The following is a 144179-nucleotide window of genomic DNA, read 5'->3' on the forward strand; positions in this document are numbered from 1 at the left end:
ATTAGTGGTCTAAACCTAGGTGTCTCAGCTGTAATGGCACTGGGAAGGATAGCTGTCCTGGACAGGAAGGCAGGCTCTATGGTAGCCAAGGCCCAATCCATGAAGGGCTTGATGCAGGAATTAGTTATGCAGGGGGTCAAACTAGGTGATCAACAGTCCCTTCTCGCCTTAAAATCTGTAAATCATCCTCCCTTATGTCAGTTTTACACCAGTCTCACTCCATTAACCTCATTGGTGTTACTCCTGGTTTACACTAGGGTAGGTGAGACGAGACTTAGGCCTTAAGAATATGCGCCTTAAAATCCTGTTCTAAAATATATCTGTTCTTACAAGTGATGTCCTGTTATGATGAGGGGTTAGTTACTCTTTGGAGCTCAAGATGCTGTAAATGCAGGTGCTTTCATTCTGAAACAACAAATTCCTAGCAGGTGCTGATAATGAAGAGCCCCCATGACCCTAAATAAAGAATGAAGTCTGCAGAGACCATCTTACACTCTGTTGAGTCTGGATTCACTGCCACAGACGTGTGCCACAGGCTTCTGGTGTTCAGTTAGCCTCATGCAAAGACACATTGTCCTGTGGAATATTTTTTGTTATTGTGCTGTTCAAATCCTCCCACCCCCGCATCCTGGCTCTTTGCACTCCACGTGCATAATTCACAGCTGAATTGTAGGTTATATAATAATCCAAGTCCTAAAGAGCTGACTCACAAACTTCTCTGCTTTTCTCAAAACACCTTTTTTCCCCACCTGCTCTCCCCTCAACAAATTCTCTTCTATTTGTCAAGTATGGAAGGCTGTTGTCATAGAGAACATTACGAGGAAGGAAGGAAGGAAGGAAGGAAGGAAGGAAAGGAAGGTAGTAACATCACTGCCACCTGCTTGCACATTTCAAGTCAAAGGGCAACCAACCTAAAAAAATCCCAACATGAATGGGCATCAGCCCAAGCCGAACATACCGCTGGTACCAGCAAGCAGGATCTGTCATGTCTGCAATCCTGCGTGATGAACCTTTGACTGGTCTATGTACAGCATGAGAACCTGAAAGAACATGTAATTAAGAGCTGCTGGCAAGTGGTATAGAACACTGTGCTATACAGTGGCTTGTGGGCTATGCAATTTGCTTGCTATTCTTTTTAAATGTGCCATTCTTCCTACATGCATTTCAGTATCCACCCAGTTATGAAAGCGTTCTTGGCTTGTTGCCATTCTGCTCCAGTGCTCGAACATCTGAATCTTTATCCTGAATTACAGTACAGTTCAAACCCTGTTTAAATAGTTTTTGGGGTTTTTTTAAGTGCTCAGAAGAACAAGACTGTAATGGCATAATAACATGGATTAAATACTAAACAAGCCGTGAACAGCTTTGAAAGTGGGCAGTCTGTGGTAGCATTACTAGGTGAAATTCGCCCCAGCACAGGCGGAGCGCAAGGCCTATGCACCACTTACACGGTGCATAGATCTCATGCTGGTCCTCTGTCCAGGGGTGAATTTCACTCACTGCTCTTAGTGCTGTCTGTGCTGGTGATTTTGTGATGGTCAACATTACTGGCTTTGCATATGCACTTACTATGGGCCCAGTTCTGCAGCCTCACTCATACTGAGTAGTTTTACTCACATAGACAGTCCCAGTAACTACTCTTGTGAGTAAATGCTCCTCAACGTGTGTGAAGGTTGAAGAATCAGGAGCTACCTGAGTGAAATAGAAATGAACTTTTTATCAATACATTAAAAAAAATAACCTCTTTATTAAATTGAACTGAAATCTGGACTCTCAGAGAGGAGCAGAGAGCTAGCACTGGAGCTGGTGCGTATCAGACTGTTTGAGCGTGAAGATCCCTTTGGCCCCAACAAAATGTAGAGCAGCAGAAGTTTTGGGGATCGCACCGTTCGTATTAACTGGTTATGTTATTGGGGTGTTTTAATTAATGCTGGGCATGAGATACAAAGTTTGAATTTGGATCTAAAGCCAATTTGTTATTGTATGCTTTATAACTGTTTAAAAAGAGGTTGGGTAAAAATGATGTCATAAGGAACACAACACCCGTTCACGTGGTTTTTGGCCTATGAACATGTCATTTTAAGTGGCTGCACCATGGCGCCTGGAATCATTATGATCTGTATTGTGGTAATGCCCAAAGGCCTCAGCTGAGATCAGAGCTCCATTCTATCAGGCACTGTAGAAACACATAAGCAGCAGTCCCTGTCCTGACGAGCTTAGAATCTAAACAAGTAGCAGGTGAGCAAGGATGATCCAGTTGGTAGGATGCTAGCTTGGGACACCTGGCTTCTGTTCCCTGCTCTGCCACAGACTTCAGTGACCTTGGTCACGTTCCTTAGGGCTAGATTTTTGAAAGTATTTATGCACTTAATGATGCAAATAGTGGGATTTTTCAAAAGCACCTACTCACCCAACTTCCATTAAGAGCTGTCCTTTAGTCTCTTTATGGGGTGTCTCTGTTCTCCAACTATAAAACAGGATGCTGTCTTAGCTCACAGGAGTGTTGCGAGGATAAGTACATCCAAAAATTGTGAGATGCTCACATACTACCATAATGTGACTACGTTACTAAGATGTGTTCCACACCATGATAAGGCTGGAGAATCTCTAAACTAAAACATCCTAGTTTTGGCCCAGGAGGTCAGACTAGATCATCTAATGATCCCTTCTAAAAAAAAAAAAAATCTGAGTTGTTATCCCCATTTAACAGATGGGGAACTGAGGCACAGATAGACTAATTGGCTTGCCCAAGTCAGGACCTGAACATGTGTCTCTTGAGTCCCCAGCCGGGGCCAACCAAAACCATCTTCCTTCTCTACCATAGAGCCCACAAAAAAGTAGCATTCAAGGCAAGCAACCATTTTCTGTTTGGGGGGAATAAACCAGAGCAATATTTGGAAGACTTTCCCTCTTTCACATGGTCACAGCGGGTCTAGTCTTTGCAACTTTCCACAGCAATGTAGAGTTCAAGCATTACTTTAAATAAGGCCAAGCTCCATGACCCCAGCAACTGAAGCATCTTATTTACCCCAGTCAAAAGTGTTGAAGGCACTTTTAAATCTTTTCACTAGTGTACAGTATGTGCTCTAACAATGATTCCATTGGGCTGTTTCAAATCATGTCCTTTGTGCATGTAAATCATATGCTTTGTAAGAGTAACCCCATTGGCCAACGCTAGACTACTCCATCACTGCCATCAAGCCAACCCTAGACTGCACCAACCCCTGGCAGAAAATAATTCAAATAAATCCCCACATCCTCAGAACATCTTTTCAAAAATTTCTGTTATTTCATTCCTCACCAAATGCACTTAATAAGGGTTTCTAGATTTTGCCTTTTAGAGAATGTAAACAGGGAGGGGCTGACCACTGACTTAAAGATGCAGGCGGTAGAAGGAGTTGGTGCAGATGGACACTGCTGCACTGTGAGATCTTGAAATCATTGTCACACCCTTAGGGTCAATTGAATCTTAGGAGGACTTTGGCTGCCATGGTAGGGTGTGTGCCCCTCTGGAAAGCCGGCGTGGGTAGTGCAAGACAGAATTCTGTGGCCAGGTAGGTGGTTAGGGGAAGGCTACTTGTGCCCTCTTTCATAGAGTCATAGATTTCAAGTTCAGAAGGGACCATTGTGATCATCTACTCTGACCTCCTATATAACACAGGCCATAGAACGTCTCAAAAATAATTTCTATAACAGTGGTTCTCAAACTTTTGTTTCACAAAGCAAGCCTCTCAGTGCAACCCTCCCTTATAAATTAAAACCACTTTTAAATATATTTAACACCATTATAAATGCTGGAGGCAAAGCGGGGTCTGCGGTGGAGGCTGACAGCTTGCGACCCCCATGTAATAACCTCATGACCCCCTGAAGGGTCCCGACCCCCAGTTTGAGAACCCGTGTCCTAGAACGTAGCTTTTAGAAAAACATCCAATCGTGACTAAGAAATTATCAGTGATGGAGAATCTGCCATGACCCGTGGTAAATTGTTCCAATAGCTAATTCTTTTCATAGCTAAACATTTACACCTTCTGTCCAGTCTGAATTTGTCTTCTTTCAGCTTTCAGCCATTGGATCATGTTATACCTTTCTCTGCTAGACTGAAGAATACATTATTAAATATTTGTTTCCCAGGTAGATACTTATAGACTGCAGTCAAATCACCACTTAACTTTCTCTTTCTGAAGCTAAATAAATTAAACTCTTATAGTGAAAGACTCAAAGGCATGTTTCTAATTCTTTAATCATTCTTGTGGCTCTTCTCTGAGCCGTCTCCAATTTATCAACATGCCTCTTGAATCTGGGCACCAGAATTAGACATAGTATTCCAGCAGTGGTTGCACCATTGGCAAATAGAGGTAAAGTAACTTCTCAACTCCTACTCCAGATTCCCCTTTTTATGCATCTCAGATCGCATCAGCTCTTTTGGTCACAGCTTCACACTGGGGGCTCATGTTCAGCTGCTTATCCACCCCCACGTTCTTGGGGTTTTTAAAGAACAAATTAGACAAACACCAGTCATGGATGGTCTAGGTCAGGAGTCGGCAACCTTTCAGAAGTGGTGTGCCGAGTCTTCATTTATTCACTCTAATTTAAGGTTTCGCGTGCCAGTAATACATTTTAATATTTTTAGAAGGTCTCTTTCTATAAGTCTATAATATATAACTAAACTATTGTTGTATGTAAAGTAAATAAAGTTTTTAAAATGTTTAAGAAGCTTCATTTAAAATTAAATTAAAATGCAGAGCCCCCCAGACCAGCCAGGACCTGGGCAGTGTGAGTGCCACTGAAAATCAGTTTGCGTGCTGCCTTCGGCACGTGTGCCATAGGTTGCCTACCCCGGTCTAGGTTTACTTGGCCCTTCCTGAATGCAGGAGGCTGGATTCGATGACTTCTCCAGGTCCCTTCCAACCCTACATTTCTATGAGTCTAGAAGAGGTTGCCCCCTAGCGAGGGCCGAGGCAATGGGTGGAAACTTGCACTGCCACTGCCCAGACCGTAGTTGTTCTGTAGCTAAAGATTGGAAATCAGGCCCCAGGGCTGACAAGCCAGCACATAGCTGTTAAACAAATTCAGGTGCAGGCTGGTTGCTGTTTGTAACCTTCGATATGATGTAACCCTCCTCCCTTGGCTAGTAATCATGAAAGGATCCATATCCAAGCTAGAGTTTCCTCCATCTGGAAAAAAAGGCTCCATTGCAGAATCCGCTGCTGGCAACTTTGGAGTTGCCTCTCAGTCTGTCACGTGCTTAGATTGCTCATGAGCAATCTGGGCTGCTTGTCAGTTTGATTTCCATCCTTGTCTGAGCCCCCTTTCATTCAGAGGGAATGTATGCACTTTTACCCCTCTGAGAATGAAGGCCTGTGGGAATCATTTTTGAGCTCTATCCATTGACCTCCCTCACTTTCAACACATACACAGTTTTTCTCAAAGAAGGCTATTGTTTCTCCAGGTATGGCTGAAGATTGGGTCTACAATAAATAACGTTAATCAATTAAAACGAACAATAATAAAATGTACTTTGCACTTTTATTCCTTAGAAGACTTAAAAACCTCTAACAAGCATTAACCAATTAATCCTTATACTATAAAGGATGCATGAAGATCACTTCTTCCACGACTGAAGTACAATACCCTCAGGAGTGGAATGCAGTAAGGCTCAATCCAGCCAGCTGAGTGCTTCCTGCAACATACTGACCACCACTGACTTGAACTGAGATCAGTGGGAGTGGAAGGTGCTTACTATTTATGAAGATCGGGTCCAGTTCTCTAACAGTTCACAGCAGCATCATGTAACCGTTTTTAGGTGGGAAGTGAAAAATATTTTACCCAGCTGAATGTGTGTGTGGGATTTAAGCACACAGAGTGTTCCAGATCCTCAAAGATCTATAGGTTCCTATGTTCCATTAAATTAATGGAAGTTAGGAGCCCAAATACCTTTGAGGATCTGGGCCAATGTAACTACCTGGCCACAATGCTGTGTTTAGCACCTGTATTCATGGAAGAGCTGCTGTAGATGCTTTAACTGTCACAAGTGATCTGGAGTTTGTCTTTAGGCCTCATGCAAAATATAGCACGTTGTCTAATACCATGCTGGGGTATTATTCAGTGCTGATTCGAGGGGCATCACTTAGCAGACATCCTGCACCACCTCTTAATGTTCCTTTCTTACCTTGAAGGTCTCCCATCCAAGCGCAGACCCAGGCTAAACATGCTTAGCTTGCAGGATATAAAATGATCGCAGTACAAGGTCGGATCACTACCCCTTCCTGCTTCTCCACGTGGGAACCAATGATACTGCCAAGAATGACCTTGAGCGGATCACTGCAGACTACGTGGCTCTGGGAAGAAGGATAAAGGAGTTTGAGGCACAAGTGGTGTTCTCGTCCATCCTCCCTGTGCAAGGAAAAGGCCTGTGTAGAGACCGTCGAATCGTGGAAGTCAACGAATGGCTACGCAGGTGGTGTCGGAGAGAAGGCTTTGGATTCTTCGACCATGGGATGGTGTTCCAAGAAGGAGGAGTGCTAGGCAAAGACGGGCTCCACCTAACAAAGAGAGGGAAGAGCATCTTCGCAAGCAGGCTGGCTAACCTAGTGAGGAGGGCTTTAAACTAGGTTCACCGGGGGAAGGAGACCAAAGCCCTGAGGTAAGTGGGGAAATGGGATCCTGGGAGGAAGCACGAGCAGGAGAGTGCAAGAGGGGAGGACTCCTGTCTCATACTGAGAAAGAGGGACGATTGATGAGTTATCTTAAGTGCCTATACACAAATGCAAGAAGCCTGGGAAACAAGCAGGGAGAACTGGAAGTCCTGGCACAGTCAGGGAACTATGATGCGATTGGAATAACAGAGACTTGGTGGGATAACTCACATGACTGGAGTACTGTCCTGGATGAATATAAACTGTTCAGGAAGGACAGGCAGGGCAGAAAAGGTGGGGGAGTTGCGTTGTATGTAAGAGAGGAGAATGACTGCTCAGAGCTCCGGTATGAAACTGCAAAAAAACCTGAGAGTCTCTGGATAAAGTTGAGAAGTGTGAGCAACAAGGGTGATGTTGTGGTGGGAGTCTGCTATAGACCACCAGACCAGGGGGGATGAGGTGGACGAGGCTTTCTTCCGGCAACTAGCAGAAGTTGCTAGATCGTAGGCCCTGGTTCTCATGGGAGACTTTAATCACCATGATATCTGCTGGGAGAGCAATACAGCAGTGCACAGACAATCCAGGAAGTTTTTGGAAAGTGTAGGAGACAATTTCCTGGTGCAAGTGCTGGAGGAACCAACTAGGGGCAGAGCTTTTCTTGACTTGCTGCTCACAAACAGGGAAGAATTAGTAGGGGAAGCAAAAGTGGATGGGAACCTGGAAGGCAGTGACCATGAGATGGTCGAGTTCAGGATCCCGACACAAGGAAGAAAGGAGAGCAGCAGAATACGGACGCTGGACTTCAGAAAAGCAGACTTTGACTCCCTCAGGGAACTGATGGGCAGGATCCCCTTGGAGAATAACATGAAGAGCAAAGGAGTCCAGGAGAGCTGGCTGTATTTTAAAGAATCCTTATTGCGGTTGCAGGAACAAACCATCCCGATGTGTAGAAAGAATAGTAAATATGGCAGGTGACCAGCTTGGCTTAACAGTTAAATCCTTGCTGACCTTAAACGCAAACAAGAAGCTTACAAGAAGTGGAAGACTGGACAAAAGACCAGGGTGGAGTATAAAAATATTGCTCAGGCATGCAGGAGTGAAATCAGGAAGGCCAAATCGCACTTGGAGTTGCAGCTAGCAAGAGATGTTAAGAGTAACAAGAAGGGTTTCTTCAGGTATGTTAGCAACAAGAAGAAAGTCAAGGAAAGTGTGGGCCCCTTACTGAATGAGGGAGGCAACCTAGTGACAGAGGATGTGGAAAAAGCTAATGTACTCAATGCTTTTTTTGCCTCTGTCTTCACAAACAAGGTCAACTCCCAGACTGCTGGACTGGGCAGCACAGTATGGGGAGGAGGTAACCAGCCCTCCATGGAGAAAGAAGTGGTTCAGGACTATTTAGAAAAACTGGATGAGCACAAATCCATGGGGCCAGATGTGCTGCATCCGAGGGTGCTAAAGGAGGTGGCGGATGTGATTGCGGAGCCATTGGCCATCATCTTTGAAAGCTCATGGCGATCGGGGGAGGTCCCGGATGACTGGAAAAAGGCTAATGTAGTGCCCATCTTTAAAAAAGGGAAGGAGGAGGATCTGGGGAACTACAGGCCAGTCAGTCTCACCTCAGTCCCTGGAAAAATCATGGAGCAGGTCCTCAAGGAATCAATTATGAAACACTTAGAAGAGAGGAAAGTGATCAGGAACAGTCAACATGGATTCACCAAGGGGAAGTCGTGCCTGACTAACCCAATTGCCTTCTATGACGAGATAACTGGCTCTGTAGATGAGGGGAAAGCAGTGGATGTGTTATTCCTTGAGTTTAGCAAAGCTTTTGATACGGTCTCCCACAGTATTCTTGCCGCCAAGTTAAAGAAGTATGGGCTGGATGAATGGACTGTAAGGTGGATAGAAAGCTGGCTAGATCGTTGGGCTCAACGGGTAGTGATCAATGGCTCCATGTCTAGTTGGCAGCCGGTTTCAAGCGGAGTGCCCCAAGGGTCGGTCCTGGGGCTGGTTTTGTTTAATATCTTTATTAATGATCTGGAGGATGGTGTGGACTGCACTCTCAGCAAGTTTGCAGATGACACTAAACTGGGAGGCGTGGTAGATACACTGGAGGGTAGGGATCGGATACAGAGGGACCTAGACAAATTAGAGGATTGGGCCAAAAAAAACCTGATGAGGTTCAACAAGGACAAGTGCAGAGTCCTGCACTTAGGACGGAAGAATCCTATGCACTGCTACAGACTAGGGACCGAATGGCTAGGTAGCAGTTCTGCAGAAAAGGACGTAGGGGTCACAGTGGACGAGAAGCTGGATATGAGTCAACAGTGTGCTTTTGTTGCCAAGAAGGCTAATGGCATTTTGGGCTGTATAAGTAGGGGCATTGCCAGCAGATCGAGGAATGTGATCGTTCCCCTTTATTCGACATTGGTGAGGCCTCATATGGAGTACTGTGTCCAGTTTTGGGCCCCACACTACAAGAAGGATGTGGAAAAATTGGAAAGAGTCCATCGGAGGGCAAAAAAAAAATGATTAGGGGTCTGGAGCACATGACTTATGAGGAGAGGCTGAGGGAACTGGGATTGTTTAGTCTCCAGAAGAGAAGAATGAGGTGGGATTTGATAGCTGCTTTCAACTACCTGAAGGGGGGTTCCAAAGAGGATGGAGCTCGGCTGTTCTCAGTGGTGGCAGATGACGGAACAAGGAGCAATGGTCTCAAGTTGCAGTGGGGGAGGTCTAGGTTGGATATTAGGAAACACTATTTCACTAGGAGGGTGGTGAAGCTCTGGAATGCGTTACCTAGGGAGGTGGTGGAGTCTCCTTCCTTGGAGGTTTTTAAGGCCCGGCTTGACCTTGGAGGTTTTTAAGCCCCATCCTGGCTGGGATGATTTAGTTGGGAATTGGCCCTGCTTTGAGCAGGGGGTTGGACTAGATGATCTCCTGAGGTCCCTTCCAACCCTGATATTCTATGATTCTAAGGTAGTATGGCTGCAGAGCTGCACTCTCTCCCTCGGTGACCAAGGGATGATTAATCGTGGACAAGTTGTGATTTCATTCTAATTACAAAGTCTAATCACTCAGGTCCTCTCAGTGTTCCAGGGAAGGGATCCTGGGCTCACAGGGTTCTTCTCGGCTCCCTGGTTAAACAAGCTGGTTAAACTCGAAATACCATATTATTGTATTATAGCAGAGTTAAAAGGGAGAACATAAGAACGGCCATACTGGGTCAGACCAAAGGTCCATCCAGCCCAGTATCCTGTCTACCAACAGTGGCCAATGCCAGGTGCCCCAGAGGGAGTGAACCTAACAGGTAATGATCAAGTGATCTCTCTCCTGCCATCCATCTCCACCCTCTGACAAACAGAGTCTAGGGACACCATTCCTTACCCATCGTGGCTAATAGCCATTAATGGACTTAACCTCCATGAATTTATCCAGTTAATCAGTGAGATCAGAGGTAATAGAAAATTCTGATAGAACCAAGCAAACTATCCTTTGAGACTTTCAAGAAGACATTTAGTGAGGTAGGTGAAACAGTGTGAAAGCAGACTAGCCTCTTATCCAAAAGGCAATGTCTTATTTTCCATCTTCTGCTCCCATAGGAATGGTAGCAAACCCACACTATATTCACTAATGTAAGTTAGAGACTTCTTTCCCCACAAGCATAAGAATTTATTAGCAAGAGGCAGAAAAAAGCTCACCCACTTTGATGCCACTGAAATAAATAAATGTGATGTTATATATATTTCTAAAAATATGGACCTAGTTTTAAATATAGAATCATAGAAAAATAGGGTTGGAAGGGACTGCAAGGGGTCATCTAGTATAGACCCCTGCATTGAGGTAAGACCAAGTATATAGAGCTCATCCCTGACAAGTTTGTTTAACCTGTTCTTAAAAACCTCCAATGAAGGGAATTCTACAACTTCCTTTGGATGCTTATTCCAAAACTTAACTACCCTTGTAGTTAGAATATTTCCCCCTAATATCTAACTTAAATCTCCCTGGCAGCAGATTAAACCCATTACTTCTTGTCCTACCTTCAGTGAATGTGGAGAACAATTGATCGCCATCCTCTTTGTAACAGCCCTTAACATATTTGAAGACTATCAGGTTCCTCCCCCCCCACCCCGTCTTCATTTCTAAAGACTAAGTATACACAATTTTTTAAAACTTTTCCTCTTAAGTAATGTGTTCTAAACCTTTTATCATTTTTCTTGCTCTCCTCTGAACTTTCTCCAATTTCTCCACACCTTTCTTAAACTGTGGTGCCCAAATCTGGCCAGTCCAGCTATGGCCTCGCCAGCACCGAGCAGAGCGGGACAATTACTTCCCGTGTTGTACATATGATACTCCAGAATGATATTAACCTTTTTCGCATCTACATTGCATTGTTAGTTCATATTCACTTTGGGATGTACTATGCCCTGCAGTTCCATTTCTGCTGTACTGCTCCCTAGCCAGTTATTCCCCATTTTGTAGTTGTGCATTTGATTTTTCCTTCCTAAGTGTAGTACTTTGCACTTGTCTTTATTGAATTTCATCTTGTTGATTTCAGACCAATTCTCCAATTTGTCCAAATTATTTTGAATTCGAGTCCTGTGCTCCAAAGTGCTTGCAACCCCTCCCAGCTTGGTGTCATCTGCCGGTTTCATAAGCATACTCTCTACTCCATTATGCAAGTTATTAAATTAAAATGTTGACTGGTACCATTCACAGGACCCCCACTAAATACACCTTCCCCGTTTGGCAGCATAACATTTATAACTGTTCTTCATACCAGTTATACATCCACCTTATAGTAATTTAATCTAGATCACATTTCCCAAATTTGCTTATGAGAATGTCATGTGGGACTGTCAGAAGCCTTACTAAAATCAAGATATATCACATCTACTGCTTTCCCTTATCCACTAGGCCAGGAACCCTGTCAAAGAAGGAAAGTAGGTTGGTTTGGCAAGATTTGTTCTTGACATATCTATGTTGGCTATTACTTATCACCCTATTATCCCCTAGATGATTACAAATTGTTTGATAATTTATTCCAGTATCTTTCAGGCATCAAGGTTAGTCTGACTGGTCTATAATTCCCTGGAACCTCTCTGTTCCCCTTTTTAATGATAGGTACTGCATTTGGCCTTCTCCAGTCTGTCTGGGACCTCATCCTTCTTCCATAAGCTCTAGAAGATAATTGCTAATGATTCCAAGATTGCTGCAGCTAGTTCCTTATATATCTTAGGGGGAATTTCATCAAGCCCTGCTGACTTGAATGCATCTAACTAATCTAAATATTCTTTAAGCTGTTCTTTCTCTATTCTGGTTTACCTTTCTTACCCCCTTGTTACTAATATTCATTGTGTTAAGCATCTGGTCACAATTGACCTTTTTAATTAAGACTGAAGCAAAATAGGCAATAAACACTTCAGCTTTCTTGAAGTCAGCAGTTGTTAGATCTCCTTCCTCACTGAGTAGTGGACCTGCACTTTCCTTCATCTTTCTCTTCCTCCTCTAATTGCCCTTCATGTTCCTTGCTAGGTGTAACTCATTTTGTGCCTTAGCCTTTCTGATTTTGTCCCTACATGATTGCACTTTCCTTTACATTCATCCTTAGCAAATTGTCCATGTTTCTACTTTTTGTAGGATTTCTTTTTGATTTTCAGGCCATTAAAAAGCTCCTGATGGAACTATATTGGCCTGTTACTACTGTTTCTATCTTTCCTTCATCTTGGGATCTTGCTGTTATGCCTTTAATATTATCTCTTTGAGAAGCTACCAGCTCTCCTGAACATCTTTTCCCTTTAAGGTCCCATGGGAAGAAAATCTATCTACCAGTTTTCTGAGTTTGCTAAAATCTAATTTTTTGAAGTCCATTTTCCTTATTCGGCTGTTCTCGCTCCTTGTTGCCTTAGAATCATGAAATCTATCATTTCATGAGGATTTTCACTCAGAGTGCCTGCCACATTCAGATTCACAACCAATTCCTTCCTGTTGGTCAAGTCTAAGGCCTGGTCTACACTAGGCGTTTATGTCGAAGTTAGCGCCGTTACATCGAATTAACCCTGCACCCGTCCACACCGCGAAGGTATTTAGTTCGACATAGAGGTCTCTTTAATTCGACTTCTGTACTCCTCCCCGACGAGGGGAGTAGCGCTAAATTCGACATGGCCATGTCGAATTAGGCTAGGTGTGGATGGAAATCGACGCTAATAGCTCCAGGAGCTATCCCACAGTGCACCACTCTGTTGACGCTCTGGACAGCAGTAAGAGCTCGGATGTTCTGAACTGCCACACAGGAAAAGCCCCGGGAAAATTTGAATTTGAATTCCTTTTCCTGTCTGGCCAGTTTGAATCTCATTTCCTGTCTGGACATCGTGGCGAGCTCAGCAGCACTGGCAACGATGCAGAGCTCTCCAGCACTGATGGCAGTGCAATCTCAGAATAGAAAGAGGGCCCCAGCATGGACTGATCGGGAAGTCTTGGATCTCATCGCTGTGTGGGGCGATGAGTCCGTGCTTTCCGAGCTGCGATCCAAAAGACGGAATGCAAAGATCTATGAGAAGATCTCTAAAGACATGGCAGAGAGAGGATACAGCCGGGATGTAACGCAGTGCCGCGTGAAAATCAAGGAGCTGAGGCAAGGCTACCAGAAGACCAAAGAGGCAAACGGACGCTCCGGATCCCATCCCCAGACATCCCGTTTCTACGAGGCACTGCATTCCATCCTCGGTGCGGCCGCCACCACTACCCCACCACTGACTGTGGACTCTGAGGATGGGATAGTGTCCACGGCCGGATCCTCGGACATGTTAGCGGACGGGGAAGATGAGGAAGGAGATGAGGAGGACGAGGCAGTCGACAGCGCTCACAACGCTGATTTCCCCGACAGCCAGGATCTCTTCATCACCCTTACAGAGATCCCCTACCAACCCTCCCCAGCCGTTACCCCGGACACAGAATCTGGTGAAGGATCATCCAGTAAGTGTTGTAAACATCTAAACATTTATTTGTAACAGAACATGATTATTAACAATTTAAAAAATGGGTTTCTCATGATTAGTTTGATTAACTTAACGGTTCAGTCATGGGCAGTGCAACTATTTGAAAAAAATCTAGCAATGTCCGGTTTTGCATGATTGTCCTGCCCAAGCCGCTCTACTGTTTAGTCCCTGCTACTGCAGCTACAGTAAGATGCGGTCTATATGTCCGGGGATGGAGCAGAAATCCTCCTGGGACATCTCAAGGAAGCTCTCCTGCAGGTAATTTGAAATCCGCTGCATTAGGTTCTTGGGGAGAGCGGCCTTATTGGGTCCTCCGTAGTAGGACACGTTGCCGCGCCACGAGACTAGCAAGTACTCCGGAATCATTGCTTGGCACAGCATGGCGGCATACGGCCCTGGTCTTTGAAGGCTTTCCCGGAGCATTCTCTGTCTGTCGCTCTCAGAGATCCTCATGAGGGTGATGTCGCTCATGATGACCTGCTTTGAATGAGGTAGGGGAATGTTAGTGTTGGGACTGCTTTACCGTTCCTTTACAGAACTGTAACCGCTGGTTTGCAGCCACGCGGTGGAGGCGGGAGAGGGTCAGCCGAAAGGGATCGTTCCCGGGGACAGCCGCGAGGGTGTGGGACAGGAGCAGACTTCCTGCTTGCCGGATTGCTGGCAGCAGGGACCGACATTGATTTCAATGTGAAATGAGGCCATTGCTAATATTAAAGTTTTAAGCTGCCACGAATCTACGGCTTACCATGTCTGCGTGCAAGAGCAATTCCGTTGTCCTGACAGGGTTCTCAAAAGTGCTCTGCAAAACCCCAGACACTGAATGCGAAGGCCGAGAATTCGACCTTGTGCTGAGTGCGCATGTGATAGGTGCTGTGCATGGTCCTGTTCACAGAGAAAGACTATGTTTTTTGTTCACAACTACATTTATCTTTCTGAGGAATTCACTCCCTTTTTCCCATTCCCACAGCCCCATCTGCGACTGTCTCACAACCTAGCCTGTCATCACACTCCCAGAGGCTAGGGAGGATTAGGCATAAGAAGAAGAGGACACGGGAGGACATGTTCTCAGAGCTTATAGCCTGCTCCCGAGCCCAGGCAGCACAGCAGACCCAGTGGCGGGAGAACTTGTCCCAAATGCACCAAGCCAACATGGATCGGGAGGAGAGGTGGCGTCAGGAAGACCAGCAGGCGACTCAAACCCTGCTTGGACTACTGAGGGAGCAAACGGACACGCTCCGGCGCCTTGTGGATGTTCTGCAGGAACGGAGGCAGGAGGACAGAGCCCCGCTGCAGTCCATCTCTAACCGCCCTCCCCCGCCACCAAGTCCCATACTCCCTTCACCCAAAGTGCACAGAAGGAGAGGCGGCAGAGTCCCTGCTAACTCTCACTCCACCCCTGCAGAGAGCTCGAGCAGCAGAAGGCTCTCATTCCCCAAAGTTTGACAAGTTCTTTCCTTCCCGCCTGACACAAGCCCCCGTCCAAGTTTCACTTCCCAGTCCCATGTGTAGTTGATAATAAAAAATATGTTTCTGTTAACTACTGTTTCCATCATGTTCTTTTGGAGGGGGGGGGAAAGGGGGTTGGTAATTGGACAGGACAGTCACCTTTGGCAGGGTACATAGTCGGGGGCAGGCACAGCAGCAGGGCACATACATAGTGCAGTGATGCAGTGACTACTTACCCTGGTTAGTCTGGGAGGTTCTTTTCATGTTATGTGGTGGGGGGTGGGTTGCTCTGTGACTTTGTGTCAGGGGAGGGCAGTTAGAGATCTTAAGCGGCGGTCCTTAGGCAGGATCACAGAGCCACACAGCAGGGGATCTGTAACCGTCCCCCCCCTGCCACAAACTCACATAGACCCCCCATACACACAGTCCGTATCAGGAGGGGTGACAGGCTCCGTTGAAAGAACCATCCCACCGCAGCGGAGCCTGTCAGTCCTTGAGTTTAGAAGCTGCATTCGCGCGACTACACTACACCCGCTCCGCACCACAGTCTGCGTCCCAGTTTTAAAAAATTCCCGCGAAAACAGTATTAAAGAAAACGGTGTGCTTTAACAAAGTAGAACTATTTTTATTTTGAAACGTGTGTTGGAAGTGGGGTGAAGGCTTCTCTGTACACAAAATTAGAAAGTCACAGGTTACCCTGCTCACTCAGGAACTTTGCTTTCAAAGCCTCCCGGATGCACAGCGCTTCCCGCTGGTCTCTTCTAATCGCCCGGCTGTCTGGCTGTGAGTAATCAGCAGCCAGGCTAATTTCCTCAACCTCCCACCCCGCCATAAAGGTCTCCCCCTTGCTCTCACAGAGATTGTGGAGCACACAGCAAGCTGCTATAACAATGGGGATATTGGTTTCGCTGAGATCACAGCGAGTCAGCAAGCTTCTCCATCTCCCCTTGAGACGTCCAAAAGCACACTCCACCACCATTCTGCACTTGCTCAGCCGGTAGTTGAAGAGTTCTTTTTCAGTGTCCAGGGCACCTGTATAGGGCTTCATGAGCCAGGGCATTAGCGGGTAGGCTGGGTCCCCGAGGATCACTATAGGCATCTCCACATCCCCAACAGTTATTTTGTGGTCCGGGAAGTAAATACCTTGCTGCAGCCGTCTAAACAGACCAGAGTTCCTGAAAACACGAGCGTCATGAACCTTGCCCGGCCATCCGACATTGATGTTGGTAAAACGTCCCCTGTGGTCCACCAGTGCTTGCAGCACCATGGAAAAGTAGCCCTTTCTGTTAATGTACTGGCTGGCCTGGTGGTCCGGTGCCAGGATAGGGATGTGAGTTCCATCTATGGCCCCACCGCAGTTTGGGAATCCCATCGCTGCGAAGCCATCTATGATCGCCTCCAAGTTTCCCAGGGTCACTACCTTTGGCAGCAGTACATCAACGATTGCCTTGGCTACTTGCATCACAACAACCCCCACGGTAGATTTGCCCACCCCAAACTGGCTCGCGACTGACCGGTAGCTGTCAGGCGTTGCAAGCTTCCAGAGGGCTATGGCCACTCGCTTCTGGACAGTCAGGGCTGCTCGCATCCGGGTGTCATTGCGCTTCAGGGCAGGGGACAGCAACTCACAAAGTTCAAGGAAAGTTCCCTTCCGCATGCGGAAGTTTCGCAGCCACTGTGATTCATCCCAGACCTGCAGCACTATGCGGTCCCACCACTCAGTGCTTGTTTCCCGTGCCCAGAATCGCCGTTTCACAGCATCAACATGACCCATTGCCACCGTGATGTCCTCGGCGCTGGGTCCCCTGCTTTCTGAGAGGTCTGTGCTACTCTCAGACTTCAGGCCATCACCGCGTTGACGTAGCCTCCTCGCCTGACTTTTCTGCATCTGCCTCAGGGCAACCTGTATGATAAGCTGCGAGGCGTTGAGAGCGGCCACAACTGCAGCGATGGTTGCAGCGGGCTCCATGCTCACAGTGCTGTGGCGTCCGCGCTGTCAATGACTGGAAAAGTGCGCGAAATGATTTCCCGCCGGCGCTTTCAGGGAGGGAGGGAGGGCGGGAGTGATGGACGGATGACGACAGTTACCCAAAAGCACCCTGGCCCCTTTTTTTTTTACCCAGAAGGCATTTGCGGCTCCACCCAGAATTCCAATGGGCGGCGGGGACTCCGGGAACTGTGGGATAGCTGCCCTCAGTGCACCGCTTCCAATGTCGACGCTTTCCCCGTTAGTGTGGACTCACAAAGTCGAATTACTGTCCTTAGTGTGGACACACACGTTCGACTTTGCAATATCGATTCCAAATATTCGATTTAAGTAAAATCGAACTACTCTCGTAGTGTAGACAAGGCCTAAAATGTCTTCCCACTGGTTACTTCCTCCACTTTCTGAAGCAAGAAGTTGTCTGCAATATTTCCCAAGCACTTATTGGACATTTTCTATTTTGACATACCACTTTTCCAACAGCTATCTGTGTAGTTAAAGTCTCCCATTACTGCCAGAACTTATGTTTTCAATATTTGTTATTTGTTTTAGAAATGCCTCATCCACCACGTCCTTCTGATTTGGTGGTCTATAGTAGACCCCCTACCATGATGTCACCCCTGTTTTCCCCCCTTTTATCTTCACCCAGAGACTTTCAACTGGCCTCCTCGTACCTCCTTTGGGACCTCAGAAGAAGTGTATATAGTCCAGATGTACAATGCAACACCTCCTCACTTTTTTGTATGCCTGCCCTTCCTGAACAAGTTACACCCCTCTCTTCCAATATTTTCGTCATGAAATTTATTCCACCAAGTTACAGTGATGCCAATTAAGTCTTAATTTAGCGTGTGTACTAAGACTTCTAATTCTTCTTATTTATTCACCATGCTCCTTGCATGTGTATATGTATATGAATATATAATATCATTGGCCTTGTAGTGGAGGGGGGAAAAGTGAACTGGTCACAGCAATTACACCTCTCCCTGCCTTCTGGATGGGTGTGACTTTCCTATGTCCGCAGCAAAGGACCAACTTTTACAAGTTAGGAAGCCCATTGGTGCCTGACTATTTATGCACACAAAGACTCAATATTTATGCACAGATCAGATACTTATGCTTGTATGTGGCTCACTAGATACCTAAGTGATAATGTGCACAGGCAAATACCAGATTCATGTTCAAATTAAGTGCTTGGGTTAAGCACGCACAAATGTATGTGCACAAATGTGCACCAGGACTGTGAAAATCTCAGTGTGTCTAGTGACGGAGACGATGGTATTCCATCCCTGTGCCCCTCATATGAGATGTGACTTTGTCTATTTCTCACTTATCTTCTCTATATCTCAAGTACCCTTAGCTGTACAATGTGTAAAATAATACATATCTAAATCACGGGAGTGTTGTGAAGCTTAATGTTTGTAAAATACACTGAGAGGAAATACATTATACAAGTGTTCTTTGTGTTATGAACTATAACTTGGAAAGTCTGTAGCTGAATGTCCTTATAATCAGCTTTGTTCTTTCACATAGAGAGGGTCAAATCTCAGGCCTCATTTTACTCTGTCACACCAGTATTGTATTTATTTACTCCTGATTTATGCCAGGAGAATCAGGCCTCAGACTTCAGCATCAGCTCTAGTCTTTAGCCTGTTTACCAGAAAAGTCCTTGTTTACAACTTGAGGAGTGCAGTGATGTAGGTAGATAACTATGGATTTTCTGTGCACTTTGCTGGAAAGGAATGGATAGCTTGGGCACCATCCACCAGCTCTGCTGCTAAAATCTATTTGGCTACTGCTCTCCTCTGATACAGTTTTTTGTCTTATGGAAATGGTGTAACTACTGGACCTGAAACACATACTCTGGAAAGTAGAGAAAACTTAAATGGGTCAGGCTTATTTGCAATAATGTTGCTATATTCTGGGTCCCATTTTCTGAGGTGCTGAGCCTCTGAAATGCCTCAGACCCTTATACTTTCTACTGAAGTGAATGTAAAAGCTCCTTCTGACTTCAATGGGAGCAGACATAGGCTCTTATTTAGTAAGGCTTTTTCTTCCACCAAGAATATGGGGCCAGATCCTCAGCTGGCTTAAATCAGCGGGGTTCCATTGAAGTCATGGGTGATTTACACCAGTTGAGGATCTGGCCTTTGATAGTTTTGTGCATCCCTCCCCTGCCCTGCCCTCCCTTCCCCCCACAGATGCACAAAGTCCAGGTCAGAAATGTGCACTCTCTCTCTTTACAGTTTTTGCCAGGCTCTGTTTTTCAATGGAAGTTTAGTGATATATTGCAACAACACATCTTGCATGCCAGAACAAGAAGAATGCCACTGTTGTGGAGGTAGGGAAATAGTTGTGATGCACTAAAGAGATATTGTTTTTCCATCAACATAGCCAGACTTTACATTTAGCTTCTCATGTAGGGAGGGTGTGCCAGTCAGATAGGATGCAGACTGTGAAACTGCATCCCCATGGAGAAAAGACAGATGGAATCCAGCTGGCGGATATCACACACGTTTTCTTTTCTGTTAGATATCACAGATCTGATAACCAGGAGAGAATAACAAGGCTTTATAGAATGCAGATGAACGGAGGCTCTCATCTGCAGGTAGAAGAAACAGTTTGTTGAATACTTGTCCTTGTTAAATGAAAGCTAACTCTCATGGACCCATAAAACTAGATTGTACCTGTTTAAAGTACATATTTGATTACATACCGTGCACATTTATTGGCATGCTGTGCCTTTTATTATCCTCATCTCATTTAATAAAATGCCATATCAGATTCATATTGATAGCAAGGGAAAGCAAAGTGCAGTTCAGGCTGAAAGTTCATCAGCTTGCTTGAATCTCTGGCTATTGAGAGCAACTTTTATAGTCAGGCCTGTCAAAAGCTGCACTCTGCTTAAAATAAAAATCTGCACCAAATGTAGAAACTTGGGAATTATGTGCTAAGAGACGTGCAGTCAAGTGGTTAGACCAAGAGAATGGTAGTAGAGAATTCCTGGCCCTGCCACTGACTTGTGACCTCAGGCGAGTCACTTTGTTTAGCTGTCCCCTCTTTTAACCTCTTGCGCTTTCTCACCGTATATGGTGCTGTGAAGCTTAATTATTGCTTGCCTTTTGTAAATAACCATGTTTTGATCCTTAATAGAAGTGTAAGACATTCATATTAAGAAGGGAGCATGTCCGATTTAGTGATCTAGTACTACCCGCGTTGCTATCTTGTAAGTTCTGACAATGCAGAGAATAAAATAAGATATGGTGTAAATTAGGTGCCTCGTACTAATGGAGGGTCTCATTTTGCCCTGTGTAACACCACTGAGTTCAGTGGAGTTGCAGAGGATGCCAGTCTGGCAGAATTTGGCCTTACATCTGTTTAGATTCCTTTAGACCTACTAACATGCAGGGGAGCCCAAGTTGGTCTTAATTATATGCAGAGGCAATGGATGAAAGTGAAAGATGGTGTAATGTAAAGTGGCTCCTACGCTAACATCCTCTTTTATCATTTGTAGCTATGCATTGTGTATGTTACACCGTTAGTCTGCATTACATATTGGTTGAGTTGATGCAAATTAGGCTGGCTGACTATAAGGGAGTCTGTTGGTGTGAGGGAATTTACACCACCTTATACAGCTCTGAATTTGGTCCATTGTTTGTTTCAAAACCAATTAAATCTACCTATAATTTGTGAGCATCTGGCTAATGAACATTTCAGAGGGAGTAGCAGAACCTATCTTCAAAGGATTTAGAATCTTAAAGGAATCATTGTGATGCATATGGGACCATAGGCTTGGCATAGAAGATGAGACCTGTATCTTGTCTCCAGCAGTGGCTACTATCTGTTGCTTCAGAGCAGATTGAAAACATCCCATAATGCACTGAGAGTCACCACTAATTTTGGCTGACGTCACTTCTGGGGTGCTAAACTTGAGAGAACTAATTGGACTGGAATAGATGGCTTGAATTGGGCACCCCAAACCAGTGGCTGTTTTTGAGCAAATTTGTCCTTAGCAAGTTGTACACAGGAGGAAAAACTCTTTCTAAACAGTTGTTCTAAACTGTTAAAATTAGTTTTCAAAACATTTATCCTAGTTCCAGCAGTATATTATATTATCATTAAGAATTAAAAGGTAAAAATAAAAAAAAATACCCTCTCTAGGTAACTGGCTACTGACATTTATTGTACATGTAGTTGTGTGACTGTAATAGGTTACTGTGTGTCTTGATTTTTCACTTCTGTTGGTTTAAATTCTATTTATTTAGGTTCTTCTACAGCCCCCCCTCACTGGACAGCATGTGAGTGCCTTAGATATACATATAGAGAGAGATTTTGTCCATTGCAAAGATGTCACCGTTGCTGCCTTTAGTGTTTCATGGTTTCACCTCATGTCTGTTCATACTGGAAACACGAAGCACTTTATCAATTGCATCTCTGTTTTCTATCCAAGTCACCATGCATCTGATATCATTTTCCCCTTGATGTTTCAGGCAAAAATCAAGAGAGAACTGCTTTCCCCTCATATAATGAATATATTTTCATGGCAGACAGAGTCTTCATCATTCTGTTAACAAGCTAGCCACAGAAGCTGAAATTAGATTCGAAATGCATCTTTTAGGGCAATTGCTTCCTGTGTCTTTTCAATTTTGTTTTGAGTGCTGCCATTGTGCTTCCTGAACTCAGCCTAGTGACCCTACAATCATTACTTTCCTATTTTCATCCAGTAAAGATTGTAGAGGTTATAGTATTGCCAGCTAATACAATATATTTAGGGCTTTGGGAACATTCTTTATCTGTAGACATTTTCATTGTTTTCCCATTCAGGTTTCAAGGGTCTTTGGCTTATCTGCCCTTTTCCTTCTTACTCTTGTATCCCTGGTTTGATTTAGAATTAAAAGGTTCTGGGAAAGGAAAGGGCAAAAAAAAAAAAAAAAAAAAAAAGCCACCTCTGTAATGCCTCTTAATGCATGGAAGGGTTTCCCAGCAACATGCATGCTAGGGAGGATTTCCTATTTTGTTTCTTTAAATACATTTCTTGCATCATGACATACTAATTTTAAATGCCAACAGTACACAGCCGGTTTTGTTCAGAGAGGATACATGCAAAAACTGAAATGATCTTTAATGGTATATAATTGTCCTGGTAAATTTGGCATAAAAAACCCCAAGGCTGAATTCGGGTATGTTTTGTAACAATCATACATGACTGTGTGAGATCTTCACTGTGCTTGTGAGCATGGGTAGTTTAAAGTCAGTTGGTCTGGAGAGACTGCCGACTTTCACTTCACTAGCTACCCAGACCAAGGACTATTCAAAGCCTGCTGACTAGGGTGAGAAGACAAACAACTGTGACTTGAATCAAACCCACTGGTCTGGCAGGCCTGATCCCGCACCGCTGAGACTTTTGCCCTTGATTTCAATGGGAACAGGATTGAGGTCTAAGGAACTGCTTTTCGGACTACCTTAACCAAAACTCACAGTTTGCACCTGCAGTTTTATGGAGGCAAAAAGGAGGAGACTCTTTAGAAATCTGTCCCCAAGACTTTTGAGTTTTGTCCCAGTGTCATAACTTCAGCAGATACACAGCCTTGCCATAATTTACAAGTAGCGAAGCGTTCAGAAAGATTGCCGGAATGAAAAATGTACATGTTAAAGTGCTGAGTAAACAAACAAACAAACAAACAAACAAACAAACAAAGCTGTTCGTGCTGTTACCATGCATTGCATAAGCCTATAAGTTCATCATTTGTGTCACCTTGAATTGTAATGACTATTAATAGTAAGGATAACAAAGCACTGCTATACACGGTAGAGATGTGAAATCCAGGGAAATCTGATCTGATTTTGACAGAGTGAAAAAACGTACCAGAGCTCGCGGTGAAGAATGTGTCCCTGATTCCTAGTTAGAGTCCTTGTACCACACTAAATTATTCTTTTGTGGAGTTTACACTCTTCCCACATTTGTAGACAATTATGGCTCTCTCTTAAGTGCATGTTTCGCCCAGCTGTGCTGTACCCGTCTGAATCTGATCTCACACTGGTATAAACGAGGAGTTACTCCATTGAAGCCAATGAGCCTCAGCCTGCCTGCTAGAGGAAGTTACGGGCAACAGCACCACAGCAGTTGTTCAGGTGTCCCAGCCTGAGATACTTCCAGCAGTGGCTGCTCACTGCTGACTCATCCATGGGCACCAACCATGTCTAGCTGCATAGCTTACATATCCCTAGTCATCAGCAAAGACTGACCTTAGCTGATGTTTCTGCTCCTTAATCAAGATGGAGAGCACCCATCACTGTGAGAAATGGTTCTTAAAGTTTTAGCTAAACACAACAATCAGTTTTCTCACAGGGAGTGTAAGGCACTTTTAGGTGCACTGGCCAAAGGCACCTCCACCTCCACCATTTCTTAACATCCTTGGCAGCCCTTCTTTCAGCAATTGGCTGAGGTTCAGGTGCTGTCATTCCAGTTTAGTTATTTAAGTGGACATTGACTTGATATAGGCAGTAAGTGAACACCTGTTGGAAATGTTGTGAGGGACTCAAAGAGGAAGTTAGGCACGGCTGGTGAACTGCATCACCTGCCCTGCTCTTGTCCGAGCTGTTCGTCAGAACAAATTTGAAGAGCTGTTACAGAAAAGGCTTTTCTTCATACAATTGATTGAACAGAACCAGTTTTGGGGGCTTGGACTCTGTAGACGCAAAGCACAGACAATCATCTCAGCCTGGATAATGTCAACATTTGAAAATATGCCCATCAGTCATTCTGGGTACCTGAGCACTTCTTAGGCCTTGTCTACACCACAAAGTTTTGTTGACAAAAGGCAGCTTTTGTCGACAAAATGGTGAGCATTTACACACTGGGATGTGACTTTTGGTGGCAAAAATGCCCTGTTTTGGCAACAAAATACATCCACCCCGACGAGAGACATAAGCCTTTTTCCTCAAAATTGTTGTCGACAAAGTGCCAGTGTAGATGCCACACTTGAGTTTATCACTTTAATTGACCTCCAGGAGTTGTCCCACAATGCCCATCCTGACCGCTCTGGTCAGCAGTTTCAACTCCACTGCCCTGCAGCCAGGTAAACAACCATCCGTCCCTCCCCCTTAGAAGCCCCGGGAATTTTTTAAATTCCATTTCCTGCTGGCTCGGCGTGGAGAGGTCTCATCACATCTTCCCAGGTATCATGGCAGGTTCTCACAGCAAACACTCTCCCGCTTGGGCCACTGTGGATCTGCTCAGTATATGGGGAGAGGAGGCTGTGCAGTCACAGCTGTACTTGAGCTGGGCACATTCTCAAGGCTTGTGTGAAAAGGGCTATGATCGGGACACGCTGCAGTGCAGAGCAAAGATAAAGGAGCTGAGGCAGGCATACCATAAAGCGAGGGAGGCAAACCATTGCTCCGGTGCTGCACCTAAGACCTGCCAGTTCTATAAGGAGCTGGACACGATCCTCAGTGGTGACACCATCTCCACTGCCAACAGCCCTATGGATACTTCAGCGTGGCTGGAGGCGGTGGAAAGAGGACATAACCCGGAGGACAAAGTCATTGATGAAGAGGTGGAGTTAGACTATGATGTGCAGCTCCCGGCGCGGTCGCCCGGTGGGGCAGGCAGCCAGGAACTGTTCAGCACTCCAGAGATGTCTAGCCAGTCTCTGCAGTTCTGACTCCTGCTCTTAAGCTTTAGCCATATGGCTACCATTCCCCTAGAAAAAGCCTGCAGAAGGTGCTACACTTACAAACTTCCTTCTTTCTTTTCCCATTTTCTTTTGTTTCCTAACAGCCATGGAAGGGGAAAGGAAACAAAATATTGACAAACCTGGCACCAGGTGAAAGAAAAACATCCCCCAAGACTCCATGGGCACATATACCATGGGAGGAAAGATGGTCTTGCAGTTAAGAAAGAGAATGGGGAGGCAGGAGAGCTGCGTTCAATTCCTAGCTCCACCACAGCTTTCCTCTATGACCTTGGGCAAGTGTGCCTTTGTTCCCCATCTGTAAAATGGGGCTGATAATAATCCTTCTTTAGCTTAGCCTGCAAGCTCTTTGGGGCAGGGTCTGTAACTTATTACGTGTATGTAAGTGCTAGTATAATGGCGTCCAATCTCAGATGGGCTCTGCAGATATTAGGGCAGGAAAAGCCTTGGCTTTTATCGGTGGCCTCCTGGCTGAAGTAAAGAGAGGACACATCAGACTGCAGTGATGGTCCCGGGGCCAGGGAATTCTGATTTAGCATCAGGATACCACTTAATAAAAATAGTGTCTGAGGGCGCCTCCTGAGGAAACATTTTGCTTCCTTGAATGGAATTTTTTCAATACAGGCACCTTCCTCTTGGAATTACAACAATAAAATGATCAGTGCATGACTTTATCCGTATACTGCACAATGAGGCACTGTACTGTATTTACTTATCTGAAGGCGTTTATGTACTGCCAAGAATGGAAAGATCATCTGAAATGGCTGGAATGAGTTCAAACCATGCTCCAGATAGCTGGAAAGTTCACAGCCCTGTTCACTTACCGAGCTGCCTCTAACTATAAGACAATAAGTGGAGTGCCTCAGTTGGTGGCTAGACACACTTCTAGCTGTGCACCCTGCTCATTGCCACAACTGAAATAGGACCTGGGATGCTCATGATCTAGGAAGCAGACCTAGAAAGTGAGCTGATGAGCAGTTATCCTCAGGCTCGGCCAGTAGGAGCCATACTGTCTCAGCTGGAATAGTTTATTCTCTGCACTCCAGCTTGGTGAAATAGTAACATCTCAGAGCCTCCATATGTAACCCACCAGTCAATGCTTGTTATAGCCCCCCCACTAGGTGCCTAAGCCACACAGAACAGGAGTTTGTTACACCTTTAGCTACCCAACCTGGATGTAGTGGGTCATGCTTTTAGCTCTGGACGTCCCTGGTTCACACCCTGGTATTAGCTAAGATGACAGTGTCTTTCTTGCACCTCCCGTGGTTGATTCCTCTGCCTACAAAGCTGGTGTTTGTCACCAGTAATCGCTCTAGTTCCACCTTGGTGCGTAAATACAGTGTTAGCTGTGTCTAAAGAGAGAAAGACATTAACCTTCCGAGTTTGGGATTTCCCTGGTGCTATATACAGGATTTACAGGCACTAATGGAATGAGGCAATCACTGCATTGGGGTGTGTGGGAAGGACCAGGTAAGGGGAGAGGTGGCTGGGCAGAGGGGAGGATTGGATCAGAAATCTGGTAAGACATGGCTCAGGAAAGCTGGTAGACATGTTCACTCTACTCTGCCAATGCCCCCTTGGCACAATGCCTTTGGATAAGAGCCTATTAATCTAGCACTGCTTGCCTGTGATACGCTTCCCTCTGGTTTCTCATGGCCACAGTAAACCTTTCTATTGCACTAATCTCATTTTACAGCTCCACACCTTAACACAGTACTAGTAAAATTGCTCTGTGGTTTCTGTTGGAAATATGATGGCTGTATCACCTCACAGTTTTTGCAAGCCAGACAAATATAGCTGAACTTAATGCATCAGATATGAAGAAATTTGGCATGTTACATGAGCACATCGTCAGGAATATTCTGGTCAGGTACCTCTTGTAAAAGGAAATGAATGAACCCCAGTGAGGATACTACGTTCTTTTGGAGAACAGGGATTTTGCCAAAGGAGGCTGGAATAATTTAAAGGTGATTGCAGGGCCCCACCCCCTGCAGCAGCCCATCAGACTGCTTGGTCTTACCCTCTGCTGTGTCCAACCTGCCCTTTTGCCCCTGCCTTCCCCATCCCGCACCCCTCCAGCTGGCCCTGGGTGCAGGAAATGTTCTCTTTGAACTAGGAGAGGGGGTCAAAGAAGGACAATCTGCAAAATTTGGGCCCGTTGGGAGGTCCGCAAAGTGCGTTACAGACAACATATATGAAAGATCTCCGAAATACAGAGCCATGTGGGTTGGAAGAGAAGAAGCGATACAGCACCTTGCATGCTGAACCACAGACAGGAGAGAGACAATGTTAGTTACGGACCACAGGGAAAGCCCCAGTGCATCTTTAGTGTGCATGTAGATCAAATAAGACATCTCTTTTTACGGCCTTATCTGAAAGACCTATCCTTCCCCAATGGCCAGATTTTGCCTAGCCTTAACAGAAGTTTTCTGTGTCAGGAACTGGTATAAGAACCATGATAGTGGAAGAGAAGAGGAAACGACTCTTCTTCCTGAGACGGTATCCCCACTCCACCCCCCCCCCACCTCAGGAGCCTGGCACAACAGAAGTCCCTGCATTTGGGAGTAGTATGGGGACTTCTCTGGCCTAGCTCCCCTTGGAAGACAGTCACCCAAAGAGAGGGGTGAGGAGTAGATAGTCCCACAGAGCCCCAGTGATGAGCAGAGCCAGGGGAACGTGTATAAAGGGGTGGTACTGGGTACACATTCACTCTGTGCTGCGGGAGGAAGTGTGCCTCGGGAAACACAAACCCTCTAGGAACTGGGGGTAAATGCCAACACCGATGTTTTGTTAACATTACAACGTCACAGCTACAACGGCCGTGTGGGCTATTGCCTGAATGGCAGGCTGAGGCTCTAAGTGGCAAGGTATACACTTTAGCTAGGTCAGAGGGATAAAAGGCTGAGTCACTGCAGCATGGGGGTCTAGGTAATTCCTAACCTGATGTTCAACTATCCCCTCTGGGAGGGATGGAGCTCAAAAGTTGGAGTCAGTCAAACTCTGGGAAAAAGAATATCAGGCCAAAGTGACCCACGTGTTTCCAGTTTAAATCAACACTATCTTACAGCTTTTGACCAAACCCAAAAGAAGAATAAACAAAGAACAGGGTCAAATCTCAGTCCCAGGGGGGAATGAAAAGACCCTTTGCATCAGCTCCTAGATGTGGGAATAAAACAGCCCTTGCTGGCCCTTCAGTAATATCAGTAAAAATAACTAGGGTCTAAAGCCTGGTGCCGGAGGTCATGCCATTGCTGCTCAGAAGGGAGGGCAGGATTCGGCTCATTTCCCCCACTGTTTGTTTGAGAGCCATGCAGTTAATAAAGACCTCCAGTTACTATATGTGCTATTGCCTCATGTGCAACTGGCAAATATAATGAGCTGGATTTTCAGCATGAGGAGGGTTTGGGGAATTAATCGATTCTGTCATTTCTCTTTAGGTGCGCAGACTGAACTATCGCACATCAAAGCCTTGCGAGAGCTGCTTGTGGGACGTGGTACCAAGACTTGGGTGGCGATGAACCGGACAGGAAGATTAGGGTAATATGAAGAGCTCGTAGCCCTAGGATATGATTGTAAACAGTGTTTCCTAACTGCTTCTCAGGTTATTGGTAAAGTGAAAAAGCACCCAATCATTGCTGATATGTCTGAAGAAAAAAACAATATTCCAGATCAGGTGAACTGATCACGTCTCTACATTGCGTTTGTTTCCCTCAAAGAAAGAGCTCCAAGCATCAAAGAGTCAGACCACAAATGAGGCCTTCCACCCCCCAAACTACTCAGAGACTCAAAAGATAAAATAAATAAATATTGTCACTGCTAGCTAAAATTAGCTTAGTACTATCTGTACTGCCTTGGCCAAAGTAGGCGCTTTATTGATTCACCTGCCAGAAACGTCTGCCTATGGTTATGATGGTCTTGCTTAGACTATTGACTGTGATAATGTGCAGAATGCACACGCAGGGATTGTACCTGCCCAGTTGAGGGCAGCCACTTGTTGGCTGAGTCTTCTCACACTAGTTGGGGAACTAACAGTAGACAGAACTGATCAAAGAGGCACAAAGGGCAAAAGATTTGTTTTATTAGTAGGCTGAGTAGTCCATGCTGAGACAGCGCATATAAAGCCAATCCTCGCCAACCAGAAAGGTTATTTTTTAAAAATTTGTCATCTTGAAGATTTACAGCCTTCACTTGGTGAATTTGGAGTCCCTACCAATAACTGATAGACCTACATAGCTTATCTAGGCTTGGGAATGCTGGAGATCCAAGCCCTGCGATCTTTCAACGTTCCGAATGGCATGAAGAGAGATTTCTGGCTCCTGTATGATTTGTGAGACTGTAAAATGGAACCAGTTACATGATTGCGAGCATCAGAAAGATCAGAGCAGCTCATCTCTTTTCATTCTTCTTAGACACGTGGAATAAGTAGTATCCTGAATCCATCACCAGTGCAGGGGTGGAGGGTGGTGTTGAAGAGCAATAGTGTTGGGACAATGACCGGCCCTAATTTCCCGTAGACAGAAATATCTGCGCTACAATAAGTTTGAGTTTTGACCTTGTGAAGATGACTGCTAATGTAAGTCAGAGCAGCCCTGAGAAGTCTGTAACCAATCCCTGGCTGGGCCCCAGAAGCCTGGGAGTCCAAAAGTCAATGTAAACCACATTGGCTTCCCTCACCCCCTTGTGTCCTGTGTGGCTCGCAGCTCAGCTGGACCTGAGAATCTAGCCCCTTGTGAGCCAAGTTCAGACATGGTTTAAGTGGGTGAAAAAACATACACACACACATAGAGAGAGAGTTGAAAACAGATGGGTGAAGAATACAGAGGGAGGCAGGGCTGCCCAGAGGATTCAGGGGGCGTGGGGCAAAGCAATTTCGGGGGCCCCTTCCATAAAAAAAAGTTGCAATACTATAGACTATTATATTCTCGTGGGAGGCCCTGCGGGGCCCAGGGCCTGGGGCAAATTGCCCCACTTGCCCCCCCCCTCTGGGCTGCCCTGGGGGGAGGAGGGCTAGAGAGACAGATGGATGAAGACGTACATTTGCTGTTATTTCATTTTTGTAAAAACTGTAATGTTTGTGTCTCTTTTCATTTTCACCCACATGGTACCATGCCAGTAGCTCCATTATCCAGTAGTTGTTGTCATCCTTAATTATCGGAAAGCCTGCACTGCGTAGGATCCTGTTCACTCTGTTTTTCACCACCTGCAGCAGCCGGATCTGCATCTGTAACCTCCCCATCTGCATGCCATTCCAACCAAAACAATAAAACTAATCCTATGGTAACAAAGTCCTTCGACTGCCTGAGCATGAAAGATTTATGCCCTTTAATACGTGTCTAGCCCCTCATTGTTCATTCGTTGTGTTTGCCTAGAAGTTACGACTGTTCTCCCCATTTAATTTTTAGTACAACTATAGCTTTACCTCACTCCACGCCAGTAATACTGTAAAAGCATTGACTGTTTCCATGAATTCACCAGCTCTTGGCAAGCGTAGCATGTTGTGTGTGTGGCTTGTCTTTATTACATGAATATTTAGCACCACTTGCTCTTGTGTGTGTGCAAGACCAGAAACGCTCCTTTAAAGCAAGGCAAAGTTTTAATGTGCACGAGGCAGATGCTAGAGCTGGGGCGAAGCATGAAAAATCCCAGCTGAAATGCAGCTTATACAGTGCTCCTCACCTTGGCATCTGAGTGCCTAGAGATTATTAACCAAATTTTATGGGGAGGAAATCAAGGCACAAAGTTGCTAAATGACGTGGCCAAGGTCACATCGTGCTGTGTCTTGCCTAGGAAGAGTGATTGAGTTTAGGTTGGCGTTAACTAATGTGAGCTAGTTAAACCCCAGTTAAACTTGATCTTTCCCCTAGTGAAGATGAAGGGTAATACCTGGGTGCAATTTTACTGGTCAAGTTGTAGGCTCCTGCAAGTCTAGAAATGACTAACTAAAATGGATCTAAAAGTGTTACCCTGCATCTACACCAGGAGTAAGGTCAATTTTAGGTCAGGCTTAGCTAGCTTATGTTAGAATCAGCAGCTGCTCGTGGGTACTGCATGCGTGGCTGAGGAGAACATTTTGAGCATGTTATAGCTTGAGTATAGACTGCGTGGGAGGAGGAGATGCATGAGAGGAGAAGGTGGAAGGGGTAGGTCCAGGCAGACAAGAAACAAACAAGTTCTAGCAGCCACACAAAATTATTTTGGGCCCAGCCCATCACCACTAATCAGCCCTGGCAAGAAAAGGACAGTGGCTAGAGGGGCTCCTCCTGGAGTCCTTCCATGCATGCTGCTCCCATTGAAAGCCGTGGGAGTTTTATTTGTACCACAGAAGGGTCAGCAATTTCAGCCTCTATCTATTCAGGGCCCAATTCAGGAAACACTTATGCACATGCTTAAGTGAAGCCAATGGGATTTAAGCATGTGCTTAAGTGCTTTGCTGAATGGGAGCCTTATAGCTATACAGGTACAGTAGCTATCACTGAGGCGCCTTACAATAATTAAAACCATCTAAATATTTACTAAATGACTCTCTAAATGAGTCTGCAAAGTCACCTTTGCTCTGCTGCTGAAATTGGCCGGTGATCAAAGACCTGATAAAAGAACAGAGACAGTAAGTTGTATGCTAGGTCCTGCAGTGCACCAAACTCCGGCAGTGGAGCGACTGCTGGGGGAACTGGCTCCCAGAGACACGGGCACGTCACAGCTACTGCATTCCAGCAAAAAGCAAGAGCATCCCAAGGACTGGAACTGCTGCCTCTAGTTAAAGAGGGAGACAATGGTTTGAGCATTGGCCTGCTAAACCCAGGGTGTGAGATCAATCCTTGAGGGGGCCACTTAGGGATATGGGGCAAAATCAGTACTTGGTCCTGCTAGTGAAGGCAGGGGGCTGGACTTGATGACCTTTCAGGATCTCTTCCAGTTCTATGAGATAGGTATATCTCCATATATTATTATGATACCCTGAAAAATAATAATAAAAAGGGACAATTTAAACAGCGACTTTCACTCAAACATCCCAAAGCACCTGACAGACTTTACAAAATTATCAGAAACTGCATGGTTGGGGTCCCCACCTCTTAATGCAGGGCAGCCCACTCTGGGGTATAATTAACAGCCTTTATTTGTTGTTATTTATTCAAACTTTTACCATATCAGTGAAAGAATGTGCAGCCCAGCTGCTGGGCACCCTTGACAAACTCCTCACAAATACTTCTCTGGAAATAAACAGGCTCCAGTGGCTAGCTAAATATAACAAAAGTTTAATCAGCCCCATCAACACAACCACCACGCACTCCTTCCAACCACTCCCCAGTCTTGCCTATTCCCCAACTCCCTAAGAGTTAGGGAGAAAATCGGCGCTTGCAGTGCGACCTGCAGGTCATAACTATAAAGGGAAGGGTAATAGCTGTCCTGTGTACAGTACTATAAAGCCCCTCCTGGACAGAGACTCCAAAATCCTTTTCCCTGTAAAGGGTTAAGAAGCTCAGGTAACCTGGCTGGCATCTGACCTAAAGGACCAATAAGGGGACAAGAGACTTTCAAATTAGCTACTCCCGAGGATGTAAAAAGAAAAAAAAAAACAATTCAGCTTGTAAAGTCCTTTTACCAGTCAAGTTTGCTAATTGAACCCTTCTCTTAACAAAGGACCTGTTAAAAAAACTTAACACCTCTGCCTTCAGGCAAGGAGAGATAAGATATGCATCTATCTTTTTCCAGCTAGGCTTTCCAAGCAGCTAGAAGGAAAAAAAATATCTCACTGGCTTTTGGGTTTAAAATGATCCCACTTCTGACACCATGTCAGGGCTGGATCCCCACTTTGAACTTTAGGGTACAAATGTAGGGGCCTGCATGAAAACTTCTAAGCTTAACTACCAGCTTAGCTCTGGTTCGGCTGCCACCATTTCAATGGATTCCCTCCCTGGGAAGCCTTGAAAAACCTTCACCCATTCCCTGGTGAAAACAAATCCAAACCCCTTGGATTTAAAACAAGGGGAAATTAACCATTCCCCTCCTTCCTCCCACCAACTCCTGGTGAATCAGTTCCAACCCCCCCTGGGATCTACAACAGGGAGAAATTAACCATCCCCCCTCCTTCCTCCCACCAACTCCTGGTAAATCAAGATCCAAAACCCTTGGATCTTAAAACAAGGAAAAAATCAATCAGGTTCTTAAAAAGAAGGCTTTTAATTAAAGAAAAAAGGTAAAAATCATCTCTGTAAAATCAGTATGGAAATTAACCTTACAGGGTAATCAAACTTAAAGAGCTCAGAGGACTCCCCTCTAGTCTCAGGTTCAAAGTACAGCAAACAAAGATAAACACTCTAGTAAAAGGTACATTTACAAGTTGAGAAAAACAAAGGAAAACTAACACGTCTTGCCTGGCTATTTACTTACAAGTTTGAAATAGGAGAGACTTGTTTAGAAAGATGTGGAGAACCTGTATTGATGTCTGGTCCCTCTCAGTCCCGAGAACGAACACACTCCCAAACAAAGAACACAAACAAAAGCCTTCCCCCCCCCCCAAGATTTGAAAGTCTCTTGTCCCCTTATTGGTCCTTTAGGTCAGATGCCAGCCAGGTTACCTGAGCTTCTTAACCCTTTACAGGGAAAAGGATTTTGGAGTCTCTGGCCAGGAGGGGCTTTATAGTACTGTACACAGGACAGCTATTACCCTTCCCTTTATAGTTATGACACCAGTCTTGCCTATTCCCCAACTCCCTAAGAGTTAGGGAGAAAACCGGCGCTTGCAGTGCGACCTGCAGGTTAGCAGACACAGGCGGTTACGGACTCAAGGGGAAGGGCATTCCAAAAGAATGAGGCCCTAATGGAAAACACCCTGCAGGCAGCCTTCTCTCTTTTCCTGATGGAGCGCCTGGTCAAGTGGCGCTGCTGACCCCAGTGTCTCACAAGGAGAGAGGCGGTCACTTAGGCAGGTGGGTTCCAGGCCATAACTAATGTTTAAACAGTGCACAGCACCTCTGCATAACAGGACAGCAAGGGTGAGGGGAATGCCTTAGCCACCACAAGCCGCAGCGAAAGGCTAGCGTTCCTGTAAACTCCTTGGGGGCGGGGTTAGTGTTTGGTCAAAGCTGAGCGTACTACTGGATCGTCACAGACCCTGGGCTGAATTTACCCAACCTGAGGCCTGCTTGTGCCTTGAGATGAATTGATTTTAAAGCTAGAAGGCTGCCATAATGATTAGGGTTACCATACATCCGGATTTCCCCGGTCACGTCCGGCTTTTGGTCTTTAAATAGCCGTCCGGGGGAAATTTGTAAACATCTAAAAATGTCCGGGATTTCCTCTCGGATGGCTATTTAAAGACCGAAAAGCGGCTGACAGCGGGGCCAGACCGGACTGAGCCGCTCGGATTGGCGCCTCTCCGACAGCCAAAGCCTCTCCCTGGCTCCCCGCCTCCCCTGCAGCCTCAGATCACTGCGCCGGCAGCGCTGGAGGGGGGGGGGCTGTGCGCTCCGTGAGGGGGCGGGGCTTGCAGCGGCAGCCAAAGCCCCTCCCCCGCTTCCCCCTCTCCCCTGCAGCTTCAGATCGCCTTGCCAGCAGCGCCGGGTGGGGCTGGGCGCTCAGCCAGACACGCTGCTCTACGCTGAACGTACATGGGGAAGTCAACTGCAACCTTACAAAGGTGAGGTAAATCACTCCCTTTCCCCCTCCCCTTGGAGCAAAAGGGGAGTGCATGCATGTGGGGGAATTGTGATTCTCTGAATCACACTTCCTCCCTGGGATGGTGCAGCTTTTTAATGCAAAGACCCTTATTCACAGCTATGCCTAAGGGCACAATCTATCTCTAATGAACAAGTGCTGTGATAAATGCAAAACACCAATCTAGACTTTGCTTTACAAATGAATGAATTCTAGCATAAAGGAACGGAAGGAGCACTGTGATTGGCAGCATATAAGAGCACAGATAATTCAGTTTTGCCACTAATCACAATTTTATTGCCAGTCTTGCTATGTTTGGTGTTTTTTTCAAAGTCCCAGCTTCTGAAGTTATGGGATTATGTGACAATCTCAGCTTTTTTTTTTTTTTTTTTTTTAAAGGCAAGTTTTTAGCTTTCATAGTTGTGGGGGCTAGGGTGACCAGATCACTGACAGGAAATATCGGGACGCGGGGGGGGGCAGGCGGGGGCGGAGCAAAAAAAAAAAAGCCATTTTGCAGGTGCCAGTGGCGCTGCGGCCACTGCCCCCCCCCCAAGGCCCCGGGCACATGCGGCATGTCCCGCCGCCCCGCAGGGAAGGAACTGCTTGAGCGAGAGGCGTGGGGCTCCGGACCCTGGCAGCGGCGGGGGAGAGCGGCTCAGGGCCGCGCGAGTGGGCACGTAAAGTTTATCGGCTGGGGAGCGGGACCCCGCCGGCTCCTTACCCTGCCCTGTAGGGGTGTAGTGTCCCCGTCCCGCGCCAGCATGAATTGCCGGCCGCCGCAGGCCAGGTAAGGAGCCGTTTCCCTCCGTCCCACCTCGTCCTGGCTCCTCAGCTGAGCGGCATTCCTCCTCCCTCCCAAGCTTGCAGCTGTAATGCGGCTCTACTTATTTAGGCACCTAAATAAAGGCGGCAACTTCTTCCAAAGTGCTGAGCAAACCCCAGCACACAGTCAAGTCAATTGGAGCTGCTTCTGTTTGGTTGCATAACTGTAGGTTTGACCATTTTGGTGTAGGATTAGTGTGGTTGACCTATAAAGCCAAGAAAGAAAATATTAGGCCAAGAGCGGTGCCCGAGCACAGGCGATTGCCAGGGTTGATTGACGTTTAAAGGCCTCCCTAGGAGTGTTGAGCACACTTCTAAATCAGACCTAAAATTCATTCGCGTTTCTGAGCTATGCTCGATGGTATTTATGATGTTGTCTGGCTTAGACATTATAATGCCTCATTACTGATAAATTATTATGAAACAAATTGAATTTTGAGAGATAATTCAAGCAATCTGGTTGGCTAATGTACAGGGCATTAATCCTCTTGAACTTCCCTGTACATACTAATTGAATCGGCATTGCTCATAAAAAAAGAGAGAGAGAGAGAGACTACCATACACCTATAGATTTATTTCCTTTTTTCAGATTATGATATAGTGATAACCAGTTCCGCACAGGATGTTTCCTTAGTGACCTGCTGGGGCTAATGGCTTTGATTTTGCCTCTGGCCATCTACATTCCTTCTACCCATATATTAATCCCTAAGAAATGTCCTCTGCCTTAATCATCATTAACTCCATACAACCATCGGGAGGGGTGCCTTTCCTGATACCGATGCAATCTTCTGAGTGATGACTCATGTGACACCCAGGCACTTTTATGTTATTTGGTATGTGTGCTGTGTACTTGAGTAGCACCAGTGTAATAATTATTTCATAATGGCTCTTACTGAATGAATGTAGGTGGGAAGCTGATATCCTTTGCACAAACAAGAAAGTATCAAAGGGGTAGCCATGTTAGTTTGGATCTGTAAAAGCAGGTTTTTTTCAAAGGGTCCTGTGGCACCTTATAGACTAACAGACGTAATGGAGCATGAGCTTTCGTGGGTGAATTGACCCACGAAAGCTCATGCTCCAATACGTCTGTTAGTCTATAAGGTGCCACAGGACTCTTTGCTGCTTTTACGAACAAGAAAGCATTTCCCTGAGATCACAATGAAGGAGGGAGACAGTTAATGAGGTAGGTAGCAGTTGTCTTTCATGTTATTTCCTGCCACTGGAGCTTCCCTCCTGTTTGCGCATGTGGCTATGGTATGCACAGGGCCAGCGCAACCCATTAGGTGACCTAGGCAGTCGCACGCGCGCACACACACACACACACACACACATACACACATCACAACAGACCCTCTGCCAAGCTAAAGTTAATTTGTTACCTCAGGTTAGTTTCTATTTTTTTTAACACAGCCTATTTCCCCAAGAGTGCATTTCCTCTTCATCTCTGCCTCTTGCCCAACCCCTGAGGGTTCTTCCTCTGCCCCAACTCCAAACCCAAAGGTCCGTCCTTCCTCCACTCCTCCATTAGGATGTATGGCTGTATGGCCATAGAAGCTGCTGAGAAGCAGCAGCCACAGGAAGCATCCTCTCCATGTCCACGGTGACTGACACATGCACACGAAGACTGGGTTGTCTGCCCGATACATCACCCTCCAGGTCCTCCTATTCTGGCTACATATGGCCAGTGGGAGGCCCATTACATTGGACTGGGCATGGGAGAAGAAGTGAATGCAGATCCCCCGTGGCAGTCCAGGGTGCAGTGCAGATCAATGAGGGGCTGTCTCACCCCTGCCCTGCAACCTTGGGTACTTTACAATGCCTTGCTGCAGCAGGTCCCAGCTGGGCAGCTCACAACAGCCTCCCAGCATGCAAATCACACCTTGAGTGTCTGTGTGCAACTGCAGCCTGCCAGTCACACTCTGGCTTTTACCAGTTTTGATTACTTCTGCAGAGTGACCCCAACACACTCCCACTCCTGGATTTCTCCCCCTTCCAAATGTATATTCTGTACTGTCCAGCCATCTTCTGGAAAGCCCAGAGCTATTTGGTCCATTGTTCCTTCAAGGGAACAATACACATAAGAATGGCCATAATAGGTCAGACCGTTGGTCAATCTAGCCCAGTATCCTGTCTTCTGACAGTGGAGCACTTCAGAGGGAATGAACAGAACAGGGCAATTTCAAGTGATCCATCCCTTGTCATCTACTCCCAGCTTCTGGCAGTCATTGGCTAGGGACACTCACAGCATGGCATTGCATCCCTGACCCTTTTGGCTAATAGCCATTGAGGGACCTATTCATGAATTTCTCTAACTCTTTTTAAACCCACTTATAGTTTTGTCCTTCACAGCATCCCTTGGCAATGAGTTCCACAGGTTGACTGTGTGTTGTGTGAAGAAGTACTTCCTTTTGTTTGTTTTAAACCTGCTGCCTATTAATTTCATTGCATGACCCCTGGTTCTCATGTTATGTGAAGGGGTAAACAACACTTTGTTATTCACTTTCTCCACACCATTCATGATTTTATAGACCTCTCTCCTATCCCACCTTGGTCATCTGTTTTCCAAGCTTAAGAGTCCTGACCTTTTGAATCTCTCCTCATATGGAAACTGTTCCATACTCTTAATCATTTTTGATGCCCTTCTCTGTGCCTTTTCCGATTCTAAAGATCTTTTTTGAGCTGGCATGACCAGAACTGCACACAGTATTCCAGGAATGGACTGCCATGGATTTATACAGTGGCATTATGGTCTCTACTATCTTATTATCTATTCCTTTCCTAATGGTTCCTAACATTGTTAGCTTTTTTGACTGCCACTGCACATTGAGCGGATGTTTTCCGGGAACTATCCACAGTGACTCCAAGATCTTTCTTGAGAGGGAAAGCTAGTTTAGATCCCATCATTTTGTATGTATAGTTAGGACTATGTTTTCCATAACAACTTGCCACCGTAAATGGAGTAACGCAGATAATTTAACTTAAACTTTGACATTGCTGTATGCAATTGATTACTTTGACCAATTTTAGCTCTCATCTATGTTTCTCTTTTTATGAATAAACCTTTAGATTTTAGATCCTAAAGGATTGGCAACAGCGTAATTTGTGGGTAAGATCTGACTTGTATATTGACCTGGGTCTGTGGCTTGGTCCTTTGGGATTGGGAGAACCTTTTTTCTTTTACCCGAGTATTGGTTTTCATAACCATTCATCCCTATAAGGAGTGGTACTGGTGGTGATACTGGGAAACTGGAGTGTCGGAGGGAATTGCTTATATGACTTCTGGTTAGCCAGTGGGATAAAACCAAAGTCCTCTCTGTTTGGCTGGTTTGGTGTGCCTTAGTATTAAAGAAACCCCAGCCTTGGGCTGTTTACTGCCCTGCTCTAAGCAATTTGTCCTGAATTGATACTCTCAGTAGTGTCCCGCCAAAGGCTGCTTCGTTACAGTTGGCATGCAGAGAGCCTTAGGGTGTTCATCCTTGTACGCCCCCCTGCATCCATGATGCTGTAGACCCAAATTCATCAAATCGACATCAGTGGAGCTATGTCAATTTACACCCATTGAGAATCTGGCTCTTCAGGATCTGGCCTATGGGGAATTGCAGGTGCTTACCCAGATCTGGCCTATTAATAGTTAATTATTTTGTTTGTTTTTACTGCATGCATCATCCTAATGGAGGGATAACAGTGTCCCTTTCCTCCCATCACTCCCCCTAAAATTCCCTCGCTCATCTGGGATTTTTTTAAAGCCCCTATTTATATACAAATATTTTAAAATAACACTTACAAATCAAATCCAGAGGCAGGCCTCCTGTTCTTTCTGGTTGTCACTTTGAGAACACAATACAATCACACAACATTCCATTCCAGACTTGTCTCGTTGATGCGCTCTCATTGATCACACATTATCAGAGGGAGCGCTAGCAGTCGCAAGAGGCCATGAGCCAGATCTGCACAATACATTTTATTGACAAATATTTTTCTCTTAAAAAGAAGATAGGTCGATAGAGAAGCCAAGGGATTTCCCCCTCTCCCCACCCCAATAGCTAGAATGATTCATAGGCAAAATAACCCAGACGCAATTTCACAAATCACTGGCAAACACAGAGCTCCACCTCACATTCCGTATACAGGTAACATTTCCATGGGTTTCATTGAGAGAGTTTTATCTGACAAGGGATGGAGTCAGAGCTGCAAGATTTGGTCCCTAAACAAAGAGGAATCACATCTCCATTTGCTTTAGTTAGGCAGGGCCTGATCCTGAAAGATAAGGAGCATGTGCAACTTCCACTGAAGCCAACTGGGAATTCCAAGTAGGATCAGGCTCTCAGCTGGGCAATGACTGTCACCTGATTGGAGTCAACATGCTGCCAATTCTTTACCCAAAGGAGAGCTGAAATGGTCTTATCTAAATTCTATTATGGATCAATGTTCTGCCCTTTGTAAAGAAACTCAAGTCACCATGCTGTTGATGTCCAGTGTGAAATACAAGCTGCCCACAAACCTCCCTGGATAGCTGGTGAAACATTTTTTGTGAAAAATTTGGCAACGCCCTCCCCCTTTGATTAAACTGAAGTTTCAAACAGCTGGTTAAAAAAAACAGGGAAGATGTTTTTGTGAAAATGTTTGTGAAAAATTCTTTGTTTTTTCATAAAAATTTCTCATTTCAGTAAAAACAACTAATTGAAAAACTGAAATTTAGCTTCCTCTGCCTGATTTGATCTCCCGAAGAATGAACCTAACCTGGGCTACATTAGCCCTGGCTCAGTTCCTGCAGCATGTTCTAAATGAGTGACAGACAGATAATTTTTGATCATTGCCTCAGTGCTTTGGCCTACGTAGCAACTTGCTGTCCATGGTATTCACCTCAGAAACAGCTCACAATTGCAGCAAATGCAACAGCAAAATCTTGATGTTACTGCGCTCTCTCTGAAATTGCATTATAACATTTGAAAATCTCTCTTGAACTACATTCAAACCACTTAGAAAGGAATAATCTTTGAGCTCCAGACCTGCAATCTCAAGGACATGGCTGATGCAGTGCATGAGAACCTCATGAAGAGTATTGAATAGCATGAGGAGTACGCTCACTCTTGCTCAGCTATAGGCCTCGGTGTTCTTAACAAACAAGTTATTGGGTCACTTGTAGTGTATGATTGAGAGTTGTAAGGGAACCGTCCAAGGGCAGAGTAGTGAGAGGTCATCAGAGGTTGCAGTTAAAAACACAAACACAATCCTCTCGGAGGGGTGCAGGTTCATTTCAGGAGCTCGTTGATTTAATCAGAAGGATACAACTTTGGCAAGTGTCTCTGGCTGCATTCCTGCCCTACACCAGACTCCATAACCAAAAAATACACAAACTAAACAGGGTAGCTCTTAGGTTTTCTCAAAGCTGCACTGGTTCCAGATCAGCACAATCCCCTGCCTCCCTCTTCTCTGGAAGTAACCAGCCCCTTCTTTAAGGTGCCCTAACGAGGTCTGAGATGGACATACTTCCCTGACCTATGAATCCTGGTTGAGGATTAACCCCTGAAATCCAGTGACCTACCTGGCAAGGCATCCTCTTAATGACCCCTCCAGGGCAAGGTTCAGTGGGGCTGCAGGGGGTCACCAAAAGATCTGTATGCCTCAACACAGCACACTAATCTGGGAAGGTCTAGCTACAGTGAGTGGTGCAGGAGAAGATTTAAATAACAGCAGTTCATTAAAAAAGTGAGAGTTAATCCACTGCTATCTGATTATTTTGCTAACCCACTCAACAGGACTTCACAATGTTCTCATGGCTGTGGGGGCCGAGTGTGTTATTTGGCAGAGATCTAAACTTTAGATCAAAATCCCTCCAAGTTACTTAAGAAAAACACGAATATTTTTTTTAAAAATGTATCCCGTCTCAGGCCCATGAAATATGTGGTCATGGGGCCTCTTTCTTGTCCATGTAGACTTAATTCTCACCATAAATACATTACCCCACATTTTTAATTAAAGAGTGTAATGTTAGGCACCTGTCTATATTTAAGCACCTAAATTAGTCACCTGCTCTTCAGGGGTGCTGAGCACCCACAGGTCCCATTGAAATCATTGCTGTCCTCCTTCCCCAGAGAAAACTCTTCAGCATTAGTTGTCTGGGCTGTACATCGGGACCAGGATTTGGACTAGGCCTACCTGTGTTTTGCAGCATGCTGCATCACGTCCACACCCAAACACTGCCTTCAACCACTGCTGTACTAGTGCATTGTGGGATTCCCACAGGGCCAGCATATCTCCCCAGTGCAGAGGGTTCTGGGGAAAGTTTCAAAGCAATGTGGGACCTGAAAGCTATTCAAGGAGATTGTTGTCAATATCCCATAGCGTCACTGCTCCCATTGTCTGCAGTGACCTTAACATGGAGTGCACCCCAAAGGAGTTGAGGGAAATCTATGTTCTACAAGCCATATTTCTGGCTGGATTTAGATGTTACGGAATCAGCTGGTCACTGATGGCCAGTGACAGGGGAGAGTGGAATTCTGGAGGACAATGAAGGTCAGGGTCAGAACTGAACCTGCTACTAGTATCTTCTTCTCATGCAAGTGGTTTCTTCCAATGACTGGTTCAGTCTGCCAATGGAACCACCCACAGTCCAGGACTATACCTTCATAAAGCAACTTAGCATAATGGCATAGAATGGATGTGTTGCTTTCCCCCTCTGCTGCCTGCCAGGGGCAGCTCTATGTATTTTGCTGCCCCAAGCACGGCAGTCAGGCGGCTTTCGGAGGCGTGCCTGCGGGAGGTCCGCCGGTCCTGCGCCTTCGGCGTACCCACCGCCAAATTGCCGCCGAAACCGCGGGACCGGCGGACCTCCCGCAGGCATGCCGCCGAAGGCTGCCTGACTGCTGCCCTCACAGCGACCAGCAGGCCGCTCCCCCCGGCTTGCTGCCCCAGGCACGCGCTTGGTGCGCTGGTGCCTGGAGCCGCCCCTGCTGCCTGCACTGTCTCTGAATCCAGAACGTGTGCACATCCATTGATGCACTGGTGCTCCTGGTGGTAAGTTTCCCATTGTTTTGTTTTCTTTGACTCTCCATCTGTATTGGCAGTGCCAGTCTATTTATCTCCATGCCAGGCTCAATAAACAGCAGGGCACAGTTGTCTTTCTTTACCTCCTGCTCAGCCTTCCGCACCTCCAGCAGCTCAGTCTTCTTTTCATATTACTCTGTATGTTGGGGAAACTGTTATTCCTCTTCATGCAAAGGCTGGTAAGTTGCATTCTCATGTGTCCCATCACTTATGTGTATTGCCCTGATTGACCTTGGTTGTCTCCATCTTTTTGACAACAGTCTCTGAGGAAGAAAGGGGGGAATGAGAATAAAGCAATTATTGGTGGGGTGACAGTTATTTCAACACAGTTATTTACCTCCTTGTTTGTTTCAAGGAGGCAGTGTGGGGAAAATAAGAAGCTGCCATTCATAAACACAATACAAGGTATCTTTGTCTGAATTCCACCATTATTTCCCATTGAGCATTTTCCATCTCCACTCTATCTGATACCCTGGTGGCTGCTCAGAAGTGAGACACAGAGCACAAAAAATCATGCTCAATGTCCTTTTTAGAAGAAAAATGGGGCTGTCACTGAGGTGATAGAGTGGGATATGACTGTATCAAACTGTGAACTCTGTATTGCAAGTTAAGTGGAAATCCAACTAGGCACTTATCTGCACCTTTAGGCGCCAAAATAGCTTTCAAAATCTGGCCTAAGTCCTATTTTCAAAAGGGACTCAGGCCTTTTGGTGCCTAAGTCCCATTGACTTTAGTTGAGATTTAGGACTAGTTTATACAGTTTTTGGACCGATATAACTATGTCAATTTGGGGTGCAATATTTTACTGATATAGTTATAGCAGTAAAACTCCTAACATGGCCACAGTATACCTTATTCCCACTCCTGAAGCTAAACCGGTATACTATTGTAATTGCATCACCACTCCTGAACTGATATAATTTAAAGCAGAACAACTTTTGTATGTAGACAAGGCCTGAGACTCCTAAGTGTCCAAGTCACTTTTGAAGAAGAGGCTCTAAAAATCACTTAGGCACTTCAAAATATTTTACCCAGTTACATTAATCACTAAAATCCTCCTAAGGCAAGTGCCCCTTTGATAAAGAACTCATTAGAATAATACTTCCCTGTTAAGGGTCCATTGGAGCTGTATCGGTTTTAAAGAAGGTAATCCCATGTTCCCATCAAACTCAAACAAGTGGGAAAACAAAACTGAGCTTTAAGCAGCTACTAAAATACCTAGCAAATCCCAATATGCCCTTTTGCTTTGCAGCAAAATATATGAAAGAGATTTGAATCTCTTTTCCCTCCCTTCTCTACTTAAATCAGCACCACAATTAAAATAACCTCTCTGCTTAAGGGGGACATTGATAAATATATTCTGAGCACTGCAGCCAATGGCTATTAATCAGAAGCCCCGATGGCACTGTTATTAACAGACTGCAAAATCTGGCACAATGTTTTCAACCTTTTAACATGAAAATGTTCCACTACAGCAAATTGGTTGCATTTTACTAAAGTCATAGCAAAAAAGGAGTATATAATTCCACGGCCTTACAACGGAGTGCTTGATCTGAAGTCCACCAAAGTCAATGGAAAAACTCCCTTTAACTTCAATAAGATTTGGATTAGCCCCCCAAATTGCTAATATTGTAGTGAATTAAAATCAATGTAAATACTTCTAATCCTTCAGATTACTGTAGGCAAATTCTGACCTCCTGCTGTTATTAGCAACAAGCCAAATCCTAAATTCTTTGCATAATGGTTTTTAAGGCAAATTCACCTGATCCGTCTGTTGCATACACTAATGTAAATGAGGAGTAACTCTGCTGAAATCAGTCAAATTAACACCGGCGTCATATTGGTGTGAGAGGAGACTCAACCCTCTTAACTTCAACGGGCAGTTCCCCGAATAAGGACTGAGTAAAAAAGAAACCAAGCTGAGTAAGGACCACAGGACCTGGCCAACTATATTTTGCATCAGACTGTCTATCAGGAACTCCTGACTCCTAATGCCAAAGGTCATTACTGAAATAATCCAGGATAATAATTAAAGGTGTGAAGGGACTGATTGGACGGAAGACTATGAGAACTAAAGACAATATTTTGGATGCCAAAATATTTGATTTTGGGTTCCTCAGTTTTAGGAATGCTCCATGTCAGGCCCCCAAAATTAGAGGACACTTTTGAAAATTTGGGCCTCAATATGTAGGACCATATGTTTAGCTGATGAAAATCACTGTGGCTCCATTAACTCCAACCACTGACTTGCTCCTGACAATTTGGCCAATCTAGCCTGGTTATATCAATGACTATGGAGGGAAATAATGATCCTATAAAAATATCAGAAGCATGTAGACACCAAGGACTGAGAAGGATTATTCCTAGTGGTACAAAGGGACAAAAATAGGACTAATTGTCTTAAATTAAGAAATGAAAACTCAGTCTGAATAACAAGGGGAAATGGCCCTGGATCACTTACTCCCATCGTAAAACCCATGGGGAGTGGCTCATGGAGAAAAAAAACTCTCTCAAGTCCCCCTTCCAGAGATTCCGCCACATCATTCTGTCGGGATGCAGGAAGGTGAGACCTCTGTGCAACAGGACCCAGAACCTTCACCCACAGCCTGCAGGCCATAATGTTCTGAAAGTGAGTGCCAAGTATTACCATTCTGAGTATCACTTGTTACTAGTTCTTACTCTTCCTAGACAAATGTTTCTGCTTTCCATAACTGGGAAAGGAGCCTAAGAAGAGAGCAACAGTTAGGGGAAAATGAAAGAGTAATTAATCAGAAAGTCTAAATATCTGTAGCCGTTAGTGATATGGCCCCTTTCCAAGTCTACTGAGGTCAGTGCAGATCTGTTAGACTCTAACTTGTCTCTATTTTAAATTGCATATTCTTTACTTATAGCATCAATATTTATTCTAGCTGATGGCTCTTTGAAATAGTGCACTGATAGACTTGGTTTTTAAAATGTCCTTTCCTGGTAGTGACACACTTCCTTTCCAGCTTTTGAAATGGAGATACAATAAGGGATTAACTAGCTGAATAAATATTACCTTTCATGGAGAAAAATATAATCTAGCCACTTCTTCATATGTAATATGACCATTGAATAGACACTGCCCATATATATCTCTCTCTTTAATATTAATTTATAAGTTTGGCTGTGTGTATTCTATTGATTCATTACATGTTCATTTATATGGTATTGAATCATGTGGAACCATTTTTACTATTCTATTCTGATGTTTGATCTATTGTTGCCTCTCCCTGCCCCTTAAACACTTAACAGGTGTTCACTTAAGGAGGCTCAGAAGGAACCTCCTGTGAATAGCTCACTGAAGAAGAATAAAGCCCCAGAAGAAGAATTTATTAGCAGGAGGAATAAATAGTTTCTCTCTTTCATTGTCATGATATTTTCTTTTCCATTTGGCATGCACTGTACTTAGAAATTCCTTCAAGCTTTTGTTTCTGAACTTCTAGACTTCACAAACCAAAGCCCTGTCCTCCTAACCACTGCCAAGGCTGCTACTTTCATACTCCTTTTCCTGTAGATTAAAAACAGGATATTATTGTAAAAACAAACAGAAATGACTGTTTTTGCTACTGCTAATTGCCAAGAGAACCAGAGGGGAGTGAAAACTCTGAAACTTCTGTTCTGCTACTGTCAGGTGAAGATCAAACACGTTTCGTTGCTAATCACCGAAAGCTTCAGCAGATAACTGCAACTTGCTGCTCCCCTTTGAAATTTTAATCATTTAAAGGTGAATTTAGAGTTCAAAGCTTTCTTAGGTCTTTCATTGGCAAGAGGCTTCATTTAAAAAGAGAAGGGGCAACAGCAGTTCATGACGAGAGCACGGCTTAAGATATTTTACTGTATATAGCTGCAGCCTATTTCAGCATTAGGCAGAGGGATTTTTGTACCCTGTTTTCCTGCCTCTCTCATAGGGGTAATGTAACTGAAGTTAAAAGCCATGTCTCTGTACATGCCAATCCCCCTGGACCAAAAGTATCATATCCATCTGTTGTAAAACAAGAGAAAAAATTGGTTTCATGGGCTGGCCCTCACCTGATGGTCTGCTGTACCTACATGAACAAGATTGCCACTGATGTCATTGGCAGAGTTATAGGGGGAGCAGAGCATCAGAATCTACTGAAGGGTAGGTCTACACGGCCAGTGAAAGGGCAATTGTGATGGGTAGGCATATCCATGCTAGCATTAATCTAGCTAGCATGGGTAACAACCACAGTGAAAACAGGGTGCCATGGGCTTCAGTATGGGCTAGCAAACCAAGTATGTACCTAGGGCTCGCCCGTGGGCTCGTCTTCGGGTTGCTAGCCTGGGCAGCCATGTCTATTGTCACTCCTACTATTACCCGTGCTAGAAAAGCCTACCTGTGTTACAATCACACATTCATTTGCAGTGCTGACACACCCTAAATTAGATTCATACTCTGCTCTCACCTCCCTTACGCTAACCTACACTACACACCACTTTCAGCAGCAGGTAGCATGTGTACCTGCGTAGCCCCCCTAGCACAGGTATAATAGCAGCATAGCTGGCGAGGCGAGTAAGACTGAAGTGTGTGCGTATGACTCCAAGTATACGCTGTAAACAGCTCTTAACTTGCCCAAGTGGTGCCTCCCTGTCTACACAGCTATTTTTAACACTCTCGCGTCCCGTTCCCTCCCTGCTATTGGAGCCTTTCCCCTCCACAGGAGAGGCTCTGCCAGGTCCCCACTGCTGGAGCCGTTCCCTGCCACAGTGAAAGGCTCCAGCAGCAGGGAGCTTTGGAAGCTTTACGCTGCTGTCTCTCGCCTCCGTTGCCCGAGCCTTTCGCCAACACGTGTAGCTACACGCTGCAGTGTGGAGGCAGCCTGCTTTTCACTGCAATGTGTAGCTACACATACACTCCGCGCCCCCAAATGGCTTTTGTCCTATATTGTTGTAGCACCGCCCTCTCTTTATCTAGAAACTTATGTCGTCCTCTTCATTGTGTATCTGATCCCCTCACAGTCATTAATGGATTTTATCTTCACAACACCCTTATGAGATAATATTTCCCTCTCTCTCTCTCTTGTTTCTTAAACAGATGGAAAACCGGGGGTAAGCTGAACAACTTGTGGTAGGTCCCACAGGAAGTCTCCGGCCTAGCAGGCAATAGAACCCAGGCCTTTTCAGTCCCGGTATGGTGCTCTATCCACTACCATCCATCCACCCCAGCCCAGCTGCAGTGCAGGAATAGCTAATTTAGCCTCACCCTCAATTTGTCTCCTGTGCTGGATTACTCCAAACTGGTTGGATCCTATTTTCAAATGTAGCAGGGAACTGTAGCCCTGGTATTTCTCCTTTCCCCCACCAAAATACCTCCTTAATCTTGTAGTAAGAATAGAGCGGAACAAGGATCCAGATTTGAAATAGCCTAGCTCTACTGACCTTCAGTCACATTTTCAAGGCATACGTGCCAAGGCACAATTTCTTAGGAGGGCGGCTGAGGAAGCAACTATGATTTGGATGATGCTTAAAGTTAAAGTAGGGAATCTGGTATATTTCTGTGCTGCTGGATACTCAGTGTTGTTATGGATTCTGGGTTGCTGTTTCTGTGATTTATTGTATCTTTAAGTGTGCGTCAGAGATGCTTAGAATATTCAGACATGCGCCTTTTATTATTTTTATAAAATTAAGGATGAAATAAATAAGGAGCTTTTGAGATTTATTCCCATCTCTTCCACTAGCTGGTCTCTGCACTTCAGAATCCATATTTAACAGAGCTTCATCGGCACAACCCAAAGAGTGGGCAATTAGCACTATTTTCATTTTGCAAAGAGGTTACATTTAACATGGTCAGATTTGGATGCCTAAAACTAGGCACTGAAATCCATGTTTAGGATCATATATTCAAAGGCCAGAAGGGACCATTGTGGCCATCTCGTCTGACCTCCTCTATAGCACATACCATAGAACTTCCCCAACATAATTCCTAGAGCAGATCTTTTAGAAAAACTTCCAATCTTGATTTAAAAATTGTTTGTGATGGAGAATCCACCATGACCCCAGGTAAATTGTTCCGATGGTTAACTACTCTCACCATTAAAAATGTACACCTTGTTTCCAATCTAACTTCAACTTCCAGCCATTGGATCGTGTTATACCTTTCTCTGCCAGCCCGAAGAGCCCATTATCAAATATTTGTTCCTCATGTACCCCTAAACCTTCTTTTTGTTAAGCGTTAACAGACTGAGCTCTTTGATTCTATGGCCTGGTCTACACTGGGGGTGGGTGGGGGGGAGGGATCGATCTAAGTTACACAACTTCAGCTACGAGAATAACATAGCTGAAGTTAACGTACTTAGATCATCTTATCGTGGTGTCTTCACCGTGGTGAGTTGACTGCTGCTGCTCCCCCGTCGACTCCGCCTGTGCCTCTCGCGGCGCTGGAGTACAAGAGTCGACAGGAGAGTGCTCGGGGATCGATTTATCGTGTCTAGACTAGATGCGATAAATCGATCCCCGCTGGATCGATCACTGCCTGCCGATCTGGCCGTAAAGACATACCCTATGACTATAAGGAATATTATCTAATCCTTTTATCATTCTCGTGGCTGTTCTCTGAACCCTCTCCAATGTATCAACATTCTTCCTGAAGCATGGACACTAGAACTGGACATGTTAGCCCCGCAGCAGTGCCATATACAGAGGTAATGGTCTGATTTAAAGGGGTGCTGAGTTCCAACAGACCAGCTGCTGTTGACATGTAAATGGCACATGACAAGTACAAAGAAGACATTACCCCTGCCCTGAGAAGCTTCACCTAAGGCCATGATCCAGGAAAGCATTTTAATATGTGCTCAAGTGCCTTGCTGCATAGGGATGATTTCCTGATAATGCACTAGTGATCCGCACTATTACAGATGTTTAAAGAATAAACACGGCTATGTGGATGTACCATTAGAATGGATTGTTCAGTTGTTTGGTGATAATCCAAAATAGCTTTCACTTCAAATCTATCACTGAGTGATAGTGCTCAAAAGTGTTACCTTTTGATGGCTGGGTAGTGGCTTATGTGTTGCTTTCGGGACTTAGTCCAGTTCCCCGTGACCAGGTGTGCACATCACAGATCACAACCACAACTTGCTTTATTATTTATATTTTATGCTAATTACAGAACAAGAGAGTAGCTCTGGACTGCATTTATGCTTAAAGAAAATAGCCAGTTATACAAAACTCAGGAGACTCTCCCACTGGTTTATGGCTGCTCCAGCAGAGAGGCTAAGGAGTGAATGGGCCTGGAGACCAAACCACACTCCTAAAGCTGGTCTCACTAGGTGAGGGGCCATGCAGACAAGCTAGCACGACAGCTACCCAAACTATACCTATTCTATGGTCAAACAGAGGACTACGGGCCTATCTAGCCAACACCTTACACAAGCACTCCAATTCACACCAAATTTTGTAATAAACCAGACAATATGGGGGAGGGGGAAGGGCTCTGAACCAGACACAAATCAAGTTTATTTGACTGCATAACATATGTCTAAGAGGGAGGCTTCTGGCAGGGGATAACTCCATGAAAATATAGGCCCATATGATACAAAGCATTATATTACATGCTCCAGCTCACTCAAACCACATGTGTGGGCTTCCATTTGCTGAAATAAAAACACAGCTCATGCTGGCAGTACTTAAAATATTTTAAGTCATTGACAAGCAGTTGGAAACTCAATATAATGCTTATATTTTACTATGGATTAATACTACTGGGACATTTCAGCCAAAAAATGCTTGAAACTGCTGTTAGAATTTTTCATTGATTTAACATTCCATAGACATTGTTAAAATGTCATTCTAAGCCCATTTACTTTTTTTTTGAAGGATTAATGTGCCTTTAGAATGTTAAAAATGCTTAAATTACTTGGTATCAGATAAGAAGGTTTTAAGTGAGGCACAAGAAAAGTAGAAGATTTTATTAAGAAAATAGGTATTCTTTGCCTTTTGCTTGGTTGGCACAAATCAGTGCCTTTATGAAAAGGATCATGCCGGTGTGTGGTAAATTAGTGTGCGGAGCATTTGCAGTCCATTTGCCAGGTACCTGATGTTACAAGTGGTTGAAAACATATTCAAGCACCACTGTGGAGAGTCTCAACCCAAATGCAAGTCAAGGGGCTGAACTTTATTAAAAAAAAACACTACCATATCAGTGCATGCAAGTGAGAGTGAAATCATCAAGTTGCCTCTAGCACTTCAGGTTTCTATGTGCTAATTAAGAATTGATACAAACAGACCGTGAGAGCTCGGTTCTCATTTGCATCTGAGCTTAGCTTGGAAGCCGTGAGGGATGTGGTCGGGTACAAGGAGCCGGTAGCAGCTCTCTAACCCCTTGGTGTAAGTTTACAACTCTAGTTTACACCAATGGTGTGAAGTCCCGTAGTGACTTTCCCTTCCTCTGGCTCCCTACACCAGAAGTGGATGTGATGGTTGGTGCAGCAGAAGCCTCTATACTAGCCACCGGCTTTCTTCCAGTGGAGAGTTCTCCGGCACATGAGGTCTTCTCCACTGGCCACTTTATGCCATTTAAAATGGACTTAAACTGGAGAATCTGACCCACAGACTATGCCCTGCTGTGTATCATTTTGCAGCTGGAAAATACCCAGCCCCATGCCCTGAGGTCTGGTAACTGCGGGAGGCAGGAGACTATGTAAGCTGCAGTCAGTCATCCACAAAGTCTCCCAAAGAGACTTACAGCTATATACATAACTATGGGACAACTGAAATGTAACTAACCCTGGTACGGAAGAACAGCAGCTTGATATGAATGGCAATGGCAAGGGGATGGGAAAATTTGACCAGGACACAAGTTCAAAGATTGCTTTGAAAGGTTCAATTGTGTCTTTGGGGCTGATGCTCAACTGACATAGACTGGCAGAGATTTACACCTGCTGAAGATCTCTCCCCTCAATGTCCAGAGACATTGAATATATGGGGTGGGGGGAAATCCTCACAAGTAGGAAAGACTGAGCTCAGATGGTGTGAAAGGGGGATACTTTGGTATTTCCTTTCTCACTATCAGAGCTCTTTGTTATCTTTACCCAGGTATCACACATACTGTATTAAAAGAAAGAATCTCAGTTACTTCTTAGTTCTTGCCATATCTGATTAAGAGCCTGTAGCTAAGAACACTTCACATGTAAGTACTGAGGTGCTCTTCATCCTTAGATGTCAAAGCACTTCACAATAGAGGAGAATCATGATTATCCCCATTAGATGGGGAAACTAAGGCACAAAGAGACTGTGGTCAAAGTATCCAAAACAGGCTTTTGATTTCCAGTGGTTCATTTTTTAAGTCCTCAATTTAGATACCTTGGACCTGATTTTTAGAGGTATTGAGCTCCCACAGGCCCCATTCGCTTCAAGTAGAGCTGTGGATGCCCAGTGTATCTCAAAATCAAACCCAAACTGGTTTCAAGTCAGAGACCCAAAAATTGAGGCTCCCGAAAATCAAAAGCCATTTTTAAAATTTCAGCCTAAGCCCCTTGTCTGCAGGTTTCCTGACTCTTAGTCTGCTCCCCTACCTACTGAATCACAGTCTATCCAAACTACATTCACCCCCAAATATAGTTTGATTACTGAATAACACATCCAGGTTACTGAAACTACTAGAAACAACAATGTGGTAGAGAGAGAACTTTACTGCTGCAGATTCCATGTAAATTCTACCTCGGGTTCCTCATGCCACACTCCACAGTAGAGTTTTCCATGCTGCCTGACAGAGTATAGTTCTCTTTGTTAAAGAGATGTCAAGACTCTGCTTAAATACATATCCAGAATAGATTCATCACACCAGGAAGAATAGATTGAGAGGTAGTAACCTTGCGTTTAGCTGGAAACATCTGCCAGGCAGGAGTGTGTGGCCACAGGATTCTTATCATGGATATATTAGGGCAAATTCAGTCCTCAGATGCTTTACATGTACACACCTCTCAATGTCCAACTGTGTATTGGGGTCAGACGATCCAATGGTTTGGCCACTACCCTGGCATTTGAGATACCTGGATTCAAGTCACTGCTCTGCCACAGACTTTCTGTGTGACCTTGGACAAGTCACTTAACCTCTATATTCTGCACCTGTAAAATGGGGGCAATAACATGTCTTTACTTTAAAAGGGTGTCATGAGAATAAATACATTAAAGAGCTTTTTTAGCTATTTAAAAACCAAAAGGGATACGTACAGGAAATGGAAGGAGGAGCATGTCACCAAGGAACTATACATGGGAATAGCGCAAGCATGTGGAGACAAAATCAGGAAAGCCAAGGCAAAGAATGAGTTATAGATGGCAAGAAATATTAGAGACAACAAGAAGGGGTTCTACAAAAATGTCAGACAAAAAAGAATGATCAGGGATGGTGTGAGTGCACTGCTCAATGGAGAAGGTGAGCTGGTAACGGCAGATGATAGGAAGACAGAGTTGCTCAATGTCTACTTTCTTCAGTCGTATAAAAAATAGAATGTCAGCAGACAACTAGAAAAGTTACCATAGATAATAAAGGGGAAGGGATGCAGATTGGGATAAGTAAAGAACATGTCAGAGATCTTTTGACTAATTTGGATGAATTCAAGTAAGCGCGGCCTGATGCTGTTCACCCCAAGGTGCTGAAGGAATTAGCTGAAGAAATCTCAGAACCACTGGCAATAATATTTGCAAACTAATGGATGACAGGAGATGTTCTGGAAGACTGGAGAAGGATTAATGTAGTGCCCATCCAGCAGTACTGGAACTAGGAGTGCTGGGGGTGGAAAAGACGTGATAGATTCCTGTAGCTGGATACCTTTTTCTGAATGTTACTATTGCATGTTTGGCAGGAGCTGGCAAAGTGAAACAGGCAGATGAATGCAACGCTGAAAAGTCTTGATGATTCCCACACCCCCAAAGAGTCATCAGTGGGCTTAAAAACATTGAGCACGCAGTCAAGGTCAAAGCTTCCCCCCCCTGCAGTTCCAAATGAAAGATTAACTGCAGTTCTGCTTGTGAAAGTTATGCTCAGAACACTCCTACAGGCATGTTTTAGTCTGAAAAGAGTCCATTATCTTCATCTGGCACCACCGTGCATGTCCAAGGGATAACCCTCTGCAGAGCTCACATCAACAGAGCGAGTACAGTGCTTCAGTGCAAAAGGGCAAACATCCTTTGCTGGCTTAAAGAGTAACAAGAAACAAGTGGGAATGAGCTGTTTGAGTCTAAAAAAAATCAATGGCATGTACCAAAAGGCCAACACAGTATAATAAAAGAGACTGTTACAAAAGTGTGTTTGTTTTTTAAAAAGCAACATGTGAATGTTTTTATACAGTGAATGTTAGGAAGGAGGCTTCCACTAGAATTTCTTTTGAGAAAATAAGAACATACCTATAACATTAATCCCAGTCATCCTTTGGCAGCACCCATCTAGATATTCTAGACTAGATTTTTCAAAAGAGCTCAGAACTTGATTTTCAAGAGCTCAAAACCCACAGCTGGGATCTGATTTTTCAAAGGATCTCAGCATCCAAGATGCGTTAGAAACTGGCCACTTATTTGAGTTCCTAGATAGAAGCAGAACTCTTAAAATCTGGACCTTGTGCAGTTTAAATTGTGTTTATTTTGTAATATTACAGGTTGCAGATTACAAATGGTAGGTGTGGCAGAGCCATGGCCCAGAGAGTCCTTCCAATAGTCAATCAGAGGTAACTTTAAAGGGGGGGAAATCAATCCTTTTTCTTAGAAGGCCTGTTGTTTTATTTTCAGCCGTCCCACCTAACACACACTACAAAACACTCTTCTGCTCTTGGCAGTTCAATAGCACAGAGCCTACAACCTCAAAAGAAAGAAAACAGAAGACATATGCACTCCTGAAAGAATTGTCCCAGCAATTAGAGAATGGATCTCAAAGCAGCAGCCCCTTGCACTGTACTGCTTGGCTGTCATAGGAGGCCCGGCTATTTGGAGACAGCAGTCTTCTCCTTGACCTTTCCCTCAAGCTTCTCCCTTCTAGGCAGAAGTCACTTTGCTAAGGTAGGAAAATTGGAGGTGGGCAGGTGGAGGGAACTTAGCATCCCTCCTCCCTTTTGGGTACCAAAGGGTCTGTACAGCTCATCATAATATTTTCCATGCCTTATATTGAATCCAACTGGTCTATGGGCTAGATCCGGTCCCTGCTCTGGTTGCTTTGTACTGCTGCAATGGCAAACGAGGTGATGCAGCTCCCTGGGGATTTCACCGATATGGGGGAATCCTCAGCTGGTTGAAGAGCCACCGTGGCAGCTCCTGTATTACCCACCGTTCTTGGTCTCAAACATGGCATAGCTTTGGAGAAAGGAGTGTATTTATGCCCAGTCGATCTATGTCTGCTGGAAAGCCACATGTAGCCAGCATAATGTAGAATAGCCCAGAGATAGTACCAAGTACTTTGTGCTCAGGACTGGATGGGTTTATGTCAAAGCGCACTATAGAACTTTTACAGGAGTGTCCATGCGGCAAGCTAGCGTATCATAGATTCACACCCTGGCTTGCTACACACTAACTCACCATGTAAACAAGCCCACTGCCTTCATCACAGCCTTTTAAAGAGAGCAAAGCAGATACCCTAACCACAGAAAGAAGTTTTGTGCACTAACAGAGTAGGTCTTTCTAAACAAGGCTTGCCTGAAGTCTCTTTTAGCTAATGCCAAACACAAACATAATCTACATCTTAAAATAAAGGTACATCTACACTACCCACTGGATTGGCAGGTAGTGATCGATCTATCAGGGATCGATTTGTCGTGTCTCGTCTAGACATGATAAATCGATCCCCGAACGCGCTCCCCGTCGACTCCGGAACTCCACCGCTGCGAGAGGTGGAAGCGGAGTCAACGGGGGAGTGGCGGCCGTCGATCCTGCGCCGCAAAGACGCGACGTAAGTCAATCTAAGTCGATCTAAGATACGTCAACTTCAGCTACACTATTCTCGTAGCTGAAGTTGTGTATCCTAGATCGATCCCCTCCCCCCCACACACACACAGTGTAGACCAGGCCAAAGTGACAAAGAGCTACACACAAGTTTTTATTCTAGATGAATTTATTTATATTTGGAAAAAAATCTGTAATGCTTGGAAAGCCATTGCTCTGTTTTTTGTTTAAAAAAGGTCAAAACTGAATGTCAACTCGAGCACAAGTTGTGACAGAATAGCCATTTTGTTAATCTGAAAGCAAAGTGGTAGCGATGTTACCAGATATTTTCAAGCACACAGATCTCATTAAAGAAACATTCAAAGGCAAAATAAAGCATCAGTCATAAAATGTTTGTGGATAAATGTGGTGGCTTATTGCACTGAGCAATGAAATGATTCTGAAAAAAAAAAAGAGTTTGCAAGTGAGTAATGGCTTTTTCAGTGCTAATGTGGTTTAATTCTGAATTAAATCCTTGTCCTGCAGACAGAGGCTGTCACAGTGATCAGCATTACTTCATCTTCTTTTTTCTTGTAATGTCATTACGGAAAGCTCAGTACTCCAGAAGCATGAGCTGTTACCAGTAAGCATGTGCTAACAATGGTGACTTTATGCTCCCTTGAAAGAATGACCAGTACATCTATAAATGCATTACATATAAATTAGGGAGATCTTCTGATATCCCATTGGAACGAACAGTGGGGCACTGCATTTATAACAGCTCAGATCTGAAGGCTTGTATTTAGAACTAGTTGGACATCTTTTATTAAATAAATAAATAAATAAATCTCCCCAGCTGTAAGAGTAAAAACCATCTTAGAATATCAGGGTTGGAAGGGACCTCAGGAGGTCATCCAGTCCAACCCCCTGCTCAAAGCAGGACCAATCCCTAGAAAGATTTTTACCCCAGATCCCTAACTGGCCCCCTCAAGGATTGAACTTACAACCCTGGCTTTAGCAGGCTAATGCTCAAACCACTGAGCTATCCCCCCCCTTCACATTTTCCCTGGAGACTTAAAAAAATGCTCATCTATCAACTGAATTTAGTGCTGGTGAAGAACACCAGATTGTTGGCAATTATGACCAAAATCATCTAAACACAAGGGGAGGTTCAGCACAAGTGGTGAAAATTCAGATTTTCTTCATAAATCCTTTGCAATGTGTCTCCGTCTAATTATTATGTGTATTACAGTAGCACCTAAACATTGCAACAAAAATCAGAAACCCATTGTGCTAGGCACTGCACGAACACACGCGCTAAGAGGCAGCCCTTGCTCTGGAGACCTTACAGACGAAAGTATCCTCATCATCAGTATCAGCTCTATTTTACAGATAAGAAACAGATTTATGGCTTGTCTACATGGTGGGGTAATGTGCTCTATAGGCAGAGCCATCCCTAGGGTACAGCAAATTGGGGTGATTGCCCTGGGCCCCGTGCTTTGCGGGGCCCCACGCTTTGTGAGGTGGCAGGCGGGGAGGTGAGGCAGGGGGCGGGCGGGGAGGGGTAAGGAGGAGCTCCCCTACCAACCTCCCCCTCCCTCCCAGCACCTATCACCGATCAGCTGTTTCACCGCATCTGGAGGCACTGGGGAGAGGAGAGAGGAGCGAGGGTGCAGCGTGCTCAGGGGAAGGGGCAGAACTGCACAGGGAGCAGAAAGAGGCGGGGCGGGGGCAGGGCCTTGGGGGAAGGGGTGGAGTGGGGGCAGGGCCTGGGCGGAGCTGTGGAGGAGCACCTCCCGGCAGATAGAAACTCAGCACCTATGTCCTGGGCCCCGCACCCCGCACCCCCCTATGGACAGCCCTGTCTACAGGGGTCTGACTTCTAAATCGCACCAACAGGTTGCATATTAATTGGTCCACATAGACCCTGCTGGTGTGTACTGAAGGATCCCTATTACATTTTAATGTAGTGCTGTAGGACTATGTTAACGCACACTATGAAAACTTTAGTGCACACCAACAGGGTCTACACAGACGAATTTGTGCAATATTTTAGTATGCTTTAGAAATCACACCCATGTAGAACACACTACGCCACCGTGGTATAGCCTGGAATTGAACGGCTGTTGTCGGCATCCCAGTCCAGTGCTTTAACAACTAGATGAACCTTCCTTTGTTAACATGACCTAGAGGGATCATCTATATAGGGGAGGGTAATTGAGTCCACTTGCCCTTTAATTCCTTGCCCTTTGTTGGGACTGGCAGCAAGAGATATAACTGTCAGAGATGTGGATACCCTTCCACCTCTTTGTTTTACTTTTATCTCTTTACCTGATCTAAAGTTTGCTTTTCCATGATCTTGCTTTATTGAACTAGACCCCATTTTCTGTGCATATGGAGATGGAAGAAAAACAACACGAAAGAGGACTTGAAAGGGTACTGCTCAGCAGCCCATGATCACCAGCTGAGCAGACCCTTGTATTGTATACAGAGAGTACAAAGCATCCAGGATTTGGGGCTGAGAGGGGCTGCTGGATTCACAGAAGTGAACAATCAAGGCACAGACAAACAAAGAGGAAAAGGAACTGAGGATAGTCTTAGAAAGCTATGAACCGGAAGAAAACAGTTTGTATTGTCTGGATGTCATCAGCATCCTGAAAGCTCCAATACCCATGTCTCTTTTCTAACCTTCACACCAGTCCCACAAACACATTGAGCAAGTAAGGTCAATGAGCTGGATCCACATGGGACCCACCATGAGAGCATCTTCAGGGGAGAAGCGTAATTGCCTAAAACCATCCTCTGGAAACATTCCACGATAAATGAATGGAGCTACCTGACTGCAGCCCCATCCACTCCTGCTAGGGCCTGCAGGCAAGTCAACACCACCACATGATCAAAGGCAGCTGACAGAGCTAATAATGTCATCTTGGACCCCTCATTTTCATCCATTGCTAGGAGGAGATTCTTTACCAGGGCAACCAGTGCCGTCTCTGAACTATATCCTAATCAGTGCACATGCTGACACTGGTCAAGGAGATCTGAGGCAACAAGGGACTCAGACCTGTGTTGCCATGATCTTCGCTATCACCTTTAACAAAAATGGAAGATTAGATATAGGTAAAGCTGGTCAAAAATTAAGAAAAACTATGAAAGTTGTACAAAAAAATTGGTGAGAAGTTTTTGAAAAGAACCGAGTTGGAACATTTTTGTGTTTTGTTTTGTTTTTAATTTGAAAGTGTTTAGGTTTGAGTTTTCCAGCTTTTCCTTCCCAGGCCCTTTCTTCCCATTTTTCTACTCCAAAGGGGGTAAAAAGGAAAAAATGTTGCCGAAAGGAGAAAACAGGAAAACTAAAACCGGGATCAAACAGAAGCACAACACAGTTCTTTTGGTTTTCAGTTGTGTGTCAGAAAATAAACAGACAATGTCAAAACCCAAACATTTTTAATTCAATTTTTGTTTTTGTTTTAAAAAGGCCAATTTTATTGATTGTACTTTTTTTTAAACAAATTTTTGTTCTGAATCATTTCAAGCAGCTCTTGATATAGGCCAATATTTGGCCAGGCAATCAGCATCGAGTAAAATGTTCCTGAACAGAAGCCACACACAGTTACTCAGCCTGCCCTCCATCAGGGAGGTGTTCATAGTCCAAGCCACTTGAGAGACTAGCTCTTCCCCACTTTGTGGCATCTGAGTATCTCAGAGAACATCACCGGCCAAAACTCAAGCACAGGACATGTAGCACTGGTTTCCTCTAGATATTGCTCTGCCCCCACAAGCACAGAAAATCTGGTCTGAATCTGCACAGTTTTATCCACAAAGCAATTTCCTGAAATTCCCTGACAATGGAAGGACTGCAACCAGCCAACAAGCAAGACAGTCAGGATTAAATAGACTATCCAAACTCTGAACAGATCCTCTGATCAAGGGTTTACAGATGGTGGACAAAGCAACTGCTCCTCCTCTCCCACACAGCCATAGCATGAAAATCTGTAGGACACCATCAGACCAATTAGGAGTGAGTCTTCCACCAAGTTCTAGCCATCTTCCCTCCATTTACATTGCAGCCGGTCATCCATGAACCAGGGTTACCTGAGGGGTGGAGACGTGCACATAAGGTGCAAAGGGGCCGTTCTATCACTGGCTGAGGCACAGGCGAGGCGTAGCGGGGACATGGAGAGTCAAGTGCCCCCCAGATTGGCCTGCTGGAGTTGGGGGCGCCTCTGTCCGGGCACATTTGGCCGCTTTCCCTGGCAGCCGGGCGGGGAGCAGGTTGGAGCCGCTTCTGCTTGAGAGAGCCTGGCTGGGAGGCAAAGTGCTGAATGTGCAGGGGGAAGGGAGGCACAGGGAAGGAAGGACAGAGCGACCCCCTCAGGTAACATGGATGAGGGAGAGCACTGCGGCCCCAGGCTAGGCCTAGGGTGAGAGGGGTCACTGGGCAGGGGAGACACGTGGGGCGGTCACGTGCCCTCCCCTTTATTGTGTGCCCCCCCCCCCCAGTATGGAGAGGCACCAGTAGTCTATGGGCTGAGGACAAAAGATCCTTATAAAGTCCTCCTAAACATTGGTAAATTGGTGTTTTGGAGGAAGATTATATTCTCTTAGGGGCCTCTGGAACTGCTCAAGTTCCCTGAACCTTCAAGAGTGAACCAGCCAAAACCAGGTCCATGACCTCAACTGGAAAAACTGTATATAATTTCTAGTCTCCTACCCTCCAATTCCAGCCAAAACACTAGAGCGTGCTCAGCTGTATGAATGCCCAATATGAGGCCAGCCTGCAGAGTGCTGGAAGTGCTGCAACTAAAAGGGTCACTACTGGCTCTTAAAGATCCCATGACATTCTTCCAAGCATTAATCCGTGGTGCTAAATTCTAGTGTGGTTCACTGCATACCTAAAATCCTCCCAAATTAGGTAGGCCACAATATTCTTCTGCACTTCTGGTCTTAAACTGTTGTGTTGTGTTGCTGTGTGCCAATCAACATGATGGACCAAATTCACTCCAAAGCGTAACTGCAATATACCCTGAGATGTTTCACCATAGAGATGAGTGTAGTTATCCCCGTGGTCTATCTGGAAAGCAGTTAGTAGAGGTACTATATAAATATAAATTATTATCATCCTGCAGTCAGTTTTCAGGTCAATCATTATATACCAAAGAATGGTCCAGCTTCTGCAGACATATGTCAACACATTATCAGTGTAGTAGCCTACCAAGAGAGAAATCATCACAAACAGGCTATGGTGCCATCAGAAAAAGAGAGCATACAGAAAAGCCTCTAGAACAGTCTCCAGCAGGGCTAGATTTAGGGGCAGACGACCCAGGAGACGGCCTGCGGAGCTGGGCTCTGGTTGCTGTTTTTGTTGTTAGCTACAAAAGGGAAAATAGAATGTTTGAAGTAAAATGTTTCTGGGATTCATTTTCCACTGACCTCCTGGGGACAGGAGGCATAGGAGAACAAATTACATGGAACAGAAGTTAGTCATGTTGCTTAATGCACTACTGGAAGATGCTTAGATACTATGGTGATGACAGTGGAATAAGAACCTAAATAGACTAGAATAGAAAGACGCCTCCTGAGATATCTCTTTGCAGCATTGGGGTCTTTCCTTATTTATGTCTCTGTTAAAGTTGTACACTCTTCATGGCAAAGACCTTGCCTTTTTTAATTTCTCCATAGAGCACTTTTGGGTGGTGTATAAACAGAATCCATTTCTGATTTCAGTTAGACAAAAACTCCATTGATTTCAATGGGTTTGCAGAGGTTTGTAACTACCCTTAGCATTCTGTGAAAGCACATCTGAGTAGCAAATAATTGTAACTGGATTGCTGTGCCTGGCTACTGTATACAGAAAGAACTTCCTGTCATAGGCACCAACTCTAGGGGCTGGAGCACTCATGGGAAAAAAATGGTGGGTGCTGGTACCTGGTAGCCCCCCCATCAGCTGCTTCCCATGACCACAGAACCTCCTGCCCACCATGATCAGCTGTTCCCTTCCGTGGTGTGCAGGAGTCGCTGGGGGGGAGATAGCAGGGCAGGGCGCACTCGGGGGAGAGAGCAGAAAGAGGCGGGGTCAGGGTGGGGCCAGGCAAGGCAGGAGTGGGGCCTTGGGAGAAGGGGTGGAGTGGAGGCAGGGCCTGGCAGAGAGCAGGTGTTGAGCATTCCCCGGCACATTAGAAAGTTGGCACCTCTGCTTTCTGTCCCACTGGGAGCTGCCTAGTTAGAGATTTATTATGTTTACTGTGTAATTCTTGTATCCCTGCCCTTAGATTTGCATGTGATGTGGGGAATAAATAGTCTTGACATGAAACAAATTGGGGTCAGATTTAGAAAAGAGTTGACCTCTCATTTAGGCACTAGATTTTCAGAAATGTTCAGCACCCAGAACTCCCACTCTCCCATATGGCCAGAGTTTCAAAACAGCACCCAACATAGATTCAGGCCAGAAGGTACCACTATGTTCATCTAATCTGACCCTTCTGTACTAGACAGAACATAGAACTTCCCCAAAACAATTCCTGCAGCAGATCTTTTAGAAAAACATCCAGTCTTGATTTAAAAATCATCAGTGATGGAGAACTGATCACATCCATTGGTAAATTGTTCCAATGGTTAATTACTCTCACTGTTAAAAATTTACACCTTTTTTCTAGTCTGAATTTGTCTCGCTTCAGCTTCCAGCCATTGGAGCATGTTATAGCTTTCTCTGCTAGACTGAAGAGTCCAATATTAAATATTTGTTCCCCATCTAGATACATATAGACTGTAATCAAATCACCCCTTACCCTTCTCTTTGTTAAGCTAAATAGCTTGAGCTCCTTGAATTTATCACTATAGGGCATGTTATCTCAACCTTTAATCATTAGGGGCTCTTCTCTGAACATTCTCCAATTTATCAACATCCTTCTTGAATTACGGGCACCAGAACTGGACACAGTATTCCAGCAGCGGTCGCAACAATGCTAAATGCAGAAGTAAAATAACCTCTTTACTCCTACTCAAGATTCCTCACTTTATGCATCTCAGGATCACATCTTTTGGCCACAGCATCACACTGGAAGCTCTTGTTCAGCTGATTATCCACCATGACCCCCAAGTCTTTTTCAAAGTCACTGCTTCCCAGGATAGTGTCCCCCTGTCCTGTAAGTATGGCCCACATTCTTTGTTCCATGTATACATTTAACCATCATGAAATGCATAGTTTGCTTGTGCTCAGTTTACCAAGCAATTCCAATCGCTCTGAATCAGTTCTCTTCATTACTTACAACTCCCCCAGTTTTTGTGTCATCTGCAAACTGTATCAGTGATGATATTATGTTTTCTTCCTGGTCACTGATAAAAATATTAAATAGTATGGGGCCATGAACCAATCCTGAGGGTGCCCACTGAAAACAGGCCAGCTTGATAATTCCCCATTTACAGTTATATTTTCAGATCTATCAGTTAGCCAATTTTTAATCCATTTAATGTGTGACATGTTCATTTTATATTGTTCTAGTTTTTTTTTTTAAATCAAAATGTTGTGCGGTACCAAGTCAAACACTTCACAGAAGTCTAAGTAGATTATGTCAACACTATTACCTTTATCAACCAAGTGAATTTGACAGGATCTATTTTCCATAAACCAATGTTAATTTGCATTAATTACATTATCTTCCTTTAGTTCTTTATTAATTGAGTCCCATATCAGACGCTCCAATATCTTGCCAGGGATCAATATCAGACCGACAGACCTATAATTACCCAATTCATCCCATTTACCCTTTTTATAAACTGACACAACATTAGCTTTCTTCCTGTCTTTTGGAACTTCCCCAGTGCTCTAAGACTTATTGAAAATCAACATTAATGGTCCAGCGAGCTCCTCTGCCACCTCTTTTAAAACTCTTGGATGCCAGTTATCCAGATGTGCAAAATCTCTAACTTTTGCAGCTGCTGTTTAACATCATCCTGGGATACCAGTGGAACGGAAAGAGAGTTGTCATCACCATATTATGAGACTATATCATCTGTTTTTCCCCCAAATACGGAAAATAAATATTTAATGAACACATCTGCCTTTTACTGATAGTTCTAACATTCCCATCTAGTAATGGACCAATATCGCTGTCAGGATTCTTTTTGTTCCTAATATATTAAAAAAACCTCCTTATTGTCCTTAACTCTGCTGGACATAGTTTTCTCCTTGTGTCCCTTGACTTCCCTTATCAATTTTTTACAACTCCTAACTTCTGATTTATATTCATTACTACCAGCTTCCCTTTTCTTCCATTTTTAACATATTTTTAGGGTTGTCGATTAATCGCCGTTAACTCACGCTTAACTCAAAAAAATTAATCGTGATTAATCACAGTTTTAATCACACTTAATAAATTTCAATTGGTATTCTATTGTTTAAATATTTTGGATGTTTTTCTACATTCCATATATATTGTATTCTGTGTTGTAATTGAAATCAAAGTGTATATTATTTTTTATTATAAATATTTGCACTGTAAAAATGATAAACAAAATAAATAGTATTTCAATTCACCTTATACAAGTACTGTAGTGCACTCTCCTTGTCATGAAAGTGCAATTTACAAATCTAGATTTTTTTGTTACATAACTCCACTCAAAAACAAAACAATGTAAGACTTCAGAGCCTACAAGTCCACTCAGTCCTACTTCTTGTTCAGCCAATCGCTAAGACAAACAAGTTTGTTTACATTTTCAGGAGATAATGCTGCCCGCTTCTTATTTACGTCACCAGAAAGTGAGAACAGGCATTTGCATGGCACTTTTGGAGCCGGCATTGCCAGGTATTACGTACCAGATATGCTAAACATTCGTATGCCCCTTCATGCTTCGGCCATCATTCCAGAGGACATGAGTCCATGTTGATGATGCTTGTTAAAAAAAGAATGTGTTAATTAAATTTGTGACTGAACTCATTGCGGGAGAATTGTATGTCTCCTACTCTGTTTTACCCACATTCTGCCATATATTTCATGTTATAGCAGTCTCGGATGATGACCCAGCACATGTTGTTCAACACTTTCACTGCAGATTTGACAAAACGCAAAGAAGGTACCAATGTGAGATTTCTAAAGATAGCTACAACACTCGACCCAAGGTTTAAGAATCTGAAGTGCCTTCCAAAACCTGCGAGGGACGAGGTGTTGAGCATGCTTTCAGAAGTCTTAAAAGAGCAACATTCAGATGTGGAAACTACAGAACCCAAACCACCAAAAAAGAAAATCAACCTTCTGCTGGTGGCACCTGACTCAGATAATGAAAATGAACATGCGTCGGTCCGCTCTGCTTTAATTGTTATCAAGCAGAACCCGTCATCACCACGGACACATGTCCCCGAGAATGGTGATTGAAGCATGAAGGGATATGAATCTTTAGCACATCTGGCATGTAAATATCTTGCGATACCAGCTACAACAGTGCCATGAGAATGCCTGTTCTCACTTTCAGGTGACATTGTAAACAAGAAGTGGGCAGCATTATCTCCTGCAAATGTAAACAACCTTGTTTGTCTGAGCAATTGGCTGAACAAGAAGTAAGGACTGAGTGGACTTGCAGGCTCTAAAATTTTACATTGTTTTATTTTTGAATGCAGTTTTTTTTACATAATTTTACATTTGTAAGTTCAACTTTCATGATAAAGAGATTGCACTACAATACTTATATGAGGTGAATTGAAAAATACTATTTCTTTTGTTTTTTTACACTGCAAATACTTGTAATCAAAAATAAATATAAAGTGAGCACTGTACACTTTGTGTTCTGTGTTGTAATTGAAATCAATATATTTGAAAATGTAGAAAACATCCAAAAATATTTAAAATGGTATTCTATTATTAGCAGTGCAATTATTAATTGTGATTCATTTTTTTAAAAGCTGCCTTCACTTCCCATCTAAAGCAGGTTGATTTTTAACCAGCACAGCCTTCTTCCCTGATTGTGGCTTTTTGCACATCTAGTAAAGTATTCTTAAATGATTCCTAATCATAATTCACATTTTTCTGATTAAATTCTTCCCCCCAGCTGATTTGGTTCATAATTGTTTTCAGCTTTGTGAAATTGGCCCTATTAAAGTACCAAGTATATGTATCCGTGGTCTGGACATTATTCTGCTTGCACATTATAAATGTGATCAGGTCATGATCACTTGCACCTACACTACCCTTAATTTTTATCTCTGTTATCAGTTCCTCTTTATCTGTTAGAATAAGGTCTAATATAGACTTCCTGTGTTGGCTGCAACACCTTTTGAGTTAGGAAATTGTTATCTATGTTTATAAAGTCCAAGGATTTTTTAGTACTGGCAGCATGAGACCTCCAGCATATGCCATTCAAACTGAAGTCCCCATGATCACTCAGCGTTTTTTCCTACACATTCTAGATAGGTGCATAAGGCACCAGTCACCCTGTACCATAGCGCGATATGGTGGTCTATAGTAGACACCAACTAATACCCCATCTTGTGTTTCATGCTTCTCTCAGCAATTCTGAAAGTCTGGCCACTAGAGTGGGACTTCACTGTACAGTTGGCCCGTGCTCTGACCTGAATGTTACTCCTAATCCCCCACCCATCCACACCCAAAAACCTCTCACTTGAGTTTATGGTACTTCCAAGCCAGGCTAGCTGTACAGCGGGATGTATGGATCAGAGCCCAGGTTTTGCTTTTATTCAGGCTGGTAAGCTGCCCACTTTGCAATGAGGATGCAGGTTATCACTTGAATGTTGATAGTCCTCCAAAGCCTCCCAACAATTCCCCTGTGTGCCCAGAAAGACAGACAAATTCTCCCACAATTCACTGGGAAAATCATCAAGTATCTCAGTGTACCACAGCACAAAGAAGCACGAAGTCCTGGTGCCACACTGGTGAGTGCAGCACCAGTGAGGATCCAGTGACTTGGTATGGCTTTACAAAGCTAGGCTAACGCATGTACTCAGACCCTGGTGCCAATCGCCTGGGCTAATTCTGCACGGAAGATATATCTGTACTTAGGGTCCAAATGGGAGCTCAGCTCTTGAAATTCTGGCCATCAAAGTGCTAAATAGGACCAAAACATGTTGAATCCTGAAACAAGCTAACTGGAAGGGAAATACAAATATAATTATTTTAAAAGTACTCCCTGTGCCACAGGTTTTACTATTTGCATTACCATAGCCCCCGCAACTCACAGTCATGGTCCAGGACCCCACTGTGCTAGGTGCTGTACAAACAGGAATAAACACAGGTTTATGTTTCACTCTGGATTTTTGATCCACTTTCCTTTACATATTCTGCCCAGGGACTTTAATGAGCTTGGACAAGTATGACTGTTAATGTTTGGGGATGCTATTTTTACTTTTTTTTTTTTCTCTCCAAAGACTGTGTTGCATAAGAAGTGAAAGAGTAAAAACAGTCACTTAATATAATTGCGGTTTTTACATCCTGCATCACAGTTAATTCATCTTTCCACATGAAGCTTTAATTCAGTTGTCTTCAGTGGATGAGCTACTTTGTGTCCATATGGCTAATAAGTGTTATTCTGCATTCAAGCTAAAGGGAAAAGAAAAAGTATTTTAAAAGTGCAGCTGATCTAACAAAACACACATCTGAGAAGGATTTTAGCATTTCAAAGGAACTACTTGCTCAAGTGAGCTGCCTTTATTATGAACTAAAGAGAAAAAAAGGAACCTTCAGTAACATTTGTATTATGGTAGCTTAGATACTGGAAGTAAAATAGACAGTATTGAATAGAAAAAATGCTCAGTTCTTGCGTTCAGAGATAATTAAAGCTACTTTACCATGTGTCAATGATAACAAATGCAAAACTGACAGAGATGAATGATAATACAATGCTGTAAATACATTTTGGCAAATAAAAATATTGCTTGCTTTAACCATGGCATGTGAGAAAAATGATTTACCACAGAGCTTAATTTGCAGGCTCAACTCTATCAGTATGTTTTTATGGAAGACATATGGCTTGTTCTCACTTCTCGAAAATGTGCAGCTCTTGTATTAGCCAATTGTTTCACTACAGAAAAACAACAGCACAACTTTCTCTTTAATTTAGATGAAAAACATGTCAAGTTCCCAGTGCCAGACAAGCCAGTTATTTTTTAATCCCTATTTCCCTCTATTTTTTAACTTTGCTCTGCTTACAGCTGTTCCCTAGCTCTCTTCATCGGATGAGGAGGGGAAGCAGGCACCTGCTTGCACAATCAAAGCCAATGTTTCTCCTCCCAAGCCAGCTGGCACAGGGTGCCATGCATCCAGCATTTACTCCTTCCTCTCCAGAGATCAAATGCATCAACTGTACAGTCTCTACCACCCCAGGACCCAGGCCTGCAATGCCACAGCTGGGGAATCTGGCTATTGAATATCCTCTCAGCTACTTGCTTCAGAGCGGTGGACAAGAGCAGTCCCCAAGATTGAGGGGTCAGGGCAGCACGCACTACCTAGACTACCCAGACCAAACCTCTATATTTTGGGGTTTAGGAAGTTAGGTGCTTTGATGCAACAGTGATGGAAGTCATATAAGTACATACATAGGGCCCTGACCATTTCAGTTGCTGGAGTTATTGTTTAGGCACATGGCATGTGTATGGTGCTTTATGGATGCATACAATGACAACATCCCTCCCAACTACATTTTCTGTTCTTAGTAACTCCACGCTCAGCTGCTGCCAGTTCAAGTCAACAGGGGCTCCAGGCATGGATCAGGTCATTAGTTTTTGTCAGACTGCCTCGTGGTCTTTTCAGCAGGACTCATGTCCTTTCAACGAAAGGAAAAACAGGAACAATGAAGAAATACATGAAATATTACAACTTTTCTGCCCTCGGTGGAAAAATCTCCCTCTCTCAAAAGCAGAATATCCATCCCTTAGTTTACTAGTTTATCTCACCCCTTCCATCAGCATCGTCTGTTTTCATAATTTGCTGTTATCTGCCTACTTTAGGGGACAAATTCTATTCTCAGCTACACTCTAGTTTGAAATTCAGGGTACTTCCATTGACCTCATTGGATTTACTCTGGATTTCAAGCAGAATTTAGTCCCCTGTATTTATACAGGCCAAGAATTTAAGTAGAGAGGTGCCTAAAGTTAGCCAAGTACATATGTAGACACCTAAATCAGTGATCTGATTTTCCAAAGTGTTGAGCACCCAGCAACTCCCACTGAAATCAATAAGAGCTGCAGGGTGCTCAGGATTTTGGAAAACCAAGTCATTTATTTGTCTATATAAGGATTAGGGCTCTGATTCAGTAACACATCTAAGCACATGTCTAAATTTAAGCATGTGAATAGCCCCACTGAAGTCAATGGGATTGCTTGAGTACCTAAAGCTATGCACCTGTTTTGAAAGCCTTGGCAGTAGGCCATAGAGCACATCTTCCTAAGAATACATTAGAGTAGGAGAAAGGTTTTCTGTAAATAGGATGTAGACGTTGTGTTCTGGCCTGCAATAGCAAACGTTCTATTCTTCTTTCCCACAGTTTTAGGCACAAGGACCCAAGTAATGTGTCTTCTTCCTCATGGATCATTCGGAACAAATTCTCATGATTCCTCTCTGATTAGAACTCAGTTGTGGCTTCCAGGAGCAGCCCAGAAAGCAGATTGCAACTCAGAGTCATAGTCTGCCTCTTGGGTTGTCCAGAACAACTCCCCCACCAACTCCAGAGGGACGTACCCTACTCCTGCCCTATACCTGGTGCAATTTACATCCTCCCAGCACACTGGTGTGACTGCACTGGCTGGCATGTTGGGGCGGGGGGAGATAAGAGTGAAGGCTCTGTCCATGGATTGTTTCTTTCTGCCTACAGGCATGGGGCATGAGAATGGGGGATGTAGCAGTCCATTCTCCCCTGCATGCAGCTGTCCACTTTACACCCATCTTCTCCCCTGTATGTGCTGCATAGGCCATGAACTGGCCCTGAATCTATACCATGCTGAATCCTGGATGACCTTTCAATCTAACGCAAATGGTTTCCTCTGCTACTGTACGTCCCCTCCAACCTTGCTGCAACTATCATATCAATTGTAATTTTGAGTGTTTCTGTGCCAGTAAACACTCAAAATTGCTTGGTAAAATGTATCATGAACTAGTCTCTTCCTTCACCCCTGCAGCTCTCATAGCCTCCACCCTTGCCTGAAGGCTGGAGCTTTGTCAGGCATTAGAAGAACCATTGAGGGCTGTGAAAGCTAGGCTGATAGGAGCCACAGCAGGGCTCGAAGGGCAGGCAGAGTTCTGTAGATATCTTCACAAGCCCAATAGGGACTGTGGGGTTAACTGGGCAGCTTTAGACTAAAGAATGAAGATTAACTTGTAAAATAAACAAATGCAATAAAATGGGCTTCCAAGAAGTTGGCAGTGTGGCCTAGTATGGCTTCAGAGCACAGAGGCAGGCACTGATTTGAGCCAACCAAAGAGTATTTCATTTATTCTGCTCCTACTCACACAAAAATGCAACGGGGGGAACTTGTACTTCTGGTTTCAGACCTGATGGGCTCCATTTCTTACTTGAATTAGAAGTAGGCAAAGAGCGAAAAAAATACATTCATCAATTTATTAGAAAAAACATCAACATTAAATACACTATTTGACAAATATTATTTGACTAGCTCTAACCAGATCCACTGCTATGGTTTTAGCTGGAATTATGCTTTTTTGTTTCTTTCGAGACCTCCATACTCTTAACATAACATGGGTTTGGTCAATTTCAGCATTTTATTTGTTATTATTAATCATGTGAGCTCCCTCCTGTGTGTTACTCAACACCTGGATAATCCAATTCTTCTTCTTCGCTTGCTCTCATGTATTCATATTGGGCCTGCTCCTGAAGTCAACAGCAATTCTCCCATTCACTTTAATGGTGCAGGCTCTATCCATTACTAATGACGTTACTGGAGCTATTCCAGGTTTACACAGCTAAAAATGAGAGCATAATTTCATCTGTGACCTACAAAAAGTCTGAAGGCAAAAAAGAAAAAAAGGGGGTGGGGGACTATAAATGTATTTACAGCCAAATTACACAAGACAAAATTAAGCCCCTGATCTTGCTACTGACTGACTGAGCACATGAGTCCACCCAAATGGAATTAGTCATAGGGTTAAGACCTTAGTGATCACCTGGCATCCCCAAGGCTCTCACTGTGGGTTTATGCATGCTGGGCAGAGAGGAGGATCTAGAATTGGTTATGCTTTTTATGTACCCCTCATCACAGAATATCAGGGTTGGAAGGGACCTCAGGAGGTCATCTAGTCCAACCACCTGCTCAAAGCAGGACCAATCCCCAGACTGATTTTTGCCCCAGATCCCTAAATGGCCCCCTCAAAGATTGAACTTGCAACCCTGGGTTTAGCAGGCTAATGCTCAAACCACTGATCTATCCCTCCCACCCCTTGAAATGACTCATTTTTTCCCCTTTAGATGACTCAGATGTTCAGTGTCTGCTCTCACTGCATCAATAATTATTATTACTACAATAGCACTAAGGGCATGTCTGCACTGCTATTAGACATCCGCAACTGGCCCGTGCCAGATGACTCCGGCTCATGGGGCTCTTTAATTGCAGTGTAATCATTTGGGCTCAAGATTGAACTCCTGTGAGGGGGGAGGGTCCCAGAGCCCAGATTCTAGCCCAAGCCGGAAAGTTTACACTATAGTTAAATAGCCCCTTATAGACCAGTTGCAGGTGTCTAATTGGAGCAAAGACATACCCTCTTAGGCCCCAGCTGAGATCAAGGGCCCATTTTGATATGCACTGAAGGGACATATAGTAAAGGCAATCCCTACCCTAAAGAGCTTACAGTTTAACTGGACAAGACAAACAAGGCACAGGGAGAAAGAAAATAGCATTGTCCTCATCATGCAGAGATGGAATTGAAGCACTAAGAGATTTACCTAAGGTCAGAGAGGTCATTTGAGGCAAAAGCAGAATCGGAACCTAGATTTGCTGAGCCCTAGTCCAGTGCTTAGCCACAAAACCATTTTTTCTTCTGTAGCGCTGACAGACCCCGGTCGTCAGCAGGATCAAACCAGGGACCTCTGGTACTTAGTGCATGAGCCTCTACCGCATGAGCTAAAAGCCATCTAGCTGTGAGCTAAGGGTGTAGAACAAACTCATTAATCTCTAAGTGGCCTCAGTGCCACTAGATAGAACAGAACACGATACCCAGGAGGTGTGTGGGTTATATACTTCCCCTAGCTGAGGAAGTGTGTCCTGAGCTTCAGAGACTTCCCAGTGAAATCCTGGTTGAGCTCCCACTTGTAACGCCGACAGACCCCGGTCGTTAGTGGGCGGGATCGAATCTGGGACCTCAGTGCATGACCCTCTACAGCATGAGCTAAAAGCCAACTGGCTGTGAGCTAAGGCTGTAGAACAAACTCATTAATCTCTCTCTAAGTGGTCTTGGTGCCACTAGATAGGACAGAACACCACACCCAGGAGGTGTGTGGGTTACACTTCCAATAGTGCCGTGAATGTGACTTGTTCAGACTGGAATTGTCAATAACTCTATATAACAACCCTCCTCCTTCCCCACCCCCAAAAGGATGCTCATTTTGCAATTGTCCTATACTTCTGTGGGTCCAGATATATAGCTGCAGACTGCCAACAGTGGTGCAGCCATTCTGAATTATCATTAATACTATTGGCAAAAGTTCCAAAAATGCTTAAAAGTCTATTCGGTCCATATTTGGCACTCAAATAAGTGACCTTGTTTCTTAAAAGTGCTGAGCGCTGTTAGTATTGGAACTGAGGCCAATGGGAACTCCTAGGTCTTCCGCACTTTTGAAAATGCAGCCACTTATTTGGGTGCCAAAATATAGGATTTAGGAGCTAAAGTTTAGGCACCTATTTTTGAAAATCTTGACCATTGTTTGCCAAGCACTGACCCCAGGTTCTGACACAAACAAGATGTAGTACAGATCCAAACAATCCAACGCCAAACAGAGGCACATTACTGAGCACAACATTTTCAAAAATGCCTACTTGATTTGGTAGCATAAGTCCCATTTCCAAAAGACTTAGGGCAAAGTTAAAAAAAATATTTAGGTGCCTAAAGCTGCAAGGTGGAACCTAGTCGCTTTTTCAGAAGTGTCTAGGTGCCTAATGTCCATAGAAATCAAGGGGAATTTGGTGACCAAGTGCTTCTGAAAATCCCACTACATGCTTGCATCTTTAGGCACCTAAATATTTTTTTAAATCTGGCCCTTCGGGTAATTTTTTTTAAGTGCGTAAGTTATTTAGGAGACTAAGTCCCATTTTCAAAAGTTACTTAGGAACCTAAGACCCATTGAAAGTCAATAGGAATTAAGCTTTTTTGAAAACTTTATCCCTAGTCTGTGTGCCTCAGTTCCCCACCTGTAAAATGGGGATAATGGCACATTCTTCAGTCACGAAGGAACAGGGCCGGCTCCAGCATTTCTGCCGCCCCAAGCAAAAAAAAAAAAAAAGCCGTGATTGGCGGCGGCAGTTCAGCGGTAGGTCCTTCACTCCTAGAGGGAGTGAGGGACCTGCCACCCCCGAATTGCCGCAGGTGCCGCCCCTCTCCCTTAGCCGCCCCAAGCACCTGCTTGTTAAGCTGGTGCCTGGAGCCGGCCCTGATGGGGAATAAATACATTGACGACCGTGAGGCATCCAGCTGGAAGCAGTGAGTACCTTAGATAAAGAGCAGGAAAGAAGGCATGAAGATAGGAGTGGAAGGAAGAAAAGAAGTGAGCATCTTGCTCACTTGCATATATGGAGCAAACCAGGGCAAGAGGGTGTTACTATAAAAATGAGATCTAAGATGCAGTCCTTGAAGGGAAAGACAAGAATTTAAATTAAATGCTGGAGGCATAGAGACTCCCACTGAAGTCAATGGCAGTTGGACTGGGTTTCAATTGAGAGCAATATAGAATGTTTTCCTCCTCGGAAAGGTATTTTTCATAACAGTTCTGACTTCCTGTTTTAGGTCTCTATATTGTCTCCAGGGCCAGCTCCAGGGTTTTGGCTGCCCCAAGCAGCGAAACAAACAAACAAACAAACAAAAAAGCCGCGATCGCGATCTGCGGTGGCAATTCGGCGGGAGGTCCTTCGCTCCGAGCAGGAGTGAAGGACTGTCCGCCGAATTGCCGCCGAACAGCTGGACGTGCCGCCCCTCTCTGAAGTGGCCGCCCCAAGCACCTGTTTGGTAAGCTGGTGCCTGGAGCCGGCCCTGATTGTCTCTACCCAGAATGTACTCTTGTGGAGATAATTTTATTCTTGTTCTTCTAAAATGTATGTTACATACGTTGTCTTATTCCAGTGGGTTTAAATTCATAGACAAAAATCCTAGAATAAGTTCCAGGATATACTTCTATTCAACCTCTCTCATAACACAAGAATGAGAAAATGGTAAATGAAACTGAAAACCAAGAAACAATGCACAATTTGCCACAATAGATCCTTGAGGCTAAGAGTCTGGGAGGATTAAAAAAAAAAGGTTTAACCATTTATATCAAAACAATAGTTACTCCTGCATATTCTTAAATAGAAACAGCAGCTCTGGAAAGGATATAACCTGTCCTGGTTGAGGGCATAAGCTAAACTTTTACTATTATGGGTTAGATGAAGACTTCACAACTCATAAATGCCTGCTTCATGGTTTCTTCCTCCGAAACATCTGCTACTAGCAACTGTCTGAGGCAGGATAGCGGACTAGATAGACCATTGGGTCTGAACCACTAGATTGGCAATATCTATCAATATTTTCACAAGTATAGATTCTTCAGTGCTGTTTATGTAGCAACAGTTTCATAGACTGTAACCTTGTTAATATATAAACATCTGGACAATATCTTATATTGAGTCTCCATTAAACTATATGTTGTGGTATTACTTCTAATATACTTTTGCATCTAAATCCTTCTTAAAAAAAAATCAAATGCTTTCCCTTTGCAAATTCTTCCAACGTAAGAATACTTATCTGTGGTGGATTTTGAAATTAAGTTAATCCCAAGGCAGTCATTTCATGTTATCCTTTTCTTTAATTTGCTTATCTTTAGTTTCTGTTAAAATATGCTGGGCCCAACTCTTAAATCTCAGCAGCATAAATACAGACTCTGGGTTTACATTGGGGTAAACTGAGATCAGAATTTGGGCCATTTGTGGCATGTACTTCTTGCTAGTTTACTTTTGTTTATTTGTATTCTATCTGTATATTTATTGTAATATAGTTACAGTATTCTTGCCAGCAAGTTAAAAAAGTATGGCTTGGATGAATGGACTATAAGGTGGATAGAAAGCTGGCTAGATCGTCAGGCTCAATGGGTAATAATCAATAGCTCAATGTCTAGTTGGCAGCCGGTATCAAGCGGAGTGCCCCAAGGGTCGGTCCTAGGGCTGGTTTTGTTTAATATCTTCATTAATGTTTGGGATGATGGGATGGATTGCACCCTCAGCAAGTTTGCAGCTGACACTAAACTGGGGGGAGAGGTAGATACGCTGGAGCATAGGGATAGGGTCCAAGACCTAGACAAATTGGAGGATTGAGCTAAAAGAAATCTGATGAGGTTCAGTGAAGACAAGTGCAGAGTCCTGTATGTAATGTAATGATTCTGGGCCTTTAATGTGCCCCAAGGACATTCTTAATGCTATTGAAATCACGAGTCTCTTTCTGTTGAGGAGCCCTGGTGTAAAAAAGTACCGATGTATTTCTAGGATGACATTCTGACAGTTGCTCATTTGCAGCAAATTTGCTGCTACCATTCAAATTGCATTTCCAGCTTCCTGCACTCCGATTTGTCATACTCGTTCTGTTGCGGACAGTTGAAGTTGGGGGATTTATAACTGGTGTCGATTTTCTGCTAGATATGAGACATTTCAATGGCACAGACAAAAATCGAGTCACCTGCAGTGAGATGTTAAATACCAACACAATAGCACCGAACAGGTGATTAAATTATTGGGTAGCCCTATTGGACATTACACTCTTTCCTGCTTTTCTACAGAGCTGCAATACCAACTCTTTAATACAATGAAAAGAATAAAGCAATGCCAATTCCAATCTGCGATGCGCCCTGGAATTTACAAGACTTTAGTGCCTCAGTGCATCTTCCAGGCTTAAATCCAGTGGAAATGGATACCTCAAGGACTGCCCTTGTACTCTGTTTTTTCAAGATGACTTTTTTTTTTTTTTTGCTCTGTTAAGCTTTATTCCCAATGGGATGGGGGATTCCTGGTAATAGGCAAGACCAGGACTGCAGGATTTGGCCTACCAATATTTTACTTGGCATACACAATGGCTTCTTTGTTTTGTCTGATAACCTCTAATAAATACCATTTCTGTTATACCTGTCACATGTTCTCTTTATTGAGGAAACCATGACCGATCTGGAGCTCCGTTAACTGGAACGGAGACCTTTGCCCTCTAGTAGAGTGACTATAAAAAGGAAACAGTATTGTTTCTGAAGGCTACAGCAACAAGCTGTGCATTTACCCCTCTTCCTGCACTTATGGCAGGTGATGATACATTCTTCACCAAGCTGAAGAAAGTTCTGTTAAGGAATATTCACGTAGGTTTCTGTTTATGTCCCTCATCTATCACATTGCAAACGACTCCCTTAGTTCAACACACTAGACGCACCATCACAAAACATCATCCTAGCTCCTTCAAAACGGGAGTCCAAGTGTTGTAATGGATAGGGCCCCAGGCTAGGGGACTGAAAAGATCTGGGTTCTAGTTCTGGCTCTGCCAGAAGGCAATGTTGGGCAAGCCACATTGTGTCTCAATTCCCCTGATACTTATCTTTGTAAAATATTTACAGGTCTAGGGAAGAAAAGCACCATATAGGAGCTAGGTTTTACTGCTAAAGCCATTACAATTGGGGCCTGAAATTCACCACAGGAAAAGCTGTTTAGATGGTTCTGTTTAGAAAGATTGTTTTCATTTCTGACTTGGTTAAAGTAATATTCTGCAATGCTTGTCATATCCAGACCTTCACAAACACAAAATCTGGTTGAAACAGAGGTAAGGTTACCAGTATGTTTCAATTAATTTCATCTCATACCCCAAACCCATAGTACTTTCTTTGCAAAAATTCAACACTTTAAAGAAGAAGAAACCCCAAATGTCTGGAAATGAACAGCTAGGGGAGCCAGGTTGTTCTCCTTTGTTGAATAACCCCTTCTCATTCACCATCACTTCCCTTGACTCATACTGCCTCACCCACCAAAACATCACTTGGGGTGAAATTCTGGCCCTACTGAAATCAATAGCAAAACTCTCATTGACTCTAAGGGGGCCAGAATTCCACTTTAGGAGATTATGAAATCTCATTTCCTGTTCAAGGGATTCATTTCCAATAATCACTTAGGGATCTATTGAGGAGTTACCTTCTGTAAGGGACACGCTGCCCTGCACCGACCCTGGGACATAATTGTGAATTAGAGAGTCACAGTTTGGTGTCTGGTCTTCTATTGCTCCAGGGAGAAAGTAAGTTGTTCCAACCCTTTACTTGGCACAGCTTACTTTCCACTCTGTACTGGCTCAGTCGCACTGGTTGCTGCTGGCTGGAGTTAAGGCCCTGCACACTCCAAGCCCCCATATGTGGCTCCGTGAAGACTATTTAATCGCCACACTGTGGTCTGCGATGGGAGTAGCCCACGCAGGGGCTTTATGACCTGCTACTTATGTACAATGGGTCACAATGTACTGAAGTGAATGGGGCTACCTGTGCGAGTAAGTACTCGCCAAACACAGTAAGGGTTGCACATTCAGGATGCTTATAATTTGTTCCCACTAGAAATAGGTTTGACCACATGTAGAAGGCATTATCAGAGATGCTTTTTGGTTCAAACCATCCTCTGGAATCCTTGGCATTTGGCCTGTAGGTTCTTTGCATCTCTGCACTATTTATTTAACTACCTTTCAGCAGTTATCCTTTGAAGTTGCAATACTTTAAGAACTTACTTTACCTTAATAAGTTTAAGAGGTACCCTAATCACAGGCTATAAATACCCACATAGGGAGACAATATCTGCTAGTAGAGAGCTCTTAAATCTAGAAGACAAAGGCATAATTGGTTACGTTGGCTGGAAATTGAAGTTAGACAAATTAAAATTAGAAATAAGTGCACATTTTTTAACAGAGAGGAATTAAGCATTGGCAAGTAGCGGTGACCTCTCCATCACTCATCACTTTCAATCAGCATTGGGTGTCTTTCTAAAAAGACATGCTATAGGTCAGTTAAGGGCTGGGGGAGGGATAGCTCAGTGGTTTGAGCATTGGCCTGCTAAACCCAGGGTTGTGAGTTCAATCCTTGAGGGGGGCCACTTAGGGATCTGGGGCAAAATCAGTACTTGGTCCTGCTAGTGAAGGCAGGGGGCTGGACTCTATGACCTTTCAGGGTCCCTGCCAGCTCTATGAGATAGGTATATCTCCATATAATACACTAAAAAGTTAGGCCCACCCCAGCTACGTTGCTCCGGCGCGTGAAAAATCCACACCCTTGAGCAACAAAGTTAAGCCAACCGAACCCCTGTTGGAAGAATTCTTCTGTCATCCTAGTTACCACCTCTCGGGGAGATGGATTAACTATGCCAAAGGAAAAACCCCTCCCATAGGTGTGGGTGATGTTTGCAGAGATGCAGCTGCAGTATTTTAAGTGTAAACAAGCCCTAAGAGTTACTGAGCTCAATGCAGTAATCACTGAGTGAGGTTAACAGCCAGTGTTATGCAGGAGGCCAGGTTAGGCAATCATAATGGTTCCTTCTGACCTTAAAATCTATCAATATGGCAACTATCCAAGCTATGTAAAGTTTGCCAAGCTGCCCTGGTGATGAGTGCCCTATAAATATTGTAATTATGAATAATTATAGTAATACATTGTATGGTTCTGTATTTCCATGCATTATAAGTAGCTCTGTTGTATATTTGGGAAAAGGTTCATAGCTATATATTTATCTCATCTTATCTCAGGCAACCAATTCTTATAATCGGAGACACAGGGGTTATGTCTATATTGCAATAAAACACCTGCGTCTGGCCCGTGTCAGCTGACTCCGCCTCCCAGGGCTTGGGCTGCAGGTCTATAAAGTTGCAGCGCAGACATCTGGCCTCAGGCTGGAGCCTGGGCTCTGGGACCCTGTGAGGGGGGAGGGTCCCAGAACTCAGGCCTGAGCTGGAACCTCTTCATGGCGATTTTATAGCCCTGCAGCCCGAGCCCCCCGAAGCGGAGTCAGTTGACACGGGTCCGATGCAGGTGTTTTATTGCAGTGTAGACATACCCTGCTGTATTCAGTTTATGGACTTATAAGAAATGCAATTGCTTGACTACTCAATGTTACTTGTCTAAACATTTTCACACTGAAACCCTGGCATCTGCTTTCCTTTCTTTGCTTCCTTCTCAATTCTCTCTCTAGACTGTTGAAAATAAATATTTAGTACACTGGGCCACACTACAAATGCTGTGAAAGGAGCACAGGATCTGCAGATACAACACAGGAACACAAGCACTAGACACATCTCATTTCAAAGGCCCCCAGTATAGATCTCCACAGTTTGATACACAGCGATGAAAGGAGACCCACAAGCTACCCACTGCAAAGGAGGTCCAAAATGCTAAATCCCTCCAGGCATGTAAAAACATTCTTATCAAAGGAGCCGTTCATAGAGGCTCACACTCTGCTAGCACAACTTGGGTTTTTCCATGATTAATGGGAACTTTGGAGGAATGCAAAATACACTATAGTCAGGGATAAGCTGTTTGTCAGGCAAAATATAGTGGGAAGTGGGCCAGCCGGGGCTGCTGGGTTACACACATTCATTTGTTATATGTCCTCTTCTTCTCTAGTTCCAGAAGTAAATGCAAAGGATGAGTGTATATGAGCCCTAGCAAACCCCCTTAAATAATAATAATAACGTACAGAAAGTCTATTTCCCCTGACATAGAGCCCCCTATGTCTTCAGTAAAACTGAAGGTCAAGCTTTTCTAAAGACATAATGGCTCTTCTTTTATTTTTACCACCAGTGTAAACTGAGCCCGATAGATTGAATTGCTGCATTGTAATTTATACTCTTGCTTCACTTTAGGGCCCATTTACATTGCTGTTATTGCTTATTTCCTCTGCTGTCCAGCTTCCTAGAGTTTATGCAAATGAGAGAAGCGGGATTATTTGTGCCAACAGTGGCTTTTTTATTGGAAAGTCTGAATTTGAAAAAGTGGTTTTATGTAAAACTCACATGTGAAGTCCCAGCCAGTTACGGTTGCAGTGCTGGAATCTTATCAGACAGTAAAACCCTGCGGTCAGACATAAGTCAGTGTAGCTCTATTAAGCTCTTCCATGGAGCTATACTGATTTACATAAACCGAGAATCCAGCCCAGAAGACACTCCTGTGCTCCAGTGTAGCTATCCAAAAAGACCTTTACCCTTCCCTTTATGCTGTACAAAGTATCCAGAGTGTAAACTTAATCCTGATCATGAGCAACTGTGCTCAGGCAACAAACTGGTTTTTCACACTGTGCTGTTTATTTGAGCGGAAGAGTGACACGAGGGTGAACTCCTGGCCCCAGGGAAGTCAGACGGAGTCTTGCCATTGATTTGGCAGAGGTAGGATTTCACCCATTATCAGAGTTGTGGGAAGCCACCTCTTCCTTTCAGTCCACAGCAAGGGACACATGCTGCAGTGAACTTATTCACATGAGCAAGACATACAAGGTTTAGCCCACGTTGGAGGCTCTAAGACCTTCATGCCAAAAAGCCAGTGGCTCCCTTGTTTAAAAACAAGGCTCGTCTCCAATTTACAAACCAGGTAGAATGGCACAAAAGACTAAGAGGCCGGTCATACGCCCAAGAGGAACTCTAGGAGGAACTGGGGCTCAGGAACTGAAAGTAAAGTTCAGTTTCCACAACCTTTCAGTTTCTATTGCCTATTCAGTCATTGGTCTCTCTGCTAAGGCTGCCAACCATGGTGACATCTGTGATGGGGGTTATTGTGGTGTACACACCTGTCTGCTAGGAACTGGGTTGAGACCCTTCGACCCATTTCACAAAAGCCACCGAGCAACTGTCAGAGGGTGGGAGCTTTCCCTACCTACCAACTTTTCTTGGTTTATATTTTAACTGCTGACTTAGAGGTATATGATCTGTGTCCCATTACAAGTTTTTCCAATTTCTCCCCCCTCCCGAGTCTTCTTCAGTTATTTTGATCACTGAAATGTCTGAACCTTCTCTAACACAATTGACATTTCTCTGTGTATCAGATTCACGTCTTCAACCTTTTGTTACCTGACCTTTTTTTTTGGGGGGGGGGGGTATGTGTGAAAATTGATTGGAAAAAGCATAAGATAGATCAAACACCCGCCCCGCCCCCCCGCAGAGGGCGGCATGAAGTCTCTGATCCTCTTCAGACGAATGGGACTTTTTGTGGTCCTCTGGCATAGAATTGAATTTCACCAGATAATAATTAACAAAATCAAACCTGGGAAACAAGGGTTATAATACCAGCAAGGGATTCTGATAAGAACGTAGGTTTTCAACAAACCTCTATCGTGGGCTCTCAGTGTGGTATATTTATGACATGACATATGCATGACAAATAACATTAAGCAGTAGGGGTGACAGATTAGTTCCCTGAAGAAATGAGGTATTTGTGAAAACCTCACATGATGTTTGTGTGTCTATCACGAGGGGCTGCCACACTATAACTCATTGTTTGTCGTGGCACATGTGACGCAGACACACACAGTCATTTCATTATCGAGGGATAATATTATTATTGATATGACGTTTCATCTTCAAAGCACTCTTCACACATTCACAACTCCTCACAAACACCCCTCTGAGGTATGCAAGTAGTTATTATCCCCAAATTAGAGATGGGGAAAATAAGGTAGAGAAATTAAGTGACTTGTCCTCAGCTAGAGAATGCATCAAAGTCAGAGCTGGGATAATAATTTAGGGGCTGCTGGTTCCCATGGCTCCCTCAGACTAGGCCCCCTGATGCCTTATTAATGCTTATCCCTACTGTATTCAAAACCATACATTTTCATTTAATACACTGCAACTTCTATAACATTTAATTACTTCACCCTGCAGCTTTAAATTATGAAGGGGCTTCAGAACAAGGGTGGCTTCTGTTCGATTTAATTAATTTCCCATGTGCCTGGCTTGATAAAAAGCTCATCTGCTAAGCTAAGGCCACTCCTACTGTACACTGGAAGGTAAAGACGACAGTGAAACAGAGGCCAATATTCTCACGGCGGGGTGCCCCCTAAATATAAATGGCCTCGTTTTCAGTAGCGCTAGGCCCCAGCACCCACAAGTGCCAGGAAAGTCAATGAGAGCTGAAGGTGCTGACCACCCTTGCAAATCAGACCATTTTTTATTTAGATCAGAAGGTGAAAAGCTCGGAGGGTGGTGGTTTATTAAGCATAACGTGAGCATTTGGACCCTGATTCAGCAAAGCACTTAAGCACATGCCTCACTTTAAGTATGCGAATAATGCCATTGACTTCAATGGGATGACTCCCATGCTCCAAGTTAGAGTGCTAATGCACCTTGCTGAATCAGAGATGTTACTGTTACCATGGCCCTCTACCCATTCTTCCCCACTGCCACTCGTGGTGTCCTGTCATTTTGCCAGACAATGAGTTCTCTGTGGCAGGGGCTGTTCTATCCCCATGGTCGTCCAGCACTTGGAACAAAGGAGCTCTAGTGCTGATTGAGGCTTCGAGGAACTACTAGAGTGTAATATCCGTGTCCCTACATATTACGTGAAGAACCTAACTTTAGATATCCATGTTTGAAAATTTTGGCTAGCAGTTACCAACAAAGAGCAGATTCCAAATGTAGGCCCAGAGGATATGCATCTACGCACACTTGTGCCTGAAATGTTGTAGTTCAATCGGAGCAACAGTCTTGGTGAATGCTAGTTGCAAGGGGGGAGCGTAAAGGGTTTGACTTAGATCCAATTTTGGCTCCATGGATCCAAGAAGGAGAGATTTCTCCTTTAGGAAATCTATTTACGACTTCTATTCCAATACCAAGTGTCCTCACCCCCACCAGACAATGCTTTTTCAGCACAACCAGGCATGATTAAAGCAGCCACTTCAGAAAATAATGAGGCACAGCAGCAAACTGGTTAATGAGCAGCCATATTAGGGCTACATTATTGTGCAGACAATTGTAGGCCACAACCCAGGCCCCTGCAGCAGTTGTTACAGTGCCTCATTCCAATCTGCCACCGCCAGCCCCCATAAAAGCCGCCATTGTTCAGCCTCTGCTTTCAGTTTCAAGGAGGAGGCCAAATTAAGGATAAAGAGGGAGTAAGGGACCAAGATGACAGAAATACCAAGCGTGTGACATTAAATTGTTCTCATCTTTGCTCACAAATCAGCAACTGTGAAAAGAAAGAGTATCAGTTTCTATGCACAGGGGATGGGCACAGCAAAGGCATATGTCCTGTGCAGACCTGCCCTCTGCAGGACAGAACAATGCATAGCTGAGCTAGGCTGAGAACAAGACATTGCTTAAGAGACCACCTAAAAAAAATTGCACATAGATCTTCCACCCTCACTGCCGCTGGAGGAGTGTCCCTACAGCACATTTTGCAGCGCTTTGTCCAGTCTAGTATTAAATGTCCCAAGCATTTGAGCTCCCATCAATTCATTTGGGTTTTCCCCCCATAACCATAGCCTATTGTAGTTCACCGCCAAGGGGTTTCTACTGATGTTTGGCTACATTTTCTCTTTCTTAATTTAATTTCATGAATCCTAGTTATATCCCCATGTTCTACCCTGAACATCTCTTCTCCTTCATTTTCATATGCTTCATATACTTGTAGATTGTTATCAATGACCTACTTCCCCATAGACGTTTCCAAGCCAAAATATACATTGATTCTTTTTTCCCCCCCAATCTTTCCTCTTCTATAAACGGTTTGTTTAAATATTGGGATCCTAATACCCAGGTAAAATATCCAGGTTTCGGATGTGGAATTACACACAGGCTCAGGTACTTGATGCAGCATCGCATATACACTCTCTCTCTTATAATCCAGCCCTAATGCTGTGTCAAATACATGACTTGGATTTCAGGCCTGTGCAACTGGGTAAGGAGGAATAAGAATTTCTCTTGCATGTTCCATCTGCCCACTGGAGCAGGTGGGCCAACCAGGATGGAAAATGAGTGGAGCCTTTACATCAGTCTCTCCCTTTCCCAGCACACCAGCCAGTGCAGGAGGTATTCCAGTTTGCTGCTGATGTGGACCAGCAGCAAGTTACTACCTCTCTAGAGCCAGGGAGTAGCAGACAGAGAATTGTGCCTTACACGATGTTTCTCAATCACAGTGCCTCCTGGGGTCACTCCTGGGCTGGTGCCATGTACACACCACTCTTTGTGCCTAAAGACACAGTGCATGTTTTAAAGATTGCTACAGAAGTAGAGGAACCTGTATCTACTAGTTATTGAGCATATAAAGGAACATGTGACATCTTTCTAGTCTAGTGCAGTGTCTTCCATCACTTCAGTCCCAGTTACCGTTGTTCTTCCCTGAAATCCTTTCTGTGGTTCTGGAGTTCTCGGATATAGAGATAATACTTGTTCCTGTCACAAGTGCAGGGGACTGGACCTCTCGAAGTCCCTACCAGTTCTATGATTCTGTGCCAAGAACTGAATAAACACAAGCTGGTTCCAGTGCAAAAGAAATATCAACTACTGCTTCAGAAAGAAGATCTGGATTTATCTGTGATGGTGTAAACATGTGTGTGTTTATTTTAAATGGTACTCGATTTGTTTTTGGGACGGAGGGCCACTTGGCTGAATGAAATAGTGGCCTAGGTTGGAATCTTCTGCTTACATTGGGCCCAGTCCTGCACCCTGAGCAACTGTGGGAGTGAATTTCAATTAAGGGGAGAGTTGAGGGTACTCAGCACCTCATATGACTGGATTCCTGATGTTTACAGCTGCCAAATAACTGGTGACATAATGGATACTTTGAATTTCATCCTTGAATTTGGCTGGGAAAGGTTAGAAAAGCAGAGGAGGCAGGAACTGAGAGCAGCTGCGTGTGCAGAATGTTTTTCTGGCACTGACCCACAGACGTCTGGCTCCTGTGTTATAAAAGCCAGGGGACATCTCCTCTGTACCTAGCACATATACAAATGTACATGCTGTATTACACAAAAAGAACAGGAGTACTTGTGGCACCTTAGAGCCTAACAAATTTATTAGAGCATAAGCTTTCGTGGACTACAGCCCACTTCTTCAGATGCATATAGAGTGAAACACACACACACACACACACACACACACACACACACCCCGACCATGAACAGGTGGGAGTTGTCTTACCAACTCTGAGAGGCCAATTAAGTAAGAGAAAAAAAACTTTTGAAGTGATAATCAAGCTAGCCCAGTACAGACAGTTTGATAAGAAGTGTGAGAATACTTACAAGGGGAGATAGATTCAATGTTTGTAATGGCTCAGCCATTCCCAGTCCTTATTCAATCCGGAGTTGATTGTATCTAGTTTGCATATCAATTCCAGCTCAGCAGTCTCTCGTTGGAGTCTGTTTTTGAAGTTTTTCTGTTGTATGATAGCCACCCGCAAGTCTGTCATTGAATGGCCAGACAGGTTAAAGTGTTCTCCCACTGGTTTTTGAGTATTAGGATTCCTGATGTCAGATTTGTGTCCATTAATTCTTTTGCAGAGAGACTGTCCGGTTTGGCCAATGTACATGGCAGAGGGGCATTGCTGGCACATATCACATTGGTAGATGTGCAGGTGAACGAGCCCCTGATGGTATGGCTGATGTGATTAGGTCCTATGATGATGTCACTTGAATAGATATGTGGACAGAGTTGGCATCGGGCTTTGTTACAAGGATAGGTTCCTGGGTCAGTGTTTTTGTTCAGTGATGTGTGGTTGCTGGTGAGTATTTGCTTTAGGTTGGGAGGTTGTCTGTAAGCGAGGACAGGTCTGTCTCCCAAGATCTGGGAGAGTAAAGGATCATCTTTGAGGATAGGTTGTAGATCTCTGATGATGCGCTGGAGAGGTTTTAGTTGGGGGCTGAAGGTGACAGCTAGTGGTGTTCTGTTATTTTCTTTGTTGGGCCTGTCTTGCAGGAGGTGACTTCTGAATGCTGTATTATAGATAATGGCAAAGATGACTACTTGCTGGGAAAGAACTACTGCTGCGGTACTGGGCTGAGACAATGGCACAATTCACCAGAAGGTAAATTCTCTTCTTCATTCATGAGCAGTCACCAAGAGAGGATAATGGCTGTGTACCTATGTAACCTCATAACATAGGAAATTTCCTATGCCATTCATGAGTAAAATCATTCCAAAGTCACTATGTCTGTGTATGACACTCACTCCTTCCCCCAAATGGAGCCACACCTGCATATAAACCTTTCATAGAAGTTAGAAGGGACCAGTAGGTCATCTAATCTGACCTATTGTTTAACACAAGCCATTACATTTCACCCAGTTACCCTTCAGTTTAGCCCAAAAACTTGGGTTAAACTAAAGCATTTTTCTCAGTAGATGAAATTGTTGCATGCCACAGGCACAGAACAGGAGAGAAGGTGCCACCACTGCCTGAGACCTCTGCAACCATCAGGGATTGATTAGGTGAGATATGCCCAGCTGATCCTAGAATCTTGAACTATGAGAGCTTACTGACATTTTAGAATGATCCTACCCATGAATGACACCAGGAATTTCATATTTAGGTGTTCATATGTGCCCCATTTGTGAAATGATTGGATTGATTTAAATTGAAAGAGGATTCTATTTCCTGTAATTGTCCCATCAACACATCTCACTCAGAGGACAGCTGAGGATATTTTATCTAGAACAGAAATCCACAGCTGCTTTGACAAGTCTTCCATTATTTGGATGAACAAATCTAAGAAATCCCTTTGCAAGGGCAAAGTTGAATTGTTTTTGATCTTGCACTACAGTGTGAAGCCAGTAATCCTTGTTTTAAACATAAGATAGAGTGTTTGCATATTTCACCCAGCCAGGGCTGGGTGTTCATTGTTTATTTTATGTATTATAATATATCCATTGAAGCAACATTTGATTTCCAAGAAATAGGGCTCACATGATGGGATGGGTGGGGTCAGAATATTTTGAACAAATCTAATTATTGTTATAAACAGAATATGGAATGCAGTTAAATTTATTCTACTAACAAATTACAATATGGTCCTTCATCTACATGGCCCAAGCTAAGCTGTAGATAATTAAACTGAAAAATGAGAGTTGAAGGCACAAAGTACCTTTCAAAAAGCATTCAGGACATTCCAGAAAGAGCAACACTTCTCTTAAGTTGGTTTTAGGCTACAACACTTGAAATTCATCTATTTCTTTAGCTATTAACTGGTTCGGTTTGCCACTTCATGATTTTATCATGAGTCTTGAGGTATTTAGAGTTATTCTTAAAGCCCTGGCTTCTGGAGTCATGTGATTGTGGGAATCTCAGCTTTCATTAACAAAAAAACAGTTTCTGGGCCTCAGTTGCAGGGAAAAGCTTGAAAATGTGAATCCTAAAAGGCTCAAGACACAAAAGACAAATGAAAACCCAAGTTTTTTTTTTTAAATGTATGATTTAAAGACAATCTCATGATGTCTGGGGCCTGACTTCAGATTTTTGAACCCTTGAGGGTGACAGTACTGTTGATTCACAGAGACACACATGATGGAAGATGCCCAGATTTTGGGCCTATTCTACATATACACATGCACTACAGAGCTGTTGTGTTTCACACACAGTTTCCATGCTCACAGTGGAAACTACCTATTCACATTTATTTTCCACAAGGATCAGGCAGCTGCAGATTTTATAAGTGGGACAGGCTTATGAGAGAGCTAAAAACCCAGACTTCCAGACACCAGAGAAAACTTTATACAGAAAAAGCCATGCATTTTCCTATGTACTGTGGAGCTGTAAAACTTAAATGAAAATATTCCCCCCCCCATCAAAAGCAGGGCATGAAAGTCTCTGTATATTTATTTTTTTATATATATATATATAAACACACATACATACATACACACACACACACACACACACACACACTACAGTGAAAACATCCAATTCTACAGTTTTCATATTCTGTATAGTATCCGTCTCTCTAAGAGCTGGGCCTTCGCTCCAAAATCAGTATTTGTAGGACCCAATCTTTCACCACTGAAATCAATCAGGATTGTAATTTTGGGTACAATTTCACAGCAGCTGGGTGGTGAGAGTCCCAGCTCCAACAGACATTCCCAGCTCTGCTCCAGCTCGCACGCTAAAAATAGCGGTGCGGCCACAATGGCACGTCAGGTGGCTCAGGCTGTACATACCCAGCTGGTTGAGCAGCACTGTACTCATGCCCCCAGCTTGAAGAGCTGCCCATGCTGCCATGGCCACACTGATATTTTGGTGTGCTAGCATATGTACATCTACCGGAGCTGGGACTCACACCTGCTGTGTAGATGTACCCATAGACTAATGACTATAACATCAGTCCCACAGAAGGGCTACAACCCTCAATCTGCTCTTCCCTCCATGAGTATTAGGATTCCCTAGATGGACGGTCTCCTTTTTCCTTGTAGAAAAAGCTATTTTATTTGTGTCTATATACAATTACGTTGTTTGCTAAGTGCACCATTGTTGGGGTGCTGGCTCTATACCTAGAGGATTTCCCATTGCTTGTGTAGATTATTTCCCCTTCCTTTTGCAGTGCACACTGAACATATTGCATCCTCAAGTCATTCCTGCTCAGTTCCACCACCCTGTGGCAGGACCTTTAACTCACGGTGTGATTTAAATGTGTTGTGTAATGCTGAGGGAGCAGAAGTGCAAGGGTGCATATTCCTAAGAGTGTTTTCTGATCTCCTCCCCCCCTGAAATCTCGTTTTTTTTTTTTTTTTTGGGGGGGGGGGTTTGTTATATGTATTGTGACTGAGTCTAAACATCCCCCACTCAGAGATCAGAGGACTGAATGTGTGAAGTGCTTAGTGCCTCCTTTGAGTGCTAAACTGGATCTCAGTCCAGATTTACACAGGGATAACACCATTGTCAGTGAAATGACATCAGTGTATGGATCAGGATTAGGCCCCTACATATCTGAGGAAGAGAAGGGTATTCCACACCTGACACCGAGCCCTTTACAGAACTTGGTCCAAAAACATACTGTGGAGCAATGAACACATTCTAAACTAATAGAACTTTCACCTGAAACTAGAATGGCATCTGAAGCAAGCTCTCTCAGGCCCACAAATATATGTTAATTCTTCTGATCAATTATTACTACTAGTTATTCCTTTTTAAATGCTGGCAGTTCTTTTCTCAGTACTGTACAGAGCAGAGTATGACATCCCTTGACTTAATGCCTTTGCAATTTACAGCCTTACACAAGTGAGCAGCCCTGTTGCTTTCAATGGGAACTATTCTCCCCTGGAAAGTGAGCACGACTGGTCCTTAAGCTTATTTTTTCATGTCTCTAAATGTTCTGGCTTGGTCTGGGAACAGAAGAGACATGTTGAAATAATGGACCACACTAAAGGCCCAATTGGAAGTAGGAAATACCAGGAAACTTGAGAGACTATTCCTAAAATAATTGTCTTGTAGGCACAAGAGGCTCAGATACTTCAAAAACATGGATACTTAAATCTGATCTGGATACTTACGCAACCTCCAAGCCTCTGGAAAGCCACCTGCTGTTACCAGCCAAGATTGCCTTTGCCTACTGCTCAGTTTTTCCTAGCAAAGCCTGCATGTGAGCAGTGGTCAGGTGTTTAAATTGACCACTCAATTATCTTTTCAAATTTAGGAGAGAGTGACAAGCCAGTTTTTATCCCATAGAAATATTTCTAAGTGACAAAACTATTTCCCCATTCCTTGATGGTATTTATTGCCCCAGAATCAGCAGCTGAGTGGGGGGAAAATGGAGGTCATCTTTCAAGTACAAGGTCAGTTAGAAAACTGTTTTGCCAATTACCTCAGTCAGATCAACGTAATGCGGTGTCAGAATAGGGAAGAATTTGTTGTAACAAGCATTGGCCCAATGGACCCGATGTGGAAAACTTTTTGTTTGGTTGGAGGGCATGTCTTGTGCATGTGACTTCTTGCAACAAGGTCAGTAAGCCCCATGGGTTGATGGGGGATGAAAAATAGTGAGAGGTCAAGGTCTGTAAAAGAAATCAATTTCTTTAAAGAGAAGACACTTCTTGGAATCAAGAACCCCAGGGCTATGGTAGAGGTCAGTTTTCACAAGGTTAGAGCTGCTACCTAGCATCTGGACTAAGCAGATTTTTTGCTTGTAAAAATCTCTCAATCCAGTTAGTTAATGTTTTTCTTTGAAAGCCTTAGTTTAAAACAAATAAAGAAAAAAAGATGAGCCCTTTTTTTTTTTTAAAGAAGATGTAAATGATTATTACACCTGCTTTATTTATATGACTGAGAGATAGTTTATATGAGTCAGTTCTGATGTCAGTGTGCTTGCCAATTCTTTTTGCAACATTTGCTTGCTGGGCCTTTGTTTCATGGGGGGGGGGGGGGGGGGGGGAGTCAGGCAAAGCAGAAAAATATATATGTTTAAAAAAAAAAAACAAAAACCAACCAACAATATTCTAGCTTGTTCTGCTAAGAATGTAAAATGAGGTTTTAAAACGAAATTTCCCCAGATACTAAGCCTGTGGGTGTGGTCTGAGAACCTAAACAGAACAGAATCTATTAATCAATATTTATCAAAAGCTTTCACTTTACTGGAGGTCAAATAGAAGCAATTGCTTTGTCTCCTACTATCCCAGCCAAGGTTCTGGGGTGACTCACCAACTCACTGAGGTGGAGTACCAGGAGCGCTCTAGCCGTGGAGTCAGAGCACTCTATGTGCCTTGCCAGTGTGGACGCGTCGTGAGTTAGAGTGCACTGGGTGCGTCTACACTGCAACTGGAAGCGAGCCTTTCAGCCCAGAGACTCTCACCAGCAGGTCTTGAGGTAGCACTAAAAATAGCAGCGATGTTGTGGCCCTGGTAGAGACTCGGGCTAACCACCCAAGCTCAGACTTGGGGATCAGGTGGGCTTGAGAAAGCCTGAACAGCAACGTCCACACTGCTATTAACAAGCGTCAGCTTGAACCCTACTAAAGGGTGTCTACATGCACTGGGAGGTCACCCCCAGCTGCAGTGTAGACATACCCTAGATGGCCTGTATTACACAGGGAGATCAAAACTAGATGGTCAGAATGGTCTCTTGGAGCCTTAGAAGCTAAGAATTTGTTTTTTTCTATTTAATTTCATACGGATGAATTTGTAATTTTGAGTGAAATGTGAGGATATTCTTGTATCTGAACTGTTTTGGTGACTGCTAGTGCAAACATCACTGGCTTGATTTTTAATGGGAACTGCAGCTGCTCTGAAAAACAGAGCTACATGCCATTTATCACTTCAAATAGCACTAAGTTCTTTCTAGTACACAGACAAGCAGTGGCCGATTAGCCGCCAGGCCAATGGGGCCTGTGCCCAGGGCCAATTGGGGGCCCCTGGAAAAATGGGAAACCCTGCACCCCAACCCTGCTCTCCAGCTCTACTCACCCTAGGTAGGAGAAGGGGGCTCTGTCATTCCCATGCTACATTGCCCACACTCCCCTCCCCTGGCATGTTGGCTCACGGGGAGCTAGGGTGACCAGATGTCCTGATTTTTGAAGCTTTTTCTTACATAGGCACCTATTACCCCCCACCCCGTCCCGATTTTTCACACTTGCTGTCTGGTCACCCTACGGGGAGCAGACAGAGCAGCTGTGCTCTGGGTCCTGCCTCAGCAGCTGGACGCCTCCTCTACAATTGAGTGCAGAGGGCAGAGCAAGGAAACTGGGAAGAGGTGAAAGTAAGCTGCTCCGGTCCGGTCCGAGTAATACCAGTAAGAGCCAGTACACAGCTTCCCTGGGGCCTGACAATTTAAAAGGGCCTTGGGCTCCCGGCAGCAGCTGAAGCCCCTGGCCCTTTAAAATTGCCACCAGAGCCCTGGGGCTCCCAGCTGCTGCCACTACCATGGTGGTGATTTAAAGGGCCCAGGGCTCCTGGCTGCCGCTACCACAGCTGGAGCCCTGGGCCCTTTAAGTCGCTGCCAGAGCCCTGGGGTAGCATTGGTGGCAGCAGCTGGGAGCCCCAGGCCCTTTAAAATCACCGTTGGGCTGGTGGGGGGAGTCTGGCCCCAGCCCCTTCTGCTTGAGCCACCCTCCCCCACCCCCACCTTTCTCAGGACCTCAGCTGCCCTGAGTACTGGTAAGTCCCTTAAGTTACTTTCACCCCTGGAAGTGGGGTGAGAAGAGAAAGGGAGAGGACGGGGGAAGGGATGAGGAAGAGAAAGGGATTCAGGAATGGGTGGGGGAGAAGCAGGAGCCCAGCATGTAGTATTCCCTGGGCAACTGCATCAGAGCAGTGCCAGCGCTTCAGCGGCCAGTGCTAGAGTTTGCCAGTAGCAGCTGGGGCTCTGCTGGGGATCCCCCATTAAGCCATCCTCTCCTCCCCCTCCCCCCGGCAGCCCAGGTACCACTGTAGGTGGTGGGAGAGACAGAGAGTGAACTAAGTGGTTTGGCTTCAGCGCGCACATGTGCATGGGTATACTCTGTCCCCCCCCCAAATATAGCAGTCAAACTACATCTATGGTCCTGGGCCTGGAGGAGCTCTAGCCCCTGCTGCTGCCTCAGGGCTGGGGGGAGCTCTCCCCGCTGTGGCCCAGGGCTATGGCAGGGCGCAGGGCTTCTCTGATCTTGGGGCCGCAGTGGGGTGTTGGGGAAGAAAGGAGGATGGTTGCCGGGCTGCAGTGAGTGGGGTAGAATGGGGCTGACCATGTGTCGAACTTGGCAGAGTGATGGGGAAAAAGGGCAGAATGGGGTGGGGCTGTGGGCAGGGCATAGGTGGAAGGGACTGAACAGGGGGGCCCTCCCCACTCCTTCTGCCTGAAGTCCCGCCCCCCACTTGCTCTGGCCAAGAGCCCATGAAACCTTAATCTGCCTCTGCAGGCTATTAATAATAATAATAATAATAATAATATAATTATTATTAACGTATAGCATCAAGTTTTCTTTACAGACAAGTTATGAAGGCAAGGTCCGTGTCCCAAAGAGCTTACAAAGAAAAGGGGATAGGATAAGGGATGATAACTCTCAGTTGTCTAAACAATGGATCCAAACATGCCAGAAGTCTGGAATCCAAAAGTGGATCCTGATCTGAATTTCACAGCTGGTCCATGTCCTAGAATGGTCTGAACTAAGCCTCTGGTTCCAAACACCTCCGAAGTTTGAAGGGGGTCTGCAATCAGAATCTCTTTCTGTAGACCATAAGGGTGAGGACACTCATCCGCTATAAATTCAGAGTACATGACCAGACAAGAGTTCCGTACAATCCCTCTGCAGGTACCCAATCATTATTGGTCATTTGGAAGCAGATATCTGCAATGCAGAATACAAGCCTGAGATTACATACAAGAAATACTTCTATCAATTCCTCCAGAAAGGACAATACTGGCAGACAAGCATCCTGGTGCTTCAGCTGCTATCATTTTGTTTACATCCTTTAGATATTTTTGTGAGAAATGTATCTGTCTATAAACACATCACTAACATATGTTTGAACAGGTCTGCTAACTAAAACGTTATTCAACATTGTTTGAGCAAGTGCTGCTGCCCAAATAAAGCTTACTAATGTTGCGGATGCTCCCGGGCATTGGTGGGAATGGTCATACACAGATCTAGAGTACTGTATGCGCCTCTCTTCTGAGTGAGCCACCAGCTTAAAGGACAGCTTGGGACACCCCAAAAGGAGTCTGGGACATACTAGACTAGTAATGTACAACTCTACCATTGTACCACTCCAGTGTTAGAGATCCTCCTCCCTGAAACCAGACATCATGCAGAGGGATTGTTGTAGGATTCTCTGTAATTTAGGGCCAGATACTCAGCTAGCGTAAATCAGCACCCATGACACCTGCTGAGAATCTGGGCGTATCTATTCTTCCTTTTCCCGCAGCTCAGCTCTGAATTTTGGATTTCGAGGAGCACAAAGGGCCAAATTCAGTCTTGTTGCCAGTTAGGTGGAAGTCAATGGAGTTACACCAGGGATGAGTTTGTCCCTAGAGCACAAAGTGCATCTCAGTTGAAAAACTGAGAAAAATAACCAGATTTTTACAGCCAAAACTACATAAATATAAGAGCCCCCCCCCCAGACACACACACACACTAGCAGAGGGTTGCTCAAACATGGGTTCAGTTTAATTCACAAAGTTGGTAGTTTAGCCAAACTTGATTGAAGTTCAAGTTTGCAGCAGAACCCACATTTCAAAAATATCTGCTCTAGGCATTATTTTGAGGGAGTTCTTTGGCCTGTGTTATGCAGGTCAGACTAGATGGTCACAATGATTCCTAGATTCGAAGGCCAGAGGGTGTCTACAAATCAAGGCAGATGGGACTATTGTAGCCATCTACTCTGGCCACCTGCATAATACACGCCACAAAAGAATTCCTGTTGGAACTACAGCACATCTTTTAGAAAGCGATCCAATCTTCATTCAAAATTGCCAGTGATGGAGAATCCACTAGTTAATTATCCTGACCGTTAAAAAGCGTATGCCTTATTTCCATTCTGAATTTGTCTAGCTTCAACTTCCAGCCACTGGATCTTGTACCTTTCTCTGCTAAGCTGAAGAGCTCTGTTACCAAATATTTGTTTCTCATGTAGATACTTATAAACAGTGACCAAGTTACCCCTTAATCTATTTAGCTTAACAAAAGAGAAAGTTAAGAGTTCCTTGAGTCTAGAAGGCATGTTTTCCAATTCCTTAAATCATTCTTGTGGCTCTTCTCTGCACCCTTGCCAATGTACACCAAACTGGACACAGTATTCCAAGTAGTGCTTGCACCAGTGCTACACAGAGGTAAAATAACCTGCTCCTACCTCGAGATTCCCCTGTTTATACATGTCCAAAGATGGCATTAGCCCCTTTTTGCTACAGTGTTGCACTGGAAGCTCATGTTCAGCTGATTATCCACCACAACCCCCCCCCCCCAATAGCTCAGTCCTCCAGCTGAGTCATAGGAGACCTACCTAGTAAGATCAGCAACCTACAGGGGGCACCAGGAGGAGGGAAAAGGGTGGAAGAAATCGCAGCACCACATCCAGTGGACAGGAGGCAAATACATCCAGCCACACCTGTCCATTATTTCACTCCCCTATCCTTTTTCATCTGCAAAGAGATCAATGAGGCTTTGTTTTCATCCCAATCATTAATGCTTATCAAATAGCATAGGGCCAAGAATCAATCCCTTCTAGACCCCATCAGAACCAACTCTATGAGGACACCCTGTTTACAATTACAATGTGAGGTCCATCAGTAAGACAATTTAATATGGCATATTACAAGTTTAATTATAAACTTGAATAAAATTAGAGTTGTGCAAAATCTAAAGTACATGTCTGGGTTTGCACCCTTGCAGTGGAGGGCCAAGAACAGAGAAAAATCAGCATCAGACTTTGCCACTTGTGCATTCGCTACATTTCAGTTTCCAGAAATTTTTGCAAGATTTCAGAAGCAAAAATTACAGGATTTCACTTGCCTTTACAGGCACCTGTTGGACTAGAAGATTTACAGCCAGGGGTATAGAACAAGAGAGTTTATTTAAGAATTTTCAGAGACACTGTGTTCTTGATACCTTCTCTTACAATCAGAAATAAGCCAAGGAGCCATAGGCATCAAACTATACACAAATCAATGACAGAGGTAAGAAAACATCTGCTGCTTGGACTATAGGTGGTAAGCACTGGGCTAAGGCACTAACTTGTGCCATCTTAAGACCGGAGCTCAAATCCAGGCACAGGGAACGTGGGGAAGTGCTCCCACTCTTGTACTGCACATCACACAACCATGATTGGCAACCTCTGCACAGGAAAGAATGGGCTCACATGAGAAGACTGGTAATAAAGTCTCATACTCAGGGGCATAAAATGTTTTCCTCTACAGAGCACATGAGGTTCATCCAAATGTTTGAACCAAATCTTCAAGACTTTTGAGGTTCAACTGTCAACTGGTACTAAGATAACAGAGCAATCAGATGTTTTATGTTGTAAAGACAGCTGACCAGGTTTTTGCTAACAGAGCACCTGAAGACTTCATTGACCTCAGAAGGTGCATTAATATTATAAGTGGGTTTGTTACTACACATTCTTAGAGCCCAAACTCATCATCTCAGAAAAATGTCACTCCCACCACAAGAGAAACTGTACTGCAGCCAAACAATCTCCATGCAAGAAAGCATATTAAACACAAATGTCCCATAAAGAATGTGCTGTGAAGTATTTCTTGCTTTGATATGAGGTAATAGGGATGGGGGCTTTTAGAACTTAAAAAAAGCTGAACTAATTCAGAAAAATATTCTCTTTTCAAAGTCTTCCATGTTCCAAAATTATGTTAGTCTAAGAAAAGCAGAAGGGCAGTGAAAGGTGTCCCCAACCCACCATACTGTTCTGTAAGGAGGGGGCTTCCCCAGTCAGACAGTACAATAAAATAATGCTAGTTGCATATTCAGCTCCAAGAGTCTCTTGGCAAAGGATGCAAATGGAAGAAAGCCAAGGAGCCCTTTGCCAACTACCAGATTATCAGTGCAGGTCTGCTCTGGGGCCCGTTTCAGGCCCAGCCTGGGAGCCTCTCTAATTTAGACAGCTGTCCATGGTCTCTAGGGGACAACATGCCAGTTGAGAATTAGGTGAATACAGATACATTCCCCACCCCTCCTTGTCCCTTACCAGAAGGGCACAGATGGCATAGGGACAGGTTTTCCAGCAGAGAGCTCTGGAATGACCCTATGCCACTTGGAGACATGGGGGGGGGGAACCCACACACAGTGGATGTGCTGTAGGCTTGTTGCAGCCGAGACCCCTCCTTGCTCATCCTCCCTCCCCCCCAAATTCTTAGCTGATGCGTTAGAACCATATTTGGCCACCGTGTGCTGCCTGGGGGGGGGGGGGGGGGGGAAGAAGAGTGGGAAAATTGTTCAACTTTGACTGGTGTTGGGGACGGGACAGCTGCAGTAGCACCCCTTACTCACAAGCTAGTGAGATTTGTAACAATGGAGCTTCACATTTGAATGATTAATTGCTTAAATTGCAATAAAACCCAATTTTTAAATGCTGAGAACAGTGACCAGTCACTGAGAATTTTGCATTGATTTAGTTCAGACTCTTCTCTACAGACTGTTTCTGAGAGAGGCGTGGAGCCAAGGGTCATCATATTCTTGCAGTCATGGAAAAGTAGAGTGTCTTGAAAACAATCACAGTGTAGCCTTTGGCTTCAGCAAATATCCCTAGACACCAAACACTATCATCAACTTGCCTTTTCATACTTTGGAAAAAGGCTTGCTTTTCCTTTTTGAAAAAAGGAGTCCTGACCTGTCATTAGTTCCTTCCCCTAAAACATATCAAATCGCAGACAGCAAAGTGATGTTTTCATTCTAAATTCTGTGGGGAAAATATGGAGTAGCCTTTCTATCAAGGGACTAACCTAACAGGACCACAGTGATTACAACAATTGGCTAGACCATATCAGAAAAATGCAATCCTTGCTCCAAAGCAAAGAAAGAAAATCCAAGCAACATGTTTATATTTAAACATTAAAAAAAAAAAACTGCTTTCTGGGGTGCTGGGTTGGATCACAGAAACCTCCTTGGGAACTGCTACTGGAATGCGACAAGACTACTTTTACCCCTGCCAGCTCCAGGCTACAGCACCCTGTCTTGCTGAGTCAGACACTCCCTGGGTCTGTGTTGGAGCAGACGGGTCTGAATTACTTGCCCCAAACTGCAGGTTTACCTGAAAGCAGCTAGCAGAAGTGTACTTGTCTTTTGCACTCAGATGCCCAACTCCCAATGGGATCTAAACCCAAATAAATCCATTTTATCCTGTATAAAGCTTATGCAGGGTAAACTCAAATTGTTTGCCCTCTATAACACGGCTAGAGAGATATGCCTAGTTGTTTGCTCCCCAGGTAATACATATTCTGAGTTAATTAATAAGTAAAAAGTGATTTTATTAAATACAGAAAGTAGGATTTGAGTGGTTCCAAGTAGTAACAGACAGAACAAAGAAAGTCACCAAGCAAAATAAAAAGTGTGCAAATCTATGTCTAATCAAACTGAATACAGATAAAATCCTCACCAGTTCCAGGATGCTCCCTTTTACAGACTAATCTTCTTTTAGCCTGGGTCCAGCAATCCCTCACACCCCCTGTAGTTACTGTCCTTTGTTCCAGTTTCCTTCAAGTAGTCTGGGGGGTGGAGAGGCTCCCTCTTTAGCCAGATGAAGACAAAACGGAGGGGTGTCCCACGGATTTAAATAGATTCTCCTGTGGGTGGAGACCCCCCTCCTATGCAAAGACCAGCTCCAAGATGGAGTTCTTGAGTCACCTGGGCAAGTCACATGTCCATGCATGACTCACAGTCTTTACAGGCAGAAGCCATTGGCCACGTGGTATCTTATATGTCTCCAGGAAGATTTCTTATGTGGATTGGAGCATTCCAAGATGCATTGTTCCCCCAAGTGCTTCCTAATCAGGTACTTAATCTTGCAAATTCCTTCCTAATGAAGCTGCCTCACAAAGCTTACTTTGAAATCAAGCAAGTCCATATTCTTAACCTCAAGTACAAAATGATATAGGTGTACAAATAGGATGAATAGATATAGTAGACCATTACCTTTATAGAGCTACGTTACATGCACAGGCAGCACAAACCATATTCCAGTTAGGTCATATTCCTATAAAGCCTTATGGGAGGTACCGTCACAGTGCCTTCCCTGGCATCATGGTCAGCCACTGTGATGTCTTGTGACCCACAGGGTTAAAGATATTTCCTGGTTCTTGGGGAGAATGGATCCACCACTCACCTGTCTTCCATTCTCCTCCTCCTCGTATCATTTTCCTTGTTGTCCCTAGACTCTCACCTGTGAGGTGTCCACATTGTTTGTGGGGATGCTGGTAGGGTCACCCCTGAGAATTGCATGCAGCTCATTGTAGAACCGGCATCTGTGGGGTTCAGCACCAGAATGACTGTTTGCCTTCCGGTACACTTGGTGAAGTTTTTATTTTCTCATGGTACTGCTGTGTGTCCCTCATGTAGCCCTTCTCCCCCATTCTACAAGCAATCTTCGCATAGGGATCAGCGTTTCTTCTGCTGGATTGGGGCTCTGCCTGCACAGACTCTTCTCCCCACACAGCAATGAGATCCACCACCTCCTGTGCAGACCAGGCTGGAGTGTGTTTGGGACATGTAGTCTCCATGATTAGCATGCCAGCTTGAGCACAGCTCCCAGTGCTGATCAAACAGGAAATGTGAAATCAAAAATTCCCAAGGCTTTAGCAGGGAGGGGCTGTTTCCAGTGTACCTCGCTGCAGTGCAGCAGAGCTGAGAATGACTTCCAGAGCAGTCACAGATGAGCATTGTGGGACCCCACTTGGAGGCCAATTAAATCAAATTACACAATGCTGTGTCTGCACTACCCTTGCAGTTGACCCATGAAAATTAAATTAAGGGCTACGCCTCTTGTAGAGGTGGATGACAGAAGTCAACATTAGAGGTGACTTAGGTCAGAGTAAAGGACCTGGTAGTGTAGACACATACATTAAACAGGTCAACTTAAGGTGGCTTCCTTTGACCTAACTTTTTAGTGTAGACCAGGCCAGGAGAGTTGGCAGGGATGCAGATGACAGCTAGGTCACTCATTAGCATTGTGGTTTGTATTTCCTCAACTATTTCCCCACTCTCAGGGAGACCTGTACCGATTGGCCTCCTGGGCAGCTCTAACTGGATTCTTTTTCTCCCTGGAAGTGTTCCAAAATGTTGTGTGCCTGTGAATATTAGATTTTGTGGTAAAATCCCCCTGCTCCTCTGTGGATCTGCCACCTCAGAGTGTACCCTTGCTGTATATTCTGCCCTAGCTCTCTGTGTAACCCCAGCTTGACATCAATGAGAGCTAAGCATGGAAATCAAATACAGCATGTGCTAGTCTGCTCTTCTCCCTAAAATACTCTCTCTCCCCTATCCACCTAGACCGTACTAGAAGCTCAATCATGCAACCCCCTCCACCCCCCAACTCACATGACTGATCCTTGCTCAGGGGAGGGATGGGGGTGGGGGGAGAAGAACAGCACCATTGATGCCAGTGGGACAGCTCACCAAAGCAAGGATTGATCATAGGAGTTGGCAGGATTGACCCCTATTTCAATTTTGACCCCTTTTCAGAAATTAATATTGCCAAATTTTAAAAGAAATTAGTACCCACTGCTAGATGTCTAAACCCAGATTTAATTATCCAGGCCCAGATCCTCAAAGGTATTTAGGCACCTAACCCCCATTGTTCAGTGGGGATTAAGTGTCTGTACATACCCAGGATACAATACAGACTAATGAGTAGCAGTGTCTTCCCTGCCCTGCAACCTGGAGTGACCTTTACAAGACTTTGCTCCTGTAGTCTCCAGTCTGGCCTGCTCACAAAAACAGCCTCGAGCATGCAAGTCACTCCCAGCGGGGTGTGTGTGTGTGTGCACTGCAGCCTACACTGCAGGGTGACCCCAACACACTCCCAGTCTTAGATTTCCCCCAAAAAACATCTGTCTTGCATTACCCAGCCATCTCCTAGACTAAGAAATAAAGTCCGTATTTCTAGTACTACAGATTCAAATAATGTGCACAGACCTTGTTACCCCAATTGGAGTTTCACAGACACTTCAATTTAAGCACACTGGATTACATATAACAAGTGTATTAACCACAAAGAGATTGAGTACAGGTAATGAGGCATAAAAGTCAGAAATGGTTACAAGAAAAATAAAGATACATACATCTGGGGCCTAATTTATATTGTTAAATTTAACAAAAGGTTCTCTCACCACATGCTCTCAGCAGTCTTGCCAACCAAAATTCTTAGGTCAGGACCCTTTTCCAGTTCCTTTGTCACTTCTGATGTGGTCACTTGATGGAGAGAGAAAGAGAAAAGAGGCGTGCCTTGAGGTGTTTGTCCCTCCTTTTTATAGTGTCAGTCTCCCTCTTGGAAAAAATTTCCAGCTGAGATTCTGGAGACAAAAAGTCTATGAAGAAGGATGTTTCCTGCTGCTTTTCTTCACCTGTTTTATGATTCTTTGCCTACCCTTCATGCTTGATGACTATTTACTACTTAAATGCAAACAAAGCAGAGCACACATTTCTTTATTCAAGACAGACCTGTCTGCCAACTTCTGCTGTGGTTCGGAACATATTATCCAGGCACATTTTAACTTCAAACAATGTTGCCACACCTCCTCAGGATAGTATCGACCAGCAAATTGTGAGATCTTCTGAATACTCCTAAGGCATACCTTGGGCCAAGATTACTAGAACAGCATAGGGTGTGGACACAGAGGTACATTCTGTTAGTGTCTCAATATCTTTGAAAGCCAAGCTGAGGCCCAGATGTTCGAAGGTGTTGACTGGCTTCTTTAGCTCCTCCCAAAACCCATGGGAGCAGAGGATGCTCAACACTTAATAAAGAAACTAGCTTTTTTACGAGACACTGAAGTTTGAAACTAAATAAACTTCTGACCCACACCTCTGAGCTACAGAAGAGCAATTTTCCATTACTGTGTCTAATTTATATGTAAACCGAATAAATATGCCAGGTAGAGCCAGTCAGAGGACTATCCCTGCATTGACTGTTACAAGTCAAGCCAAAGCCTTTTAATACCAACTGTTGATTCAATGTCCGTAGAAGCCTGGAGGGCAAAAGCTCCTTACTTCAAAAAGGGAAATTGTGTTTTAAAACTGGCTCCATTCCAGCACTGTCAACAGGACAGCTCCCTCTATTATCTCAGATACTTACAACATTACAATTCTTGAGAGGCTTCTTCCTTTTACAGAGTTGAGTGTATTCTCCCCCGCCGGCAAATGACAAAGTTGAAAGAGACCCATAGGTTTTGCTATGGATTTAGAAGTTTGGCAAATCAAACACCTCAGTAGATGTTGGGCTTTTGCGACTTGAAGGCTGTTCTAATCTGCGAACAAAGGAATCAGGAGTGGGGAGAAAAAAGGGGCTTTTGTGGAAAATATCGACCAGAAAATTGCACTGTAGACAGTGCTTTGTCACTTTGCTGTTGAACGGTGACTCAGCTGGTTCGTTTAGCTCAGCAAGCTGGAGTCTAATTATACCAAATGCCGGCTTGTTGTCAGTGGGTTCAACATTTCCTAAATGTGTGCACCTCACATCATTACACCCCCCCACACACACACACACACAGAAAAGCATTGATGTGGGGGCAAATGGCTGGCAGAAAATTGGGCTTGGCTGATTTCTTGTATATCAGTTTAAAAAAAAATTAAAAAATAAAACCACCCCTCCTCCTCACCCCCCCCTCCCACACACACACGACACAGCCACCCACCACACGCTAATTCCAACAAATGCCCTAGAATGACGCGCCAGCAGGCTCCTACATGGGGTTTACCAGCTGAACAGAAGACAGTTTTACTGAGTTCTTGTTTTGGTGCCAGACTAACAGCTGTAGCAGCTGCGGTTGCCTTTTACCACCCAGCAGGGGCACCTGCTGTGGCCAAGGAAGTGAAAACCCACAAAGATGCAATTTTCTTTTAATTACAGTGGTCTGTGTTTGGCACCCAGCCATGCAAAAGAATGACTCTACTCTCAGATGAATCCCTCAGATGGGCTTTTTGATAATGCCCATGGGGAATACGTTTGGGTGGCCCCGATGTTACTGGGGGACAGAATGGGGCACCCTATATGTATGGTCACTGTAAGAAAAATAACCAAAGAACCCCAACAGTATTTGTTACAAGATATTGGTGTAGATTGGTTAAGCAACTTACTGTGCCGGTCAGAACAGTTTGGCCACAACTACACCTGCACCTCCATGGGTATAGCAGAAACGTGGGGGATGGACATATGGTCTTCTTCCCCACAGAACATCCTCACAGAAGGCAGCTGTGAGTTGGTGCTGAGTATTCCAGTGTGAAGAGGAAGGTGAACTGGCTAGAGGTCTGACTGGCAAGAGGCTGTGGAAAGGGCACAGCTGGGTGGGACCATGTCTCCATCCTCTGTGCAGTGGGATGGTTGCAGAGAAGCACTTGCTATGCCTTTCAAAAGGTGCACCATGCTTGTATGAGGAGGTGAGGGGAAGCATAAGGTCCCCAGCACTTCCATGTGGGTAGTGCTCCTGCTCTCTCCTCACTGAGCCTCATAAGAGGTATTAGTCTCTGTAGGTCTCTTAACATATAGCATAGGTAGTGAATCAAGGTCTGTAGCCAAAATGCAAATATTGCCCCCCAGGCCTGGCTCTTTGTTTTAACCCTTTCAGCCCAGGTTAAGATGCATCACCTGGCATTTCAGATTGTGGTGGAAAGCTCAGAAGGAGTAGGATCTCTCAAATGCTGCCAGCAGAAAACAGAAGAGTTGGTAGATTGCTTTAAAGCATTTACAAATTAAAATTAAGTGGTGCAGTTTACACATCAAGTTACCTTCTGGTCCAAATCAGCAAAACTTCATTGAAGTCAAATTAAACAGCAAAGAATTTGGCCTCATAAGTAGCTACCCAACTGATTCCATCCACAGCATTAGAGGGATGGATAAATGGGACAAGATAAGTAATTATCTAACAAAAAACCTTCAGTCTCTCTCACCCCCCGCCCCAAAACCAACATCATTTTATTAACTTTACTCAATCCTTACTGAGTCAGGAGTGCCTGGGATAAGGTCAGTTGGCTGAATCCTACAGCACTCATTCCATTCAATGGACAGCCAGGGTTCCTGGACACAGTTAAGTCCGCATCTGCATTACAAGGAGAACCTTGGCTACAACTAGGTCCCCCAACATATTTTCCACCTGTATTGTGGACATGCCCTGGAGTAGTTGCAGGTTGGTTTTGGCCTATGAAAAGGGCTGCCCTAATTAGAGAGGGTAATGTTTCTAGAAGCACCTTAGTGACATGGGACCCTGAACTCTATTTTCTAAGGAGATTTAGGTGCCTAAATACATTTGAGGATCTGGGACTTAAGGATTGCTGGAAGTCAATGGGAATTAGGAGCCTAAGTTACTTGGGTGACTGAAAAATTTTACCTAGTCTGCTAAATTCTGCTCTCAACTTCACCTGTGAAACTCCATTGACCTCAGTGGAGTTGCACACCTACAATTGCCTGCACTCAGCTTTCCTATAAGGCAAGTAATCATCCTGCATGGTACTCTGCCTATTGGGGCGGGGGGAGTGAGAGACACATTGTGCCATGCTGGCACAGGCCAGTATTGGGGGGCAGTGGTAGAGCTGTACTGCCACATGGGGTGTTCCAGGAAGAATTGTGCAGCAAGAGGCCCAAGTCCTTCCATAGCTCCCCAGGGTGCACCATACTCCTCTCCATGCAGCTGGCCATGTCAGCCAGCCTGTGTTGAGAGGAGGAATGGGAACATGCATCTGCCTGGCCCCTTCAGGCTTTCTTGTACATCCAGGGGGCATAGAAGGGAACAATTGTAAGCTGCCTGGAGTGCAGACTGATTATACCACCCTGCACAAGGGCCAGGCACAAGCAGGGAAGGCGCCTTGAGTCTCCCCCTCCCGAGAGCTCACAATGCATCCATGCAAGGGCCAGACAACCTGGCCCTCGCTATCCATTCCCCCACACATGGTCATATGAGGGATCATTAACCTGTGCTGTAATGAGGGATGGTCACTGCATTCAGCCTATCACAAAGGCTAGCTTTCACCAGTCACTGACTGGATTGGATTCATGGGGCAACTGGATAGAAGAACGGTTATTCTCAGCACACTCTGCCAGTTCAATCGGCTGACACATCCACATCCTCTAGGAGAGGAGACAAGGGGCACATGCTGGAGCCTCACATGCCAAAATGAGGCCCAGTCTCCCCCACTACCAGAAAGGAGCTAGTGTTGAAGCAAGCGCAAACATCCTGCCAGTATTCACTCCACAGCCAGGCAGTATCACATGAGATATAGAGATCCTGTACTCCATCAGCATGTACTGCTATGGGACACAGAGAGAAACCACTGTCAGTGGACAATGAGATCTTGCTTGCAATGGCAACAAGGACTATGTTTGTTCAAGGGAAACAAGTGGGGATAGAAGACAAGCTATAGAGAAAGCTTCTCGCTTCTTGTGCCCAATAAATGAGAGGAATTATTCACTAAAGACTGGAGCTAGACACTGAACTGAGTGGGCTTCTGATTGAATCGTAGCTACGATTCAGCTTCATTGGAATAAAGTTCTTCAGAAGTGTAATAGCACTGAACAGCACTCTGGGTTATTTAGGAATGTAAATGGTGGATCTGCCTGCCTTCCTTTGGCTGGTCATAGGTGACTTCATTACAAATAATGTTTTCTATTCGAATTCCTGCAGGATTGTTCATTAGCCATAGCTATAAGAAGGAGCATACCACACCACCATTAATGTAGCTTTTATGAAGATAATAGGTCTAATTCTCCTCCCACACTGGAGAAAGTCTATTCAAATCAATTGGGTAAGGGGTGGGGAGGGGGGAGAAACAAAAAAAAAAAAAGTCAGGGCCATTGACTTCCATAGAGTTACTTCTGACGTATAGCACTAGAAGTGAAAGGAGAATCAGGCCTGAAGCACAATAGGCAAATTATCCAAATAAAAAAAAAGTCAAAATTTGGAAGACAAATTTTATGGCTAACCATCCTCTTCCTCCCGCTGTTGAGATATGCGAGGAGACATCTCGCACTGTGCAAATTGGCTGAAACACATGCCCATAGGCACAAGGCATTCACCTAGCTGTTATCGGGCTTTGGACCAGGATTGTATGTGTCGAGGCGGGGAGGATATGGGCTGTGAGGGAATGTATGGAATGAAACAGGTCTCATTCTAGATGATGCATCAACATGCTCACTAGAGGCTCAAAATTATGCTATGAAACCTGGCCTCCTGGAATGAGAAGGCTGTGCAAGACAGAGCCTTCCAGTGCAGTCTAGCAGACCCTTTAATGGAGGCAGAATTTTAAAAAAATATTTATATAAATAAAAATAATTTTCCTTTTTCCAGAAAGGATAGCAAACCATTGCCTCATTCACAGTGCACCCTTCTACTTGGCTGATGAATAACAGCCCTGCAGAGAAACCAACAGCATTATGGAAGAGTATGGGCCCGATTCTTCTGGATGATGGGGCAGCTTTGCATCACTCCACCACCACAAAGCTATCCTACAGCCAGTTTAGGCTGCAGCTAGAGAGAATTTTTCCAAAGCAGAGGCTTCTCAAGCAGCTAAGAGCTGACTGGCAGCTTCTACACAATCTCCTCCCCAGCCTCTGGCTCAGGTGGCATGGCTAGGAAAAGGGGGCATGGCTTTAACTGGAGAGGAGAGAATCTCTAGCTGCTGAAACGTTTTCTTGCTCTAAATTAGACAGGGGATTAGAAAGGCACTTAGGTGACTCCACAACTGGGAGCAGGGCATCTTTGCACTCCATCTCCTCAGCTGAGCCAAGCACTCCTCAGCCACAGCTGAGAATCTAGGCCTATATTGTAAAGTGGGCAGAGTTAAGGTGACAATGGCTACCTTAGCGTTCATATTTCATGAGTTCATTTACTTTTTTTGCACGCAAGGTTTTTTAAATTCAGTTTGCCGTATACAACTCTGAATTATGCCTATTGGCTATCCCTAATTTTAAAGCATTACCTAGGGTTGCCATATGTCTGGATTTTCCCAGACATGTCCGGCTTTTTGGGCCTCAAATCCCCGTCCGGGAGGAAATCCCAAAAAGCCGGACGTGTCTGGGAAAATAGGGAGGGAGGGGCCGGCCGCTGGGGCCGGCGCCACGGGGCTGGCGGGGCCAGGGCAGGCCGGAGCCACTCGGCCGAAACCAGGGCTGGCACCCCAGGGCCCGAGCCGAGCGGGAGACGCCAGGGCCAGAGCCTCTTGGCCTGGGCCGGCCGGCTGCTAAATGGAGCTGCTCGGCCGGGGGGGCTGGACCGGGCCGGGCCATGCCCCACCCCAGCTTACCTGCTGCCTCCCTGTTTCAGGCTTCCAGCGAACATTTGATTCGTGGGAAGCAGGGGGAGAGGAGGAGGAGGAGCAGGGGGGCGGAGCGTTCAGGGGAGGGGGCAGAGTTGGGGCGGGGAAAGGGCAGAGCCAGCGCCCTGTGGAGTGTTCTTTTTTTAAATTAAAATATGGTAACCTTAGCATTACCTCCCCAGGTAATCTCACAACATTGTACTAAAAGTTGGGCCAAATTCTACTGTCAGTCACACACCCACAACCCTGTTATGTTCAGCACCGGTGCAAGAGCTGAATGTGCTCAGTGTCTTTTAACCCACTCCCTCAGGGCTGTCTCTTAACCCTAGCATACAGGCTAAGTAGCCAGGATGTGCTTTAAGAAGTGCCTGGGGGAGCAGGAGGCTGCTGCTCAGAGCTACAATAATCCCTTGACTCAATAGCAACAAGCAAAGCAGCAAGCAGGCTGAGTCATGGGAAAGATCTTTACGGAGAGGCCTATGCTTGTTTGGGAGCAGCATGAGCCAGCTTGCATGGTTGAGCCCTAGCATCATATCAAAGTCCCTTGAAGCCAGACTCTCAGCTCATACTACAGCTCCACAAGGCTAAACAGTCAGATCCATGTAGTTGCAGATATATTAGCTCAACTCTTATTCCCCATTCCCACCCCCACGGCAGAGGCAGGAACTGAACTCAGCCCCTCTGAGGCCCAAGGTGGTATCTTAGGCTGGAGAGGAACAGTGGCCCTGTGGCGATTTGTCAGTTTCTCGTTAAGTTACTCCTCATAGTATAAGCAAGGAACTTCCTTCTTTTCCTTCCATTAAAGTAGCATGTGTTGTAGGTAACAACATAACATTACTTGAATATTTTATTCTCTCTAGGCATTCCCTATAGAGCGGCAGGAAACACAGAACACCTCAACTACTGAGGTAACATTCTTTACCTAGCTTGGCAAAACTGGATCATTTTTGAGAGCAACCTGTGTCTGCCAATACTCATAAGCATCAATGTTTCTCTGGGGAAGGTTAAAGGTACATGGTACTGAGCCACAGTTTGAGCGGACTTTGGATTTAAGTGCGCATACACACACAGAATAAGCACTGCTGGTTAAGTGTAGTGCTGGACTTTACATTTAACAGATCCACAGTCAGCCAGCTCAGTCTTCATTTTGTTGACAGCTGCAGTGAGAGTCCCCTTTGCCTACAATAGCTGTGTGAGGGGCTGAAAAGCCTATTGACATGCGGGGAGTTCCTGGGCCAACACATTTTTTCCCTCCATAGCTCTGTTTAAACTACCCAGAACTCGGGCTGTGGCTCCAGTCTCCTGTTTATTAGGGCTCTTTCCCCAAACCGTGCGATTCTGGGTGACTCCCTGCTTCAGGCTGGAGTCACCCTTCCAATAACAGCTGTAGAGTATTGGGACACTCCCCAAATCCCATTTCCATCGCAGAGGTGTGGAAATGAGTACTGGGACCTCCCTGGTATTTCAATACAAAATGTGGGCAAGCACTGCATTTTCTTTTGCAAACAGATGCTGTGACAGCTCTTGGGACACTTACGGGCTGACTGACTCTGTCCTGCCTTCAGAAATGGTGTCTTGTCTGGGTGTCAGCTCCCCAACACCACCAGTCTTTCAGCCACTCTTCTCTGGGCTATGTCAGCCCTGTCGTTGCCTTGCAAGCTAACAGGTGCACCCTAGTCCCCTTGAAGTGTTCCCCCAGGATATCCGGCCCCTGGCACTCTCAGAAATCCCAGATCCTTTGACCTCAAAGGAGCAGTGTACCGCAGTTGAACACTAAACCACTTTTCCCATATAACACGCAGCACTTGTAATGAAGCAAAAGGTTTAAGAAAGAATAAAAGATTCCCGTAGAAACAAGAAAGTGATGGAAACAAATGATAATGGAAAACAAAGTCATTAAACATGACCTAGGGCCTACACTTATCAATAGTTACTAGTAAAGTAGGTTCCCCCTGCCGCCTCAAAGTTCAGTCTGTTGCAGAACTGCCTGGCTTCACAGGAACCAAACTTTCATGAAAAAGTCCTCCTCCCCCCCCCCCCAAGCTGTCTCCTCAGTGAATGGATCCAGAGTGCCTCTTCCCACTCTGTGTTTCAGTGGGACAGTCTGGTCTTTATTCATAGAGGTTGATCACTTGGATGTAAAACAGGAACGTTATAACAGATGGGGTTTCAATTGTTTGCAGTGGTCTCTGTTGGTTTTCCATTGACTGTTTGGGGATGAGGGAAAAGGATAGATAATTGAGCCTTGTTGCCTGTGATGTAAATACAAGGGATTGGAGGTCACTCTCTCCTGCATGAATAGGCCATCACTAAGTACTACAAATCTCTGGTTACTCCTTTTTAACTGTAAGACCATACGGTCATCAACTTAAATATAGTTACATTATGCCTTAAGTATCACCTGTACACACCATGCCACGATTACAATCAAAGTTGCAAGCTTTCAAGAGACCTTAATGTGACCCTTTATGAACAAATACCTTCTAAGCAGTGCATTTGATGTAGTGAGATTGTCACATCAGAGATGAGAGTTGTTTGCAAAGAACAGGGGACTCCACGCCAAGGGGCCTTTGTATCATACTAAGAGCAAAATCACTGATGAGGCATGAAAACTCACCACAAAGAGCATCAAAAGGAGAGGGTGTGTGCATCAACCTGATCCCACAGAGTGCCCCTGCTCCATGGTATCTGTCAACCAACTAGGCACCAAATCTGCGAAATTTAGAAGTTATTTTGTTTCCTAAGACAAGTGTATTAGAAAGGTGCTGGAGTAACAACACAATGGAGAGTCAGGTCTTTTGTCCATGGGACAGGTGCAGTACAGGTTGCAGCAGGCCACTACCAGTCACTTAGTGATTTCTACTGCAGTAATGCCTGGAGGCTCCTGCGGAGATAGAGATCTCATTGTTCTAGGACACACACAGTAAGGCACAGTCTTGGCCCTATGGAGCCTATCAAGATTGCTAGGCCCATTTTGCAGCTGAGAATTTAGGCACCGAGATTAAGCGATTTGGTCAAGCACCATAGCAAGAGCCAGGAATAGAATCCTACTCTAAGCCCATGATCAGAACCAGAACCATAAACCCATGTTTCCTCCGTCAACATGCCCTAAACTCGGCCATGGATGTACCTCAACCTGGAGAGGCTACTTCAAGGGACCGAGGGCAGTTTTTCCATCCCCATTTAAAACTATGGGGCCTATGGCATGTCATCTAGTGAGGAGGCCAGATTCTGGTCCCTGCTATGGCTACTTCGGGCCTGGATGGAGGACAGTAGTTACATGGGGTGTATTATGCCATCCGACAGTCTGGGGAGGGCATGTTTTGTTAATACCACCAGGGAAAAGCATTATACACCTATTAAATACGTTTTTGCATTTTTCCATATCCAACATCACCGGACAAGAGTTTCATTTTAAAAGTCTTCTTGTAAAAATATTAAGATTTAGAGATTTTTAAGGCCAAAAGGTGACCATTAGATCTAGTCTGACCTGCTGTCTAACACTGAGACACAGAATGCCACACAGTTACCCCAGCACTGAGCCCAATAACTTACGTTTGACTAAGGCAGGTCTTCAAGAAAGTTTTGATTTTAAGCCATCAAGAGACAGAATCCACCATTTTCCTGTAACTTGTTCCAATGGTTACTCACCCTCACCGTAAAAGACTTATTTCCAAATTGAAAAGCATAGAGAGTAATGATTGTGGGGTTAATGATGTAAACAGCTGTTCATGAAGCATTAGGCATATCTCCAAGTCATTTCACATAGGCCACAGGTGCTCCTGTACTGTTTGTATTACATTGCTATCCAACCATGCATGCAACAGCTTTGTGCCCTCACTTGCCACTTTTGCCTTTTTGAAAGAACTCCTCAGATGCCCCTCTGACCTGACTGGCTGGTGCTGCACACTGCACATGCACCACCCTAGTTAGATGCCCCTCCTGGGTCTGGATTGCTTTTCGAGGGAGTGTATTCATTGTTACTCCACCTTCCTGAACCTCTGGGTACATAGTCAGGCAGCTAGCCCGAGCAGCCACCTGTGCCACCATGGCAATGCTGCTATTGTTAGTGCATCTGTCTATCTGGGCTGGTAATCACCCTCCCAGTGGCTCTGCAGGCACATCCTGAGGGTCAGTTTATTTCAGTCTCACGATTCTTTATTTCTGAGGTAAATAATGTTCAGTGATCAAAGTGAGGACACCACGTTTGTGTGGAACATAGGTAGCTGTGGGACTAAAATGAGTCATGCCCCTTGGTATAAGATACACTTGAAAAGAATGGGATGGAGTAGAGTGGTTTGGATCTCAAGTTCCAAGATGCGGGGAGTTTTGGTTTGTGCCTAAATCAAAGGGAGTAAGCATCAGCTGATCTGGTAACAGGGAAATTGGGGCTCCCTTAATTCTCCACATGCACTGCTTTTTACATGAAAAAATGCAGACATTCGTTTCACCATTAGGTGTCAGTAATGCTCTTTCCACTTTAACCCACAGAAGCAGCAGCGGAGCTAAGTTTGCCTTTGGTTTTATACATGCCTCCTTTTGGAGATCACAACTGAGAAGGGCATCACAGCAGTCATAGCGCACTCCCCTGGCATGCTAGATGAAGAGGTTCACAACATGGTCTGACTGCCTGTTCTCTACTTACTGTAGAGTTACTCATCTCGAAAAACAAGACCTGTATCTATCCTCTTTCTGCTCTGTCTCCAAATTATGCCAACCTGAGTTGCTTGCAAGGAAGAAAGGCCAATATTGGAGGAGCTGGTTAAGCAGACTTTGCTTTGATGGGAAACTTGTGAAAAATTAAAGGGCTTTCAATATTTCATCACCTGATAATTAAGTACATCCACTTGCCATCACAATTTCACAGAAACTGCCTTATAATAAAATCCCCTGCTAACTTTTAATGGATCCTTTAGTAGAATACTGGGAATCAAAGAATCTCTTTGTAAGCAAAAATAGAGAGAAGATTTGGAAGGCAACATGCATACACAGAAGCCAGGAAGCAGCAGAGGGAGCAAAAAGGCCAGGCCAATTGTTCTGGGAAGTCACAGAGAGCTCCCCACATAGGTCCTGTATGACAGACATTGCACCGGGCAGGGAGGGGGGGGGGGAAAGGGAGGAGAAAGAGAACAAAGCATGGTCACAGGGGAACAGGGTACAGTGGACATGTATGTTTGTCTACAGTCTCTACATACAATCCCCATCTCAACTATTCCTTCACTTCAGAAGAACAGAACATGCAAGAGTGCTGAGACCACATAAGTATAATATAGGTGCAAAGGGGACATCAGTATAGTCTCACAGCAGGGCTTTCACAACACTACTTTTACAATACTAGCCAAAGTTTAGCCTGTGGCATGGAACCTATTAAATATACAGATTATAGCCACCCCATAAGCAAAGCACTCAAGCACATTGTAACAAAATGACCTTCCCCATAACCCTCACCAGGTGTACTCCTGCCTTAGTTTCCTCTCTGTACCCTAGGGTACTTGTAGCACAGCTTTGCCATAGTTACCTAACAAGCCTCCCACTTACATCACTTCTACTTAGTTCCATCAGGCATCCAGCTCTTTCCTCACCTCTATCACATTGAGCCAAGACCTTTGCCTTATATAATCTCACAGGTAGTCATATGATCTCCAATCACATGACTCCTTAATCACATGCTCTACCTGATTACTTAAAATCCCCAAATTTTGGCCATAAACCAATTATGGCTTACAGCTGAAAGGATCAATACCCTGTTACACAGGTGCTTAATGTTAAGCATGTGAGCAATCCCACTGAAGCCTACGGAATTATTCATATGCTTAGCTTGGCTGAATCAGAGTCTATATTACCAGGGCTGGCAGTTTAAACAAAGCATAACAATAAATTCAAGAGACACTGAGACCCCAATCCATAAAGGTACCTAGGCACTTAAACTCCAGACTAAGTCCCAGTTCTAAACTCCACTATGATCCACAAAACTCCCATCAAACCCTATAGGTGTTGAGTCAGTTTAGATGCCTACATTTCAGGGTCAAAGTTCCCTAGGCACCTAAGTTTCTGCCTCTGGGCATATGCACTGCTGCGTTACTCTAGGTGTCTGTCCGTCTAGCTCCTGCCTAAGACCCAGAGCGATTCACTTCCCAGGGGGTGATAGGTGATCACCCACCTGTCTCACATGCAGGCCTGAATCAGTAGCATACTTTGAGGTCACCAGATTGGGACTCATTCAACATCTGGCTGCCAGAGGACGAGCCCCTGCCTTCTTTACAACTTTTAGCCCAGTGGTTAGGGCACTCACCTATGTTGTGGGTGAGCCAGGTTCAAGTCCCCTCTCTGCCAGAGGAGGTGAAAGGATTTGCAAAGGGGTCACCTACATCTCAGGAGAGTGCACTAACCCCTGAGCTATGGGATGCTCTGAAAGAGGGGAGCTTCCTCAACATTGCCTACTGGAGCTGTTCCACTGTGGCCAAATAAAGAGTCATTAAGGGGCTTAGGACACACCCCTCTCATAGCCCATGGGAGATGGCAATCTTAGGTAGCTCCCTGCCTGGCATGTTGGCTTTTGTGCTCCGCATTCTAAGGTGATTATCTCTCCCCATTTATTGTATAGGGCATATAGGTGCCTAATTCAGGCATTGTGAATCGCAAGTGTTGTTCCTGTGATTTTCTAGGCATCTACAAATTAGCGTCACAGCACATAAGTCCCTTTGTGGGTCCAGGACTAAGATTTTATTTCTGGAGCAGAGGAAGGTTGAGACGTCTGCTAGTAAAAAAGGAAAGTGGGATTCCTAAAGGGGATTTAATGTCAAACCGATACACCCCAAACCCCAATCAATCCCATGCATCCTCCCTTCAGCAAGAAAGGAAAAAAATAACTGGTTCTTATCAGCTGGAAGAAGAGATACAGTCAGTTGCAAAATGACCGTTTCAGGACTGCAGCTACTTGACTCTGCCAAATTGAAAGGGCCAGCCCCAGAAAAGCATGATGGGAAAAATTCCTGTAAGAAGGCATTCTTTATGAGTTAGTTGGGATCAGCTACTCATCACGGAGGTGCTGCTCAGGAAAGGGGCAGCCACTTTAGAGTTGTAAACATCATCCCGATATCACAGGTGGGAGAAGGAGTTCAGAATCAGCAGTGGATCTAGGACAGACATTCAGAACTGTTCCTAAAGAAACGCTGACCCAGTGGTTAGGCACTAGCTTGCTTGGGATTCAATTCCCTGCTCTGTCAATTCAATTCCTGTGTGGCCTTGGGTGAGTCACTTAGGCTGAGATTTTTAAAGATGCTGCTGTGCTCATTGTTGTAAAGTTTAACTGATTTAGGAGCCTAAAAAAATCTCATTTTTGAAAGGAATTTAGGCACTTAGACAACCCATATCAGACTATCCCACTGCCTAGGGCTGTCTCTTGCCAGGTGGGAAAACCCTGTTTGAAACCCCTTCTCCCCATTAGGCAGAGGAAAATTGAACCTGGATCTCCCACAGCCCAGGTGAGTGCTCTAACCACTGGGCTAAAAGTGATGGGGGGGAATGCTCACCTCCTCCTCCATCCATTTAGTGTGGAGGGAGGCATGCACCTAACTCATTCTCCCAAGAAGCATCTTAGCCATCCAAGCTAACTCCAGGAGACGGTTCCCAGCTGTGGCTCTCAAGTAGCGATAGGTGCCTCCCTGTGTCGCAGACTTGGGCATTGCATTCAGAGGGGCGGGGCTTAGGACATACCCCTCTCATTAGCATCTCCCATTGATTAGAATAGGCAGCTCCCTACCTTGCGTGATGGCTTTTGTGGATCCCATTCTAAGGCGCCTATCTCTCCCCATTCATTGTAGAGGGAGCCCCGGTGCCTAGCTCAGGCTTTGTGGATGCCAGTGTTGTTCCAGGGATTTTTCCAGCCACTGAAAAGTCAGCCAAGTCCCTGTATGGATCTGGGCGTCAGTTCTACCTCTGTAAAATGCGAGTAACAGCACATTCCTACCTCACAAGCTGTTGTGAGGAAGTATACATTTTTAGAGAGAGCTGTATAATGGGGCCAAACCAAAATTCCCAGCCAAGCATCCTCATGCTCAAAGATTCAAAATACAGACCCAAACTTTTCAGCTCAAAAGTCTCTCTAATGTCTAATTAACATTATTAGTGTGATTTAAATCCACAAAACCCCTCAAATTTCTGGTTGATTCTCCATGGTCTTGCAGCTCATGAGATCATTTGCATCTGTGCGAAATCCGTGTAAAACACTTCCACAACCGGACAGTAGCCTTTTGCACCCACTTTACACAGATGTACAGAGCATACAATGTGCAAGGCAATGAAGAATCGGGTGCTTTCTTTTGAACTCATTCCATTTGGCTACTGTCTGGAGACCTTTGCAACAGTTATACATAATGAGCTAAGTTAGGTTTCATTCTCTTCTCAGAGGCCTTTTGTGTTGTACATTTTTGTCAAACCTTGAACTAGATTCTAAGGCCAGAAAGGACCACTGTGATCATCTAGTCCCACCTCCTGCATCACCCAGGCCACAGAACTTCCCTGAACTGATTCCTGCTTGTACTAGGGTAGATCTTTTGGAAAAACATCCAATCTTGATTTTAAAATTGCCAGTGATGAAGGATCCACCATGACACTTGATAAGTTGTTCCAGTAGTTAATTATCCTCACTGTTAAAAGTTCATGCTTCGTTCCTATCTGAATTTGTCTAGCTTCAACTTCCAGCCATTAGATCTTGTTATACCAATTTTCTGTTAGATTGAAAACCTCTCATTATCAAATATTTGTTCATCCCCATTTAAGTACTTATTCTAGACTGTGATCAAGCCACCCTTTAACCTTCTCTTTGGTAAGCTAATTAGATTGAACTCCTTGAGTCTATCACTATAAGTCATGTTTACCATTCCTTTAATCATTCTCATGGCTCTTCTCTGAACCCTCTCCAGTTTATAAACAACCTTTTCAAATTGTGGACACCAGAACTGGACACAGCAGAAGTTGCACCAATGCCACATACAGAGGTAATATAACCTCTCTACTCCAACTCGGGATTCCCCTGTTTATATTTTTCACTATGTTGGAGAAAAACAGAGTTCTCACTCTTTTGCTTGGATGCAGCAAATCAGATACTTTATTATCTCTAGCAATTGTGTGGAGGGAGAGAGCTGAACAGGTCTCTCAACAGGTAAACAATTACAGCAAGCATACCTTTGTTACAGACAATAATGAGCAACTGCTGCATTTTGTTTATACATAGGTCATCCTGATATCTTATTTTTCTCACTTATTTAGACTCTAGTCTACATTCCATATTATCTACACAAGGTCGCAAAACAACTTCTCACACAGTTCTTTCCCACTCGCCTCACACAATCCTCGCTTCTAGAAATCTCGCGTTATTAGGGTTACAGTTAGCGTGACTCTTGCTAACAAACTGTCATGCATTGCAATCCCCTTCCTGTCAGTTCTTTCTCTGCTTCCACAACTACATAAATTATATAATCTGTTATGTCTTTGATGAAAGAGTCCTTATGTATGTAGACCTTTTCAAACATATCTCAACAATTTTAAACTCTTCTTTTTTAAAATAAACCATCAAGTATTTAAAATATCTTTTAGACTAATTACCATAAACATTTCCTTTAAGAATCACTTGTGTTGGTTTTATTTTAAAGGAACTGACACTGGTTTTCCTAGCTAGATATTTTATTTGGGGTTTTCATTGCTTTTCCAGCTCTTAAAACAACAGAAATTAATTTATCTGAGCTTTGTGTAAATTCCCCTTTTCATTCTTGCTTAGACATGAAAGCAAAGCAAATTGATCTTACAGTGTGTAAGTATCTTCTCAGGGAGCAAATACCACATACTAAAATGCTCTTTAATCTAGCAGAGAAAGACATGACATGAATCAATTTCTGGAAGCTGAAGCCAAACAAATTCAAATTAAAAATTAGGGACAAAAATTTTTAACAGTGAGGGTGATTATCCACTGGAACAAGCTATCACGGGAGGTGGTGGATTCTCCATCTCTTCACATTAAGACTAGATGCCTTTGTGGAAGATATACGTTACCCAAACACAAGTTATGCTTTAGTCAAACACAAGTTATTGGGCTCAGTCCAGGAGTAAGCAGGGGTTATTTAATAGTCTGTGATATAGAGGAGGTCAGGCTAGATGATGTAGTGGTTCCTTCTGGCCATAAACTCTATGAAACTATGCATTTATTTATAAATTTATACAACCAAGAAACAAACAAGTCTAATCAGACTAGGGGCTAGATTCGCAAAAGGACTTAGACATTTAACCACAGGCGCCGACTTTCTCATTTCCCTGGGGGTGCTCGACCCCCACTCTGCCCCAGATTCCGCCCCCACTCCACCCATTCCCACAAAGCCCCACCTCTTCCCACCCTTGCTCCTGTCTTTTCCCACCGTTTCACCTCCCTGCCTGAGCATGCCCTACCCTAGCTCCATCCACCACCTAGTGTCTTCTGTCCGCCTCTGAACCGCTGATTTGCAGCATGCGGGAGGTGCTGGGGAGTAAGGGGAGGAGCTGATCAGCAGGACTGCCAGTGGACGGGAGACACTGAGGTGGAGGGGGAGGAGCTGAGCTATGGGGCTGCCAGTGGGTGCTGAGCATTCACTATTTTTTTCCCCGTGAGTGCTCCAGCCTCAGAGCCCCCAAGGAGTCGGTGCCTATGCACCTAACTGCCACTATACGGTGCCTAAATCCCAGAATCAGGCCCCACTCACAAAACCCCAGCTGAGCTGCCGCTGAACCCTGTAGGCACCTAAACGTGGTTGGCACCTAAATGTTTGCAGTAAAAGTTCCCTAGGCACTTATGTTTCTGCCTCTGAGCATGTACATGGCAGCTCCACACCAGACATCTGGATGCCTAAGCCCCAGAGCGATGCACGAACCAGGGGAAGACAGGAGTTCTGACAGTTAAGTCACCTGCGGAGCCCAATCCAGCAAGTGTGCGCAGAGCTCACTTACTGGATCGGTTGCCTAGAGGTGAGCTTATATAAAACAGATGAGGGGGGTATGAGGATGACTTCTCTTATAGCTCAGCTGTCAAGGCATTCCCACAGAATCTGGAAGACTCCTGGTTCAAGGCCTCCCTCCACCTGAGAGGGAGAAGGGATTTGAAAAAAGATCTGGCACCTGTCAGGTAAGTGCCTTAGCCACTTGGCTATGGGATATTCTGATATGATGTTCCCTCAGTCTCTCCTGTTGAAGCTGTTCCACTGTGGATAAATAATTTAAAAAGGGTTCTGGAGCAAGGTGACCGGATTCTGGGTCTCCCAAGTGAGCTCTCCAAACACCAGGCTGCAGCCTCATTCTCATGCTTGCTTTCTCTCTTTCATTATATATCCACAGTGGAACAACTTCAATAGGAGAGATGGACAGGTGGAGGGGGAACGTGAACTGGGGGATCCCTACATCTCAGGTGAGTATTTGAACCACAGGACGAAAGGTTATGAGGGAGGTCATCTTCAACCCCTCTCTGCACAAAAGGGCATAGAGGCTTAACCCCAAGAGAGGTTTGCAGCTGAGAACCCCAAGTGCTGAACTCTCTGAAGGGGTGGGGCTTAGGACACCCTTCTTGTCAGCATCTGCTACTGGCTAGCTTAGGCAGGGAGCCGCCTAGCCTGCTGGCTTTTGTGAAGCCCATTCTGAGGCACCTATCCCTCCTCATTCATTGTAGAGGGAGCCTAGGTGCCGAACTTAGACTTTGTGAACCGTAGTGATTTTCTAGGCACCTACAAGTTACGTGTGGTGACACACAGCAGGTCCCTGTCTAAGTTTCTTCATGAATACAGCCCTATACATTTCAGAATGGATTGAATTTTTAAGGACAGTTCCTCTACTGGTGTAAATCAACTTAGCTCCATTGACTTTACACTTTACTGACTTACACAAGCTGAGGATTTGGCCATTAAATTTGATTCAAGTCGTACATCTCAAAAATCAAGTGTGTTCTAGGAACCGACTAACATGACCTTCCCCCAAGCTGCATCTGCAAGCGCTGTTATAATAACCAGTTATCAAAAATAGAACATCCAAGCGTAGCTTCCACTGTTTAAAAGGTTTACATTGCAAGCTGGTTAAAACACTGGTATATGTTATTTTATCTGCTTGGCCTTTGCAGCTACATTTTGATGGACTCCCAAACCAGGGGAGAAGACTTTACCTCATATATATGCTAATTGTATGACCTCAAATCCCTATCTGTGACAATAAGATCTCCATAGTATTTTTGTCCTTCAGACTTACTGCCACTTGATGGCACCAAAGAACACAGAAAAATCTTCAGCTCAGAGTGGGTTGCATTTGGGGCTAGGTTAAGAATCAACTCTATCACTTCTGTTACCCTGCATCAATGTTAAAATAGATGCATTATAATTTCAGTCATCTATTGACAATTGGAAGCAATTTTTATTTTCTGGTTTTCAAGCCCACAAGGTAACAATCCTAGGGACATTGGCCTGCTATTAACCCAAACTTTGGGTCACGCTGAAAAGTTACATTAATGCATAAAAGATCTCGAGGCTGGGTGAAACAGATCACAGTATTTCAGGACCGACATGTCAGAAAGTTTTTCTTTTTCCTAATCTCCGTCTCCTGATCTCTCTTAATTCAATATTCAGGCGGCTTCTCTGTGATGTGAAACAGATGAAGGACCGGATTTTAAAAATACCCAGCAACTTTTGTGTGACAATTTGTGCTTGCAAAAGTGAAATGCAAGTGCAATTTACACCTCAAATTCAACTGCAAGTGAAAAATTGCAGATTTACATCTCATTAATTACCTGCATGTGTAAATCAGGTGCTTAGAGGTGCTGGTCATTTGATTTGTGACACCCTCAAACAGGGGTCTCAGCCTTTTGAAAGTATCAGTCTTCTGAAAATCTAATCCTAAGTCAGTTTGGAGAGAAACATCTCTTCCCTTGCAAAAAACTACATGAAACGGTTGAGGAAACTCCTTGACGTTCTTCTTGTGGAGATTCTTTTGGGTTAGGGCCTTGCAACCCAACCTGAACCTGATGGGACCTGACTAAAAGTGTTGGGTTCAGGTCAGGTCAAGGCTGAAACCCCCCCAGCCCACTCGAGCTTGGATTGTGTCTGATCATCTCCTCCTGCCTGTGTGGTGGGTTGGGGTAGGGTGGCTGCAGCTGCATGTCCTGCTCTTGCCGGCCACTGCCAACTCACTACACTGTGTGTGTGCTGCGGAGTGAGTGTGCTGACAAGTCAGGGGGCCTGGGGATCAAGAAGCCCCTAGGCCAAGTCCCAAGGATGAAGCGGTGGTGGCGATACAGTGGGAAGTGTAGGGGTCAAAATGATTCAACAACACTCTCTGATTGAGTCTGGGTCACCTGGTGCTCAGCTTGGGCATAAAATTAGGCCCAAACAGACCTCTGTTTTGGATTCTTCTGAGGTGTTCTTCCTGGGAGGGGAAGGCCGGAGGGGTGGTTGCTTATATTTCTCCCTGCAGCAGGTGGACAGGGAGAGATGAGGAATGGGTGGAGCAGCTGAGCTGGTGTTGGAAGGGTGATGTAATCTATTCATGGTATGAGTCAGTGGCAAATTACCTCAGGAGCAAGGGGCAAGTGGGGGAAGAAACTGTGTATCCCAGAGGCACTTCTTCCCTGTGTTGTTCGTAAGGCAATGCAGCAATGTGCTATCCCCTACACAGGGCTTATGGTAAAGCCACATATTCTAGCCCTGAGCAAATAATTGTAGGGAATATTTTACTGCTCTCTTTCTGCATGTGGAATGCCCACGAGCAGATTGCTATTCTCTCAGGTTTACTGGTTATTCAAATGTGCTCAATGGCATTTTTCCCCAACTTTTTGTTATAAATTGAGCACAGACAGTTCAGTGCAAGTATCTGATACTTAGTGCCCCAAATTTCAACTGTGTGTTGGCCAGCTAGCTGGCTCCCAGCAGGTATTTCTAGGGCACCCACCATCTTAGTATCCAAACATCCCTCCCGTTCTAGGATTTCAAAATGCTTTACATTGCTATATGGTAGACAATAGTAGCAATATTTCTTCTTATTAATTATCTGTATTGTGGTCACACCACCCACTCATAGACCAGGGTCCATTATGCTAAGCACTCTTTAAACACCTAACAACATCTCCTGATTTCTAGTCGTGGGCCTTAACATAAGGCCTGTCTTCTCCTAAAACTGACTTGGTTCTGCATGGTTGGATGCCAGTAACTCTTTTCATGCTTTGCTAACATTATTGTTTCTATGCAGCTAGATTGTGACTTGGACTGCGCACACACACACACAATAGAATAAAGTACAGAGCCAGTTTTAATGCCCCCTGCTCCTGACCCTCTCTCTGGCATGGTGGGCTTTTCAGGGGAGAGCCACCCTGACCTGCTGCCACCCCACTCTCCCTTTTTGGGCATGCCCACAGCCCAACTCCGTCCAGGGCTACTGCAGAGGTCACAGTGAACTAGCAGAGCTGGCTCTGCCCTGATGTTCAGAAGAGTCCTGTGCCAGTAGCATTCGGCCTAGCTCTTTGCAAAGGGGCTACAAAGTTCTGAGTGGTTGCTGGTGTGATGGGCTTCCCCAGGGTGCAACCTGGAACTGGGATACCACCGGGCCCTCTGACTCATCAGCCTGGGCTCCCTCTCACACTGTCTTGCTATGATAAGCTGCAGACCGCTCTCAGTCCTGCACTTCCACAAACCTTTACACAGGCAGGGACACACCCAGCTGCTGTTACATGAAGGCTTTCCCCCGGCACCCAGTTCCACAGTCTAGGACCCCAGAGCTGTACTGTCTTGCCTTGGTCAAAAGCCTGATGAATAAGTTTATTTCCCAGTCTGCCCCTCCCTCAATGTGAGAGAACAATTTTTGTTCCTGAGCAGATTCCCCAAGCACTCCTAGCAAAACACACTGTTTTAGGTAAAACATATAAAACAAATATCTTAACTACAGAAAGATAGATTTTAAGTGATTATAAGTAGTGAGCATACAGATCAGAGCAGATTACCCAAATAAATAAAACAAAACACAATCTAAGCTTTATAAACTAGTTAAGAGTTGAATCAAGTTGTGTCTCACCCTGTTAGCTGGTAAAGCAGGTTACTGCTTTTACATACACAGGCAGGAATTCTTCTGTCCCGCCTGGGACCCTGCTTCCCCAGCTCAGTCTTTATTCTTCAGGTGTTGTGTTGCAGGGGGAGTAAGGCCTCGTGGGGATGTTACTTCTCCCTTTTATAGCTTCTTCCATGTGGAGGGAACTTCTTTGTTTCAAGCCAAGCCCCCAGCAGTTTGTGGAAAAGTACAAGCAACAAGATGGAGTCCAGTATCACATGATTTAGTCACATGCTTCGATGAGTCATGGCAGCCATTATATATATTTTGGCTGAAGCATCCACAGGAAAGCTTATCAGGCGAGGCTAAACTTTTCCCATGGCCCACTGTTTTCACTGATGAGCCATTACCTCGGGTAGCCCCTTCACAATGTGCTGGCTTGACTGGATGTAAATTACTTTCTGGGTGTTACCCAAGAGCAAACACATTTGAAATATAGATGCATAGTCAATATTCATAACTCCAGATAGAAAAATGATACATGCATACAAATAAGATAATCGTATTCAGCAAACCATAACTTTTCCATTGACACCTCACATGCCATATCTTGAACAAGATGAATCATCATTATATTATAATCATATCACGATGGTGAATCTGGGGTGCAGAGTGTTACTTTGGGGCACAAAGTGTCACAGCTGGGATGGAACTTTTATGGTTGTTGATCATGCTCAGCACCTCCCAGGAAGTGCACATGACATCATAGATGTGGGCTCCCATGGATTAAATCCCTCTTTATCATTATTATCATCATTAGAGAGACAAGGTGGGTGAGGTAATGTCTTTTATTGGACCTTCTGTGGTGAAAGAGCTCTTCTTCAGATCTGGGAAAGGTACTCAGAGTTTCAAAGCTAAATACAAGGTGGAACAGATTGTTTAGTGTAAGCAGTTAAGACATATTTCAAGGGACCAATCAAGGTGAAGTGGCCGATTATGCCCTAATAACAGCTATGTGGGTGAAACCAGACAATCATTACACTCTCAAATGAACTCACACAGAAAAATGATAAAGGAGAAAAACACCCTATCACCTGTGGGTGAACACTTTTCAGAAAGTGATCCCTGCATAGCTGACCTCTCAATCCTCATCCTCAAAGGAAACCTGCACAACACCTTCAAAAGACGCTGCTGAGAACTTAAATTCATAACTTTGCTAGACACTAAAAATCATGGACTGAAGAGAGACACTGGATCTATGGCTTATTACAGCAATCTATGACCCACTAACCACTACAAGCAGCTGTTTTTTCCACCCTTCTTTTTTCCTCCTTATGACTGGAGAGTTGTTCACTGGCCTTTTTACCTTGAATGATCCCTTGGAATATGTGTGAACAACTTCTGATAAACAAGCTGTTCTACCTTGTATTAGGTGTGACACTCTGAGGGCTTGTCTACACTTAAAACAATACAGTGCCACAGCTGCGCCACTGTAGCACTTCAGTGTAGACACTGCCTATGCCAATGGACTGGGTTGCCCCTTCAGCATAGGTCATCCACCTCCCCAAGAAGTGGTAACTAGGTTGATGGAAAAATTCTTCCATTGACCTAGGGCTGTCTAGATTGGGACTTACATTGGCTTAACTACGCCACTTGGGGTGTGGATTTTTCACATCCCTGAGCAACATAGTTAAACTGACCTAATTTTGTAGTGTAGACCAGGCCTCAATACATGTCCCAGACCTGAAGAAGAACTCTGTGTAGCTCGAAAGCTTGTCTCTCTCACCAACAGAAGTTGATCCAATTAATGATACTACCTCACCCTCCTTGTCCATCTAATATCCTGGGACCAACACAGCTAAACAAGACTGCATACAGTATCGTTATTCAAGTTCTTCAAAGATCTTACCAGAGTCCTCTAGCAAAGAGAAGGAAGTGCTATTTCTAATGTAGAAAGCAAATAGAAAATCAGGCTTTCCTTTTTTGAATTATATGGAATTGGAAAATACTAATAATGAATAATATAGTAAATAGAATGTGCATCTAAACATAGTAAAAAGTAACATTCATTTAATAAGTCAGATCTCAATTATATTGGTGTAAATCTAGAGTAAAATTACTCCAGATTTACAGTATACTGGTGTAACTGAGATCAGAATCTGACTCACGGTCCCCTTATGGAGGGATGTATGTAGTGGAACTGCAAATACATTACCATAATTAGTACCAAAATTCCAAAACAACACTGTTCCATTTTAGGATGGGGGGACCGAGTACTAATTTAGGGCCCAATCCTGCAATCATTTTCATACCCTTATTAACACTTATTAGTGTTTTACTCTGATCCTGATGATGCAAAACACTTACTCATGGCCTGAAAGTTACGTAAACGCTTGACCCCCATCCCCATTCAGCAAACCACTTAAGCGTGTGTTTAAAGTTGAGCACATGCTTAGGTTCCATTGATTTCTATGGGATTTAACCATGTTTAACCATCAGTGAAGCACATGCTTAAGTGTTCTGCTGAGTCAGAGCCCCTGTGAGTAATCTCATTGACGTCAGCAGGGCTATTTGTAGGTTAAGGTTTTATTCATCATGAATAAGGGGATCCGAATCTTGAAATTCAGAGAGCTTAAATGGTGCACAGGAGTACTACTGTCCCGCAAAGGGATGAATTGCTATTGAGAGTAGTGCTTACTATTGAGAGCAACCCCATGAGGTAAAGTTACTTACATTTATAGGATTTCTCAGAATCAGGCTCTTATTCTGTATCTTAAGTTGTTTGAGTGTAACAGTGACATCTGCTGGCTAAGCTATTGCACACAGAGCTTAGTTCATGTTGTAGCTAAACTGGTAGTGCTCTAGTGAAAACAATTGGCGGTCTCTGACTTAAACCTTCAAATCCCAGGACTTGCCATTCATTGCAGCCTCACCAGGGGGTTTCTGATTGAATCGCAGTCCTTGAAATCAGCAGGCTTATCAATTCCAGTCTCCTGTAAAATCAAAAGATCAAAAAATCCTTCAAACCAGAGTAAAAAATCGTTGGCCAGTAACAAGTAACAGCAAACCAATCCCTTATAGACTTTTCTTTGCTCAGGGATACTGTAACACAGAATATTTGCTAGAGTTAGGCATCCCAGTTCTCAAAAATATTACTCCTTTTCAGTGTATTGGATTGATTTTATGAGGGAGATGATCATGGAAATAGATCCATCCTGATTCTTCTTCAAACACCTTAACATGAGCCTTGAGCACTCCTTTCCCACTCTCTGCAGTACAGTGAAGGGCAGTGGTAGGAACTCAGACACCGTTGAAGGATTTTCACCCCTTGATCCTTGGATGTATTTTCAGTGTATTTCTGTTGTCCCTAGTAGCTGCTGCTAGGAGCATAATATGCCTGCATAGCAATTACTCACCATTGTGTGTGAGGAGTTCACAATCCATCTCAAAGCTTTTAAAAATGGGACCCACATCACGCATCAGTGCTGCTATAATCTGGTTTAAATAGGTTTTAATTGAGTAGTTTCACATTAAATAATCAATAACTATACTGAGAAAAAAGACAAATGTATTTTTTAAAAAGCATATAGCTAAATCACATTTTGTCTAATTAAAGCACACCAAGCCCTTTGTATCACAGATTATTTATTAATTATTATTATTATTATGGTAGTGTCTAGAGGTCCTATTCTGAAGCTTTGTGCTGTAGAAACACAGGCCACAAGCCTACAGCCTTAATCCTGCAAAGCATTACACACATGCTGAATTTTAACCATGTGAGTAGTTCTGCTGAATTCATTGGGACTACAGATGTAGTTAAAGCTAACTGTGTAAGTAAGACCAATGTTCCTTTCCTGTCTTGTTAAAATACTAATGGAGATATAACAAGGAATCAAGATATGGCTGGTCCAGACAGGAACCCCACAATGAATTACAGTTTTTGCCCTGGTTTTAAACAGGTTACATTCAGTAGCGCCGCCAGCTTTTCTGCCGCCCGAGGCGGCGGAAGGTCCCACCCCGAAATGCCGCCCCCCACAGAGGCGGCGGAAGGTCCCGCTGCTGAAATACCGCCGCAGCCGCCGCCTCCCAAATTGTAGCGCCCTAGGCAACCGCCTAGGTCGCCTAATGGGTTGCGCCAGCCCTGGCTACATTGCTACATTGTGGAAGTTTCATTCTTCTTTATGACCCTGATCAGCAGATGCTTTATGGTTAAGCCTGTGCTTAGAGTCTTTGCAAGATTGGGACTTATATTAACTAACTGAGGGCTCATTCTTCCAAACATGTACACTCACAAGCGTCTTTACTCTTGTGTATGTTTAAAGATTGAGTTCTAATTCTTTCGAACAAGCCTGTACTTTATCTATATTTTTCCTACCATTCCTTCTCGGAAAATTTCTGTTTTGTGGTTCCCCAAAGATAGTATTGTATTCAGAAGTACTGGCTCCAGTTCCCTACTTGGCTCTAGACTTCCTGTTTGATGCTGGCAAGCTGCTTAGTTTCTCTGTGCCTCAGTTTCCCATCTGTAAAATGGGGATAACAGCAGTGTTGTGAGGATAAATATATTAAAGCAGTGGTGGGCAACCTGCGGCCCACAGGCCGCACCCGGCCCGTCAGGGTAATCCACTGGTGGGCCGCAAGACAGTTTGTTTACATTGACCGTCCGCAGGCACGGCCGCCCGCAGTTCCCAGTGTCCGCGGTTCGCCGTCCCTGGCCAATGAGAGCTGTGGGAAGTGGCGTGGGCCATAGGGACGTGCTGGCCACCGCTTCCCGCAGCTCCCATTGGCTGTGGGCCGCAGGTTACCCACCACTGTATTAAAGAGTTGTGAGGCTCTTGGGTACTACAGGGATGAGGGCCAAAGAAATAGATGAGCAAAGTTTCCTAGTTTAATATTTATTTTCATTCAAGCAGGTTTGAATGATAACAGCAACAACCTGGGATGATTATCAGAGAGAAGAGCCAATTCCAGTGCTTATTGACAGGCTGGATTTATTTATTTATTTATTTGCTCAGCCACTGAGGGGCTGAAGGTAGGGTGCCAAAAACTTGTCCCCACCCTGGACTGAGCAAAACGGCTAGAGCTGATCATTGTCCTTTACTGACAAGTGAATGTTTTTAAGAGCCAGAGAGATACTCTTAGTGCTGGAAAATGTTTCTCTGGAAGCCAAATTATATCAGTGCGTATTAATTTTTATGCACTCATTCACGATTAAAAATACTCCAGCAAACATTTTAAACAAGTTGGCTGGGTTTGATCCTTACTTGGGAGCTGTCGGTAGTTGATCTATAAGATTCCCCTGTAAGAACAATACTAGTAAAATGTAATACAGATTTAATTCAAATTATACATTTTAGACACTGATGAAAACTGTGAAATCTTTAAATCTCACAGAAGTCCTTCAACTTGATTTTTTACAATCGATTATGTGATTATTGGATAAATAAACTGTGTGATTGTTCAGCACATAAACACCCTTTGTTAAATGTGTCCGTCAATAGACAATTCATATAAATGATACTAACTATCATCAAAGGAGTAATAACGCCTTTATTGATGAATAAATCTCTAAAAGACAGATCAAATGGAGGTTAACTAGCCATGCATGACATTAGCAGGAATTAGGCTGAAAAGAGCCTCGCAGGCATGCTAGCATACTGCACCTGGGTGGGGGAGCTATATGGACTAAGTTTCATGTCAAGACCTGCAAGGTCAAAAATGTAACACCTGTAAAGACCATACTGATTCCTTTACATTTCACCAGTTTATTAACACTTTGCATTTCGGTAGCACCTTTCATGTGGGGATCTCACAAGGGCTTTTCATACATTTAATCTGGAAGCCTTGCTACATTTCTCTGAGGCTGGTAGATGGGGAAACAGAGGCACAGAGCAGTTCCAAGCAAGATTCTGAGACCCTCACTCATCTTGAGTCTGATCTACCTACATAAATAGTCCCAGTGAACTCAGTGGAGCAAAACAAACAAAAAAAGATTATATATATATGGAGCAAGACTGACTTGGAATAAAACAAGAGGAAAGGTCAGTCCCTTTCTCCCTGTGACAGTGATAAGGTACATAAAAAGGAGCTCATTTGGAAAATTTTACTGGAGAATTACTATCTGCTTCAGTGGCTATTGAACAGATAATATTGGGATGTATTACAAACCAGCCAGGTTTCCTTCTCCGATTTAAGTAGGTATTTCCCAAGTATCTACGATAACAATGTGCCTAGTGAAAGCCAAGGTAGAAATGTATCTCTTTGTGCTAGGTTCTCTGTCTGCATTTTTAGTGTCAGTTTAGGCTGGGATTTTCAAAAGGAGCCTAAGGAAATTCCATGCCCAAATCCCAATGAAACTCGGCAGGAAATCATGGAAGATGCCATACTGATAGTCCTGGAAACTGATGGGCCACATGTAGTCACAAACCGAGTACAGCAGGCAAAAATTCCCTTCCCTGCCCCCTGCCAGTGCACCTCTGTCCTGTTCCAGAAGGACAACATCTAGATGTCAGGGTGTAGTTTATTCATTCCTTGAGCTCTCTGCTGAGAAAACCAATGTCAAATTGTGACACGGGATTTTGTGATGTGGACACATGTTCACTGAGAAGTGGATGGAGACCACCAAACAGTGGGGACATGGCAACAAAGTCCAGTCACTGCACTGACCCTGAGCAGGCTCAAACCAGTGGTTTAGCGGTACAAGGCTCCATAATACATTACCAATCCATTAAGTCAGCTGGTCTCCAGTTTGTGCTCCAAAATGTATTTAAGGTGTGACTTTGCATGGTTTTGCAGCTATCTTAGCTTTAGACCCTCAATAATTTTCTCTTCATGGTGGATTACTATGGGTGAGGTATTTCTATCTTCAATATAAGACTATGTTTCTCAATTATCAATGTGCAATATGCCTCTGTAACTTTTCCTGTTCTTACGATAATGTGATTAGTGCAGACAAATCTCCTTTCTCTGAAATGGGCCAGACATATATGAAAGCCAAATACACTAGCTGGCCCCTTTCTAAAATATAAAAATGTCTTTTGCCAAAGAGAAAATGAACCCAGTGGGAGAGGAGCAGTGCTTTCAGCAATATTACTACCTTCTCCCAACTACCTGGTTTTCATTTCACTTCCTGCTACCTCATTCTGGGTGTCAAAGTTAGGGCTAGTTGGTTCAGGTAATGAAAGATAACACTTTTCATCCCTGAGTTGCTTGTAGTAAATGAAACTTGTTACCATCTGATGCATGTTCGGTAGCTAATACGAAATGAAGCCAGTCCTAGTCCAGTTTCCAGGAGATCGGTGTCCACCCCACATAAACCACAACATTAACTGGCAGTCTTGTTGGCTGTCTTAGCAGAGAGGTCAAGGACGGAATAATCATGATGAATGATCAAATCTTTTACCCCTAAGGATGGTTTCTCTAGGTCAAAGTTTAAGGACATTAGCAGAACAGCAAGCCAAATGTTCCTGTCACTAACATCAGTGCAACATGGCTATCTAGTTAAGGTACTTATCTGTCCCCATTACTGTAGTACCAGAGCATTTCAGAATCTTTAATGCATTTATCCTCACAACACCCACGTGAGGTAGGGAAGTGCTATTATCCCCATTTCACAGATGGGGAACTGAGGCAGAGAGTGACTTGCCCAATGTCATACAGGAAGTCTATATCACAGCAGGAAATGGAACTCATTTTTCCAGACCTCTAGGCAGACACCCTGACCACTAGATCATCCTTCCTCTCTGGAAGCCATTGAATTCCAAGCCAGCATTAAGAAACCCATGCAGAATAATTTGCTCACAGAATTTAATCCTTTATTTCTGTTCACAAATTATCAATGAACAGACTTAGATTTATTTATTTGTACGTTATTCAGAATTGACTCTGCTTGTACTTGGCATCCACACTTTTGCAACACAGAAGTACACAGAAAGGGATATACCATGGAGGCTGTTTTCTGCTCTATCTTAGATGCATGCTACGGCTTGGGCTTGTGACTATAGGTAGCTTGGATCGTCTATGGATATGATGATAGTAAAATCTTGATATCTATTCTCCTAAGATTTCAACCCCAAATTATGGAAATATCATTAGCTTTCTGCCAGCTTGCATGGCGGAAATCTCTGAAAAGGACCTACTCCCATGAAATCTCACACAACAGTTGAATCTGAGCTTAGTCTGGAAAACAGGGCTCTAACCTGAAACAAAAACCAAAGGGGTAGGATCCTGAGATTTGAATCTATATTCTCCTGAAATTCAAAGCTGGTTACATTTCAGGTCCTGATTCATCTCTTGTTCCAAGGCTCATTATTATTATTATTATGGAGTAGGCTATAGTGATTTTATGTAAATTAACAGCCTGCAAACTTGCAAACCATGTGCAATTAAACCATATGATACAATGCTGTGGCTTTTCCCGACCGATTAACATAGACAATGTTTTGTATTCCCTTATGGGCTGCTTTGAGGACAATTAGTTAAATCCACTGCTCTAATCATGTGGATTTGTTTAGGAGCAAGGCAGCCTCATAATATAAAATGCCTATTTCAGTTTGAACAAGCAGATTTATTGACGCTTTTACGTGCACACTATAGCTACTGCCTGCAAAATTAAAATCCATCTAAAGTCAAGAGCAAATACATGCAAACTAAACACTATAAGAACAATAATAGCACTAACACTTGCTGCAGAATAATGTCAAGCATACAGCAAGTGTAATATTTGATTATCATTCATAATAAAATAAACTAATAATATGTTTCACGGAGGGCCAGACTATGATAGCCGTACATAGCGGAGTAAGGCTTCAGTTGTTCAAAGACTCTTGTATGAGCTACTTTTTTGCACTGTGAATGGTCCCATTTAAGTCAGTGTGACTAATCACAGTGCATAACATTATACACATGTGCAAGTCTTTGCAGGATGAAGGCCTAAAGGTAGTACCCAATATGAGCAGGGTATCAGAATCTGGCTCATATAGCACCTTTATTCTCCAGCCTTGAAACATAAACTATGTGTTAAAACAACTATGTCACATAGGTATCCTTATATCCATATTATAGAGGGTAAACTGAGGCACAGGCAAGTTACAACTTGTCCTAGATCATTCAGAGAGTCAATGGCAAAGTTGGAGTCCACTTCCTGACCTCTACTATAACCCCTTTCTCCCTCACTTGTTATACTAACTCAGCACAACTTCCCATTGAATTATACTGTATGAAACTTCCCATTCAATGATACAGCAGGATACCTCATTTGGTCTGATTAAATACAAAGGAACAGTATCTAATCCCCAAATTTAGAATGTTGACTACTTCCTAATTATATCATATGAAAACTTAATTTCCTCTCTCTATATACCAGCTTAAAATAGATCATGCAAAATTTACCATTTTGATACCATAGTTAACATTCAGTAACCAGACAAAAACCTTGGTTACTTACTCACCTTCTTCTAAACAAACCTAACCTTTTAAGTGACAAATGATTATACAGTGTTTATTATTGTTCTATTAATTTACCAATTAGTTGCTTAGCAAGTGAATGGCACCTTCCTATTTCAATAAAAGAAATATAAGATAGTTATATCGAGTTATTTGCTATCTAAGGGACCTCAAAACACTTGTAGAACAGAAAACAATTCACCCTGCCTAACACAGGAGGGCACTTGAAAAATATGGGGTATTTAGTATAATAATAATAATATAATATAATATATGGAGATATATCCATCTCCCAGGAAGGGACCCTGAAAGGTCATTGAGTCCAGCCCCCTGCCTTCACTAGCAGGACCAAGTACTGATTTTTGCCCCAGATCCCTAAGTGGCTTCCTCAAGGATTGACTCACCACTGTAGGTTTAGCAGGCCAATGCTCAAACCACTGAGCTATCCCTCGCCCGGTAATGTTTTTAGTCCTTTCAATATTGACAAACACATCAGGTCAAACCCTTATCCCTGTCACATAAGTGTAAATCCAGATTAAATTCACTGGTCTAAACTCTGCTTCCATTAACACTAATATAAATGCAGAGTAACTCCATCAGAAGCCTGATCCATTTATCAGGACGTAGGAGCCAGACTTCTAAAGATATTTAGGCACCTAAAGGTGGAGATAGGCCTAGTGGGATTTTCAAAAGCATCTAGGCACCCAACTCCCATCGATTTCCTAAATACCTTTAAAAATCTGACCATAGGTGATTTAGTGCTAAACTAATCTGGTCTCTTTGGGAGGTCTCAATTTAAATCCTGAAAATGGACCTGATGGTTGTTAAATCCTAACCCCTGGTGGACAATGATCCACAGCAGCCAATCAGGCACTGACCCTACACATAGGGCCCATACACGTTGAGCAGGGTGGTATGTTCATGTAGACCATGATCCTACAAACACTTATGCACACGGTCAACTTTAAACATGTCAATGAGAGCAAGTTCAGGACCACAGTCCCTCTTCGGACCAGATCCACATTTTAAAGTGTTGCTAATACTGCTGCTGGCCTTCCCCCTTGATTTATTTTCTCCTGTGCACCACATCCTGAACCATGCACTTCCGTGTGCAGCCAGTCTCATCCTTGCTGCCCCAGTAGTTTGTCTCTTATTCCTTTATTTGGTCCTGTTGCCATAAGTAATGCGTGAGAACACCTAGACTCACCCATTTTCTTCTTCCATGACTTAGGCCCAGCATGACAAATTGTTGCTTTGAGTAAAAATATTCATGCTTGATACTAGTGCTTTTCATCACCAAAGCACTGAACTGTCTTATATTTATTTTATTGAAATAGGATGGTGCGATTCACTTGGTAGGCAACTTGTGGGTAAATTAATAGAGCAATAATAAATAACTGTCTGTTCAGTGCTTTGGTAATGAAAAGCATTAAGTATCAAGTATGAATATTTTTACTCTCACCACATAGCTGCAAAGTATTTTGCTTTTCACAAATGGGGAAACTGAGGCAGGGCAGCTGATTGACCTAGCCAAGACCACAATGCCAGGATTAGAAATTAGAGATTCCTATTTATTATCCTAATTTAATAACTGAGGCACTGATAGATTTAAGGCCCAAATTTTCAGCTTGGGTGTCTTAAATTAGACATCAGTGGTCTGATTTTCAAAAGCATTGTGAGTGAAGGGTGAAAATACGTAAGGTCACACAATAATAATGGCAGAACCCAGAAATCTTGACTCCCTGCCTTATACTTGTCCACACACACACAAGCTGTACTGCTTTACCCACACCAGGATAGTTAAAATGATAAAACCCACCTAGTGTGGATGCAATTATATTGGTATAAAGGAACCTTATACCATACTATACTTATAAAAGTATAGCTATACCTGTAATGTAGAAGAATAAGATATACCAGTATAAGGTATTTTTATAATGATATAACAGCATCCATACTGGGGATTGTACTGACTGAACTTTTATGGTAGAAAAATTACACCCCTAACTGAAATAGTTAAACAGTATAAAATCTGTATGTAGACAAAGCTACAGTTGAACCAAGGGGTAGTGTTAATGGTACAGAAGCACACAAGTCAGCACAAATGGTTTTGGTGGGAGATTAAACATTTAAGCAAAGCCAGGACTTTTGAGAACAGGAAACACTACTGAGGTTGCTTTTTAGCTGAATGAATGTTATTTATACAGCTCAGCAAGAAGCAACTAGATTCAACAAGGCACAACTTCAAGTTGCAGAATCATCAGCTGTGCTACTGCTGACTTAGGGCTGGTCCACACTGGGGCGGGGGATCGCTCTAGGAAACGCAACTTCAGCTACGAGAATAGCGTAGCTGAAGTCGACGTTTCCTAGATCGAACTAAGTTTACTTACTGCGGGTCCACGCGGCGCAGGCAAGCTCCCCCGTCGACAGCGCTTCCTCCTCTCGGCGAGCAGGAGTTCCGCAGTCGACGGGGGAGCGCTTCTGGGATCGATTTATCGCGTCCAGATGTGAAAAATCGATCCCAGAAAATCGATCTCTACCTGCCGAATCGGGTGGGTAGTGTGGACCTACCCTTACAGCAGGAGTGACGAAGACCCAGCAGGACTTTTCTGCCTTTGTCCATTCTGTGCTGGTTTTTCCTCTCTCTTTGCAGGTTGGGATCTAGGTGACTAATTATTCAAGAGAAGGCTGTGGAAATGGGTGGCGACTGGACTAAAGCCGAGCGAATAATTGATTTTTCAATTCAGCCAAACCGAAAAACAATCTGGAAAAAAAATTGGTTCGGCTTAACCAAAATTTAATTTTTCCAGTTTTTGTTGCCAAACTGGAAAACAAAAACAACAACAATAAAGCAATGAAAAAAATAACAAAAAAAAAAAATAATTTAGGTTTGACTCAAATCAATTTCTGTGTTTTGTTTCTGTTTTTCATTTCATTTCAGGTCGTTTTTGGGTGTTTTTCACCCTTTTTAATTAGCTAAAATTTGAAATGAAATGCCATTTCAAAAGGAAAACACAAAGTGTTTAGTTTTGAAATGGTTGAAATTAACTGGTTTCAATGATTCCCCCCACTTTTTAAGCCTACACAATTTGCTGAATTCAACCCAAATTTGTGAATAATTTTCTTGTGCCCCCAAATGCATTTTTCCTGGAAATTTACTATTTGCTAAATAAATAAATAAAATTGCCCAGTTCTATACTGGAGAGCAGATCTAAAAAAGAGAATCATTGCTCAAGGAGGTAATCTGTGTGAGACAGAAGTGAGGTGACTGGACACGCACAATGTCAATATTAAGCATTTCAGTATCATTAGCGAGGAGGTAACATTTGATTTTTTCTGGGCTGCGATTGTCTTAAATCCTTCCTTGCCATTTTTTAGATGTCTTAGGAAATGCTCCCTCCAGTACAATCAATGGCAATCTAACACAGATTGACTGATTCCTACCCCTTCAAGGAAGCAAACATGATTTTGAACTAATAATTTAATAAAAATCAGATAATAAAACCAGTTGGCAACTTGCCTCTGAAATTTGCTGTTGAGTAGTTTACAGTCAGTGAAGTGAGATGAACTAAGTTTTGTTTTGGGTTTTTTTTTTTAAATTGAAGTTTGTTAATAAATGCAAATGTTCATAACCTGGGTAAACCCAAAAGGAGTCAGCAAGAAAGTACTGAAAACATCAGTCAGTTAGGAAGCACTGAGATGTTCATATCCTACAAACTACAATTCACCAGAATACACACAGAGCACTTGGAGTCAAATTATCCCTAGACCCCTTGCATGCCATATTTGCAGAAGTGCCCTGGTTAGCAACAATGCTCACACAATGTATCAGCACCCCGGAGACTCAGCAAATCTGATCCCTGCTGCTGCCTCCTACTCTCTCCTACCTAGCCCAGACAGGGCCTTTTCTCTTTATTGACTACTATACCTCCAGAACACATCTCAGGTAAAAGATAGTGTGTTTGTACAGCTCCTAGCACCATGGTATCCTGGACCATGTTGGGGTTCCTAGTTGTACCTAGTTGTATTCCTAGCAATACAAACAATAAATAATAATACTGTGATGGGTGCTATAGAGAAACCTATGTTAAGAAGATAGAATATGGTATATTAAACTCCCCACAGTGCAGAGATATTCCCAGTATGTAAGGTACAGACAGGGCAGGTAAAGATGGAATTACAACCATAGCTCATTAGTTCCTGGACTACCCTGTTTTAAGCCTTATACTTAATGATGTTACAGTGCAGTGGTTCTCAGTATAAGATATGTGGGCCCACAACAGTGCTGGGGATCCTTTTGGATGGTCCACAGAATAAAACATTTTGAGAAACAAAGTGTGGAAAATCTGGAAGGGGAAGACACACGAGTGAATCTTTCACTTATCACTTGGCCTACAGAACAGGAAAGTTGGAGATCCAATGGCTTCATTTATATTATTAGGCCCAAAGGTGCTAAGGTCATGTAAGGTATTATGACTCACCAATATATAAACACTCAGGATTAAACTCTCTAAAGAAAGAGCTGAAGGTACCCCTTGTAGAACTGCACCCAAACAGTCGTTAAGAGGATTGGGTCGGTAAAGCACCCTTCTTTGTCTGTATGGACACACAAACCTTTTTTGAGTTTCCCCTGCATCAAACAGCAGCTGCACCAAAGGAGGGTGAACATCCAGGCCCACCCTTTGAGACCCGGTGGTGTAAAACAATCAGCCTTAGATTAGGAGGTTTTCCAGGTGAAAAACCCAGGCAGCAATAGGGGACAAAGTATTATGCAGGAGAGTCCAAGGGATACAGGGACCAAGAGAGATCTGATTCTTGGTGAAGCATGAAGGGGGGCATACGAATGTTTAGTGCATCTGGCATGTAAATATCTTGTGACGCCGGCTACAACAGTGTGATGTTCTCATTTTCAGGTGACATTGTAAACAAGAAGTGGGCAGCATTATTTCCTACAAATGTAAATAAACTTGTTTGTCTGAGTGATTGGCTGAACAAGAAGTTGGACTGAGTGGACTTGTAGGCTCTAAAGTTTTACGTTGTTTTATTTTTGAATGCAGTTATTTTTTATACATAATTCTACATTTTTAAGTTCAACTTTCACGATAAAGAGATTGCACTACAATTTTTGTTTTTTACAGTGCAAATATTTGTAATAAAAATAAATATAAAGTGAGCATGTACATTTTGTATTTTATGTTGTAATTGAAATATATTTGAAAATGTAGAAAAACATCCAAAATATTTAATAAATTTCAATCGTTATTCTGTTCTTTAACAGTGAAATTAAAACTGCAATTAATCACAATTAATTTTTTAAATGGAGATTAATTTTTCTGAGTTAATCGCATGAGTTAACTGCGATTAATTGATAGCCATAGAACTAGCACAATACAAGGCCTTTGACAAAGAGCAACCTCATTACCTCATTTGCTGGGAGCCTCTCTCCCTCCCATCTCCCTCTGGGTCATGTCGTCCTGTAACTAACCTAGACTGTAAGCTACTCAGTGTAGGAACAGTGGGGTTGACTCTGTTCCAGCCAACCTTCATCCACTGCAGGAACACAAGGAAAAAAACACAGGAGCTGCTAAGCCTCTTTTTCACTTCTGGTATTCTCAACCTTGTAGGGAAGCCCCCAGAGTAAGTCAGAGCAGCCTCAGGATTGCTCTAATTTATGCCTTGCTGAAATGGCAGCTGAGGCCCAGAGGGACTGTTGCAGCATCCAAGAATAACCAGTGCACAGCAGTGCTCTGGTCATGTCTCCCTTTACCCTCCCCCCCCAAGATGTCACCTAATGTAGGGGCTGAGAAGGGGGGTAGCCCTATACTGCCAGAGTAACCTCCTCACACCACAAGTATCCCCAGGGGGCTGTTTCTGCCTCCTTTACATTGATGAAGTGGAAGAAAGAGGCCAGGCAGGAATAGGGAATTTGCACCAGGATATTATCCTCATAAAGTGCCATGCAGCCCTACATTATGGTGCTATTTACTATTGATAAATAATAAAATAATAAAACAATAACAATGATTACTAATATAATAACTAATAATACTATTTTCTTAAGTATCGAATTGCTCTTTTTTTAGTTTCGCTTCAGTCTCATCAGGTCAATTTATTGTTCCCACCCTCTCTGAACTAACAACCCTAGGGTTGCTTATGGAATCCTTTCTTTTTAAGCAAATCTGCTGGATCCCCATCTCATTTTACATCCCAGATTTATTTCCACCTGCACTGCACTTTGTGTTGATGTCTATATTCTGCGCTGACATGAATGACCATGTGTGATTTTAGTGCAGTCAGGAAACAAATGAAGGGAACAAAGGGTCATTGGCTGAAGGGGCCCAAGCCAGAGTTTCTGAGTCAAATCCCTTTGTGTTCCCAGGAATCAAGGAAATAAGAACTCACCCCACTTTATAGCTTTGTTTTTGGGTCAGAACTTGAACCGAAAGGAGTACAGTTTTTAGTTCTGCTCAGATGCAATTGAAATCTGATGAGGTCATCTGATCTTGTTAGATATGCACTGTTTTGGGTTGAAATCTTACTCTGCAAGATGACAGGAAATTATGGTACCAACCCCAAGCGCTATCCCTGATTTGACCTCACCTAATTGCATCACAAGCCCTAACCTAATCCTAAAGCAACTCCATATGCCACCTTCTTGGTCTGTCATCAACTGTATTTTACAATAGTTTCCACTTTCCTTTTCAGCTTTATCATTTGCTGGCATGAATCTATCTAAAGAGTAATCATAGAATATCAGGATTGGAAGGGACCTCAGGAGATCATCTAGTCCAACCTGCTGCTTAAAGCAGGACCAATCCCCAGACAGATTTTACCCCAGTTCCCTAAATGGCCCTGGCAAGGATTGAATTCACAACCCTGGGTTTAGCAGGCCAATGCTCAAACCACTGAGCTATTCCTCCCCCCCTCCATTGGAAGCTCTTTATGTTAAAAAATAGGATATGTTGTCAGACGTCACCGGTGTGGTGCTCTGCTCTGTTTAATGTTGATATCAGTCGGCTGCGTGCGTGTGTTCCCTCTGTGTGTTGCAGATCGCTGGCACAGCAGACCCCGAGAGAACCCCAAAAGTCCACAGACTCTGATAAGGTACGAAGGCACCTGGCCAGGTTTATTGTCAAACGAAATACAGTCTCTAGCTTCCCGGATCAGATGTCTACAGTTCTGCTAGTACATATGTGCTCCCTGACAATGGACCGGCTAATGTCAGTGGCGGGACTCTCCACCGCCTCAAGGATGCATTCTTATACACAGTACAAACAAGTTACAAATCACTCCTGATGTATTGAGGTGCAACCCCCCTATCTAGTAAGGTACCACCCTTCTACACAGTAAGGTGCCGCCTCTCACCTGGTACATGTTGGTTCGAACAAAACAACTCTATCCATCATATTACCCTTTTGACCCTGTCTTTAGGATGGGTCAGCCTGTTCCTTGTTACCTGTGTAGAATGTGCAAGTATCTGAATGTTCTGATATCTAGTGTCCAATTCCTTTTAGGTATGTCTCTTTTTGCAGCATCAGCCCTTTCCTTGCCAGCTTCTGTGAGCAGGGCCTGCCTCTGGCTCACAGCTTAACTTTGCTTTATGTTAGCAAAGTCTTGACCATAACTTTCGTTCAGGCCTTAGGCCGCATACCAGGCCTCTGATATAAGGGTTTATGTTCAGGGCCTATTCTTACTACAGGATAATTTTAATACACTACACATCTAATGTCCTACTCAACCAGTTTAACAAAATACCAGGTTCTACTCAATGTATGTGAATTAGAAAATCCTTTTCAATTTGGCCACTTCTATTGCCTCTAAATATATATTACCTACATAGAACTCAGCTCCGATGGGACATCCGGGGTGAAATCCTCAATCCACCAAAGTCAATGGCAAAACTCCTATTGACTTCAGTGGGACCAGTTTTTCAATCTTAGTTTTTAGTGAAGTGCCTACTTTTTCCTAATTTGATGTCTCATCTTCAATACCTCACATAAGAGCCCCAAAGACGACAACACATTTTTGTTATATATTCAATTAAATAGCTACCACTGGCAAACTCATTCCAACTCTAAATTACGAGAAAGGGATATAAAAATCTATCAGTGAGAACGAACAAATTCTCTGTTGGAGGTTTGACTGGAAAACGAGGGACAGATCCTCAGCTAGCGTATAGCGCCGTTGGAGTCAGCTTTACACCACTTGAGGATCTGTTATTATAAGTGAATCTACATTGAACATTCATGCCCAGTTCAGTGAACCATGATGCAAAGTAGCAGAGAGTTTAAATTGGGGATCTCTACTGTTTTTACTTCTCAAACTCAACATTTTATACATAGCATCAGCCTTCATAAGGAAACATTGTCTTATTTGGGCAACCTTGTTCTCATTGCCTGCCAACTGCTTTAAGCTAAACAATCAATGCTGTCCTTCTCAACTTTTTCCTTTCCAATTAATTAATTTAAATTGACCATTAAGTCAGCAGAGTTTTTGATTGATATTTTCATTAACAACCCTCTCATGCAGACCTGTCCAACACCTAAGAAATGTATGATAATGTCCAATCTGCATGAAGGGGTCTGAGCGTCTCCCTTCACCTCTCAGTGCTAGTGAGTTATTACTTGAATTGTGCTTGCTGTTTCATTGAGTGTAATTTGAATACAGATTAGCTGCCCCAGTGTTCCAGAGCTTTGGCATTATCATTACTGGGGACAGTAATTTGACTGATGAACACACGGGTTATCACAAGGTCATCACCTTCACAGTATTGGAATGGTCCATCGTCCCAATTTTGGAGGGAAGGAGGCTAAACCTTTCAATAGCAAAATTAAGTCCTGTAAATTAACCTGTCCAATAACTTATTGAATAAATCCTTTACTAATTAAAGAACCAATATGCTTCTTTGTTCTCAGATCTTCAAAGGCTTTATTAAAATCAATGAAGTAATATCAATTTCACATTTTTTTTTGGTAACGTGAATTAAGATCCTTCATCCAATTATACACACAATGTTCTATACATGTAAAATGATTTGGAATGTTAAATGGCCAAAGGAAATATATTAGGTTTATCCAATGAAAGCAATTATCTGTCGGCCACTCCTTCTCAAAAGGCATGTTCTTTCTTCATTAGGAGAAGAGTGAAAAAGAACTTCTGCCTTAATGGATTTACAGTTAAACACAATCAGAAAAGAGAAAAAGTTACTGAAAATTCCTTTCAAACTTACACAAAACCCTATGTAGTGGTTAGCTGAAATATCAGGTAGATTAATTCTTTAATATTGGTAAATTTAACTTATTCCAAGGTTTCACTTTTTTTAAATAAGGTGAAAAATATTGGTAAATGCAAAACAAGAAATTATATAATTTGAGTCAATGTGCAAATGCTGAAGCCTGGGCCACAACAGAGCAGAATCCAAAGACACAAATGGGCTGATGTACTATGCTTTTTCATATTGGAGCCTAAATTTAAATTCGTATTTGGTCACAAATGAAACGAGTGTGGTAGCCTCAAGCCCATCTCCAGTGGATCTTTATCTAAATCACAAGCCATCAAAACTGGCAATATTTGTTGACTGGAACAGAAGGAGTGCTGTAAGTCCTCATCAAGATGCATTGACATTGCTTTTTGTGGGGAAGACTGCATAATGTCTGACTGCACTAAGTCTGGCTCTAGCTAGATGAATCAGTCTTTCATTTTTATGAGCAATAAAATTCACACTAAAATTGTTTTTAAAGGGTGCAGTTGTGTTCAAGATTTTTTGGGGGGAAATTGATCATTCAAATATTATAACAAAATAATGTTTCATATGTTGTTAATACAAAGCAAAATTTGATTTCAGTATCCTTGGACAAATTTGTTATTTTAAAGGTAAAGTCCTCAAATTAAATTTTGCCATGTCGTACCAAAATTCTGAGAGATGGGATAATGCCAAATATTTTAGACTTCAAATTTATATGTATTTTTTGTAAAGTACAGAGTGGATGGGTTTCAGAACCTGATATGATCACAAATGTTTTACTGGATTTCTTTACAATTAATAAAAACAGGAGTGGATTTTTTTTTTGTCCTTTGCATTATCGACCCCCAAACATGACAAAATTGTCATTATGAGAAATGAAGATGAGGCTATGCAAAAGTGAAACTCACCAATTAGTGAAGTTGTCTAATGTGAGTTATATGCAAATCAAAGTAAGATATAGTAATAGCATATACAAGAAAATTGGAATTTTAAAATTTGTTTCACGAGTCTAAAATGTTATTAGTATCACAAGCATAGAATTTTATGCATGGTTCAGTATAAGGAACATACTTACAAGTCAATCTTGTATCATAAGAAACTGCTCCAGAATATGTCCAACCATTCAGGGTAAAATCTTGGTCACACTGAAGTTAATTGCAAAACTCCCAATGACTTCGATAGGACCAGGATTTCACCCTCTGAGTACAATTCTACTCTGTTTTTATTAGAAGACTACCTTTGTTATGCAACTAATTTTTATTAGTTCTTTGACTGGATCTAAGGGGTTGTTTATGCAAATGTTTATATATATATAAGCAAACTTTACTTATGCATAACATTAAAGATTACACAAATAAAGCTATTCAGGTGCATCTGTGTTAACAAGATAAGAAGGGGTGTAGGAGGAAGGTGTGGTTACCTTCCAGGACAGTGCTACTGCACTAGATCTGGTTGAAAAAAGAACAGTCAAACATTTGATGGGATTTTTTGAAATTTTATAGTGGTCTTTCAAAATTTCAAAACCTATTGAAATTCTATCTTTTTTTTCCACTTGAAAAGTTTCATACAGCTGTACAACAATCCGATTTTTTTAAAAGGCCAAATAGAATTCTGTTCTTTTCTATTCTATTCAGATTCTTAGTATTTGAGCATCTAGTCACACCAATTAGGACTCAGCTGTTCCAGACTTCCAGTCTTGGACTTACATCACTAAACACACCTTCACTAACATTAGCATCCTATGCTGGCCTAGGTCCAAAACAAAGAGCTAAAACAGTTGCCTCTTCCATGCCAGACCTAGTTAGATTATCATTTTCTAGAAAGTAAACAGATCTACTTACTGCCATGAAGGAAGACAGACAGACCGAAAGATCTAAAAAGTATTTGCTTTGTGAATGAGTCCAGTCTATGTAAATCAATTAGTCATCAAAACAATTTGACTCTTGGAAAATTGAATCTTCAATTAGATGTTATCTTCCCAATATCCTTTATATCCTCCCTGGATAGAGATAACACTTTTGTTATCTTGCTGAAAATTCACCTCCCCTACTTTAGCAGAAATGATCAACTGATAGTTATAAAACCCTTGATGTTTGTCCTTGGACGAAAGAGGCCCACAGAGACATAAAAACATTAGCAGCCACGGGATGAAACATTAGTTACTACAGCATCAATAGTGAGTTTTTACAACCTGGTTAAAGTGAGTGATTCCAGCCCTTCTGCGGTACCTGTGATTTAGAGACATCTTTGTACTGGAAACTGCTTTTAAACCCCATTTTCTGACAGGACTGGGAAAACAAGTTTTCTTAAAGCTCAGACTAGTCATAATATACCAACCTGCAGACCCTAGCACGCCATCCTACCCTAAAGAAGGAGAGTGACACCAATACCACATAAGGGCCAAATTCACACTCAGTGTACGTGGTTGCATGTCCACTGAAGTCAGTAAAAAGCAACAGAGGGTCCTGTGGCACCTTTAAGACTAACAGAAGTATTGGGAGCATAAGCTTTCGTGGGTAAGAACCTCACTTCTTCAGATGCAAGGGAATTCCATGGAAGTCAGTGGAATTCCACCCGCTTGCTCTAGTTTTGAATTTGGCTCTTATGCAGTATGTCTCGGGCAACTCAGATAAAGGAATAAGCTCGTTTACAATACTGAACAATTAAACTGCTATTCCTTTATATGTTTGCATTCAGCATTTTTTGCATGTCATAGTTTCATATATTTTTAAGATCGGAAGAAACACTATGATCACTCCTGCATTTCTGACTCGTTTTTTCAGACTTTTGGTATCACATTACCATACACCTTGGTGCTATGTAAATTAAGTTCAATACCAGTTAGCTTAGTAACCCACAATGCAGCTGTTGCTGCTCACTGTTAGCCCACCAAAGCACAGAATTATTTCACTGCAATTTTGTCTGTGTAAATACTCCAGAAAACTTAAAATGGCCAGATCCTCAGCTGGTGTAAACTGGCATGGCTCCATTGACTTCAGTTGAAACTCAGTGACTTACACCAGCTGTTAATTTAGCCCCAATGGTTTTTTTTCTTCTTCTTCTCTTTCTCTTTAATCTGTTCAGTATGGAAGGAGATGGTGAGTCAGAGTGTACAGATACACTTGGAGCAAATTCTGGAATATGGATTATGCCATGTGAGAACAGACCAGTTGTCTATCAAGTCTGGTATACCAACTTCAACAGTGGCCTCTGACTGATGCCTCAATGGAAGGCAATCAACTCCCATAATGCATCTGGCCAGTGTGCAATGCTGCCTGCGTGTGAGGAAAGGAAAGTCCTTTTCACGGTACGTTCAGTAAAGACCATTGAAGTCAATGGAAGTCTTGCATTTGGAACGAGTTCAGGATTGAGCCCATGCATGGAACAATTTTGATCCCAGCCTGAAGTTTTGCACCAATGGTCAGCCAACCACTCCATGTACAGAGGGCCCCAGTAGAAAGAAAAGAAAACTGATTCACAGTAAAGTATTAAAAACTAGTGTAGTAAGAGAATAGAAAATACCCTGCTCTCCATTACATTGAGTAGAATTTGCCCTGTATGTAACCTTACTCTAACAGGTTTGTATTTTTATGGACCAAAAGGAAATTATTTATTCTAAATTAAACTTATAACCCAACTGTGAACACTGATGTAAAGTATAATGCCTGAAAACTCAGCTGCATTTAAAGGAAAGATTATGGCTTCTTTAACCTTCAGAAACTATATTCTATTATAAACCCATGTTAGTTACCTGGTGTAAATATACTAAAATCAACATCAGATAAATACAAGATGCATCAAAAGATTTAAGGCACCTGTTGTGTATTTAAAAGAATTATATCTTGTTTATGGTACAGTATAAAATGCACAACTGATTTATATAGCAGCTAGTCTACTGCAGGGGAAATCTCATTTCAATCATAAATGGCAGAATTTGATTTAAGAATTCATTCTTTAATGGGTCTGCAATGTTCAAATTTAAACTCATTCAATTCATCAGCAAAATATTCAATATGGGGCACAGGGAACTCATTTAGGCAAGCAGCGACTTTTAATATAAATTTTCCAGGAGATTTCTTCATTGATTCAGCAGTTTAGTGCAAAATGATTTGTGCGATACATTCTCAAGGATCAATGCAGGCCAAGTCAATGGCTAATATAAAACAATCATCCTACCAAGTACGGAGAATGTGTCAATGAACTTTGACTTCACATTGAACTGCTTTGTTGAAAGGAAGAGGAAGTCTGATAAAAAATAATCATAGCTTTGTTTT

The sequence above is a fragment of the Trachemys scripta genome, chromosome 5 (genome assembly GCF_013100865.1).
Source record: "Trachemys scripta elegans isolate TJP31775 chromosome 5, CAS_Tse_1.0, whole genome shotgun sequence".
NCBI lineage: Eukaryota > Metazoa > Chordata > Testudines > Emydidae > Trachemys > Trachemys scripta.